At 60.5% G+C, this 127,831-nt stretch overlaps 7 protein-coding genes and 1 pseudogene across 7 annotated transcripts; 3 read left to right on the top strand and 5 right to left on the bottom strand.

Annotated features, from left to right (window-relative positions):
- Nucleotides 1-7,467: 7,467 nt before the first annotated feature.
- Nucleotides 7,468-31,422, bottom strand: TMCO3 (transmembrane and coiled-coil domains 3). Its single transcript, XM_056129803.1, has 13 exons — nucleotides 31,276-31,422; nucleotides 26,720-27,219; nucleotides 22,753-22,932; nucleotides 21,867-22,055; nucleotides 20,597-20,725; nucleotides 19,379-19,471; nucleotides 17,552-17,738; nucleotides 15,975-16,092; nucleotides 12,786-12,981; nucleotides 9,380-9,530; nucleotides 8,921-9,000; nucleotides 8,659-8,808; nucleotides 7,468-7,617 (listed from the first exon to the last, which is right to left on the bottom strand). Exons 2-13 carry the CDS (start codon nucleotides 27,161-27,163, stop codon nucleotides 7,504-7,506), a joined length of 2,031 nt encoding a protein of 676 aa, XP_055985778.1. The 5' UTR covers nucleotides 27,164-27,219; nucleotides 31,276-31,422; the 3' UTR covers nucleotides 7,468-7,503.
- An 8,482-nt stretch (nucleotides 31,423-39,904) lies between these two features.
- On the top strand, nucleotides 39,905-46,563 carry ADPRHL1 (ADP-ribosylhydrolase like 1). The gene is made up of 7 exons (XM_056129817.1): nucleotides 39,905-40,118; nucleotides 43,419-43,583; nucleotides 43,684-43,809; nucleotides 43,910-44,050; nucleotides 44,824-44,951; nucleotides 45,787-45,919; nucleotides 46,324-46,563. The coding sequence occupies exons 1-7, from the start codon at nucleotides 39,905-39,907 to the stop codon at nucleotides 46,479-46,481; spliced, it is 1,065 nt and encodes a 354-aa protein (XP_055985792.1). The 3' UTR covers nucleotides 46,482-46,563.
- Nucleotides 46,564-51,337: 4,774 nt separating this feature from the next.
- On the bottom strand, nucleotides 51,338-53,961 carry LOC130037414 (ectodysplasin-A-like; annotated as a pseudogene).
- Nucleotides 53,962-54,429: 468 nt separating this feature from the next.
- GRTP1 (growth hormone regulated TBC protein 1) lies at nucleotides 54,430-66,992 on the top strand. The gene is made up of 10 exons (XM_056129256.1): nucleotides 54,430-54,981; nucleotides 56,390-56,477; nucleotides 58,818-58,872; nucleotides 59,533-59,681; nucleotides 63,497-63,655; nucleotides 64,351-64,475; nucleotides 64,808-64,904; nucleotides 66,046-66,218; nucleotides 66,296-66,481; nucleotides 66,742-66,992. Exons 1-10 carry the CDS (start codon nucleotides 54,430-54,432, stop codon nucleotides 66,829-66,831), a joined length of 1,674 nt encoding a protein of 557 aa, XP_055985231.1. The 3' UTR covers nucleotides 66,832-66,992.
- A 733-nt stretch (nucleotides 66,993-67,725) lies between these two features.
- Nucleotides 67,726-80,347, bottom strand: LAMP1 (lysosomal associated membrane protein 1). The gene is made up of 9 exons (XM_056129808.1): nucleotides 80,221-80,347; nucleotides 78,480-78,598; nucleotides 74,873-75,083; nucleotides 74,596-74,757; nucleotides 69,916-70,103; nucleotides 69,342-69,467; nucleotides 68,929-68,995; nucleotides 68,683-68,853; nucleotides 67,726-68,530 (listed from the first exon to the last, which is right to left on the bottom strand). Exons 1-9 carry the CDS (start codon nucleotides 80,267-80,269, stop codon nucleotides 68,391-68,393), a joined length of 1,233 nt encoding a protein of 410 aa, XP_055985783.1. The 5' UTR covers nucleotides 80,270-80,347; the 3' UTR covers nucleotides 67,726-68,390.
- Nucleotides 80,348-86,586: 6,239 nt separating this feature from the next.
- Nucleotides 86,587-113,443, bottom strand: CUL4A (cullin 4A). Its single transcript, XM_056129802.1, has 20 exons — nucleotides 113,268-113,443; nucleotides 113,088-113,203; nucleotides 108,756-108,859; nucleotides 107,187-107,256; nucleotides 106,418-106,491; nucleotides 105,185-105,347; nucleotides 105,016-105,105; nucleotides 102,435-102,517; nucleotides 100,223-100,290; nucleotides 98,562-98,680; nucleotides 97,772-97,964; nucleotides 95,779-95,883; nucleotides 95,556-95,666; nucleotides 95,403-95,488; nucleotides 94,917-95,024; nucleotides 93,610-93,723; nucleotides 92,828-92,933; nucleotides 92,549-92,721; nucleotides 88,544-88,696; nucleotides 86,587-87,566 (listed from the first exon to the last, which is right to left on the bottom strand). The coding sequence occupies exons 1-20, from the start codon at nucleotides 113,410-113,412 to the stop codon at nucleotides 87,471-87,473; spliced, it is 2,277 nt and encodes a 758-aa protein (XP_055985777.1). The 5' UTR covers nucleotides 113,413-113,443; the 3' UTR covers nucleotides 86,587-87,470.
- A 406-nt stretch (nucleotides 113,444-113,849) lies between these two features.
- Nucleotides 113,850-122,237, top strand: PCID2 (PCI domain containing 2). The gene is made up of 14 exons (XM_056129814.1): nucleotides 113,850-113,894; nucleotides 114,684-114,773; nucleotides 115,097-115,170; nucleotides 115,545-115,610; nucleotides 116,425-116,466; nucleotides 116,998-117,052; nucleotides 117,890-117,993; nucleotides 118,077-118,152; nucleotides 118,367-118,508; nucleotides 119,469-119,569; nucleotides 120,178-120,251; nucleotides 120,331-120,456; nucleotides 121,108-121,231; nucleotides 122,060-122,237. The coding sequence occupies exons 1-14, from the start codon at nucleotides 113,859-113,861 to the stop codon at nucleotides 122,147-122,149; spliced, it is 1,200 nt and encodes a 399-aa protein (XP_055985789.1). The 5' UTR covers nucleotides 113,850-113,858; the 3' UTR covers nucleotides 122,150-122,237.
- Nucleotides 122,238-123,329: 1,092 nt separating this feature from the next.
- PROZ (protein Z, vitamin K dependent plasma glycoprotein) lies at nucleotides 123,330-127,284 on the bottom strand. Its single transcript, XM_056129815.1, has 8 exons — nucleotides 126,961-127,284; nucleotides 126,259-126,422; nucleotides 125,714-125,738; nucleotides 125,410-125,523; nucleotides 124,939-125,070; nucleotides 124,772-124,854; nucleotides 124,109-124,226; nucleotides 123,330-123,864 (listed from the first exon to the last, which is right to left on the bottom strand). Exons 1-8 carry the CDS (start codon nucleotides 127,028-127,030, stop codon nucleotides 123,371-123,373), a joined length of 1,200 nt encoding a protein of 399 aa, XP_055985790.1. The 5' UTR covers nucleotides 127,031-127,284; the 3' UTR covers nucleotides 123,330-123,370.
- Between the last annotated feature and the right edge of the window lie 547 nt (nucleotides 127,285-127,831).

Genomic DNA, 127,831 nt, shown 5'->3' with positions numbered 1-127,831 from the left:
AGGAGAGCCGGTGGGTGTCACGTGGGCGTGTGCACGTGGAAGGAGAGTGGGCGGGTGTGCACGGAGAGGTGGGTGGGCTGCACCGGTGGCGTGTGTACACTGGAGCGCGTGGGTGGCGGTGCACGGGTGTGCTTGTGGGCTGTGCAGAAGGGGGGCGAGTGGGCGGGTGTGCACAGGTGTATGTGCAAACGGGAGTAGGTGGGTTGCACCGGCCGGTGGGACACAGTGGTGAGATGGGCACCGGTGTGCGTGTGGGCGTGTGCAAATGGGAAGAGTGGGCGGGTGTGCACCGGCGTGCGGGCGTGGGTGTATAAGAGGGAGGAGAGTGGGCGAGTGTGCACGTGGCAGGTGCCCACGTGGAGCAGGCTGGTGTGCACGGGTATGCGGCTGCGTGTGCGTGAAGGTGCAGGCAGTCCTTGCGTGGCAGAGCCGTGGACAGTGGGTGGCAGCGGCAGCTCCCCGGGAGTTGGGGGTCTGGGGGCCGAGCTGACCCCCTGACAAGGCGGCCGCTGCCGCGGTGCCTTCAGAGGGAGCCAGGTCACCGCGGCCGTGTGAGCCTGCCAGGAGTGCAGAGTCCAGGCTGCGTGGGGCCTGGAGCGAGTGCCAAGCTGAGGACCATCTGGAAGGCCGGGCACCCGGCTGGCCTCCGCGGCGGGCACCCACCGTGCCATTACCGCCCCCACGCGGGTTTCCCAATCTCCCCTTTTCAAGTGCCCGCCCACGCAGCTCTGCCCCAGGACGCTGTGATTGGCTGGACCGCCGCGCAGCAGGCGGTCAGACAAACTTTGATGGGGGAGAAGCCCCAGCGCCTGTGGGCAGGTGACCTAGTTTCTCGCTGCCCGAGGTTGGCGGGTGCCCGGGGGCGTGCCTGGCCCTCAGTTCCTTCCCTGTGCTTCCAGTGTGTGGGCAGCCTGGCCCCGGGACTGCCAGCCGGAGGAGGAGCTCAGGGGTCCCCAGCAAATTCGGGAGGGGTCACCGACCGGCTGGCGTCTGGGGGCACTGCCCCGCCCGGCCACCGCCTGACCGTGCTGGGTGGCGGCAGGCTGTGGCTGGCTCAGGAGAGGCCATCCCTTGGGGCTGGACCGAGGTGTGAACGTCCCCCTCCCACTGGGCCCCTTTCTGCTCGGCCGCCAGTGGTGGGCAACCCGTGTCTCTGGTCGGACCTGGAGTGGGGGCTCATACCTAGAGGGGGACATCATGGAGCCCCACCCAGTTCTGCACTGTCCCCGCCCACCTCAGCATGGGGAGTGGGAGGCTCTGGATTTGGGGAGGGACACTCCAGGGGAGATGCAGATAAAGGCGTTTTGGAAAGCCATGTTGGTGTCCCTGGGTGTCCCACGTGGACTCAGGTCTGAGATGGGCCCTGTCCCCTGCCCCACCCTGCTGGTGCCGGGGGCAGGGAGGGGGCAGCCTCTGCAGCCCTCAAAGAGCCTAGACCTGCCCCCTCCCCGTAGCTCTCACCAGCCCACTGCCCCAAAGCTCCTCTGCTGAGGAGTACCCACCCCGGGGCATGCTGGACCCCAGATACGCCCTACGTGCAGACCTTAGTGGGAGAGAGTTGCCTTCTTCGGATGAGAGTCAGGCACTCGGAGGGCTGCCTGAGGAGGTGGCCTTTCAGATGAGCACCGAGCAGCAGAGCACCCACGTGATTTGTGTGGAAAGCACGTGTCCCCCTGAGAGTGTGTTCTAGAAAACGTTCACCTCTGCGTAGGTGCCTGTCATACCTGGCACTGCGGTAAAGTATCGCAGGCCAGGGGATCAGGAATGGAGACCTCTCGTGGGTCTGAGGCTGGAGTCCACGACCAGGGCTCCTACCCGGCCCAGCCTGCGCACCTCACCGGACAGGGCTCCCGGCCTGGCCCATGGCAGCTAGAGACAGCACCGTGCCGGGGGCTGCCCCGCACCCGGCCTCACTCCAGGATCCTCCGAGGCTTCACACCCACCGTCATCCCCACCCGAGCACGGGGCCCTCCGAGGCGTCTGTGGAATTCCCGGGGTCAAGGGCCTGCTGCACCGTCCCAGAGGTCACAGGACCCTCCACCCTGAGTATCACCAGATGTGACCCGAAAAACAGAAGTTTCACTTTATTTTATGTACCTTGAACCCTAATTTTAAAAGTTGATATATTTTCCAAACCTGGAGTTATACATTCAAAATTACCTTACGTCGTACAGTTTAAACTTGGACATTTACTATATGGCCCCAACATAAAAGGCAATTACTATAATACACCCCATGCTTTGAATCATGCCCTTAAGTTGCATGACACGCCAACCCCACAGCGAGGGCCGGTGTTTGGGGAACCCCCTGCCCCACTGCTGCCAGTCACTGGACCTGCAACTCACCAGGAGTGCCCGCATGGTGCGAGCTCTGCTGGGGAGACTGAGCAGGCCTGCTTCTTGCTTCCAAACGGCATAGAAGGTGTTTGGGTGCAATTAGGGGAGATGGTCCCAGCCCTCGGGTCTGGGCAGAAACACCCACGTGGTTCACCTCCTGGCCACCAGAGTCTGGCCCCATCCACAGGAGGGGACGAGCATGCCAGTCAGGGCCTCGAGGCAACCCGGCTTGGCCCGCGGCCTGTGCTGGGCCTGTGGTGGTCGGTTCTGGATCTCAGGAAGGGTCTGGTGGGGACTCGCCACAGGCTGATTCCCTGAGGAAGGCCGAGGTACGCGAAGGCACATTCTTCTCATTCCCAGCAGCCACGCCCAGGGCTCCTGGCCGGCTTTACTTCTTGGGGCTGGGTGCAGTATGTGTGACTTTTGTGTTGTTTTCAGACAGAGTGATGGGGAGGGAATAGCCATGATCGGTGACCACGACTATTGTGTGCCCATGGTGTGTCTTGTCGGGTGACCCCGACTGTTGCGTGTCCGTGGTGTGTCTTGCTGGGTCCCCCGACTGTTGAGTACTTGGTGTATATTTTACTGCCTGCCCCACAGCAGTGCATTACGAATTTTTCAGTAGTTCAAAGAAAATTCCTTCTTTTTTTTTTGCTTTTTTTGAGCCACACCCAGAGATGCTCAGAAGTTACTCAGGAATTACTCCTGGCGGTGCTCGGGGGAATACATGGGATGCAGGTTGGCCACGTGCAAGGCATTTGTGCTATCACTCTGGCCCCCAAAATACCATTTCTAGTCAACATAATCAGGATATCTGAAACAGTGAATTAAAATAAGAATAATGTAAAAGGATTAAGTATAAAAAGTTCATGTGTCTTTGTTCCTAACAAACACCGCCAGAGAATGTTCTAGAACTCACCAGTAATTAGTAGGTTTTCTAGCAATGAGATCTATGCAATAAAACGAGCACATCTGCACAGACCAACAAGCTACTGGCAAGATAACTTTAAAATGTTATTGAGGGTCCGAGTGATAGTACAGCGGGGAGGGCATTTGCCTTGCACACGGCCAACCTGGGTTCGATCCTCAGCATCTCATGTACTCCCCCGAGCACCGCCAGAAACAATTCCTGAGAATTAGAAGAACCAGGAGTAACCCCTGAGCATTGCTGGGTGTGGCCCAAAAAGGAAAAAATGATGTTGTTTCGGGGGCTGTGGAGATCTGCGAGACCTGGAGTACGAACTCTGCATGTGAGAGCCAAGATCTTCCCACGTGGCCCCAGAACCACAGGGAGCAGGTCCCAGAACCGCAGAGCCCGAAGAGTGCTCAGAAGTGTCAGCCACTGCGGGGCCACAGCCGAAGCACAACGGGAGGGCGCCTGCCTGCATGTGGCCCACCCAGATTCCATCCCTGGCACCCCAGGATCCCCTGGGCACCACCAGGAATGAGCCCTGAGCCCTGTCGGTGTGGCCCCAAAAAAGCAGAAACAGAAGGAGCAAAAGTATCAGCCACTAAGAATGACTTTAGATGTGAAAGTGGCAGGGGAAGAGCCCCCGAACATGGCTCACTGCGCTGCCGCCACCCCGCGCTGGCCCACCAGGGCCCGTCCAGGCCGCGCTCTCACGGTGCCCGCTGTGCGCCAGCCGCACACGCTCGTCTCAGCGCCTGAGGGTCTGTGAGGCTGGAGGTGAAGCCCTGTAACTCGCTGCCCTCCTCCCGCACCCCTGTGCACCCTGCACCCCCACACACACCCTCATGCAGCCTCCCATACACAGCCTACACCCCTACACACCCCACGCACATACCCTGCATCCACACGTACCCCACACCCCCTCACATGCCCTCACACACCTCCCCATGCACCCACACACACTCCGTGAACCTCAGACACAGACACACACCCTCATGCCCTCACCCACTCCCCATGCACCAACACCCCCGTGCGCCCCCACACACACCCCGTGAACACATACACCCCCCACCCCACCACATACCACCCATTCACACGCACACACCATGCACCCCCCACATATCCCCATGCATCCCCACGCATGCCACACCCCACGCCCCGCCACCCAAAGTCGTGTAGTTTCCTGCGTGTGGATCTCGCACCGTCTGCCAGGTTCACACCCAAGAATCTCATCACACTTGGGCATCAGCAGGAAGGGTGTTTTCATTCCGCCTGCTGGCTGCCCGTGGATGTGCACGTGTGTGTGTGTGCGCGTGTGAGTATGCCTGTGTGTGTGTGTGGTCTGCAGTCCTGCTGTAGCTTCTGTCAGTGCAGGGACAGTGCAGGGACGTTGAGGCAGTTCACTTGGATATTCCACCCAGGAGACTGTTCGTCCCGTTTCCTCTGACCCAGCATGGCACCGGCAGGCGTGTGGCAGGCATGTGGCAGGCAGCCCTGGGTGGCCCGGTCTTGGGCCAGGCACCCATTCTGTGGCAGCTCTGTCCTGTTCTTCGCGAGCTAAGGGATTCCGAGACTGGAAGCGGTGGGTCCTGCGGAGCGCTGGTTCTGTCTGCAGGTGGCAGCACGTGGCGCGTTCTGGGCCTCCTGCAGCTGTCAGCGGTGTCCTCCGTGGCCTTGGTGAGCCTTCGGGGGCCCCTCTGGAGTGGGGTTTCTGGGCTTGGAAGATCATTACTGAGTCCACGGTTCCACAGACTTGTTCATTTAGCTGTCCACGTCCCTGTGTGTGACTTCTGGCAATGTCTGTGCATGCATGTGTGCACTCTAGTGCCGTATGTGTGCTTGTGGGCATGCATCTGTGTGCTGACGTGTGTACATGCATGTGCTGGTGTGTGTGCATATGTGTACCTGTGCACACACTTGTGTGCATGTTTGGGCATGCGTGTGCTGGTGTGTGCACGTGTATGTGTTGGTGTGTGTACATCTGTGCACGTGCATATGTGTGCAAGTTTGTGCTATATGTGTGCTTGTGTGCATGCATCTGTGTGCTCACGTGTGTACATGCATTGCTGGTGTGTGCACATGTGTTGTGTGTGTCTGCATGTGCTTCTGTGCATGTGTGTGTGCACACGTATGTGGTGTGTGCATGCATCTGCATGTTCATCTGTGCGTGTGTATGTTTGCGCATGTGTGTACATGTATGTGTTGGTGTGTACATGCATCTGTGAGCATGGGGGTTCCCAGCCCAGCCTCAGTGATGTTCTTGGCTGGGGACCCAGAGCAGCTTCCAGCCCTGCTGAGAGCGAGCCCTTACAGACAGCCCCACAGTGACTGCACCAGGCCTGGAGGTGCTCGGGGGTGGTCGTTCTTCCACCAAATGTGGGGCACAAAGCCCTGGGGGGTCCGGGCACCCCAAGGGCCACCAGCAGGGGTGGGGAGGAGAGAGAGAGAACTTGTTTCTTGCCTCATTGAGGGTCCAAGGAGGATGACCCTGGCATTCTGTTTCTGTTCTTTGGGCCACACCCATCTGTGCTCGGGGCTCCCTGACTGGGCCTCGGGGCACTGAGGGCGGAGCCTGTGTGCCCGGCCTGTGCCATCACTCCGGGCTCCGTGAGGTGGGACACAGGCTGGGGATCGGGGCAACAGCGCCTGTGCCTGGCATGCATATGGCAGCTGGCCTGGAGAGCACCTTCATCGGACACCAGCCCCTCAGGTCCTTCACTACCTGTTTGTTTGGGGGCCCCGCCCCGCGGTGCTTGGGGCATTATCCGGGCTCTGTGCTCAGGGGTCACTGCGGGCAGGCTCGGGGGACTGTACGGGTGCCAGGGATGGAGGCCGGCACACTGCCCACCGTGCTTTCGCTCCGGCCCCTCCTCTCGCCACAATGGTCTCTGACTGCCCAAGGTGATGCCCCGGCCGGCCTGCTCTCCGCGCCGTGGGTTCCACTCCCTGAAGGAAAGCTCACCCAGGCTGCGGTCCGGCTGCCTCGGCAGAGATCGGAGCCGGGTCTCTGCTCCTTACTCCTGGCTGTGGAAGCCTCCGCCTCACTGGGCCCTGCTCAGCCTCTCCCGGCCACGATCCACAATCCACGATCCACTTCTCACCTGCCAGCTAAGTGTCTGGTCAGTGTTGACATCGGAGTCAAGACAAGACACTCGGGAGAAAATCTAAGAGCTGAAGCAGTCACAAGTCCAGATTTCAAAGCTCCATTAAGACATGACAGCAGAAACAGGCAGGCAAGAGACAGAAAGGCCTGGAAACCCCAGCCCTGGGCCCCTGAGGGCCGCACCGGCTCAGCCGCAGGAGGAATGCCTTCGGCCGAACAGCACGAGTGAACTGGCTTCCAGATAGGGCCGTGTTGACTCTAGCCACTCCGCACAATCACTTCGGAAGCGAGATTTAATTTTCCAGAAGAAAAGTGATAAGCAACTTTTTTAAATGGTGCCTTTGTGTTTCCCGTTCATTCACCGTACTGACCACTGAGTCATCAGGGAGGAGCAGTCAGACTGAACAAACTGAACCAATTTTTTGTTGTTGTTGCTTTTTGGATCACACCAGCGATGCTCAGGGGCTCCTCCTGGCTCTGCACTCAGGAATTACTCCTGGAGCTGCTTGGGGGACCATATGGGATGCCGGGGATTGAACCTGAGTTGGCCGTGTGCAAGGCGAATGCCCTACCCACTGTACTACCGCTCCGGCCCCGAAACCAAATTTAAAAGATACTCAACAGATTTCTACTATATGCCAATAAAAATGACCTTTATTAAAGCATATTCTTGGGATTTAAAACTAAGTGCTTTAGAATGACATACTTAATAAAAATGGACATGAAGTGTTTTATTTAAAATTGTTATGATTAAAAGCAAATCCACATTTACAAAATATTTGTCTCAGTTTAGAAAACATCAGCTAAGAGAATCAAAGGCCCACGAGACTCAGCGCCTGCGTGGAAATATCACATCATGAAATGTTCAACAACAAAAATGGACCGGCAACGTTCTTCAATAAATAAACACTTTCTGGTTCACGGGGGGCAATGGTGGGTGAACAGGAGCGCTACAGCCGTCACTGTCTCGGGACACGAGCGCAGCGACTCGGCGCTGAGCTCAGAAGGCACATCCAGGCCAGGAGCCCGTGGCCGTGGCAGCACCAGGGCACAGCTGGGCGGCCAGGCGCGGCCCCCCGGAAGGTCCTGGCCGCAGGGAGCGGCACGGGGGCCCAGCGGTGGCGTCCCCGCCCTGCGGGGGCTCCACAGGGGGCTCACAGGCTGCACCGCCGCTCGGGGCGGGGCACACACTTGGAGACGGCCAGTCTCCACAGCACCGGGGCCAGCAGCTGGCTCAGCGTGGTCACACTCAGGATCAGGAGGTACACCTGCAAGAGGGCGGCGTCACCCCACCTCGGCCTGGCCGCAAGGACTGGGCTGCTGGGGAGCAGTTGGGGGGCTCCCGGACCGTTCAGGGGCGCTGAGGGCGGAGCCTGTGTGCCCGGCTGGTGCCTGCTTGTGCTATATGTGTGCTTGTGTGCATGCATCTGTGTGCTGACGTGCGTACATGCGTGTGCCGGTGTGTGTGCACCAGCCAGGGCTGCAGTCGGCAGGAGCAGGGACAGAGTCAGCTTGGGCCCCTCTGAGGGCAGGAAGCTGACAGCTGCGCCTGCTCACCTGGCCTGCGTGTCTGCCCCTAGCCCAGGCACTGCCCAGTGACCGCATTCAGGCCAAGAAATCTCCAAGCCATGGTATCCCGCCCACCAGGTCTGCACCAAAGTGGCTCTCGGCTCCGTCTCCAGTCCCCGTGGCACCTGGCCCCGTGCCTGCTCTCCTGAGGAGCTCCCCTCCCACGTGACAGTGACTCCCAGCATCCGCCTGCCACAGCCTCACAGCCCGGGTTAGGGACCACCAGGGTCAAGCACTCCTCACCCCAGAGCCACAGCACACGTGGCCCGCCAGTCTCCGGTCACCGTCAGGTAGCACCGCGAAGGTCCCTAAGCCTCCCCAGAGGGGGTCCCTGAGCCAGAGCCAGGCGTCAGCCCTGGGCACCACCAGGTGTGGCCCCAAACCAAACAAAGGAGACACGACAAGCCAGAGACAAGGCATGTGGGACCCAGCAGGCGGGCACGCACGTAAGCCACACCCGCAACTGCACACACGCCCCCCCCACCGGACTCCCCAGCACGCGTGAGCCCAAACCCCATGGACACACACGGCACACACAAACCTGCACACCTACACGCGCACACGCACACACAGGCACTCCCACAGGTGCACACTGCCAGAAGTGCCAGGGAAAAGCGGGAGGGATGGAAGGAGGCGGGCGGGCGGGCGGGGAGGCGGGAGCCTGGAGCCCAGGGGTGTGGGGAGGGAGGAGGCGGGGAGGCGGAGCCCGTGCACACAGGGAGGGAGGAGGCAGGACTCACCTCCCGGGAGATGATGCGGGCTCTGCGCGCTCGGCTGCCCAGCACGAAGGAAAACTCACTGACCTGCGCCAGCCCGGCCGCCACCACCCACTTGATGTGCTGGCTGGGCCGTGGCAGGAGCAGAGACAGCACCAGCGCTGCCAGGACGAACTGCAAGAGGGGGGTCAGGCCAGGCAGAGCCCGAGGGACGCGCAGGGCTGCCCGCCCAGGCCTGGGACAGGGGCAGCAGCCTCTGACCCACCCCACGGGGCCCCGGAGGTACCTTCGTGAGGACCACGGACAGAGTAAGGACCACCAGGACGCTGAGCTCGTAGAGCACGAAGGTGGGGAACACGTGCAGGCCTGTGAGGGGACAGGCGGCGTCAGCACAGCCCGGCCGTGGCCTCAGCCCCTCCCGCCAACGGCCACAGAGTCTTGGCTTTGCGCAGACCCAACACAACAGCTGAGCCGGACACAAGCCCCGGGCTGGGCACCCGCCATCCACGCTGGGTCCCAGCCGGGGACCTCTGCGGGCACCTCCCTGCGGCGGGGCAGTTGGGACCCAGGACAGCGCCCGGCCCGCCCAGCACGGCTGTCCCCCGCTGTCCACTGGGGAGGGGGCCCCCCGCCTGCCAGGAACGCCTCCAGCTCACGTGTCTTTCACACTGGACTTCTCCCGGTCACGGAAGACGCCAGCAACCACGCTGAGACACGCGAGAGCATGAGGGAGACGCTCACCCACCTATGGACGCGAAAAAGATGATGGCCAGGAAGTCGCGGATGGGCTCGATGTAGGACACGATCTCTTCAGTGACCATGTGCCCCTGGGAGGACATGAGCGCCCCCGCCAGGAAGCAGCCCAGCTCCATGGACACGTCCAGCAGCTCCGTGACCTGCAGGAAGGGGGAGAGGTGTCACATTCCAACAACGCAGACCCGCGTTCACGCACACGTGTGCACACCCCTCACATGTGTGCTCACGCTGATGCATCCACGTGCACCTCCGGATATACGCATACTATGCTCACACATGTCCACTCATACACATATGTGCACACCCTTACACATGCACACTATGCTCATACATACATGTGCACACCCCCAGAATACATGTATATATATAGGTGTGCACACCCACACACATATGCCCACTCACGCACACACCCTCACAATGCGTACTCATTCTCATGTGTGCACACCCTCACCACAGGCAAGCACATGTATGCATACCCTCACACTTGTGCGCATGCTCACACACACGTGCACATCCTCACATGAAAAATTAGACATGTACATGTGCACAGCCTCACACATGCATACATCTGTGAGCACACACATACACATGTGTGTGCACACATACACAGGCTGGCTTGCATGGTCACATGCATGTGCATACCCTCACTCATGTATGCATTCACTCACATGCAAAACCCCACACGTGCATACGCAAGTGTGCACACCCTTGCACCTACCTTCACACATGTGCATATACCTTCTCACATGCACACACACGTACGCATGCCCTTAGACATGTGTGCTCATGCTGATGCACGTGTGCACGCACACCTGCACACACACGTGTGTACGCCCTCTCACACGAATACATGCGCTCACACCTGTGCACAACTCGCAGTGCTCTTACGTGTGTGAACTCTGGAACACACGCAAACGTGTACCCGTGAGTGCACACTCTCACACATGCACACAGCATCACCCCTGCCCCCTCGCTTGCTAGCTGCGGGAACCCCGGGTCCAGGTGTGACACGTGAGCACAGGCGAGAGATCTTGGTCTAATGTGCTAAGGGGCAAGGCCCAGGGCTGACAGTCTGGGGCCCACATGTGGCACTGTGAACAGTCTGGGCTGGTGCTGCTGCTTCTGAGCACACTCTGCCCTCGGGGTCGTGACACCACCCCCACCCCAGGCCAGCAGCACCCCCAGGCCACAGTGTGCGGTGAGGGCCTGAGGAGGCACTGGAGGATCCCGACCTGGGGGAAAGCCCAGGGCGGAGACGGACAGGGAAGCCTTTCCTCACCATGGGGAGCCTCAGGTGGCCAAGTGGCGAGTGGCCAAGACTTGCTGCAGCCGCCCAGCCCCAGCCTCCGGGCAGCACCCGCACCTCTACAGCCCTTGGCCGTGCCACAGACACACGCGATGACACTCAGCATCCCCAGGCATGGACGGCAGCGGCCAGGGAGAAACATGGAGTCGGAAAGGGACAATACAAGGGAAGGGGGCTCAGGGCAGGTGGTGACCAGCACCCGGCACCCATGACAGGAGGCCACCAGCACCTGCCCAAGGCCAGTGGGGACGGGACTCGCAGGCAGGAAGGGCTGCTCTGGTGGGGACAGTGGGAGCTTCCCTGAGAGGCAAAGCCTCGGGTGCCCACAGCACCCAGCACCTGAGGGTCAGCACGGGTGCCCAGCACTCAAGGGTCAACCCATCGGACACGGCACCTCCGCCCCCACCAGGCATGGCGATGGGAAGAGGAGCGAGGCGTGTCTCATGGGTAAGACGGTGCAGCAAAACCAGGGTGGGCTCTTTGGGGCTGACAGAATGTTCTGGAACTACGGGGACGAAGCAATGGCACAGCGGAGAGGGTGTTTGTAGGCGACCCAGCCAGGTGCGATCCCCAGCATCCCATATGGTCCCCGAGCACTGCCAGGCGTGATTCCTGAGACCCGGCAGAACCCAAGCATCGCTGGGCGTGCCCCCCACCCCATGAAAGAGGCTCTGGAGCCGGGTGGGGACGGGCTTGCAGCACCAACACCCTCATCCACTGAGATCCTCGCACACCAATGAAGCGCTCAATCGTCCGCGAACTGCCTTTATGTGAAAAATGTAAGACCCAAAAATTAGCTTAAAAGCCAAACAGCTGTTGGGGCATCTGCATGCCAGTGGCCAGGCCGGGTCCAGACCCTGGCCCCACCCAGTCCCCCAAGCCGGCCATCAGCGAGTCCCTGGCGCAGAGCCCAGCAATAACCCCAGCACCCCTGGGCGTGGCTCAAACAAAATCAGAGCAGCTGCTGAAAATGGGTAAGAAAACAGCTGGCCCCACGGGACAGCTGCAGGGGGGTCACGAGGAGGACGGTCAGGACACCCCCACGCCACAAGGGCAGCTCCACAGCCGCCGGGGCCTCGGAGGGGGCAGGCAGTGGAGGCGGGTCTCGTGCAGAGGCTACCGGCCGGGGCGGGAGACTCAAACACACCAAGTGACCACAAGAAGGGACGCGGCAGTCTCCAGCGCAGAGACCCCACAGCAGGCAAAGACACACACCGACACATCCGGCAGGCAGAGGCACACACAGAGACCCCGTGGCAGAGGAGGGGGGTGTCGGCACCGCGGCAAGCACAGCGGGTGAAAGAAGTGAAGGAGAACCAGGGGACGAGCGTGGGTCACTCTACACTGAGGCAAGAGTCATCCAGATGGGACAAGGCTGCTGGTGTCATCGCCAGAGACACTCCGGTGGATAAAGCAATGTGGGAACGCTTGGCACAGCTAAAATCACGCAGCGGCCCGGAGCGGAAACCAAGCTGTGTCTTCCTCTCACCGCGGGATCCGGGCAGGCAAGCGGCCGTGGGGCAGGCTGAGAGCAGCCCAGGCCAGGCGGGGGCACTCGGCCTCTCTGGGGCTGCACGCCTCGCACCCACCACTCAGCCCCAAGCACCGGAGGTGGGGAGGCCGTCTCATGAGTGGAGCTGCCCCCCGCAGACCACACACCGTGGAGGGGGCTCTGTGCGTCCCCTCAGGGGCATCACGCTCATTGGGCTCTCGCAGCCCTGAGTGACCCCCACCCTCCCGCCGGTCACGCTGACGTCAGGCTCTGAGCCGCTGAGGGGCAGACACAGACGCTCCACATGAGCCCCGAGAAAGGGGATCTGAAGGGAAATGACGTGAGACTCCAGGCAGCCAGGCAGCAGCCCAGACGCTCATCAGGCCAGAGGTTCTGTCTGCCACCTCAGGATGAGAATGGCCCCTCAGAGACGGTGTCATCATGGGGGTGCAGTGACCCCTCACGGGACTTGTCCACCGTCACCTCGGTGTGAGGAGAAGTGACCCCTCACGGGGTCTGCCCACCGTCCCCTTGGGTGGAGCAGTGACCCCTCCCAGGGGCAGAGCAGTGACCACAGCTGGCACCTGGCGGAATTACCATCAGCATTGAGAAGATGAAAGCAGAGACCCCCAGGACAAGGATCTCTCTCTTCCCTCTGCTCTCCCCGTGCAGCTTCCGGTAATAGGGTCCCACGAGGTAGGTCTTTAAGAGCAGACACAGAAGGAAAACGGCCGCGAGCGAGAGCAGGATCTGCCCCATCAGAGCCAGGATCCGCAGCACCTCCAGCAGGACGCTGGGGAGAGAGAGGCACGTCAGTGTCCGCCCGCCACCCGGGGTGCCCGGCACACGCCTGCGAATGCCGTGTTCCCGTGGCCCCTGAGCAGCACGCGCGTGAGCACGACCCGGCACCCCGGCCACGGCCCGGGAGGGAGAGGAGAGCAGGGGCGCGGCTCCCTCCCACAGCCTGGAGAGAACGGCGGAGAGGCAGCCGCCGACGCCACCCCGAAGGGGAAGCACCACCTCCGAGCCGCCCGCAAGAGCGACGCCTCGGCCGAGGCCGCCGGGCAGGTGGGACAAGGGAAGAGGGGCCGTGAGGGGGCACTCGGCGGAGACTCCACTACAGCCCGAGCCGGGAGCGGGTGTGCCGGGGGGCAAGAACCCGGGCTGAGGCGGCAGGACAGGCGGGAGCAGCCGGTGCCGGAGCTGCAGGACGCTGCCAGGAGCACACGGTGTCTGGGGACACGGGGGAGGCGGGCCCGCGCCAGCCACGGCCAGGCCCAGTGCAGGACTGCGGGAGCCACGTCCTCCCAGGACAGACACACCGAGGAGAACTCCAGGCAGCAAAGAATAAAGCCGCCCACCGAGAGAGACGGACAGCAGAACGGGAGGGGACACGGCTAACAGGACAGCGCGGGGCCCCCGCACTACAGAGCAAAGCGGGACAAAGGACGGGGACGGACAAGGCGGGCACCTCCAGCAGGACACGGACCACCTGCCGCAGGGGCGGCGGCCGTCACAGCCCTCCTGGCCAAGCCTGTTCAGCACCCAGAACCCCGCCTGAGAGAAGGCTCAGCACCAGAGTTCTCGCCCGGAGTGGACGTGCAACTTGGACAACGTCCCCAAAGCAGGGTCTGAAGAAACACGTCCCAGACGATTCGTGGATCTGGTATTGCCGAATGCCAAAACCAGGCCAAGGAGAGGCAGGCCAGCACCTCTCCCAACACCAGCCACGGCGCACCGTGAGAAAATCAGAGCACACCGGAAGCAGCAGGATACAGCGGGGCCTGCGCCGTAGACCAGACGAGCAATTCTGGGTGTCTGGGCAAGAATTAAAAAGTTGGTGAGACTTCGGTTAAGAATGCCGAGTTGCTTTTGCTCTAGGATGAGGAAAAGGCTGTTCTCACGTGGAGCTCTATCCACCCCAACCTGGGCAGGAGAGGCAAGAACGCAAGAAAAAGGGGGCGAGGGCCGGAGCAGCTGTACAACGGGGAGGGCGCTTGCCCTGCACACGGCCAACCCGGTTCCATCCCCAGCATCCCAGAGGGTCCCCCGAGCACCGCCAGGAGTGATCCCCAAGTGCAGAGCCAGGAGAAAGCCCTGAGCAACACCAGGTGTGACCCAAAAAGCCAAAAAAGGGGGGGAGGAAGATTCCAGGGTACAAAGGAAGATCTAGCCAACGAGACCCGTTTCCGAGTCGCCCCAGATCTCAGAGGCACACCGACTTTTGGCCCACTTCGCTAAGAGATGAAACGGAGGGAGTTCTTACGAATAATTCAGCACGACACCTACGTGCATTTGAACTCGCAGTCCCACCCACATGCAGCCAGCCTAAACCCCATGGCTGCCAACGTCTCCCAACTCTCTCTATTCCGTGCTGCTGGCGCTCCTCAAACACTCCGTGTGTGTAGCATAACCTATGACTTTCTGAGTAAACTGGGTAAACGTATGTTCCTGTTTGGCCAGTCGCTCATCCAAGAAACTGCAAGGAGGCCTGAGAAAATAGAAGCTAAGGGAAATAGCAGAAATGACACAGCAAGTGGCCATTACACACACCTATGACACTGCTGGTGACAACACACACACACACACACACACACACACACTCCAGTGACCACAGGAGCTCTGTCTCACTCTCACCCACAGCATTATGACTCCCAATCCACAGGCTCACGCACTGCCAGTGATCACAACTCACGCGCATATACACACACACACAGTACCGCGATCACGACAGCTCACATGGGCACGCAGGGCATGACACTGCACTGATCAGACAGCACACACTCATGGCACACACTCACAGCACACACACTCACAGGCACACCCACAAGCACACACTCACAGGCACACACTCACAGGTATACACAGGCACACGCTCACAAGTACACACTCACGGGCACACACTCACAGGCATACACTTACAGGCACATAACTCATGGGCACAAACTCACAGGTACACACTCACAGGCACACACTCACAGGCTCACACAGGTGCACACTCACAGGCACACACTCACTGGTACACACTCATGAGCAGACACGGGTGCACACTCACAGGTACACACTCACAGGCACACGCTCACAGGCTCACATAGGTGCACACTCACAGGCACACACTCACAGGTACACACTCATGAGCAGACACTCACGGGTGCACACTCACAGGTACACACTCATGAGCAGACACTCACGGGTGCACATTCACAGGTACACACTCATGGGCACACGCTCACAGGCGCACGCAGGCACACTCATAGGTACACAATCACGGGCACACACTCACAGGCACACACTCACAGGTACACACAGGCACACACTCACAGCCCACACTCACGGGTGCACACTCACAGACACACTCATAAGTACACACTCACCGGCACACACTCACAGGTACACACTCACAGGCACACACTCACAGGTACACATGGGCACACACTCACGAGTACACACTCACAGGCACACACGGTGTACACTCACAGGTACACACTCATGGGCACACACTCACAAGCATACATTCATGGGCACACACAGGCACACTCATAGGTACACAAACACGGGCAAACACTCACAGGCACACTCACAGGTACACACGGGCACACACTCACGGGAGTACACACTCATAGCCCACACTCACGGCACACTGGAGCCCACATGGCTGAGCCTCCCGGAAGGGTCTCCCCCCACAGAGATGGTCGAGGAGGGTGGGGGAGCAGTCGGTCCTCCCCCGCCTGCGACAAAGGCCCCACGTCCTCTAAACCTGTGGCCAGAGGGGCGGCGCCCGCTTACCTGGAGCTGGTGGCAGCACCCGCCTGGAGGAGCGTGGGCAGGACAGCAATGAAGAGCCCCAGCTGCACGTCCTGCATCACCAGCATGCCCAGCAGGACCCCGCTGTAGTCCACGTCCCCTGCGGACACGCAGAAGGCAGTTCAGCGCGAGACCCCACAGGGAGGGCTCTAGAAGGTTCTCTCCCACCACACGCCGCTTCTACACAGGAGAAGCCGGTCAGTGGCTCTTCCCAGTGACCAGTGAGCTACCACAGCAGGTGGCCATGCATGTCCACTCCTCACCCGCTGGCCACAGCACCAGACCCCACCAGCCTGGCCCTGTGGGTCAGTGCTGACCCGGGTGTCCAGCGGCTAAGGGCTTTGATTGGCGGGGGTCAGGGGAGTTCCCAGGTAATACTGAGGCCGGGTCATTGCCAGCCAACTCATCTGTGTGGGGCCGGTCAGCTGGACACTCAGGCCAGCATGCAGGCGCTGCCCTTGAGGATGGGGGGCGGGGGCAGAGGTGCACAGGCTCCAACCCTTTGAGCTTTATGCCTGGTCCATCGTCTAAGTCCTTCAGGTGTCCTAAGCATGTGCCTACTTCCTGGTCTACACACACGTGCACACACGTGCACGGGTAACATCCTCCCAGCCTGCAGCTGCGCTAACACTCCCTTGGGGCTGAGGGATGGTACCGGGATGAAGACGTGCACGCTGCGTGCAGCCTCCTGTTTGATCGGCACCACATGGTCCCGAGGCGACCGGGACTGCCGAGGCGGCCGGGGTTCCTAGCACACAGGCCTGAGCAGCACCACATCCCCGGCACCCGGAACCACAGGCCAAGAATCCTGGGAGGAGCCCCTGGGACCCCTGAGTACCAACGAAAGCTAAAAGGGAGAGTGAAGTAGGAGACGTGGCCTTGCATAACCCCGCACTGCACCAGGAGCAGCCCCGAGCACTGCCGATGTGGCCCAAGAACTGAAAGACAAAGATCTTCAATAGGTGAAAAAGGTTTTAGGTACAACGGGGAGGGCGTCTGCCTTGCACGTGGCCGACCTGGGTTCAATTCCCGGCATCCCATACGGTCCCCTGAGCACCGCCAGGAGTGATCCTTGAATGCAAAGCCAGGAGTAACCCCTGAGCATCACCAGGTGTGACTCAAAAAGAAAAAAAAACAATTTTTAATAGCTTTCAATAAAAATCACAAAATTTAAACTGCCCACTGTTCCGTTCTCAATTGAATTGTGCATTTTGCATTTTCAAAAATTCTCTCTTACAGACCAGAATGCCAGCACAAGAATTAAGGCATCTGCCCCACACATGCTGACCCGAGTTTGGAATTGGCACCAAACATTGTCCCCCAAACCCTGCCAGGAGTGACCCCTGAGCAAGCCAGGAGTGGCCTCTAATCTGCTGGGTACCGCCCACACCCGCAAAAAAATAAGCCCAGGAAAGAAAGGCGGAAGCCCCTTGGCCCTAGGGTCCCGGGTCCTCCCCAGAGCGTCCTGCCCACCCGGTGTCAGGCACAGCTCGCCCACTCTCCGCCTACTGGGAGCCGTGCCCACCCTCCAGTCTCCACCCTGCAGCTCCCGGACCCACCTTCTTTGTCGGCCCGGGCACTGCCCATGAGGAACCTGGACACCAGGGGCGTGCTGGACAGCGACAGGCAGGTGGAGATGAAGACGCTCTGGGCCGGCCTGATGTGCAGCAGGTGTCCCCAGAGCAGGCCGAAGCCCGTCATGAGCAGCGTCATGTAGCAAGGACCCTGCAGGGCCACCCTCCACACCTGCAAGAGAAGCCCCAGAGGGCCGTGGGGGTGGCCAAGGACCAGGCCTCACCACCGCCCCAAGGCCAAGCTCGCAGAGTGCCCCGGTGGAAGCGCAGGGTCGGGGTGGGCTCCCGACAGCAGGGCCAGGGCCTGCACCGCAGAAGCAGCTGCGGGGGAGACGAGGGTCGGTCTGGGGATAAGCGCTGGCCGAGCGCGGGGCAACCCTGACCCCAGCACCACCGGGGGCCGCTGGGGTCCTGCTCGGCCCAAACTCGCAGAAACGAGGCAGAAGCACTGGGCCTCACCTGGCCCTGCGCGCCACTGGGCACACCGCCCTCGCAGGCCAGCTGCGCGGAAGGATGCGGTGTGGGCACCGGGCGCCACCCGGGACTGGGCAAGGCCGCAGCTGCCTCCAGAGGGGCCCCCGGCTCCAAGGAGGCTGGGACCCGCAGCTGCTGCCTGGACGGTAACCGCGGGGGTCCTGTCCCCAGGTGTGGCGGACGCACCGCAGACGCAGAGCAGTCGTGCGCGGGTGCAAGCAGCATTCAGGGCATGGGCGGGGCCGGGATGGAGAGGGGCGGGGGAGTGGGCGGGGCATGCATGGAGGGGCGGGGGGTTGGGCGGGGCATGGATGGAGGGGCGGGGGAATGGGCGGGGCATGGATGGGGCGGGGAATGGGCGGGGCATGGATGGAGGGGCGGGGAATGGGCGGGGCATGGATGGAGGGGCGGGGGAATGGGCGGGGCATGGATGGGGGCGGGGCATGGGCGGGGCATGGATGAGGGGCGGGGGGTTGGGCGGGGCATGGATGGAGGGGCGGGGGAATGGGCGGGGCATGGATGGGGCGGGGAATGGGCGGGGCATGGATGGAGGGGCGGGGTTGGGCGGGGCATGGTTGGAGGGGCGGGGGAATGGGCGGGGCATGGATGGGGGCGGGGGAATGGGCGGGGCATGGATGGGGCGGGGAATGGGCGGGGCATGGATGGATGGGCGGGGGATTGGGCGGGGCATGGATGGGGCGGGGAATGGGCGGGGCATGGATGGAGGGGCGGGGGAATGGGCGGGGCCGGTATGGGGGAGGCGGGATGTGGGTGGAGCATGGAGTGGGCAGGGCAGGGAGTGGACGGGGCAAGGGCGAGGGACCTGGGCAGGGATGTGGGTGGAGCACGAAGTGGACGGGGCATGGATGGAGGGGGGGGGGCGTGGGCGGGGCCTGGAGCCGGGCTCTGCCAGCTCTGGACTGCTCGGAGGGCCGCACGCGGCCCATCACTCCGGGGCTGAACGGGCCTTAGTCGTGGAAAATCTGACGCCAGTATCCGGAGTTTCTTGTTTTCAAACCCAACCTCCTTCTGGGATTTATCCTCGGGAACTAACACTGGGCCAGGGACAGCACAGTGGTCAGGGCGCCAGCCACGGCGTCCTCTGGCCCCTAACGGCTGGTGCGCCCGTGGGGTCCCCAGCGGCTCCTCTGAGCAGCTCCTCACGCTCAGGCCTGGGTCGAGCCTGCTGGGTCTGAGGGTCTGAGCAGCGGGCGCTTCCCCCAGCAAATAAACAAAAATACTCTCAGACCCAGACACTTCCTGCTGAGACATAAGCGAGGGTCGAGCCCAACACGAACCCAACCCTGTGCCGAGGCGGCACGGGACCAGCACACTGACCTTCCTCAGTTTCTCTGGGGAAAATTCCAAGCCGACGAGAAAGAGCGTAAAGAACACGCTGAATTCCCCCAAAGTCTCCACTTGCACAACAGACTGGAAAACAGAAGCGGAAAGGCACGAGTGCAGGCGGACGGTGCCCGCGACCACGGGACTCCCCGCGGGCGGACGGTGTGATTTTCTTGCATCTGCTGCCTCCAGCGGAGCGCAGGGGCAGGTGTGGAACTGGGACTCCCGCGGGCACCGGAGGCACCTCTGGCCCTGAAGCTCTTCTGAGAAAAAGCAGCCCGGGGTCTCCACCTCCCGGTCCCCGAGGGCTGCAGGAGGGGCATCCTGCGGGGCGCTCGGCCTCGCACACACCCTCCCCGGGCTCGCGCAGGCCTCATGTGACCCTCACAAGAGCCACACACGGGCCTCACACGCCTCACACAGCACTCACAAGGGCCTCCAACAAGCCTCGCACGGGCCTGACATGGGGCTCGCACGTTCACAAGGGCCTCACGCGGATCTCACGCGGGCCTCAACTTTCTCCGGGGCGGGAGTACTTGGCATGGAGCCCTCACAATGCCACGCGACACACCGGCTTTCCAGTGCCTGAAGTCTGGAAAGCATTGGTCTTGTGGGCCAGAGAGACAGCAGAGCGACCAGGCTGCTCGCCTGGCACGCCGGGGCCCCGGGCTGGATCCCTGGCACCCACATGCGGCCCTGAGCGCCCCCAGGACGATCCCCGAGCACAGAGTCAGGAGTAAGCCCCATCACCACACACGACCCCAAATCAAAAACAAACAAAAGACGCACTTATTTCATCGAGCAGGCTGAGTTGCTTTCCTTGTGTGAAAAAAACAGTTCACTCCCGAAAATAAAATCCTCCATGAGTCAAATGACACTTTTAGCACAGAGATCTCTGTGGAGTTTTCCAGGACCCTTCTTTACTCTGGTCCATGAAAACCACGCTCCTCGGGGGGTGGAGCAAAAGCACAGTGGGGAGGGTGTTCGTCCTGCACGCAGCCAACCCAGGTCTGGTCCCAGCGTTCCAGACGGGCCGCCAACCTGCCGGGAGTGATCCCTGAGCGCACGCCAGGAACTAGTCCTGAGCACTGCAGGTGGGGACCCAGAGCAAAACAAAAGCAAAAAACGGCTCTCTTTCTGAGCCTGCCCTCAAATCATGTGTCAAGACGCACGTTAATCTGGAAGCTACTAACGCGACACTTTTGCACTTACCTTGATACTATTCAAGCCAGAAGGCCCCAAGAGCACTCCACAAATAATGTAGCCAAACATGGTGGGCAGACCGATGGCCGTGCACAACCAGCCACAGGGCAGAGAGAGCATGCCAATGGTGACGATGTCCTGCAAGAGCAACGGAAACAGGGACCATGAGGGAGCTGGTGCAACGGCACCAGGGAGAGCACGTTCTCTCCTCAGAGAAGAGAAAAATCACAGAGACCACATTCTCGCCCAAGGCAGGACAGAGAACAGAGACACCTTCTCTCCTGAGGGAGGACAGGCAGAGGGAGACCCCTTCTCTCCAGAGGGAGAACAAGAGATGAAGACATCTTCTCTCCTGAGGGAAGAGAGAACTCAGAGACCCCTCTCTCCAGACGGAAGACGGAGATGGAGACACCTTCTCTCCTGAGAGAGAGGGAGAGAATTCAGAGACCCCTCTCTCCAGATGGAAGACGGAGATGGAGACACCTTCTCTCCTGAGGGAAAACAAAAAACAGAGACACCTTCTCTCCAGAGGGAGACATCATCTTTCCTGAGGGAAGAAGAGAACTCAGAGACCCCTCTCTCCAGATAGAAGACAGAGAGACGGAGACACCTCTTCTGAGGGAGGAAAAAGAAATGGAGACATCATCTCTCCTGAGAGAAGAGGAGAATTCAAAGACACCTCTCTGCAGATAGAAGACAGAGAGAGGGAGATATCCTTCTCTCCTGAGGGAGGACAGAGAGATGGAGACACCTTCTCTCCTGAGGGAGGAAAAAAAGATGAAGGCATCTTCTCTTCTGAGGGAAGACAGAGCGGTGGAGACATCTTTCCTGAGAGAAAAAAGAGAACACAGAGACATCTCTCTCCAGACAGAGATGGAGACACCTCTCCTGAGGGAGAACAGGAAACAGAGACACCTTCTCTCCTGAGGGAGGACAGGGAGCGAGGAGACCCCTTTTTCTCTGAGGGAGGGTGAAACTGTTGAGACCCAGAGTGTGTCTCGTTGGTGGACCAGGAAGAACGGGAGACCGTGGGAATTGTGAGTGGGCCCAGGCTGCCTCCGGCAGCCCCAGACCTGAACCCGAGGTGTGTCCCGGGCCCTCACTCCATTCCGACTGGGGGTGTTAAGTGCCGTTCTCCTGCCTCGAGGAGCCTCGGGCTCAGCCCCCACCCATGAGCTAACCAGAGGGACCAGCAGAGGAAAACTCCTGAGGCAAGAGAAGACCACCCCCCCACCGCCCCCCACGCCCCCCACTGCCTCGCGGGGCGGGAGGCCCCCACCTTGATGAGGTGGCGATCCGCCCGGGGGATGGTCGCGTCCCGAGGCTTGGTCAGGATGTACTGGTTGTTCTGGGAGTCGATCAGCATGCTGAGGCCCAGGTCATCCACTTCCCGTTTTGTGAGATTCTGCTTCGGGTTGGCCTCTTCTTCCTCCACCCTCAGAACTGCCTCAAAGTTCACCCCTTTGACCTGTGAGAACGGCAACAGCGATGATGACTGAGAAGCAGAGGAAGGGCGCAGGCCAGCCGCCTAGCGGCGTGAGCGTGTGTCGAGCACTGTCGAGCGAGCCTGTGAACCGGGAGACGCTGGGCCTGGGGGCTCCCTCCCGAGACGGCGGCTCCGTACTAAGCGGCCCAGGAGTCTGGAGCCTGGGTCGAGGTCAGCCCCAAAGGGGCACGGGCCGCCGGCCAGCGCCGGGGCAGGAGAGGGGCCAGTCCCAGCCCCCAGGACCCCTCCCGGGGACGCCCGAGTGGGGGCCCGGAGTGCACTCGGGCTGCGGTGGGGCCGGCGGTGAAGCGGCTCACCACGGCGGGGGCTGATGGCCCAGACCTGAGCCGGGAGCAGAGCAGGGGCCAGTGGGCGCCTGGGGGGACCCGGGGCTCTGGGCGCGGGCGGGCGGGGCCACCCCGACGGCCCTTTGCAGAACCGGCCCTTTCCCCGAGACTGCCTGAACTGCCCGGCCCGAAGCTTGTTCCTCTGGCTCCACGCCGCCCCCCACCCCCGTGCCACGCGGGGCCACCCCCATCCGCGCAGCCCTGCGTCTGCCCCGAAGGTGGAGGCGCCGTGCGAGGGAGCCGCGAAACCCAGCACGCGGACGCAGCCGCCCGGGGCCGAGGGCGGCCACACGCTGGCCACTCCGAGCGCTCCGCCTCGGCCCCCGACTCACGGACTTGTTGTCATCGAACGCGTGCTCCTCGATCTCCTCCTCCAGCCGGTCCGCGGCCCGCCGCACGTCCTCCAGGATCTCGTCCAGCACCGACAGGCTCCGGTTCTGGTGCTGCGCGTGCTTCAGGGCCGCCACCTGGTGCTTCTCGGCAGCGAGCAGCTCCACGTACTCGGTCTCCTCCTGTGGCACGCAGGAGCCCAGAGAGAGGCTGGAGGGGCCGCGCATGGCCACGGCCCGGCCACCGGCCGCTGCCCACAAACATCCCGCCGCAGCTCCACGGCCGGAGCCCGATCAGGCAGCGAGGACGCGTGCCCGGTGACCCCCTAGGGGCTGGGTGCCACTCGTCTTTCCCGACAGACGTGACGCTTGGTTCTCTGGCCACAGGCTCTCTGCAGGAGGCAGTCTGACCTCGAGACCCCACGTCTCCCAGATGGTGCCAGAGAGGCGGGAGACAGCTACACTCCTGGCCGGGAGCAGGGGGGATGGAGGGAGGAGCTGACCACTGAGCAATGGCCACCACCGCCCACCTCTGGGTGCTCCAGGCCTCTGGGCCCGTGGTGTGGACGAGGCAAGCACCAGAGACGTGTGGCACGGGAGCTGGAGCCCAGAAATGCCACGTGCCCGTGTGGCCCCCGCAGACACAGCTCACGACCCGCCAGGCCAGGGGACCTGACCATGAGCAGAGGACGTGGGAAGCTGACGCCCACACCAAGCGGACAGGCAGTGCCGAGACCCCCCCGTGCCCGCAACCCTCTGCCCCCGGCATCACTTATGACCGTTTCTACTTCCATTGTTATTTCTGGGTTTGGGGCCACACTCTCACTCGGGGCCTGGGGGGCCCTGGGGACTGTGCTTGACCACATACACTGCAGCACGGGGCCCCTCCCCGTTCTCCCACCCCTCCCGCCATGCTTCTCTGCTTTTTCTTTCCTCTTTTTTTGGGGGGGCTACATCTGGGGGAGCTCGGGTCTAATTCCTGGCTCTGCACTTGTGGACCATTCCTGGCAGTGCTCAGGGGGCCGCGTGGGGAGCCAGATATCATACCTGGACTGGCCCTGTGAAGCAGCACCCAACCCTCTGTGCAATCACACCAGCCCCTTGCTGCCCTGCTTGCAAACTGCATCAGAACACCAGGGTCTTAGATGAAGAAAGAAAAGTTCTCACTCTTAAATTGCTTGGCACCCCAGAAAGGGTCTAAAGGATACCTTAGAAATTACACAAGTATCTCACAAGATATTGCAACCATTTCTCCCCATCAGTTGAAACGGTTTCATCAGGGGCTGGAGTGGTAGCACAGCGGAGAGGGCATTTGCCTCGTACCCAGCCAACCCGGGTTCGATTCCCAGTATCCCATGTGGTCCCCCGAGCACCGCCAGGAGTAATTCCTGAGTGCAGAGTCAGGAGTAACCCCTGAGCATCGCTGGTGTGACCCCAAAAGAAAAAAAAATTTCATCAAAAATTTTCATCAAAAAATACTTAACTCAAACACACATCTTTGTTTAAAACCAATTTTAACATTTCCAGCATGGTAAGAAGAAAGTAAACCTTCACACCAAAAAAGTTCTCAGAAACTCAGAATATTAACTATGATTAAATATCATAGGACCAGGACTCCGGCAGCCGAAGACCTCCAGAACCAGCCACCACCATGCTGAGACCACTCTCCACACGCATGAAGGTACCGGCAGAGGGACAAAGGCACGCGGGTCCCGAGGCTGAGATCTCCAAGCCTGCTCGGATCGGGGCTAAGTATCCTCCACCCAGATCCTCCACATTCCAGTAGGCGGGGGTCACACCCACCAACTGGCCCCCTGGCGCCGTGTAATCCCATCAACGGCCAAGACTCAGAGACTATAAAACCCAGCTCCCAGAAGTGCACGGACGCATTTGCATCCACACGACATCTTATTATCTCATTCCTACTTTGGACAAACTGGCAGGCTACCGAATGTAGCCTGCCCACACGGCAGAGTCTGGCAAACTCCCCGTGGCATACCCAATATGCCAAACACCAGTAACAATGATGGGTCTCATTCTCCTAACCCTGTAAGAGCCTTGAATATGGCACTTTAAAAAAAAAATCTCAGGGCTAGGACGAAGGAGACGTTACTGGGGCCTGCTCGAGGCAATCGACGAACAACAGGATGGTCATGATCGTGATTAAATATCTGTTTCCACAAGTCGGGCTCTACTGATCCTTCAAATTCCATAGAGCTGACATCCCAGAAGGAGCACACCAGATCAGATGGGAAAGTGACAGAAAAGCCAGCTAAACTCAACAAACAAAAACAGTACCACAGGGGCTGGAGCGATAGCACAGCAGGGAGGGCGTTTGACTTGCACGCGGCCAATTTGGGTTCGATTCCCAGCATCCCGTACGGTCCCCTGAGCACCACCAGGAGTAATTCCTAAGTGCATGAGCTAGGAGTAACCCCTGTGCATTGCTGGGTGTGACCCAAAATGAAAAAAACAAAACGAGGGGCTGGAGCAATAGCACAGTGGGTAGGGCGTTTGCCTTGCACGCAGCCGACCCGGGTTCGATTCCCAGCATCCCATATGGTCCCCAGAGCACCGCCAGGAGTGATTTCTGAGTGCAAAGCCAGGAGTAACCCTGAGCACTGCCGGGTGTGACCCGAAAAGCAAAAAAAAAAAAAAAAACGAAAACAGTAACACAGAGGCTCAACTAGCTAGCAACAAAGCGCTAAGTCAGTCCTCAGACGAGGACTTAGTAACCCCAAAATGAGATATACAATTTTCAAGCATTTTCTTCTTCTGAAGTATTTTTTGATAATCCTATTATCCATTTAGTTGTAACATGCAATATAAAATAATTCTGTGTCTGCTAAGGGGCAGGCCTCGAGGGTGGCTGGGGAAGGGGAGATGATGGTGGAGGAAGGTCAGTCTGGTGGTGGGCTGGGGCTGGAGCACTGAACGCCTGAATCTAAGTCTGAACTTGGGGGCCTGAGCGAGAGCACAGCAGGGAGGGCGTTTGCGTGGCACGCAGCCGACCCGGGTTCAATCCCCTGCATCCCATATGGTCTCCCAAGCACCGCCAGGAGTAATTCCTGAGTGCAGAGCCAGGAGCAACCACTGAGCACGGCTGTGACCCAAGGGGGAAAAACATCTGGCCTCTGGAAAGCAGAGTCTAAGAGACCTATACTACACAGGGCAGGCATCAACAGGAGGCTGTCTGCCGTCTCTCTGCAGGAGAGATCTGTCTGACCCACACATGGGGGGCTCTGTCCGTCCGTCTTTAGGAGGGTCTTGTCTGTCTGTAGGAGGGATCTGTCTGTCCGCCCACCTAAAGGAGGGAACCTGCCTGTCTGTCCACCTGTCTCTAAGTAGGATCTGGCTGTCTGTTCATCTGTAGCAGGGAATCCGTCTGTCTGTCCGTCTGCAGGAGGGCTCTGTCTGCCTGCCTGTCCATAAAAGGGAATCTACCTGTCTGTCCACCTGTCTAAAGGAGATCTGTTTGTAGGAATCTGTCTATCCATGTACAGGAGTGCTCTGTCTGTCCATCCGTCTGCAGGAGGGCTCTGTCCGTCTGTCCGTCCATCTAAAGGAGGGCTCTGTCCGTCTGTCCGTCCATCTAAAGGACGGTTCTGTCCGTCCATCCAAAGGAGGGCTCTGTCCGTCTGTCCATCCGTCTAAAGGAGGGCTCTGTCCGTCTGTCCGTCCATCTAAAGGAGGGCTCTGTCCGTCTGTCCGTCTGTCTTCAGGAGGGCTCTGTCCGTCTGTCCGTCCATCTAAAGAAGGGCTCTGTCCGTCTGTCCGTCCGTCTGCAGGAGGGCTCTGTCCGTCTGTCCGTCCATCTAAAGGAGGGCTCTGTCCGTCTGTCCGTCTGTCTTCAGGAGGGCTCTGTCCGTCTGTCCGTCCATCTAAAGAAGGGCTCTGTCCGTCTGTCCGTCCGTCTGCAGGAGGGCTCTGTCCGTCTGTCTGTCCGTCCACAGGAGGTCGTGGCACCCACCTTGATGGCCGCCTCCCTCAGGGCCTCGAGGCGCTTCCTGCTGCTCTCCTTCATGCTCACCACATCCTTGTAGTCGCCCTGCAGGGCCCGCTGCAGCCCGTGGATGGCCTGGAAGACGGACTTCTCACTCTCATTCAGTTCCTTCTGGAAAATCTCAAATGTGTGCACCTGGAAGATCTTCTCCTCGGCCGACAGGCCAGCGTCCTGCTCCACGGCCCGGATGGCCATTCTCAGCTTGCTGAGGGCCACGGACTTCTGACGCAGCAGCCCGGACAGCTTTCTGCACCGGCCGAGCGTCCACTGCCGGCCGTGCGCCAAGGCCACCCCGCGGCCCCGGTGCAGCTCGATGGCGTGCTGGGCGATCTCGGCGTGCTTCGCGGCACTCGCGGCCCAGGGCAGCAGCGGCAGCAGCAGGCAGAAGCAGGCCCTCCACGGCGCCTTCATGGTCCCCGCTGGCGCCCTCGCGGGGGCCGGACGACATCTCAGACGCGCAGCCTCAGCTGGAAGAGAGAGAAACGCAGTGTGGGACGATCATGCCAGAGCAGGTCGGTTGTTCTGAAGAAAGTGCCCTGTCCGTGGGGTAACAGAACACGCGCCCTTTATCGTGTCCGGATTACAACCCCCCATGAAAGGTCTGAGGCCTGGGCCAGGTGAGACGAGGGCCACGCTCAGCTACACCGACGCTTAAAAGGAGTCAGGCAACGGCACCGCTGGGTCCCCACCGCAGTGTAAGAGCAAACTGTTCTCCTGTCCAGCGGAGCGGACTACACGTGGAATAGGGTCTGGGGGCAGGAGGTGGACAGTGAGGGCCAGCTGAGGGCCGTGGGCGGGGCTGGGTCCTTGCACCCAGCAATATCCAGGAGTCGGGCAGGCACAGGACAAGGTAGGTTGGAGGGCAGCCACAGGGTCTGAGCGAGGCTGTCCCTGAAGCAAGCCACTGGCCACCTGCAGGCCAGGTCCGCAGACAGGCCAGAGGGAAACCACCCCAGCCACTGAGAGCCCAGCAAGCCCCCCCAAACCGGCCTCACGACCGTCCGGGTCACGCCAGGCCTGGTGCATGCACCTGGCTCCCCTGCTGCGTGGGGACGAGGGGTTCCCCGGGAGAAGAGCAGCCAAACCCCAGGACCGGGAGTGAGCAGCAGGTGAGGGCAGCTACAGCCAACAGCTGAGGACACAGGACAGGCAGGACTTCTCTACAAACCTGTAGAGTACGCAAAGCTCCTCTCGCACGGACTTCATTTCCTTCCAAAATTGACTGCTAGCGTCAGGGACTCTTGAGCTGTAACATGATTTTTATTTATGTATATATTGGATTTTTGTCTTTTGCCTTTGGGGTCACACCCGGTGATGCTCAGGAATCACTCCTGGCGGTGCTTGGGGGCCAGACGGGAGGCTGCCTTCCAGGCAAACGCCCTCCCCACTGGACTATCTCTGCAGCATAAACATGATTTTTCTTGAGTGAACAACAAACACTTTCCAGCTCCACTAATATTTTGCTATTTTACTGGTTTTTATTTTTTGGTTTCAGGGCTAAATCCAAAACCCTTTCAAAAACAAACAAAAAAAATCCCCAAAACCTTGAATGTATTGCTTTCATAATTTCAAAATGGCAATACTCCCCAAAGTATTACACAGATTCAATGCGATCCCTATAAGGATACCCATGACATTTTTAAAGAAATTGATCAAACATTCCTGAAATTCATAAGGAAAAATAAGCCCCCACAAATAGCTAAAGCAATTCTTGGGGGAAAAGTTGATGGGAGGAATCACCTTCCCCAACCTCAAACTGTACTACAAAGCGGAAGCAATCACTACTGGAATAAAGACAGACCCGCAGACCAATGGAATAGGGTTGAATATCCTAACACTGACCCTCAAATATGTGATCATTTGGCCTTTGATAACGGGAGCAAGAAATAAGAAGTGAAGCAAGGAAAGGGGCTTTAACAAGTGGTTCTGGGAAAACTGGACAGCCATATGCAAAAACCAAGGACTCAGACCTCTGTCTAATGCTATGCACAGACGTCAGTTCAAAATGGATTAGAGACCTCAACATCGGACCCAAATCCAGAAGGTACATGGAAGAAAATGTAGGCAAAATCCTTCACGATATTGAAGCTAACGGTATCTTCAAAGATGACACGCCACTGGCCAAGCAAGTGGAAGCAAAGATAAACAAATGGAACTACCTTAAACCGAGAAGCCTCTACACCTCAAATGAAACAGTGACCAGGATTCAAAGACAGTCTACAGAATGGGAAAAAATATTCACCCAGAACCCATTTGATAAAGGATTAATATCAAAGAGATACAAGGCACTGGTTGAACGCTAGAAGGAAATCACCTCCAACCCTATCAAAAAATGGGGAGAAGAAATGAACAGAAACTTTCTCAAAGAAGAAATTCGAATGGCCAAAAGGCACATGAAAAAATGCTCTTCAGAGGCTGGAGCAATAGCACAGCAGGTCGGGCGTTTGCCTTGCACGCAGCCGACCTAGGTTCGATTCTCAGCATCCCATATGGTCCCCCGAGCACTGCCAGGAGTAATTCCTGAGTGCATGAACCAGGAGTAACTCCTGTGCATCGCCGGGTGTGACCCAAAAAGAAAAAAAAATGCTCTTCAGGGGGCTGGAGCGATAGCACAGCGTGTAGGGCATTTGCCTTGCATGCGGCCGACCCAGGTTTGATTCCCAGCGTCCAATATGGACCCCCGAGCACCGCCAGGAGTGATTCCTGAGTGCAGAGCCAGGAGTAACCCCTAAGCCTCGCTGGGTGTAACCCAAAAGGAAAAAAAAATGCTCTTCATCACTAACCATCAGGGAGATGCAAATCAGATCAATGAGATGACATCTCACACTAGAGACTGGCACACATCCAAGAGATCAAGAGCAGAGGCCAGAGCGATAGCGGGGAGGGTGTTGCCTTGCACGTGGCTGACCCGGGTTCAATCCCCCCATCCCATCGGTCCTCCACACACCACGAAGAGTAATTTCTGAGCGCAGAACCAGGACTAACCCCTGAGCATCTCTGCGTGTGACGCAAAAAAAAAAAAAAAAAAAAACAGAGCAAGAACAACCAGTGCTGGTGCAGGCAGGGGAGAAAGGGACTCTCCTCCATTGCAGGGGGGAATGCCGACAGGTCCAGTTTTTTTTTGGAAAACAACATGGACACTCCTTTAAAAACTAGAAATTGGGCTCACATTTGACCCAGCAACACCACTCCTGGGAATATACCCTGGGGGCCCAAAAACGTGCGGCAGAAACACTGCCGGCACTCCCGTGTTCATGCAGCACTGTTCACTGAGGCCAGAATCTGGCAGCAACCTGAGTGCCCAAGAACAGACGACTGGAACGTCTGGAGAAACTGGCACGTCTGCACAGCGGAATACCACGCAGCCATTGACACGAGAAGTCAACAAGTCTGCCTTTACACGAATGGACATGGGGAGCATCAGGTTGAAATGAGTCAGAAACAGGAACAGAACAGGTACAGAATGACTGCATTCGTCTGCAGGCTATGATACCCAGCTGAGGGTGTCTGTCACTGTAATTCCATTTAAAAAATAAACTGATGGGAAAATCGAAAGCAAAGGGATGGACATGGAGAGCATCACATGCTGAGTGAAGCAAGTCAGAGGAGAGGGACAGGCACAGAATGACTGCGCGTTTCTGGGACAGGAAATACACTGTAGCACCGTCCTCCCACTGCTCATTGGTTTGAGCGGCCCAGTAGCATCTCCATCGTGAGACTTGTTGCTACTGTTTGGCTTATGAATACCTCAAGGGTGGCTTGCCAGGCTCTGCGGTGAGGCCGAAACACTCCCGGTAGCTTGCCGGCTCTCGGAGGGGCGGAGGAACCGAACTAGGGTCGGCCAGGCCGCGTGCAAGGCAAACGCCCTACCACCGTGCTACCGCTCCAGCCCATCTGGTGGAAGGCTGGTGTCCAAGGCCAGGCCAGGGAGGGACTAGAAGGACTGGTCAGTGGCTGGAATCCACCAGGCGTGCGTGGGGGGCGGCGGGCAGGTAAGATAGAGAACGGACCGGAATGACCACGGTCGTCGGAAATGGTCAGGCTGGACCAGAACTGGGTGTTAACAGGTAAAGGGACACACAGGATGACCTTCGGGTGTCTGCACTGCCGCCCACAAAGCCCCGAGAGAGCGGGAGGGGCGGGGGGCTGGGGCGAAGCACCTGCCCCAGAGGCAGGCAGGGGTGGAGGCCGGGAGGGCACCCGGGGACGCGAAACGTCCCTGGGGAGGGGCGCTGGGGCCCCGCGTGACCCAGACCTGCCCGCGAGCAGCCAATAGACAAACCTTAAGAGAAGGAAAGAAAAAGCACGTGCTCGGCGCAGACCCCTGCGCCCACCCCCGGGCACTGCGTCCCCACCCGTCCCACCCGGGACAGTCTGCGCCCTCGCCTCCGGAGGAACCAGGATGCGGGTCCGGGAGGGTCCGGGAGGGCTCGGGAGGGTCCGGGAGGGGGCGGGGAGGGTTCGGGAGGGACCGGCAGGGTCCGGGAAGGGCTCGGGAGGGCCCGGGGCGGCCGGGCGCTCACCTGGACGGCCCTGGGCGCTCCCGACCCGGGTCCGAGGGCCGAGCGCGACAGCCCGGCATCCCTTCCGGACGGCGGAGGCCCGCGGGACGGGCACCGGGAGGGCCCAGAAGGGCCGGGCGCGAACGCCGCGGGGCCGCGCAGAACGACGCGGCGCCTTTAAGGGGCGGGGCCGGCGGGGCCGCGCTGCACGCCGGGAATTGTAGTTCCGCGGCCGCCCGGCGCCCTCCGGCGGGAGTCGCGGGGCCCTCGCGGCGGGTCCCGGGCGGCGGCGCGCGGAGCTCGGGGTCGCGGGGCGGGGGTCGGGGCCGGGGCGCGTCCCTTGGCCCCGGGCCCCCTCGGCCCCCGCCCCCGCCTGTGCCGGGCCGTGGGTCGGACGGCCCCGTGCGCTGCGCGCGGCCGGCGCGGAGAGCGGGATTGGCTGGACTGGGGCAGGACCCCGGCCCGCAGCGCTGGGGGGCGCCTCTGTCCCCTGCCTGTCGCTGAGAGGGTCTCAGCTGGGGCGGGCCGGCGGGCATCCCGGGCCCGGTCAGTGCCGCGCTGCCCACAATGACCTCGGCCCCGCGCGCAGTGCCCGTGGCCGGGGGCTCCCGCGCTAGAGCCCCCCGCCCGCCCCTCCAGGGGCTCCCCGAGGCGGGGTCCAACGAGGGTCCTACGGAGAGCCCTGTCGAGCCTCCCTTGGCGCCTGCTGGGGCACCTCACCCTCTGCAGTGGCTCTCCCCCTCCTGGGTTCTGGGGGGCTCTCGGGTCGCGTGGCTCGTGGGATCCCGTGGCTCGTGGAGTCCCGTGGCTCGTGGGGTCCCATGGCTCTCAGGGTCCCTGTGGCTTTCGGGGTCCCATGGCTCATGGGGTCCCGTGGCTCATGGGGTCCCATGGCTCTCGGGTCCCGTGGCTCGTGGGGTCCCATGGCTCTCAGAGTCCCTGTGGCTCTCGGGGTCCCATGGCTCATGGGGTCCCGTGGCTCATGGGGTCCCATGGCTCGTGGGGTCCCATGGCTCTCGGGTCCCGTGGCTTGTGGGGTCCTGTGGCTCTCGGCATCCCTGTGGCTCTTGGGGTCCCTGTGGTTCTCGGGGTCCTGTGGCTCACAGGGTCCTGTGGCTCTCGGGGTCCCGTGGTTCATGGGGTCCCGTGGCTCTCGGGGTCCCGTCGCTCTCAGGGTCCTGTGGCTTGTGGGGTCCCGTGGCTTTTGTGGTCCCTGTGGCTCTCGGGGTCTCATGGCTCCCAAGATCCCGTGGCTCTCTGGGTCCCATGGCTCTTGGGGTCCCATGGCTCTCAGGATCCTGTGACTCTCACGGTCCCGTGGCTCATGGTGTCCCATGGCTCTCGGGCCCTGTGACTCCCAGGGCCCCTCTGACCGCAGGTCCCTGTGACTTGTGGGGAAGTCTGCAGCACAGCTGTGGGGTTTGGGGATGGCCTGGGGAGAACTGGCCATCTCGCCACAGGGAGGCACTCCCCATGACTGGTGAGCACCCGGCTCCTGGCAGAGATGTTCTCTGCATCTTTTTAATTAAAACTTCACAAGATTGTTGACAGTGATTGATTACATTCAATATTCCAGCACCAATCCCACCACCATTATTTCGAGTGTTCCCACCACCATCCAAGCTGTCCAACAGGGCTGGATGCTACATATTTCTATTATGAATATCATGAGAGGTCGTGCTTCTGGAATTCTAAAATTGTGAACGGTTGGGGTCCAGAGACATCTCTGTAGGGAGCTAATCCGTTCAGATTAATTTGGCAATCTCTGGATCAAGGTCATTGATGGGCTGAGATGGTTCCTGGAGGCAGATCGTGGGAATGACAGCCAGGACCCCACGGGGTGGGGAGACAGAGAGGGGAGGGATGGCCCGTCTCCACTGCCGCCACGAGGTCTGGGGTCTTGGTCCCTGAACCCACGTACCTGGGTTTTTCTTCTGGAAGCTCGTGGCGCACCAGCTCCATCGGAGGGGCCCTGAGGGAATTGGCATGGCATGGGGTCAGAGACATCTCTGGGAGAGATCTCTCGGAGACACTCTGGGAGCTGCTGTCTTCCGGGATTCACTGCCGCATCTCTGAATCCTCTGCGTGTCTGACAGACTCCAGCATCTGCGCTGTTCTGTTCGTCCCTGGCGTCCTCTTAAATCCCGGCTTTAAACTATTGAATATTGTATATAAATTCACACATTTGTGTATTTGTTTCACTTAGGCTTTGGTTTTGTTTTTTGTTTTTGTGAATTTTTTTTTTGCTTTTTTTTTGGGGGGGTAATGCTCAGGGGTTACCCCTGGTTCTGCACTCAGAGAGCTCGAGGACCCTATGGGATTGCCAGGGCTCAAACCCTGGTGGACCACATGCAAGGCAAACGGCCTACCTGCTGTGCCCTGGCCCCTCCCTTAGGCTTTGAGCTAATAAGCTGATAGTGACCCCGAGGGTTGTCCCCTCATCCTGCCCCACCCCTCCTGCCCTGCAGGGAGCTGTCCACGGCCCCGTCCTCCCTGAAACTCGCCGACTGTCCTGTTCTGCCAGGGTGTGCAGCAGGGCAGCGTGTCCCAGCAGTGCTGACAGCCCGTCTGGGTGCTGTCAGCTAGCCCGCCGGATGACAGCTCTGCAGAGTGTCCTTCTCCCTAATGACAGCTGGCACATTCCTGGGGCTTGTCCACACCCACCCCTCAAAGATGCCATGGAGACAGGCTGTGCCCAGCAGAGCCTCGAGGAGCTGCCACCGTGTCGGGTGAACGGCCCGTGGGAGCAGCCGGGGAGCCCGGGGGCCCAAGGCTGTGGAAGAGCATGCAGCCCCCAGGAGACAGGCCGGAGGGGCGGAGCACTGCGGGGGCATGTGCTGGACGGGGCAGTGGGACGAGGACCTGCCCAGGGCTGCAGGGAGGCAAGAGCAAAGTCCAAAAATGGAAAACAAACGCCGGCACAGATAAGCACCAGCTGGCTCAGACCCTTGGAGGGCTCCGCGGGGTGGGGGGGGGGGGAGGGGGGAGGGGGCTTACGATAATTTTATTTTTGCTTTTTCCGGGGGGTGGGGGTCATACCCAGCAATGCTCAGGGGTTACTCCTGGCTCTGCACTCAAGAATCACTCCTGGAGGTGCTCAAGGGACCTTAGGGATTGAACCTGGGTGAGTCGCACACCAGGCACGCGCCCTCCATGCTGTCTCATCACTCTGGCCCCAGGACATTCAATGATTTTTTTTTTCATTTTAGGGGGCTGGAGCGATAGCACAGCCCGTAGGGCGTTTGCCTTGCATGCAGCCAACCTGGGTTCGATTACCAACATCCCATAGGGTCCCCCAAGCACCGCTAGGAGTGATTCCTGAGTGCCTGTTCTGAATACCTGAGTTACTCCAGGAGTAACCCCTCAGCATCACTGTGGGGGGGACCCAAAAAAATCAAAAAAGAATTTATTTTAGGTTCCTTGATGTATAATACTGGTAAAGGCAGGGCTTCGTAAAAGCATTCCGCCAGCCACCCTCCCCCAGACCCTCACTCTCCTGCCCCACCCCAGTCTCCTACTCAAGACCACCTCTGAGCACTTGCTGCCCCTTGCTGTGCACGTACAAGGAAGAGCATTCTGTGTCTGTCAATCTCCTGACACTCGCTCAGCATAACAGTCACTGGATCGTTTTGCAACTTTTATGCTGAGTTGTAAAATTAGACCCCATATACTCTGGTGCACCGTCCTGTAGGGTCACACCTAGCACAGCTCGGGAACAACTGTGCTGTCAGCTGGTTTTCGAGGTTGGAGAGCTCAGTGACTGGAACCCAACTCCTTCCCCACATCACGTGGTCCCCCACATACAGGACCGGGGTAGCCCCTGAGCACTACGGGGCGTGGACCCCAAACCAGACCAAAGGGGAAGGTGATTGTTTGGGGTTGGAGGTCACTCCGGAGGCAGAGCACCTGCTGTCCTCTGCTCCGTTGTGGCCCTATAAAAATGCCCAGAAGACATCCAGAGAGGAAAGGCAGATGCCAAGCTCTTACTATTTGTGGATGACTTGATGCCATATTTAGAAAAGCCTAAAGACTACAAAAAAAAAAAACTCCTAGAAATAATAGACTTGTATAGCAAAGTGGCAGGTTATAAAACTAATAAGCATAAGTCCGTGGCTTCCCTATACACAAATAATGAAAGAGAAGAAATATTTTTAAAGGGAAAAAACAATCCCATTCATAATTGTGCTTCAGAAAATCAAGTACCTGGGAATTAGCTGACTTAAAGAGGTGAAAGATCTACAAAAGCAAACTACAACTCCCACTTCAAGAAATAAAAAGGGCATGAGGAAATGGAAACACACGCCCTGCTTGTGGATCAGGAGGTTAACATCATTACAATGGCAGTACTCCGCCAAAGCACCGTACTGATTCAACACAGTCCCATATAAGGATACCCATGACATTTTCCAAAGAACTGATCAAACACTCCCGAAACTCACTGGAACAACACCCCACCCCCACCCTGAAAAGCTAAAGTAACCCTTGAAGAAAAGAAGATGGGAGGCTTCATTTTCCCCAGCATCAAACTGTATGACAAAGTGACAGTAATTTGGACCAGAGTGATAGGACAGCAGGCAGGGCACTTGCCTTGCACTTGGCCGACCCAGGTTCAGTCCCCAGCACTCCATATGATTCCCCGCGCACCGCCAGGAGTAACTCCTGAGTGTGGAACCAGGAGTAACCCCTGAGCACCACCAAGTATGGCCCGAAAACAAAACAGAGAAAGAGAGAGAGAGAGAGAGAGAACAAAGTGGCGGTAATTAAAACATCATGGCACTGGAATAGAGACCCTCAGATCAATTAAATAGAGTTGAATATCCTGAGACGGCCCTCGGGTATATGATCAATTCATCTTTGATAAAGGAACAAAAAATATGAAGTGGAAAAAGAAGAAGAAGAAGAACAACAACAACAACTCTGACTTCTTTCTAACACCATGCACAAAAGTCAAATCAAAATAAAGACTTTGATATCATGTGCGAATCCGTGAGGTACAAAGAGGAAAACATAGGGAGAACTCTCCATCACGCTGAAGCTAAAAGCATTATCAGGAAGAAACATCACTGACCAAGCAAGTGGAAGCGAGGATAAATGAATGCGATTACATTAAACTAAAAAACGACAGCTAGGATACACAGGCAGCCCATGCAATGGGAAAAATTATCTACCCACACTCATCTGATGAGGCGTTAATATCCAAGATCTATAAGGCACTGGCAGCACTTACAAGAACATCCAACCCTATCCAAAAGCTGGAGAATAAATGAACAGAAACTTACTCAATGAAGAAATATAAATGGCCAAAATGCACATGAAAAAACGCTCCACATCACTTAGAGAGATGCAAATCAAAACACAGATATCATCTCGTTTCACAGAGACAGGCACACACCACAAAGAAGTGTTGGCATGGATGCAGGGAGAAATGAAGACTCATTCACTGCTGATGGGAATGCTGACTGGTCCAGCCTTTCTGGGAAACAGTAAGGACATTCCATAAGAAACAAAACTTAAAAAAAACAATGTTGGAGGGAAGGTGACAGTGGTGGTGGAATTATAAACTGCTGTGTTTGAGATAAAGTATGGGAAGAAATTTTTTAAAAACCTTGAAATTGAACTTCCATATAACCCAGCGATACTACTCTTGGGAATATGCTCTAATTGTCAAAAAACACAATGCAGGGGCTGGAGCGATAGCACAGCGGGCAGGGTGTTTGCCGTGCACGCGGCCGACCCGGGTTCAATTCCCAGCATCCCATATGGTCCCCATGGGCACCTCCAGGAGTAACTCCTGTGCAACGCCGGGTGTGACCCAAAAAGAAAAAAAATGCAGAAAAGCCATCTACATTCTTGAGTTCATTGCAGCACTGTTCACAATAGCCAGAATCTGGAGAAGCAGAATCAACTGCCAAGAACAGACAACTGCATAAAGAAACGATGGTACCTCAAAACAGTGGAATACTACGTTGCCACCAGGAAAAACCAAGTCATGAAATTTCCTTATCCATGAATGGATCTGAAGAGTATCGTGCTGAGTCAGAGGGAGAAGGACAGACATAGGATGGTTGCCCTCATTTGCGGGATAGAACTAATACTCAAAGGCAGTAGAAACGAGGGCCTGGAGGCCGGTCCACGGTAGGAAGCTTGTGGGGCGAGTGCAGTTAAGACAGAGAAGGGACCACTGTGACAATGATAGTTGGAAATGGTCACTCTGGACAAGAAATGAGCACCGGAAGGGGGTAAAATGACATACGTGATGACCTTTCGGTAAGAGCACTGCAAACCAGAGTGTCTGAAAAGAACAGAAGCAGCAGCAAAAGCAGCAGCGAGAGAGAGAGAGAGAGAGAGAGAGAGAGAGGGAGGGAGAGAGGGAAATGAGGGATGGAGGGAAACTGGGGACGCTGATGGTAGAAAACAAACTCTGGTGAAGTGTTGAATATTAACCCCAAGGGTTTGGGGCTTCATCAGTGAACTGCCCCTTTTCCTCCCCACCAGAGAAGCTCACAGTGCTCTTCGGAGCACTCTAATCCCCTGAGTTTAACTTTTCCTTCATGCTTCACCTCCCATTCTGGCAGCTACTAATTCCCCCAAGTCAAGCTTGGTTACTAATGAAGTCAAACCTTCTGGTGACTCTGGACTCTGTGTCTGTGGTGAATTACGGGCTTTTCTCTTTCTCCTATAACCTCTCCATATTTTGCTTGAGAGCAGTGTTCTTTGCTTAAACAGAGATGCCGTTAATGCTGTGCTCCTGATGCCTGGGAGTTGATTGACTCTGAAATAGACCTACTCCTGGGCACTCGTCGTGATCACTTGACTCAGGCTTCAGTTGCTGTAGTTCCCAACACCCCCAAAAGCTGAGTCCCACCGGAGGATCTCCAGAAAGACCCAGGGCAAGTAGCAAAGCCACCCTGGCTTCTCTATGGAACAGTCTAGAAATCATAAAGCACAGTCTAGATACAGCCCGTAATGGTCTAAAAGACTGGACCCTCTGGGGTAGGAAATGCTAAACTGGCCTGAGAACTTAGTCTGGGCTTTACGGTAAAAGCCGTGCTTGCTCGTGGAGCCCAGAGAACTAAGGTTTGGAATCCATATTTCTTACTGTGTTTATCCAAATAACTGTACATACTAATAAGAAGGAAACTTAACCGTTTAATATGCACTAGCAGGGGCAAGAGCAATAGCACAGCGGGTGGGGCGTTTGCCTTGCACGCGGCCGACCCGGGTTCGATTTCCGGCATCCCATATGGTCCCCTGAGCACCACCAGGGCTAATTCCTGAGCGCAGAGCCAGGAGTAACCCCTGAGCATCGCTGGTGTGACCCAACAAGAAAAAAGAAAAAGCACTAGTAGCAAGGGAAAGAAAAAAGCAATATAGATGGACTGTCACCCGGGACACAGAGCATCTCCTTGAGTTAATCCCCCCGAAGAATTACCTCTGTCGAAACGCTTTACCCCTAAATGATGAGCCACGCCTACATGCAGACCTGTACCTCGAACCCCCTCAGATTCTCCACAACAATGTTATTTGGTTCTGAATTGAACTGGCCATTTGACCAGCAGTCTGTGGTCCCCGTCTCTTCATTCCTCCACCGGGGACGGGGAGGTGAATGCATCGTACCAAGAGACCCCGGACACACCAACAGACCTGGCACATTCTCCCTCACGTGTGGCGTCCCTGAACCCTGCACGACTGAAACTCAGTCCTGAACACCTTTTAACTTATCTCATGGTGATTTAATCGTAAAATACCGTTAAAACCTGGTGCTCTGTGTGAGGGACTGAGGGGAGAGGGTGCAAGGAAGGGGGTGTGGGCAGAAACGCCTCCTGGAAGGTCCGTGTTGGGCCTTTGGGGCGCTCTGTGCTGGGGACGCCCCCCCCAGGTGCCTGTGGAGCCGTGGTGAGGTGCCGCGTGGCTCTGCCTGGCGCACTGTGGAGATCCCCCAGCACAGCACGGGTGCAGTGTGGACCCCTGCCCGGGTGCTGCGTGAGGGGGACACAGCCCACTTGGGGGGGCCAGCACAGAGCTGACCAGACCTGTGCAGGAACCGACCTGGGCGTGGGCGGGAGCGAGTGCCCAGACCGGGCAGGCCCACGGGGTCCCTTTGCACCAGGCTCTGGAGAAGCTGCTCTCGGCGGTGCCCAAGAGGCCACATGGGTGCCTGGGGTGGACAGCGGCTGGCCACCGGACAGGCAAGCACCTTAACCCTGTGCTCTCTGGGCCCGGGAGAAAGGGCTTGTGCACATGCAACCTCTCCCTCCTGATGGGGTGTGAGGGAGCCACAGGACCCGTCCATCTCGGGGCGAGCTGGGTGCGCTTGGCGGCCGGGGCCCAGCAGTCTTTGTCTAGGTGGGAGTGCAGGGTTGAGGTCCAGGCGACACTGGGGCCTCGCGAGTGGCCCTGGCGTGGTCCTGGTGTGCAGGGGTGTCAGTATAACTGAGAGAGGGCAGGGCCAGCGTGGAGGGCTGGGACAGCCCCAGGAGGCTGGCTGAGGAGGACGGCCACACTCCAGCCACACCGAGGGGGTGACCCCAGGGCCAGGCTCCCATTGGAGGCTCCGGAGGGCAGGCGGGGCTGTCGGCCTCTGTGGGCAGCTGACGGCCGCTCTGGCCAGGACAGCGGCTGCGGCGCGGGGCTCGAGCTGCTGCCGGCTATGGAGGCGTTCCAGGCTGCGATGCTGCTTGGGGGCGTGGGGGATGCCCTGGGCTGCAGGAACGCCCGCCCTGAGAGCAGCGCGGGGGGAGGCAGGGCCCAGGACGAGCTGCAGCGCCTCGGAGGGCTGGACCACCTGGTGCTGTCCCCAGAGACCTGGCCGGTGAGCGAGAACACCATCATGCACATGGCCACGGCTGCGGCGCTCACCACAGGTAAGGGCGGGCGGCGGGCGCGGGGGGCCGCTGCTCACAGCTCTCGGGCTCACTGCCGCATCCCAACTGCACCACAGGGACCCGGGCTCTGTCTCCGAGGCTGGGCTCAGTGGCACTCCGTGGCTCCCCACAGGAGCCTCGGCGCTACCCCCAGGGAGCACAGGAGGGGGCACCTGGGCTCTGCACCCCTGGGGGCCGGTGGCTTGCTGCGGTCTCTGCCATCCAGGGAAGCCTGAGCACAGCTGCACCCAGAGGCGTCTGCCAGAGAGGGGAGGAACTCAGGAACCCAGAGTGCCGGGCTGGCTGGAGGCCGGAAAGACCCAGACTGCACAGGGTCCCGGGACGGCGGGTACGTGCACCCGGGCTCAGCCCGCGTGTGTACCTGCGCTCAGCCCTCCTGGGCCCTCGCTGGGAAGTGCCGCTCCAGGGTTAGCTCTGCGGTCACCGCTGAGGAATGCACCGGCCCACTGGGCCCCAGGCGGCAGGAGGGCGCAGCTGAGGACAGCAGGATCAGGTGTCCTGCTGACGATGACCTGCTCCCTGGTTTAGCACTGCCCCTCTGCTACAGTGGCCCGGCCCTGTCACCCGCACGCGTGTGCCGACTGCCTGGCTGCATCTCTCTCCTGCCGCTGAGCCCTGCAGAAGGCTCCACTCCAGGGGGTCCCCAGGACGGTCACTGCACCACAAGCGAGAGGGGAGGGGGTCCCCTCTGCACAGACTTGCAGAAGGAGCTGCTCTTGGCAGCCACATGTGCAGGAGGGGACACTGGCCGACACCTGGCACACTGACCACGGGACCCACAGGCAGGTGGAGGTGGCTGCATGCTGTTCTGATCTCACGGGATCCTCCTGCATGCCCCCTACATACACACACTCAAATCACTGGCAATGACACACACACAGTCAACACACTCACAATCACACACATTCACACACCCCTGCACACACACATATCCTTGGAAAACCCCATTTCTGCACTCACACCCTTCCATCCCCCCACACTCACTCACACACACATCCCTGCAACCCGATGCATCCCCCAAACATGCCACATGCCCCCTCACATCCCTGGACAACCTACACACACACACACACACACACACACACACACACTGCACCTTACTCCAGACAAAGGCACGAAGTTGCTCACCAGGCCAGGCCACACTGTGACCCAGGCTGGCCCATGTCCTGGTACTGCCTCTGCCCCAAAGTCCAGCACAGGCAGACCCACTGGGGCCCGTGGGCCACAGTCCCTTCCACCGCTGGCAGGCCAACTCCCGGAGTGGGCCAGACTTGAACACACCAGCCCCAGGGGAGGCCTGGAACAGGGTTAGTGTCCAGGAGTGGGGCTGGAGTGGTGTCCGCAAGGAGCAGTACCAGAGGGGTGAGCAGGTGTCCGGGGAGGGAACGCTCACTCACTGCCTCCCTGTGGGGGCAAGGATGTGTCCAAGGGGGCCCCAATGCCTGCCAGGCTCCCTGTGGGGCTCCACACTGTTTCCTGGTGACGCGCTCACCCCTCCTCACCTGCATGTGCTCAGGGCATCCGGAGGCAGGGGCTCTGGGTTAAGGCAGGTGTTCATACCTGTGGCGTGAGGGCCTCAGAGCCACCAGCCCCCTTGTCTCACAGGGGACCGCTGAGCCCAGCTGCCAGGCTCTACAGCGTGTTCGGGTTTTGCACACATGTTCCTGCGTGTATGTGCAGGTGTGTACATGTGTGTGGCATACACGGGTGTGTGGGTATGAGCACCCATGTGCATGCCTTGTGGGTGTGTGTTCATGTCATGTGGGGTCTATGTGCACGCGGGTGTGTATTACATGCGAAGTGTGCACACACGTGCACATGCATGTCTGTACATTCGTGCCTTGTGTAGATCTGCGCCTTGTGTACATGCATGTGTGCATGAGCACTGTCTGCGCCTGTCTGTGAAGGTGTGTATGGGTGCACGTGTACATGTGCACCGTGTGCCTGTGTCTGCACTTGTATGAGGGCATCTGTACCTGTGAACTCTGTGCCAGCGTGTATGGAAACGAACACTGTGCCTGCATGTGCACACGGGTATGGGTGCTTTTACGTGTGAGCAGTATGTGCCAGTATGTATAGGATCATGCAAGTGAGCAATGTGAGTGTCTGCATGTGCATATGGGTACGTGTGTACACATACATGAACACTGTGCTTGCATGCGCACACATGTATGGATGCGTCTGTACGTTGAGCAGTGCTGCCTGTACGTATGGGAACATTCAAAGGAGCACTCCTTGTGCCCACATGTGCTCTTTGTCTGGGTGCGTGTGTACACGTACTGGTGCGCTGTGTGCCTGAGTGTGCACATGGAAGTGCCTGGTGTACATGCGAACTGTGTGTCTGTCTGTTCAGTGTGGATGGTTCATATACACATGTACATGTGTGCCTGTGTACATGTGCGTTGTGTGTACCTCGGTGTATGGGTGCGTAGGTACATGTGCATTGTGCCTGTCTGTGTGTGGATGCATGTGTGTCTACGTGCGTGGGTGCATGTGTACATGTATATGGGCACTGTGCGCGCGCTTGTGTGCATGGACGCGTGTGCACTGTGTGCCTGCGTGTGCATGTGTATGGGTCACCTTGTGCGTTGGTGTATGTACAAATGTGCCTCTTGTCTGTATGCACGTGCCTGGGTGCCCGTGAATCCTGTGCGTGCACGTGTATGTGTGTGCAGGCGTGGGCCCCTGACACAGGAGCTCGTGTCACTTTGCTCAGAGGGGCTCCCCTCGGGGCAAAAGCGATTTCGGAGGAAAAGGGCCCGTGCGGGTGTCGGCAGCTGCTTCCCATTCCACCCTCAGGCAGAGCCCGTTCAGGTTCTTGTCACCCCGAGGCACAAGCCTGCATGTTCGGGTGCATGCCAGCCCCTGCCACACACGCCCGCCCCAGAGTTGGGTTCTGTGCCCGCAGCACCCACCTGTTGCAGCCCAGGGTGGGAGGCTGAGGCCCCTGCCCCCAACTCTGCACAAGGGGCAGGACCAGACAGAACCTACTGAACGTGTGCAGGATGGTGCCTCGCAGTCCCCTGCCGGGACGGGCTCAGAGGCCCGTGGCCTGGGGTCACAGAAGGCTCAGGACTGCCTTGCCGGCCTGTGGGCCCTCGCCTGGGGAGAAGCCGCGGCACAGGGAGGCGGCGGGGCAGGTCTGGGCTGCTCTGGCCGGCGCCCACCCTGCGCTGGGGCGCGAGGTCAGCCCTGCTCCCGCGGGGGCCCAGGCACGGGGCTCCTGCCGGAGCTGAAGGCTCCAGAACTTTCCTCATGGGACACCCCACCCCACCCCAGACTACTGGTGCCTGGATGACCTGTACCGCGAGATGGTGACGCGCTACGTGGAAATCCTGGAGAAGCTCCCACAACGCCAGGCAGACCCTGCCACCGCGCAAGGCTGCGCCCAGCTGAAGCCGCACAATCACCTGCTGGCCTGGCACACGCCCTTCAACGAGAGGGGTGAGGGCGGGGGGAGGAGGGGCCCGCGGGGAGGGGGCAGGTCCGAGGGCCGGCCGGCAGGGAGGCGAGCGGCCTCGCAGGCCGGCCCTCTGTCTCGCAGGCTCGGGCTTCGGGGCGGCCACCAAGGCCATGTGCATCGGCATGCGCTACTGGCAGCCGGCACGGCTGCACACGCTGGTGGAGGTGAGCGTGGAGTGCGGGCGGATGACCCACAACCACCCGACAGGTAGGTGGGCGCGGAGGAGCCCGCGGGCCGCAGGGGGCCGGGCGAGGCCAGGCCCGCCCCGCCCCGCCCTCAGGCCCCGCCCCTCCCCTCCCGCCCGCAGGGTTCCTGGGGTCCCTGTGCACCGCCCTGTTCGCCTCCTACGCGGCGCAAGGGAAGCCGCTGGCCCGCTGGGGCAGGGACATGCTGCGCTCGGTGCCCCTGGCCGAGGAGTACTGCAGGCGGAGCATCCGGCACCTGGCAGGTGAGGCCGCCCGCCCCGGGAAGGCCACGGGTGGGCAGCCCCCACCCGCGCACGCGTGTGCACACACGCTAGCACACACGCTCACACGAATGCACACGCACACATGCTGACACACACACACTCACAGACAGACACCCGCCCACATAGGCTCACACCCACTCACCCACACAAAAGCACAAACCCACACTCACACGGACACAGACACACACAGCCTGCTCGAGCTGTCGGGGGCTCCGACGTGGCCGTGCACAGCAGGGCGGTCAGCCTCCGCCCCAGGCGGCCCAAGGAGGGGCACTCAGGGGCGCCCACGGGGAGGGGCCAGCACTGCAGGAGCCTCAGCGCGGTGGCCTGGAGTTCCGAGACCTTCTGGGCCTTTCCTTCCCGGCCACGCCACGCCCAGCCCAGCAGCATCAGACCGCTTCAGGCGAAGCAGGGCCCAGGGCTGGCCCAGCGACTCCAAGGCCTCAAGCCAGTCAGCAGCAAAGCCACCAGTCTGGGGGCACCTGCAGGGTCCCCAGCCTCGGCACCGCGCCAGCCCCTGCCAGCCGTCCCAGGGCCACCCTCGGGCTGCGCTACTCAGTGCAGGGCCCCTCCCCCGGCAGATGGACGGGTGCAGGCCCCCGCTGTGGCACCCGCACTCCTCAGCACAGGAGGAGCAGGAGTCCAGCACTCGGGGGCTTGCACGGCCTCCACTCACATCACACTTGCCCAGCGTCCCCCGCCCAGGGCTCCCGGCCCAGTGCTGGCCTCACCTGCCCACTTCTCCCAAGCAGAGTACCAGGAGCACTGGTTTTACTTCGAGGCCAAATGGCAGTTTTACCTGGAGGAGAGACACATCAGCGAGGACACGGGGAACGAGGCTGTCTTCCCCGAGCACTACGACGCCGAGGAGAGAGACAAGGTGAGCCGGGCGGACAGGCGGGGAGGACCTGCGCGCCCAGAGCCCACGCGGACAGCCTGGCTGCCGTGGCCCCGCAGGGAAGGAGCTGTGCCAGGGGCCCGTGGGAGGACAGGGGGCCGTCACCTTCCCCGCGCGCTCTGACTGCAGCACGGGAGGTTGGTCCCTCTTATGTCTTCCTGCTGGGCCCAGGGAGGAGACCAGAGTCACGCGGACCACCGGGCCTCGTATGAAAATGCCCTAGACTGGCTGAGAGTCCAAGGGATCGTGTCAGTAGAGACGAGACCCATCAGAACTATGGCCCATCTGGGCGAGAGGCAGAAAGTCTGTGCGGAAAGGATGGCGCAGCACTCCAGGCCCTGGGGGAGAGGTGGGGCTCATCCTGCCGGGAGTCAGCCTACAGCAGGCATGCCTCCACGCAAGGCGGCTGCTCCAGCTCCAGCCATCACATGCTGCCTTCCATGCGTCGGGAAGGAGGGCGCACCTTCTCCTCTGAGCTGCTTCCTGCAGCCCTTCCATCTCCCTTTCCTGGGCCTCCCCCGAGTGCGGGAAGATAAAGCTCTTCAGTGGTCACGATGTACCATAAACTGGCCTATCACAACCCAGAGTCTGAGCTGCAGGGGGCCCGGGCGCCCCGTCCTGTCAGTCTGTCTCCTGTCCTCTCCCCCTCTGTCACACATGTCACCTGCAAAGGCTGTCCCCTGGGCTGACCCTCACTCAGGTCCTTCCTGCTTCCTTGCACCTGGCTGGAGCCCACAGGTGCTGCGGGCAGGGGAGGGTGCCAGGCCCTGCTGGGCTCCCGGCACCCGGTAGCACTGAGGCACGGCTCTCCCTCCAGACCTACAAGAAATGGAGTTCGGAAGGTCGCGGTGGACGGCGGGGACACGATGCCCCCATGATTGCGTACGACGCGCTCCTAGGGGCTGGGGACAGCTGGACAGAGCTGTGCGAGCGCGCCATGTTCCACGGAGGTGAGAATGGGCGGCCTCGGTGGGGGTAGCCCCCCGACACTCCGAGACTCCCCAGAGCACAGGGCCTGAGGCTGCGGCCCAGACTGGGGTGGGGGACCCGGCCCCCGGGCACCTGCGGCAGGACGGGCTTGGAGCAAGTCCGGGCGCTGGGCTGTGCCCTCCGTCAGACAGGAGGGGGGCACAGGGAGAGAGGGCAGCGGGAAGGGGAGATGGCAGGACAGTGCAGGGGTGGAGGGGGCGGGGAGGGCCAGGGGCGTTAGGGGTCGAAGGGTCCAGGAAGAGGGAACGGCGCAGGGGAGAGGCGGCGGGCGCAGGGGCGGGCTGGAGGCAGAGACAGCGGGCTCGGGGCATTCGCGGTCACTGGGGTCATGGTGTGCCGTGACCGCGCGCCCTGCTGCCCGCAGGTGAGAGCGGTGCCACCGGCTGCATCGCGGGCTGCCTGTTCGGGCTGCTGCACGGCCGCGACGCCGTCCCCGCGGGCCTGTACGGGGCCCTGGAGCAGCGGGTGCAGCTGGAGCAGCTGGGCGCCGCCCTGTACCGCCTGTCCACGGAGGAGAAGTAACTGCCGCCCCGCCCAGCACTGCACCCCGGGGGCCCAGCCCCACCCACCGGCCCAGCCTTGCCCAGCTCGCTGCCCGCTCACGCCGCCTAACCCCGCCCCCGCGGGGCTGGCCTGCATCTGCCGCCTCAGCCGCACCCCTGCTGCCTCCCAGCGCAAGGCCTCGGCCCCGTGCGCCTCTAACCCGCCCCGCGTGCGCACGACCTCTGCAGACCCGCCTGCCGCCAGCTCCGACTCGCCCCCTGGCGCAGTTGCAGAGGGGACGCACGGGAGGTCCCGGGCTGTGCCCACCCGGCGCTCAGCCTGATGTGGAGGCGTGTCGTGGCTCGGCAGTGCGCTCGCCCGTGAATAAAGCTGTGGCCGCAGTGTGCAGGCACCGCCCTTGCGAGCTTCGGGTCGGGCCTCGGCCAGCTGGCGGGGGCTCCTAACTGCCAGGAGGCGAGGGACACAGGGGCTGTCTGCGCTGGCTCGCACTCGCTCCTTCCAGAATAACCTGCTAACCTGCTGCTGCCAGCCACAGGCATGGCTCAGGGCCCCCCACCTCCCGGCAGGGCCCACTTCCTACGCAGGGACCCCCCACAGGCCCTGGGTGAGGGTCCCACCACCCTGGAGCAGGGCCTCCTCCCTCCGCTCCCTGCGGGGCCCTCAGGTGTGGCAGGAGGCCGGCTTGAATGCTGTCACTCCCCACGCTGAGCCCAGGGGGCTGCCGTCAGGCCGGAAGGGGCTGCGCCAGCCCTGGCTGCTGGACGCATCACTGTGGGAAGCAGAGGTGACGAGCTCTCGGCAGCGTGACAAGCTGCTCCCTGGCCCACAGGGCCGTTCCCTGTCCTGTTCCGCGGGGGTCTTTCTCCGGCAACCCCGCCAGCACCACACACACAGCCCCAGCAAGCAAAGGACCCTAGACCAGGTGCAGGGCCCAGCGAAGTCACGTCCCCCAGCAGAGTCCCAGCGTCAGGGTCACATGCACACCACCATGCCCATCTGCCCAGGGTGGGCGCCCAGAGCACTCCCCTGCCCGCCCTGCCACACCCACTCCACCGAGGCAGTCCCTGACCCCAATACGGCCAATTCCCTTCGACTCCCGATTCTCCAAATCACTGATCCCCTTAGACCCCTGACCCCCTACCTCCGACCCCTCAGACCCGACCCCCCTACTCCCGAACTCATATATTCCTAATACTCCCATGCCCCACCCCCTTATGTCCCGGTACCCCTAGAACCCCGAGTCCCCTTGCCCCTGATCCCTCCTGGACTCCTGATGCCTCTGAGACACGTGTCCCCCCAAGACCCCTTAGTTCCCTGACCCTCACACCTAACACCACTCTCACAGCACCTACGCCTCACACCCTGCTAACAGTTACACCTCGTACTTCCGGACCCCTGCGACGTCCAACCAACCTGACACTGTTACCCTTTGAAACCAACCTCTCCGATACACCGTGCCAGGGCACTTGGCTACCCCAGCATCCCTGATGCCACGGTCACACCCGACACGCCCGGCGCCGTGGGCGCCACAGCCACACTCCTGGCACTCACGGTACACCTGACCCACCAGAACCACTGTCACCCTGCCCCCACCCCGGCCCGCTGCCCCACAATCCGGGCCCCGTGCCACCGAGCCCCGGGCAGTGTGGGCTGCTTACATCTGAGGGGTCCCGCAGCGGCTGTGCGCGCCCTAAGCCCCACGCCTTTCCCAGACCCTGCACACGGGTGCACGGCCCAAGTGGGGGGACAGAGCAGGGAAGTAAGAGGCCGCATCCCCCTCCCTGGACTCCCACCTCCCTCGGCTCCTCTCTGAGGCTGTGGCTGGTACTGTGTGGGGACCCTGGATGGCCGCGGGCCTCGGTCCCCGGCAGCTGTGCAGGAAGGGGCCGTGTTCTCCCACGAGCCTCTCACATCCCCGGTGTCAGGCTGCCCAGGGGGGGCTCCCAAATGCTGATTGCGGGGTGTCACGGCTAAGGCCAGTCCCCACCAGCACTTCCTATGTGGGCACAGACGCAGGGGAGACACTGCTCTTCACGCACAGCAGGGAGGCCCGGCCGAAGTGATGACGGCACGGACAGGGGCCGCGCCAGCTCCACACAGAGGCAGCACCCAGGGCCCTGCACACAGAGACAGCACCCAGGGCCCTGCATACAGAGACAGCACCCAGGGCCCTGCACACAGAGACAGCACCCAGGGCCCAGCACCCAGAGCCAGCACCCAGGGCCCAGTACCCAGAGACAGCACCCAGGGCCCAGCACCCAGAGACAGCACCCAGGGCCCAGCACCCAGAGACAGAACCCAGGGCCCTGCACACAGAGACAGCACCCAGGGCCCTGCACACAGAGACAGCACCCAGAGCCAGCACCCAGGGCCCAGCACCCAGAACCAGCACCCAGGGCCCAGCACCCAGAGACAGTACCCAGGGCAAACTACCCAAGGAGGTTCCCCACCATACCTCACCCGTCTTTGTCCACCTCAGCCTGGCCACCAGCTCTCCAGACCGACTGAGGTGGGGACTTGGCTCCCCTTAGAAGTCCCTGGCGGCAGCAGCCCTTGTGGCCAACAGGAAATGCCAGCCGGGACCCTCCCGCCCGGGTGAGGCCACCCAAGGTTGGCTGGTCACTGGGCGCCGGCACCCGTGAACTCCCGCATGGAGCACAGCCATTCTGAGTGGACATGGGGCCAGGGCGGGCTGACACTGGTGCGCAGGGCCCCCTCCCCCGGCACAGTGGCTGCGTGCCCCCCGGGGTCGAGGCACCCACACCACAAGTACCACAGCCTGCACCACACACTGGGTGCTAGCTTCGGGTGCTGGGGGTGTCGGAGGGTGGACGCTGGGCCCCAGCTTCTCCCTCCGGACGGGGCCAGTGCCTGTCCCTGGGCAACACCGCCCCAACGGGTGTAAGGCCACCAGGACGCGGCCACTCATGCCATTGTGGGCTCAGGGCTCAGGACAGAACCACCAATGTCACTGAGTCCGTGAGCAGTCAGCCCTGCGCTGAGAGCTCACGATCCGAAAGCAAGGCGGGGGTCCTGGTGCTCTGGGCACCACGGGCCAACGGAGGGGCACGGGGGAGACGAACCGGGCCAGACTGCCGGGAACCGGAGCCCAGCAGAGCTGTCCTATGCTCAGGGTGACCCCGGGAGTCGGCACAGGCCTGTGACAGCCGTTTCTCCCTACAGCCCCACAGCCAGCTCGGCGGGGGGCCGTGTGGAGGCCCTGGGGGCCGCCGCCCTGAAACGGAAGCTGGCCCGGGCAGTGGGCAGCCCTGCCCTGCACGCCGTCCTGAGCAGCCTGCTGCTCTACGTCAGTGACCGCGAGGCCCGGGCACCCCCGAGCACCGCCGCGAGCCTGGCGGAGCCCCAGGACACCCTCCCGCAGCCCACCCGGTTCCAGCTCCTGCGTGCCAAGTTCATGGGCTCTGGCCGGGGGCCTCTGGTCAAGAGAAGCCGGGAGGTGGGCCGGCTGGCGGCCAAGGACAAGCAGGTGCCCGGCCGCAGCACGGTGGCCGCCACCATCCACAAGCTCCTGGAGAAGACCAAGGCAGGGGCCGGCGGCCCGCGGCATGGCCAGGAGGCGACCCGCAGCCAGAAGGCCCGGGGGGCCCCGCCCGGAGGGAAGAGCCCCGTGAAGCACATCCTGAGGGTGCTGCTGGCAGCCACGGAGCGGGGAGACGGGAAGAGGCCTTCTGAGGAACGGCCCAAGGGCACAGGCCGGCAGGGCTCTGCACTGGCCAGGCTGCGGGAGAAGTTCGAGCAGAGCGGCTGCCTGCACCCGGGGGCATCAAGGCCGAAGCCGGGGGCAGCCGCCCGGGTGCTCAGGCCTGCAGTCCGTCTCCTCCATACCCCCACCCTGGCCAGCTCATGCTTCCAGACGCCGCCCACCCGCATCCTGGCCTGCGCCGCTGAGCCCATGCTGGCCTTCAGCGTGGCCACCGTGGTGGGCAGCGCCGGGAGCTGGCTCTGCCCCAGACCCGGGAGGAGGCCCTCGGGTCCCCAACAAGCACCCACAGGAAATGGGGGTGCAACACCCGCCACAGGGCAGGGGCCCCGGGGGGGCAGGCCAGAGGAGGGCCCGCGGGCTGGGGGGTCCTCACTGGCCCCCACGCTCCAAGCAGTGGCTCCTGGTGACGCCTGTGCCTCGCTGGAATTGGGGGTCCCCAACGCAGGGCCCCACCGTGTCCCCGAGCCTGCCCCCTCCTCTGTCTCCCTCCAGGATGAGGCCCTCCCTGAGCTGGTAGCCCCCGGACCCGCCCACCCAGCGGGGGCTGGGGCAGCAGGAGGGGAACACACAGCGGCCATCCCCCAGGGAGCACCGGGGAGCACTATGTCGAATCACAGCTCAGAGGAGGAGATGCCCAGGGACGACCAGGCCACACACATCCCCCCACCCAGCGTGCAGACCACTTGGGCCACGCGCTGCACGCAGCCTGCCCTGGAGACCCTGCACGGGACCCTCCGGCTCCCTGAGGCCCACAAAGTGCCACGCGCGCCCAGCACACCGCAGGGGGGAGCCTCCCTCCCTCCCGGTCAGGGAGCCACGCCTGGGCCTGGAGCTGCAGGCACCCCTAGGACACCCAGCACACCTGCCGGAACACCTGTGGGTCCCAGCACACTTGCAGGACCCAATGCACCTTCCGAGGAACCAGTGGGGCCCAGCACACTTGCCAGGGCACCTGGGGGACTCGGTGCACCTGCCGAGCCACCCGTGGGTCCCAGCACACCTGCCGGGCTCAGTGCACCTGCTGTTTTATACGAGTCCAGCACACCTGCTGAGGCGCCTGCAGGGCCCACAACTGTTAGGATACCTGCAGGACAGAGCACACCTGCCGTGGTGCTCTCAGAACCCAGGGTACCTGGGGGACAGGGCCCGCCTACTGGGGCTCCTGCAGGACACAGCACACCTGGGGGGACACCTGTGATCCCTGAAATGCCAGTCGCTCCCAGCACACTGCAGGGGGTGCCCCTCAGAGCAGACACAGACTCTCACGGTCGGGGAGCCAAGCCTGGGCCTGGAGTTGGGGAGACACCAGGGGGCCACGGCACACCTGGGGGACCCAGCATACCTGGGGGGACACCTGCAGGTCATAGAACATCGGGGGAGACACCTGTGGTCCATGAAATGCCAGTCACTCCCAGCACACTGCAGGGGGTGCCCCTCAGAGCAGACACAGACCCTCATGATCAGAGAGCCAAGACTGGGCCTGGAGTTGAGGAGACGCCTGTGAACCCCAGCACACCCGGGGGCCACAGCCACAGCACACCTCAGGGGACACAAGGGGGCCCCAGCACACCTGGGGAGACACACAGGGGACCCAACACATCTGGGGGGACACCTGCAGGACCCAGCACACCTGCAGGACCCAGCGCACCTGGGGGAACGCCTGTTGGACCCAGCACAGCTATGGGACCCAGTGCACCTGGAGGGACACCTGCAGGACCCAGCACACTTGGGGGGACACCTGTGGGACCCAGCACACCTGCAGGACCCAGTACACCTGAGGGGACACCTGCAGAATCCAGCTCAGCTGGGGGGACACTTGCGGGACCCAGCACAGCTACGGGACCCAGTGCACCTGGAGGGACACCTGCAGGACCCAGCACACCTGCAGGACCCAGCGCACCTGGGGGCACACCTGTAGGACCCAGCACACCTGGGGGGACACCTGCGGGACCCAGCACAGCTATGGGACCCAGTGCACCTGGAGGGACAACTGTGAGACCCAGCACACCTGCAGGACCCAGCACACTTGGGGGGACACCTGTGGGACCCAGCACAGCTGCAGGACCCAGCACACCTAGGGGGACACCTGTGGGACCCGGTGCACCTCAGGGGACACCTGCAGGACCCAGCACACCTCAGGGGACACCTGCAGGACCCAGCACACCTCAGGGGACACCTGCGGGACCCAGCACACCTGGGGGGACAGTTGCAGGACCCAGCACACGTGAGGGGACACCTGTGGGACCCAGCACAGCTGCGGGACCCAGCGCACCTGGGGGGACACCTGTGGTACCCGGCACACCTCAGGGGACACCTGCAGGACCCAGCACACTTCAGGGGACACCTGCAGGACCCAGCACACCTGGGGGGACAGTTGCAGGACCCAGCACACGTGAGGGGACACCTGTGGGACCCAGCACAGCTGCGGGACCCAGCGCACCTGGGGGGACACCTGTGGTACCCGGCACACCTCAGGGGACACCTGCAGGACCCAGCACACCTCAGGGGACACCTGCGGGACCCAGCACACCTGGGGGGACAGTTGCAGGACCCAGCACACGTGAGGGGACACCTGTGGGACCCAGCACAGCTGCGGGACCCAGCGCACCTGGGGGGACACCTGTGGTACCCGGCACACCTCAGGGGACACCTGCAGGACCCAGCACACCTCAGGGGACACCTGCGGGACCCAGCACACCTGGGGGGACAGTTGCAGGACCCAGCACACGTGAGGGGACACCTGTGGGACCCAGCACAGCTGCGGGACCCAGCGCACCTGGGGGGACACCTGTGGTACCCGGCACACCTCAGGGGACACCTGCAGGACCCAGCACACCTCAGGGGACACCTGCGGGACCCAGCACACCTGGGGGGACAGTTGCGAGACCCAGCACACCTGGGGAGACACATGCGGGACCCAGCACAGCTGCGGGACCCAGTGCACCTGTGGGGACACCTGCAGGACCCAGCATACCTCAGGGGACACCTGCAGGACCCAGCACACCTCGGGGGACAGCTGCGGGACCCAGCACAGCTGCGGGACCCAGTGCACCTGGGGGGACACCTGCAGGACCCAGCATACCTCAGGGGACACCTGCAGGACCCACCACACCTGGGGGGACAGCTGCGGGACCCAGCACTGCTGCAGGACCCAGTGCACCTGGGGGGACACCTGCAGGACCCAGCACACCTGGGGGGACAGCTGCGGGACCCAGCACAGCTGCGGGACCCAGTGCACCTGGGGGGACACCTGCAGGACCCAGCACACCTCAGGGGACACCTGCAGGACCCAGCACACCTGGGGGGACAGCTGCGGGACCCAGCACAGCTGCGGGACCCAGTGCACCTGGGGGGACAGCTGCGGGACCCGGCGCACCTCAGGGGACACCTGCGGGACCCAGCACAGCTGGAGGGACACCCATCCCCGCTGTGCAGGTGCCCTCGGCACCCAGTGCCCTGTCACAGAGGGGTTTGGTGGCTGTGGCCCCAGCCAGGGTGGGTTCTGTGTGGGAAGGCACAGCCTGGCTGGGCAACTCGGGGGCTAGCCTGGCTGAGCAGCAGAGGGGACAGGGGGCACCAGAGCTCAGTGGGGAAGGCGCCCCAGGACATGGTGAGGCCTCCGACCTCCCTCGCAGAGGACATGGCCGTGCTGGCCCTGGTAGCCCGCAGGGACCGAGGCCTGGGCAGAGGCCCTTGGCCGGGCTCCAGGCCCTGCCACTGGCCAGGTCAGGGGTGGAGGACCCGTTCACACACAGTGCCCTGACCAGCTGCCATGTCCCACTGGAGCAGAAGGTGGACAGCTGCGTGCCCTGTGAGGTCAGACCGTCTGGGGGGCAGGTGCCGGGTGCTGTGGGGGCGGCCCCCGGTCACAGCACACCAGCACCAGGCAGCACCCAGAACCCCCCAGATAGCCAGGCAGGAGAGAGGGGCGCCCAGGGCACGGGAGGGCACAGCGCGGGCCACGTACTCCAGGGAGAGGCCCCTGCTCCCGGCCACAACTGCCGGCCCCCGGCCCCCCGAGAGCCCTCACAGCCGGGTCGACACGTGGGTCGGCAGCAGCCTCCAGCCCCAGACACCCCAAATGTGCCCCCAAAGGAAGCCGCGGGCACCCGGGAAGGGCCAGCAGAGCCCCGAGTCTCTGGTGAGTGGGCAGTGAGCACCGAGGCGGGGACCCCGCAGCACCGCCGCGCCTGGGCCTGGTCACCTGCCCATGCTCAGGCCCCGCCTTCTCCGGGGGTCACCATGGCCCCATGCCAGCTGCCCCTGGTACCCCCACCAGCAGCGAAGCTGTGGGCAGACAGGGAGCCCCCTGAGACTGGCGAGTGCCAGGTCACTCTGCGGCCATCCCCCCGCACGCAGACCACTGGGGTGAAGCCTCAGGAGAGCGAGCGCGGGCCGGGACCCTCGGGACAGCACAGCCCCGGCACGGAGGCCCACAGCCTGCCCTTGGACACGGGAGTCCCCCGGGTCCAGGCTCCAGGCCCTGCCCAGGCCCCCACCTGGGGGCCCGCCAAGGAGGCCAAGGCGGGCGGGGCGGCACCCCGTGATGCGGCAGCAGCTTCCACTGCAGGAGGAAGGTCCAGGGGGTCCCCGACACCGGCCCATGCAGGGGAGGGCTGGTCTGAGGGCCCCAGGGAGCCCACGCCCGAGGGTGCTGGCCACACGCCCCCCGGCACCTGGGCGGCCAGGAGAGACTTGAGGGAGAGGGGAGAGCGGGCCAGGCCGGCGCCCCCCGCCAAGTACAGGGCTCAGAGCTTCTGCGACCAGAGCGCCTTTGAGCAGTCCTTTCGGCCCGTGGGTGTCAGGGCCACCGACACCCCCCAGCCCCCTAAATGAGGCCTCACCTGGGGGTCCGCACCCTGCAGCCTCCCGTCCCAGCCCTCTACGCAGCAGGACCTGCGCCAGACACCCTGTGTCCCCATCGCCCTCCCGAGCATCTCAGTCGACAAGAAATAAAGCACCTGTGTGCTGAGCCCGCTCCTGTCTACACACATGTGGGTTTCTAGTCAGGGAGGGACACGCAGACAGGCTGTGGGCGGGGGTCCGCAAGAGCTCGGGGGGCACCGTGGGGACACACAGACAGGCTGTGGGTGGGGTCCCCGAGAACTCAGGGGGGCAATGTGGGGACACACAGACAGGCTGTGAGTGGGGGTCCCTGAGAGCTTGGGGGGCACCGTGGAGACACACAGATAGGCTGTGGGCAGGGGGGCACCATGGGGACACGCAGACAGGCTGCGGGCAGGGGTCCCCGCGAGCTCACATGCGGCTATCTCGGGGAACAGTGCTCTGAGCAGCGCTGTGACGAAAGCCCGCTCCAGCGACTACTCTTCTGCTCCCCACATCATGTCTCCTGAGCGTGGCCCAGCTGGACAGGGCTGCAGGCTGGAGGCCCGAGGGACCCTCTGCTCCGAACGTGAGCAAGGTCAGGAAGAGGAATTCTCCCATAAGACACGCGCTGGGTGCTGGAAGCCGGCTGGTTAGGTGAAGTCTGGGCCCCCCTCACCTCAGGGCACGTGCCCCTCACCGCCGGAGTCACTGTCCCTGGTATGGCAGGTCATCCCTCAGGGATCCCAACTTGAGCATGTGCACCTGGTTTGCTGTGTAACTGTCGCGATGTGTGGCCATCCCCTTTGGACTATCACCATGTGTGACCATCGCCGTGTGTGACCATCACTGTGTTACCATCACTGTGTAATGATCAAGGTGTGTGACCACCCCCATTTGACTATCACAGTGTGTCCGTCACCGTGTGACCATCACGGTGTGACTACCCTCACTATGTGTGACCACCACCATGTGTGGCCCACACCAGGTGACCGTCACCATGTGTGACCATCACGTGTGATCATCACTGTGTGACCTCCCCTTGTGTGTGACCATCACCGAGTGTGACAATTCAGCATGTGTGACAAGGGTTCTGACTGGTGTTCTGGGGTGGGAATTCTCTGAGCCAGGACAGGGCTGCCACTGCCGCCCTATTAAACGGGCAGGTGCCTGTCCAGGTGTGGTCTGCAAGACGGTGCTCCCGGCTGCGTCCCTGCGGGCAGCTCCTGGTCCAGTTGTGGCTCTTAGAAACAGGAGCCAGTAGGGCCGGCCCAGGAAGCCACAGTGACCCTTCCTGGCAGAGCGGGGAGCTGATGCCCGAGAGCTGCTATTTTTAAAGACGGTGTCTATGCTGACAGCGCCCTGTGTCTTGTTACAGGAGTCGGAAAGAATGACTGGAATCCGAGGGATCCCGAGACAGAGGGACAGCAAGTCCTGGAGTCCAGAGGCTGGCGGGCGCCGGGAAGGTGGGTCTCCTGCATTCCCAAATAAGGCTCCCGGGAGCAACAACCCCGCAGCTACCAAGCGTGGTGCCCAGCGGGATGGCTGCCTAGAGCTGGGCCCAGGGTGACTGTCAGTCAGGCGCTGAGGGCTCATGTGAAGTGACAGATGGTGTCATGTCCCTAAACAAGAGGCATCACCCAGGACAGTCATCTCTCCTGGAGGGACATCACTTCAGGACAGTCACACCCTCTTACAAGCCTGTTTCCTCATAATGGTCACCCTCTCTGGCAGGACTATAACCTCAGAAGAGTCTCTCCCTCCTCCAGGAATGTCACCACAGGATACGGTCATCACCATGACTACCACCTCAGGATGGTCCCTCCAAACTGCAACGACATCACCTCAGGACAGTCACCCCATCCTGCAGGACTGTCACCTCAGGAGGGCCACCTCCTCCTGAAGGGCTTCCCCTCAGGGTGGCCACACCCTCCTACAGGACTGTCACCTCAGAGCATCACCTCCTCCTGGAAGATTTTTACCTCAGGACGGTCACCTCCTCCTGCAGGGGATCACCTCGAGATGATTATCCTCCTCTGGAGGGGCATCACTACAGGAAAGTCATGATCCCCTGCAGGACTGTTACCTCAAGATGACCACCCCCTCCCGCAGGACTGTCACCTCAGAGGGTCACCCCCTCCTGCAAGATTTTTACCTCAGTACAGTCACCCCCTACTATGGGGTTCACCTCAGGATGGTCAATGACCCTCCTCGAGAGGGGCGTCACTTCAGGAGTCATGACCCTCTGCAGGACTGTTACCTCAGGATGGTCACGATCTCCTGAGGGGCATCGTCTGGTGATGGTCATCCCTCCCATCTGGCTCACTTTGGGATAGTCACGCTCTCTAGTGAGTATCACCTCAGTCGGCTCTGCCCTCCTCAGGGCTTCACCTCAGAACAGTCAGTCCCTCCTGCAAGACAATCACCTCAGGACGGTCACCCCCTCCTCAGCGCTTCACCTCAGGATGGCTGCCCTCCCGGACTGCCCCAGGGCCAAGCAGCCAAGCACAGGAGCGTGGCTGTCAGACAGGGTGGTCCAGGGTCCTCTCAGGAGCCCGATCCGGTCACCGCCCAGAGTCCGCCCGGGCCACTGGGGGCCTCCCGGAAGGAACGTCCACACGGGTGCTCGGAGCACAGCAGTCGCTTGCCAGACAGCGGCCCAAGGGCGCGCAGAGGCGAGAGGCCGATGCGTGCACGCACGCAAACACACACATGCACGGACGCACACGCGCGTATACGCGTGCACGTGCACACACATGCATGGACGCGGACACACGTGCACACACGCGCGCACATGCACATGCAAACACGCACACATGCACGGGTGCAGACACACATGCACACACGCGCGCACATGCACGCACGCACGCGCACATATGCACACGCACACACGCACGCCCTGCGTGAGGCCGGCCTGAAGGACGCCCGGGGGCCTGTGGGCGAGACCCGGTGCCCCGTGGACGGACGGGGCCGGCATCCTCTCCCCGCACCGGCGCTCAGGCCACTCCCGGTCAGCCGCGTGGAGCGCGCCCGGCCCCGCGCCGGCCCCTCAGGGAGGTCGCGGGGGCGCGTCCCGGGCTCAGTGGAACCCACGCGGGTGGCGGCGGCCGCTCGCCAGCGGGGAGCCGGGCCGGGCCGGGTCGCGCGTGTCCCCACCGGCCCGAGCGCGCGCGCACGCGTGTGCGTCTCCGAAAGTCCGGCGGGGCTCGGCCTCTCCCGCCGCCCGCGTCCGGTGGCCTCCGTCACTCGCCCCACCCCGGGGAGGCCGACGCGTCCGACACACGGGCACACGCCGCGCCCCAGGGTGGGCCGGGCCGGGGGTCCGCACCGCGGCGCTGCGGTGGGCGCCTCCTCCCGCGCCGGCCGCGTGGACCTGCCGCCCTGGGGTCGGGGCGCGGGGCGACCCCCGCCGGCCTCCGGGGTCCGGGGCAGCTCGGACGCGCCGGGCGGGAGACGCGGGGGGCGGCGCGAGCCGGGGGTCCCCGAGCCCTCGGGGCGGGGGTGCGGCCGCGCGGGAGCCCCGGGAGCGGCGGGACGCCCTGGCCGAGGGGCCTCCCCCCCGCGCGCGCGGCCGGGGGTCTGCGGCGGCCGGTGCCCCCCGCGCGCGCGGCGGACCCCGGCCCGGCTCCTGCGGGCCCGCGCGCCGCGCGCCACGGCCAAGTGCCCCTCGCGGGCGCGCCTGGGCCACGCTGACCGCCGCGGGCAGCGCCGCCCCCGCCAGGTGAGGCCACCGGCCGCGACCTTCGCCCCCGCCGCGCCCCTCCCCGGCCCGCCCCGCCCGGCCCGGCCCGGCCCGCCCGGCCCAGTCCGGCCCGCGGAGGACGAGGCGGCGGGCGGCATGGAGCGCGGCGGGGGGCGCAGGTGCGGGCGCGGCGGGGGCGCGGGACTGTCGGGGCGCGGTCGGAGTTCGGGCCGGGGGACGCGGCCGGGGCAAGGGGGACCCGGGCCAGGGGGCCGGGGGTCCGGGGTCGGAGGCGCGGGCGGGGGGCGGAGGCCGGGCGCGGGCGGGGGGCGGGGGTCCCGGCGGGGGTCGGGGTCGGAGGCGCGGGCGGGGGTCCCGGCGGGGGGCGGGGGTCCCGGCCGGCTTCCGAGGCGCGGGCGGGGGTCCCGGCGGGGATCGGGGGCCTGGCGGGGGGCGCGGGGCCGGGGTCGGGGGGACCGGATCGGAGGCGCGGGCGGGGGTCCCGGCCGGCGTCCGAGGCGCGGGCGGGGGTCCCGGCGGGGGTCGGGGGCCGGGCGGGGGGCGCGGGGCCGGGGTCTGAGGCGCAGGCGAAAGTCCCGGCTGGGGCCGGGCGGGGGCGGGGGTCCCGGCGGGGGTCGGGGGCCGGGCGAAGGTCGGGGGGCCGGGTCAGAGGCGCGAGCGGGGGTCCAGGCGGGGGTCGGGGGCCGGGCGGGGGTCGGGAGGCCGGGCGCGGGCGGGGGTCCCGGCGGGGGTCGGGGGCCGGGCGGGGGTCGGGGGCCGGGCCGGAGGCGCGGGCGGGGGTCCCGGCTGGGTCCGCCCCACAACGCGCTGTGCCGCAGGGTGGACGCGTACGGCTTCGAGCGCCCGGCGGACTTCGACCACGCCGCCTACGAGGACTTCCTGGCCGCCTACCTGGGGGTCCTCGCCCGCCGGGCCGTCAAGTGGGCCCAGCTGCTCCAGGGCGGCCGCCTCCAGAGGAGCCTCACGGGTCAGTCCGCGCCCCCGGCCCGGCCCCAGGGGAGGGACCCGCGGACCCTCGGAGCGGCGCAGCTGTGAGTTGGCCCGCGCCTGGCGGGGACCCGGCCCCTCCCCAGCTGGGCGCCCGCACCTGGGGCCTGGGACACCGCGGGCGGGGGCGGGGGCGGGTGAGTCCCGCTCTCTGGCCGGCAGCCCCCTGCCCTGAGGGCGCCGGGTCTAGAGCTGCCAGGTGTGCCCCGAGGCGTGTGCCGGGGCCAGCCCCTGCCCCTCCCTGAGGCCCCTGGGCGTGGGGCCTTCGCTGCCCTAAGGCCTTTGCCCTCAATCCGGGTCTGACAGAAGGACGTTGTATCTCTGGCCCCAGGTGGTGGTGACCTGGGAGGTGACTCCTGGCAACTGTCCTCCTTTTCCCCCTAGGAACAGGGTGTCAAGACATGATGACATGCACACACGTGAATGTATGTGTCCAGTGAGGTATATAGCACATGTGTACGCATGTAGTACACATTATCATGCTCGCCGCAGCACACTTAAGAGACATACATGTGCACATGCTACGCAAGTACACCTGCAGTCATTCCCATCTCGTGCACATACGGAGCCATGTATGTCTACATATTCACGGCACACACAGCTGCAGGCACCCACACGTGTAGTCATGTATGTAGTCATGCACACCACACATCTGTCTGGGCATGTATACTACAGACATGTCATTGTGCACATGTGTGGTACAGCTAGACAATACACCTGTGGATAAAGAACTGAACAGGCATCGGGGATGGCTCAGTTCTGCACACAGCACACACGTGCATGTGTCCTGCGCACACACACCGTGCTCGTGATGTGCCTGTGTTCACACAGGCAGGGTTGCGTGCGTGCAACAGCTGCCCCTGCAGTTGGCTTTATCTGGGAGGCGTCCTGCCAGCCGCAGCCAGCTCTGAACTGCAGTCCTGGCCGAAGGCAGGCCAGCGCTCACGCCCTGACCACCCGAGGCTGTACGGCCCCAGGCCACAGCACGGCCGGAGTGCATACTCCTTCCCCAGCTGCAGGTCGCGCCTGCCGGTTCCTTGTCTGGGGCCCGGTTCACTTCCTTCCAGGGGACCCTGTCACCATCTCCCAGCCCTGGTCCTGCTGTTCTTCCACGTGCTGCCCGAGATGTCGCTGGTTTTGTTGGCTGACAGCTTTCTTCTTCGCGTGGCATTTCTCTGGCTCATTCCTGCTGGTTGAACCTGGTGCTGGTACCAAGTGTGATTGCACAAGAGCGTGGTCGCAAACACCTTCCTTGAGGCTTGGGGCTCGTGTCAAGGTAACGAGTGGGCCCCCGGCCAGCGCACCTGGCCCCATGCCCTGGTGTTCCTGTAGGAAATGGGGGTGCATCCTGAAGGGTCCCTGGGCTCCGTGTGGTCACCAGAGTCCACCGGCACTGCGGAGGACTATCGGGCGCAAGAGTGGACGTGCTAGTCACAAGTGGGAATCCCGTTCTTCGGGCTGGCCGGCCAGGCAGGATACGGCCGCACCCTGGGTGCAGAAAGCAGCAGACGTGGAGGGTGTCGCTCCCGTCCTTACTCCACCCTCGGTTCTCGTGGCCTGGGCTGTCTCTCAAGCGGGGCCTCTGTGTGTGGCGGTCTCTGGCCTGGCAGACCTACGCTTTTGATTTGGTTTTGGGGCCGCCCTGGCTGGTGCTCAGGGGTTCCTCCTGGCTCTGCGCTCAGGAATCGCTCCGGGGAGGCTCGGGACGATGGGATGCTGGGATGGATCCCGGGTCGGCCGTGTGCAAAGCCAGCGCCTTACCCACTGGCCTGCGGTTCCCAGGGCAGCACTGTTCTGTCCGGCCAGGTTGCCCTGCTGTGGACAGACTGTTGGTGCTCACCTGCCTACCATGGCGTGGGGGCACCTTGCTGTGGGTGCCACAGACCTCAGACCGCAGTTTGCCTGGCTTTGTTGAGCAGACAGGGGGACGGTCACTCCCTGGCGATTCGGGACTTTCCTCTGTGCCTCTGACAGGTGTCCAGAACTAAGGGTGTGTGGCCCGTCCAGCCTGTGGGAGTGTGTCCACGCCAGCAGGCCAGTGAGCCCGCCCAGAGAGGCTCCTGAGGCAGGGGTAGAGCAGCTGCTGCTGACTGAGGGCGTCCCCCTTCCTGTCCTTCCTGTCCTTCTCCCTTTGCCTAGTCATGCCCGGGGCTTACCCCTGGTGGTGCTGGGGGTCAGGCCCGGTTGGATGTCTCTCACGCAATGTGCTATCACTCCAGTTCCATCCTTTCTCTTTTTAAAATAACTTATGTTGGGGTTGGGGGCCAAACCTGGTGGGGCTGAGGGGATATTCCTGCTCTGTGCTCAGGAGGGACTTGGTACTAGGAACTGAGCCAGTCTCAGTCACAGGTAGGTGGCTGCCTCCCCTGTGCACTCCCCAGCCCGACGGGTTTTGTAAGCTGAGGCGGAGACCGACATTGGTGCAGCTCTGTGGCGCGAGCAGTCTGGCTCTCCAAGTCAAGCCAGAACCCAGTGCCCGCTCCGGCCCCGGCCCTGACCCCCGTCCAGCCCCGAGCAGCCCCAACCTGTGGCTAAGGAGCCACAGCGCATGCTTGAGACAACACCTTCTCTCTGAGGCTGGGAATGATGCCCTGGCACCAGGCGGTGTCTGACTGTGACACGGCAGTCTGACAGGATGTGTCTGGCAGTGGCATGACGGTCTGAGGGCTGCGCCGTGGCAGGTGTGGGTCTGGCAGGTACTTCAGCCATGACTGACTGTGGCATGCAGTGCCTGACAGTTGTGCTGGGTATGTGATAGGGTTTGTCATTCTGTGATGTATGTCTTCTTCGCTCGAACCCTGGATCCCCACAGGAAGCCTGGATGGGCCTCTCCCTCCCTTGCACCTGCATCTGGGCCCTCGGCCTCCGTCTCTGCACCATCGCCTGAACCTTTGATCTTGCTTGTGTTAACTGGAGGAACTAGATGGGTTTCCTTCATCCGTGGGCAAGAGCCAATAGTGCTGGCTCTTCTGGTGGATTAAAGAACATGGTTTGGCCTCATGGTTCAACTTCAAGGTTCCTTCGCGTTTGGATCCTGCAGAGACTTGGTTAGGTCTGTACAATTTCCCGCGTCACTGAAAATGAGATGTTGTTGATCCTTCCTGAGCGTGGTCTGTTGTTCGTGTGTAGAAACTGGATTTCTGCAGCTTCCTGTCCTCCTGGCAGCTCCCGTGGGGCTGTAGGAGACGGCGGCCCTGCGTCTGGACTTGGTGTAGACTGTCCCTGAGACTCTGAGGCCTCAGGTGTCTCCTGTGGCTTGTGGGGTTTCACTCCGTGCTTGTGCTGTCCTTTCCCAGCGAATGTGTCCTCGTACAGTGCTGGTATTTCTGACAGTGTGAGGGAGACCACAAAGCTCTGCCCCCGGCTTTGTGAGGAAATGTGGGCGTGGTGGCATGCGCTTCCCGTCCATCGTGTCTGGTCACTAATCCACGGCTCTGGCTGCCGAGCACGCAGTTCCGCTGCTTTCCTCAGTTTATCGCTGCCACCAGGTGTCCTTCCTCAGCTCAGCCTTGCTTGGCCTCCCTGTCCCTGGTCTGCTTGGCTACCCCAGGACTCGAGCCTGAGTCTGGCTCTGTCCTGACCCGCTCTGGCCCCTCTGGCGTCTGCTTTAACTTCCAGGACCAGGCGGCCTTCCCCGCTCATGTGACTTTCCCCACGGTCCCTTTTCCCATGCACTCTCCTGGGTGTGCCTAGCCACCACTGGGCAGGGGCCCCCCTCTCCCTGGTGGGGAACAGGGAACCAGGGGGAGTGGCTGGGGTGTAGCATGTGACCTCACGCTGCCCCCCCCCCCCCAGTGAAGCGCTACATCCGGAAGGGCATCCCCCTGGAGCTCCGGGCCCGCGTGTGGATGGGGGTGAGTGGAGCCCAGGACCAGATGGACCGGAATCCGGGCTACTACCATCAGCTCCTGCAGGGAGCAAGGAATGACAGCTTGGAGGAGGCTATCAGGACAGGTGATGGTGCTAGTCCCCTGGGAATGGGCAGGAGGGCTAGAGCTGACACCCTGGGGGGGGCGGGGCGAGACCAGGCCCCTGGGGGAGGGGGCGGGGTGCAGCCCACACTCACCAGCCAGGGCAGGGCAACAGCTGCTCGGGGCAGGGCCGGTGGGCTGCAGCGTGGCCAGAGACTCAGCTGTCTGGGTGTCCAGTTTCTGAGGAGCAGTAAAGAGGCAACGAGGACATGTGGCCTCGGAGGCTCGGGACAGGCCGGGTCACTGGCTGTTTGCAGGGCTGGTCTGGAAGGGCTGTGGCCCGAGCTTGTGCCTGCAGCCACCTCCGTGATGCCGTGTGGGGGCAGCCCCAGCACGGACCTGCAGGGTGCCCCGCTCAGGCTGTGCTTGCAGGGGAAGGGCAAAGCCGTCAGTGTAGAGGGAATGTGCGCCCCCGCCTGGCAGGACACGCGGGCTCGCCAGGGCCTAGGGTGGTGGGATTGGCAGGGCAATGCTCTGCGCTTTCGTATTGTCTTAGACCTGCAGGTGTGGAGTGTCACCTTCCTGCTGTGTTGATTTAGCTTCTGCCAGGGGTGCATGGGGAGGCACCCTCTGGCCGGAGCCGAGGGTGGGTCACTTTGGCTGGGATGCGCGGCGGCTTGTGGAAATCGCTGGGACCCTGGGCAGGTGCCTGTGCGTGACGGTATCACGACCCGGCAGATATGAATAGGACCTTCCCAGACAACATCCGCTTCCGGAGCAGCGCCGAGCCTTGTCTGCAGAAAACTCTGTTCAACGTGCTTTTGGCCTACGGGCACCATGACCAACGTGTGGGCTACTGCCAGGTAGGTCCGGTAGGACAGGGATGAGTGCATGATAAGGAAAGCCAGTGTGTACAGTAAGAGCACACGCGTGTAGAGGGCCTGCGTGTTTGCACAACCATCTGAGTCGGAGGCCATGTGCACACGCGTGAGTGCTTCCTGAGGCTGGGCCCGTGTGTCCATCTGCCCGTCCAGGGCTTTTGCTGCAGGTGGGAGTCCCATCCTCACCGTTGGGCCTGTGTCCGGGAGGTAGCCGCGGCAGGGGCAGCCCGTCCTGAGAGGTGTGAGCCAGCCCCCAGCTGGAGGCACTTCCAGGAGCAGCCAGGACTCACAGGGACTCTCGCTGTCTGACTCAGGGAATGAACTTCGTGGCCGGCTACCTGATCCTTATCACGAAGAATGAAGAAGAGGCGTTCTGGCTCCTGGATGCTCTAGTGGGGAGAATACTGCCCGGTATGTGGACGTCCCATCCCAGTGCCCTTGCGGGATTGCCGCCCTGCTGCAGGGGGCCTGTTGGTCTGAGTTAAGGTCTGCACCATGAATGTGGCCAGAGGTCAGCGTGGACCCAGGGGGACCCTGCTGTGGCTGACTGGGGGAGATGGATCCTGAGATGTGATGGTGTCAGGGCACTGGAGGGACGTGTGGCCTGGCTCTGAGAGGGGTGGGGGTGGTCCCGTCCTTCCTCCTGTCCGCACGCTTCCCCACTTCCAAGTCCAAGGAAGCTGGGGTCGGGGTGTCAGCTGCGGGTTCAGCCATAGCCTCTGGGGATGGGGAGGATGGATTGCATTGCGGACACCAGGAGCCCGGCCATCCGTCCAACACGAGTAAGGGCCAGCACCTGCACGGTCCTGCTGGTCTGAGCTTGCTCTGTGCGTGTCTGAACACAGGAAGGACACGGGGAGGCTCTAAAATACACAGGGCTCATCTAAAACAACCGGGCCAGGAACTCCGCAACTGAGACCAGGCACTGCAGGCAGGAGGCTGGGCTCCGGCCCTCCTGGCCGCGCACTGCCAAGTGGGCCCAAAGCCACGAGGGAATCGAGATGGGAAGGCAGGACCAGGCCCGGGCTTCTGAAGGACACTGGACTGTCAGACTCCTGAGCTCAGGCTGGACGTGCTCAGTGGGTGGGGCAGGTGCCCAAGACCGTCCCAGAGGGGGGTGGTCGGAGCCTGTGGTGCAGGGGAGCCCGCTCCCCCGTGAAGTCACCCCCCAGGGAGACACTGGCGTCCTGCCTTTGGCTGCTCCTTGTGCCAGGGTTCCTGTGGCGAGCTGCCCGCCCCGTGGGCTTGGGTGACTGTCCTGAGCGCACATCCCCCAGCGGCTCCAGATCCTGGAACAGTGCTTTATGATTCGGGGATCTGCCCCACCCCCGCAGGTAGGGGCCACAGTGCTGTCCCAGCTGATGTGAGAGACTGACAAGTGACCGAACCTGTGAAGCACCTCACCTTTCCCTCTGCCTCAGTATGGAGTCCCCTGGTCACGGAGCCCCACGTGGCAGTGGCCCCTCAGCAGACCATGTTGCACTGAGTCCCTCCCAGCGTCTGGGGACGCTGCCCAGACTTCCACATGTGCTCCTACCCTCCCTCCCTGTAGATTACTACAGTCCCGCCATGCTGGGCCTCAAGACTGACCAGGAGGTGCTGGGTGCCCTCGTGAGGACCAAGATGCCGGCTGTGGCGGAACTTATGGAGCGGCACGGTGTCTCCTGGACCCTGCTGGCATCCCGCTGGCTTATCTGCCTGTTTGTGGACGTCCTGCCTGTGGAGGCGAGTCCGTGTGTGGCCCTGGGGTGGACGGGGGCCGGGGCGAGGGCCCCACTGACCTGTCTGCACCACCGTCTCAGACAGTGTTCCGGATCTGGGACTGTCTGTTCAACGAGGGCTCCAAGATCCTCTTCCGCGTGGCCCTGACCCTCATCAAAGAGAACCAGGCATTCATCCTGGAAGCTTCCAGCGTCCCTGATGTGTGTGAGCGCTTCCGGCAGATCACCAGAGGGACCTTTGTGACCGAATGTCACAGCTTCATGCAGGTGTGGGCCGCGGAGGCAGCAGCACAGGGCCCTGTGGGTCTGGTGGCTGGGCGCCTGCTGGGCCACCCTGGGGTGGTAGTGGGTGCTGGGGGGCGGCCGTGCCCTCACCTCTGAGAAAAGCAGCAAGAGAGCCTGTTCTTTGGTTAATTCTCGGCTCTGGTGCAGCAGCTGGCCACGGCCTCGGTCCCTGGTTCCTACAGGAGCAGCCTGCCCATCCGCGCTCTCCTGTTTGTCCACAAACAGTACTGTTCCCATTCCAGAAAATCTTCTCTGAGCCTGGACGCCTGCCCATGCGAACCATCACCCAGCTGCGAGAGAGCTGCAGGGCCCAGCTGTTGGCCCAGGGCTGACCACAGCAGTGGCCTCACGGGAAATGCTCACCTGCATTCAGGCGTGACCTTGTCAAGAATGGTCTAAGTCTGTCGGATTTGGAGCTCCACTGCCTTACCTTTCTCAGTCTGTTCTCACCCGGGCAGCTCATCCGAGATGAGCCCCTGTGCTGAATAAAGTTTTCCACACCGACATGGCACTCTGCCAATCCCCTCAGCTCCCGGGCCTGCTGCAAACTTCCCTCAAGTGGACGGGCCTCTTTCCCTGTGGAGGTCTGTGCGGGCAGCTGCAGCTGCTTCCCCTCAGGGACACGCTGTTAGGGCAGAGTCTGAGCACCCCCTCCACGGAGATGGGCGGGAGGACCCTTCCCGGGTATCCTGCATCCTGCCCCCTCCCTGTGGGTCCAAGTGAGCAGCGGCTCACATGAAGGGCAAGGCCCCACCAGGCCAAGCAGCCTCTCAGAGGACACCTCTGGGGGCCAGGTGTCACAGCTGTGCCAGCTCTGGGCCCAGAACTACCTTCCCGGAGCCCACAGACAATGGCATTATGTGAAGGAAGGCTGGCCTTGAGACCCCATCCTCTCCCAAGTGTCACTGGCCCCCTTCCATCCACCACCCTGCACCAACAGGCCTCAGGGGCCTTTGCCAGATTGGGTGCCCAGATGCCCTCCACCCCAGTGTCCCCTGCTTCCCCAGGGCCGTCTCTTGCTTGACTCAGGACAGACCTCGCAGGAGCTAAGTCAAACGCCAGCACAGGCCGGGCGGCCAAAGGCACACGGGGCCGGGCCCTCCCATGGCTTCCCCCCGGGGTGCGTGGCATGACTGCTGGGACGAACTCAAGCTCTCCGACTGGCCTCACGCCCAGCCCCCTCCTCTGCAGGCCCTGGCACCCCTGCACTGACAGTACACAGGCCACACAAAACAAAGAACAAACTTTATTAGCATCGTTACAGGCAATGCTCACGGAGGTGTCCTGGGCTCCCCTGCCTGGCCAAAGCAGGCAGTCGCTCAGCCCGCAGATAGTGCCCGGGTGACACAGGCAGGGAGCCGTGCACTACCAGAGAGTGCTAGCTGCAGCTGGCCAGAAGCGGCCACTGAAGGGACAAACGGGTGGCCCAGGCCATGGGACAGGCTGGACCAAGCCTGACATCCTAGCTTGGTATGATCATTTTGGACTTTGACCCTTCGAGTGCTTCTGTCCTAAGATTTTCTCTCTACTAGTTTCGAAGCGCTTCAACAATTAGCTGGAGTGTGAAGACAAGGACTTTCCCTTTGTAAGGCTTAAATCTGAGAAAAAGATGAGAAGACCAGACACCAGGATCTTACAGTCGGAAGAGAGCGGAGCAGGGCCGCCGAGAGAAGCACTCTCACCCCTTAGAGGTCTACTGTGGTAAATAGTAACGTTTAACCAGTTAGCAAAATATTGAACCCAGTTAGCAGAATTAACACCGTCATTTCAATAGTTACTCTGTGCAGTGAATGTTGCAGGTGAACTTCACCTTGGAGAAGCGGGTTTGGAAATCTGTTGCAAGAAAGTGGCCTCGGCACCTGCTGGGCCGAGCGCAAGGCCAGAGGCCGCGCTAGATGGTCTGGTAGCCGGCGTGGCTCCTCTTCCTGCCGATGAGGTAGGCGATGAGCACGATGAGCACCAGCCCGGCCAGGGCGCCGCCCACGGCGATGGGGATCAGCATGCTGTTCTCGTCCAGCGGGCACTCCTCCACTGCAGGGGAGCGGGGCATGGGCTGCGGCCGCACTTCCCCGCGACTCTGCCCGCCCCCCCGCCCCCCGTCGGGCGCGTGCTAGGCGAGCACATCTGAGAGCCCCCGGAAGCAGCCCTAAAACGCAGACCCCCGCCCAGGACTCAAAACTCACCAGACCCAAACTTGCCGCCATCGATGCGGAAGGCCTGGAGCCACACCCGGAACACATTGAGGGTGAAGGCCTCTGTGACGCGCACGTGCTGCTCAGCATTACACTTGTACGAGTTGCCCACGGTGGCCTCGAGGGCCCTCAGCGAGCTGTTGGCGGCATGGAAGGCCGGCTCTGCAAGGGTGCAGGAGAGTGAGTGCCCTGGGGCGCCTGACGGGTGTCGAATGTGTCGAATGTGCCGGGCCTTACCTTTGGCTTGAGGCAGTGTCATGTTGAGCTGGACTCCTTGCAGGAAGAAGCGGCTGGAACTTGCATTCTGGGGAAGGAAGCCAGAATCACGTTTCCCATAAAGCGAGAATGCCCTGGGGTGAGGAGGGCACATGGCACTGGCTGCTTCCACACCCCACACAAGAAATGCTGCAGGAAGCACAAGCCTTCCAGTCCCTCCCAGACCTTGGGACAGAACCCAGGGTTCTATCAAGTGGAACCTGAAAAGCCACACTCAGGGAAGACACAGTTCCCCAGTGGGACTGGAGGGAGAGGCCAAGCTCACCTGGGGAAGTCCAATGGCACCACCGTTCTCAGTCAGTCCACACCCGCCCTGCACACCTGCGTGACTCAACACTGGCACCTCCCTACCAACGGGTGCTGCCCACACTCACCATTGCAAATTGTAGGCCCAGGGCCATCTCAGGCTCACTGAGCAGCTCCAGTGTCACCAGCTGGGCGGAGCAGCTCCCGCTCACCTTAGTCTTGTTGGGGTTGACATTGAAGATGCGGGTCATCACCTGGACAGGGAGAAGAGCCTCATGTCCCAAGTCTACCACATATTCCCCAAAGGACGATTTCAAGGCCACCTGTGTGGCGGCCGTTTTACTGCAAACTTCTGGGTCCCAACCCCCATAGAAGCTTCTGAAAGCTTTTATGGGACAAGCAACAGGTCTTGGACCGCCTCCCCTCTCCTGACGAACACCACTTGCGCTTCACAGCCCCTTTCTCTTCAGAGACATGCACATCACCGACACGGACAGAAGCGAAACACGGGGGCTCATACCTCAACACAGTCCAATGAGCAGTTCAAATGCACCACCGCCACCCTTCTTGAGACAAGCTCCCGCAGTTAGGATAGGTCCCACTGAGGACCATGCAGGCTGCACGTCTGACCCAGCACCCTGTGGCGGCCCCTCAGCACATACAGTATCACACGCGTGCTCTGCAGAGCCCAGGCCAACCTACCTGGCCATCCATCTGCTTGTAGGTGATGTTCAGCTGCAGTCCCATGCTGGCCAGTAGGCAGGTCCCATTGGTACCGCTCACATTGTACTTGTCCACCGAGGGCACCTCAGGCGTGGGGGGTGGTGAAGGGTGGGGCGTTGTGGGTGGCACGGAGGTAGGAGCAGGCCCATCCTGTGCACAGTGTGTTTCTGTGGGACACAGGGACAGTGGCCGTGTGCAGGCAGGAACGTGCCCTCGGGTTCTCCAGGCCAGGCTGCCCGGCTCCTCCAAACCCCGCAGACACCTGCCTAGAAGTTCCCAGCAGATATGGCCTACCGTGCCCCCCTTCCGAAGACCCACCACTCAGCACAGCTCCTGGAAAGATACCTGCCATATACTTTCTGTAGTGGAGAGAAACCCCATCCCCTAACTTCTCCAAGTCAGCTCTGAGGGCACCTCCAGGACCAGGCAGGCAGAGGCATCATGGGCTGCTGAGGGCCTCACACACAAGCGCCAGTTCTAAGCAAACATTCCTCTAGCACAGCCCCCGCACAGCTCTGTTCGCAGGCGCCATGCAGTGCTGTGACAGGCCCAGCCAGATCCACATGCCTGGGCTGCAGCTGCGGACAGTGGCAACACCACAGGCCACAGTGGGAACCCAGCGGGCTGGCTCAGGGAGAGCTGAGCTTGTCACCAGCCACCCAGGGCTGCAGGGGGTCACATCTAGGGAGAAGAGGGAATGCTGCTGGGAGCAGCTTCAGAGCCCAGACCCACACCAGCATCGAGAAGGGGAGGCCAGCGCGGGCAAGTCTCAGGGAGAGCATGAGGCGTGGGGTGTGGTCTGGGAGGCCTCTTGGTACCTTGAGGCTGAGCAGCCTTGGAACGCGCACCTGTCCCATTCAGCCTGACCTGCCACTATTGCCCAGGCTCCTGCTTGGCATTAGGCGTGGAGCCCACAGCAGGTGGCGCCCGTGAGTCTCTTCCACAACAAACGCGACAGAAGCTGCCTGCTGGGAAGAGCTCAAGGAGAGCAGGCCACAGCCCAGTGTATCCCGTCCATTTCCTTGCTCAGCTTCGGGAACCACCAGGAAGCTGCGTGCTCTGTGTCAGGGCTTCTACTCAAAGCTTCTAGGAAGCTTCTGGGCACTGCCTTAGCGGCAACTCTGCTTCCTCAAGCACTCTCCTAGGAGCCAAGGCAGGTCTCGAACACACATCCGTAATCAAGTCCTGAAACATTCTGTACACCCACACATACCGGTTTTGTGGGGACAAAGTCTCTGAATGAAGAGCCTGAAAACTAGGGAGACGTGGGTCTGATGCGACCTGTAAGCACAGCTACAACCAGTAGTTCCAGAACAGTACAGCATAAACCAGCACCAACCACAACCACCAACCCGCAAGTGCCAGGAGGACAGTGATGCACCATAGAAAGACTGCACAGACCAACAATCCCTTTCCACGGGAAGAGGTGACGTGCAGCCTGCACGGCCTGACTCTGTCACAAACACCCACATCTTTCCAGCAAGGTCCCAGTGCAGGCAGAGACTCACACCCCATTAATGGCCTCTGGCAAGACCAGGGGTCCCCAGGGAGGCCATGGTCAGCCTGGGCACAACGGGTAGGTCAGGAGGTCTCAGGCCACACGGCCTCACTCCCAGATCTCCCAATAGTACAGAGTGCCCTGCAAGCTATGGAAAACTCTGTCATAAGTGTGGTGGGCCGTGAAGGTAGCTTCCCTGGGGCCTGGAAGATCTCCGCATGTGGAAGGCTGATTCAGTCTTCAGTCCTTGCTACTGACTGTACATCCTCCTATACTGTGCCACGTCAATCCCGCCTCCACCACCATCAAAACTGTAAAAATCCAACCCTGAGGAGTCATGGCAAGCAGAGGCTGCTGGGACCCTGATCCGGTCTGCCCCAACTAACCCAGTCAGAAACCTTGCTTGGAGGGGCTGGGCCCCTGCTTACTGGATTCTGCGGGTCCCAGGCCAAGCACCTCAGATTACTCCTCACGATCCCATCAGCCCCCACAAGCCTGGGGAAGACTCTTTAAGAACAGATGGGACTTCAACTCAGGCTTGACTTCCCTTGGTGGGGCTGGAAGTCCATGAGCTCGCTCAATGCGAAGGCCCTGTGGCCCACACCAGACAACACAGTGATGCAGCTCACCCACCCACTCGTGAAGGCCCCGGAGACCTGTGGCGGGTCAGACATTTCACAACACATCTTACGGGAACTGGACTGGCTCTGAGGTCAGGAGAGAGCTCAAAGAGCTGAGCACACACACCGAAAAAGGGGGGACCCTGAGAGCACAGCAAGCAAGACACCTGCCTTGCACATGGCTGACGAGGATTTGATCCCAGCACCCCAGAGAGTCCTGAGTCCCTGAGTCCAGAACAGAGCAAGCCCTGAGCACAGTCAAGTGTGCTCCCCCACCACCCCCACACCCCAAATAATGGAAGTGCCAAGCACAGGCTTTGTCCTTCAAGTTCAATCCCTGGCATAACCTGAGCCCCAGAGAGGTCCCTGAACAGAGCCAGGAATCGCTCCTGAGCACCACCAAGAACAAACAGTAAACTGACCTACTGGCTGGGCTGGAGAAAGAGTACAGTAGGTAGGGTGTCTGCCTTGCGTGAGCCCAAGCCGGGTTCAAGCTCTCGCATCTCATATAGTCCCCTGAGTACCATCAAGAGTGATTCTTGAGTACAGAGCCAGCCAGATGCGGCTCATAAACAAAAAAATCAACTTAATGCAAATACACGCATTCAACTAATTTTGTCGTTGTTTGGGGGCCATACCCAGCAGTGCCCAGGGGATCAAACCCAGACTGCGTGCAAGGCAAACACCCTATACCCACAGTATCCTCTCTGCTTAAACACGCAATAATTCTTAGATCAGAATGCATGACCAGAGGCCAAGGACACACCACCTGCTTTGAATGCGGGAGTCCCTGGGCTCACTCTCCAGCACCACGCAGACCAATAAAGCAAGCCACAGCAGAACAGGCTAGGGGAAAAGCATTTCGAACATTTCACACAGGCTCTTTTCCCCGAGGAGAGCAAAATGTAAACTTACACATACACTTATGTGCATTTGAAAAAAGTGTTGAAGATAAAAAAGAAAAGCTCGGAGAGCAGGACAGGTGCACAGCGCACTCGGCCACAGTCCGAACCCTGGAGGACCCTGACCCCGGCATACCTGCTCCTGCTCTGGTCCCTGGTGCCACCACTAATGTCCAGCTACAATACAGTCAGTTGGGCACTAGAGCGCTAAAGCCCTCAACAAGCACCACAGCCCCAGCTGCGTGAGCAGCAGGCTAAGGCACGGCCGCAGAGGTCACCAAGAGCACCAGTCGCTGCCTGCCAGGCCTCGGCTACACACAAGCATTTGGGAGCACACCAGGGAGAGCAAGTGCACACGAGTCTGATCATCACAACCACCTCAAACGACGACGACAGGGAAGGGGCGTGGGAGGCACCAAGGTCAGATCTGCACCGTGAAGAACCAAAGCAGTGAAATGGGTAGAGGAGACAAACTGCCATTCCAGAAGAACCACCCAAGACCCCCAGCAACGACACAACTGTGAGGAATACAGGCTGGCTCATGGAGACAGCTGATGCCCGCCAGTCCATGGTCCCTTCGGCCCTGATCTCTGGGGCCCAGAGACACCTTCCATCCCTCCTCAGGGCCCAACCCCAGGAAAGAGCTGGTCAATAAGGTGAAGCCCTGGGTGATTTCCAGGGGTGAGAAAAGGAGGAGGAGGCGGGGGGGGGGGGGTGTGGGGAGAGAGAGAGAGAGAGAGAGAGAGAGAGAGAGAGAGAGAGAGAGAGAGGAGGGAAGAGGGAGGAGGAATTAGGGAGAGAGAAGTATGATGCTTGGGCAGCTCTGAGTGTTCCATGGGCTTTTGCCTCCTCTGTACCCCCACTGCTGGCCCAGATGACTCAAGATTGGCCAGATCAGGAGAATGTGAGGTCCCAGATCCACAAAATCCAGCTCGCGCCAGGGCAGAACCAGACAGCTCAGTTCAAGCTGGCCTCAAGGAACTACACTCTGGTCCCCTGAATCCCCTCCAGAAGAAGATTCACTGTTCCGAGTCACTAAATGTGGTAAGTCCTGCTTGGCACTGGCTGGGAGTGCCCTGGCTTGGTTTTGCCCATTTACCTCTTCTGGTCAACAGAGACACAAAGTGCATGTGTGTGGCAACTGGACCTGGTTTGGGGGTGCCTGCACCCAGGACGCACAAAGCTACAGCTCAGATTCTATACAGAGATGAGCAGGGCAATGTGGCACATGAAAGAAGGTGGGAGAGTGGCCCTCTGAGGCAGGGTGAGAACTTGCTCTCTTCTCAACATCACGGAGCGCAGGGGGTGGCGGCCCATGACACACCCCAAACTGCAAACGTGTGGGAAGGCCCCACCAGGTCACATTTGGGACAGGGTATGCCTCGGTCTGTCCCTGGCACACAGGACACCTCGTCCTCCGTGAGAAGAGGCGGGGGTGCAGGTCATTCACTGAAGGCTGCCGAGGCAGGTCAGAAACCCAGGGCGATAGTGGGTGGCAGGTACCTGGACAGCAGGTACTACTGGGGCCCTCCTAGTCTGGGCCCACCACTGGCCGACAGACTGGGGCCCACCCTGATGCTCAGCAGCTCTGGCCACCACCGAGAAAGAAGGCCCAGGGAAGACAGGGTGAGGAGTTTACCTTCCCGGCTGAAGGTGCTGTTGGAAGGGTACGCCTGGATGGTGGCATTGCGGAATTCGGCAATGACTCCAGGACTCATGGGGATCAGATGCCTGCTGGCACACATGTATTTTTTGTCTATGTCTGCTGTGATGTCGGTCTGGGAATCCACAATTCTGCGTTCTAAATTGAAGAAACAAACATGCTTTAGAACTCCTGGCAGCACTTGGTGACACGTCATTTCAAGATACACTCTGAGCCCAATCTTCCCCCGCTTTGTTTGAGTTTGGAGTCTTACCCGTGGTACTGGCATTGGGGAAAACAGACGTGTCTGACAAGTTATAAGAAAGACTCATCTTCTGGACACTGTATTGAGTTGCGTTTCTTCTGAAATTGAGGGTCAAGATATGCTGTTTTCTCAGTGCAATCACAAGGCTGGACTCAGAGGCATTCCCACAGAAGCTGCTGTTCAACATTTGGTCACTGGATTGCAGGGTCAAGGTCGCATTCTAGAACAAGCACAGTGGTAACAGCACCCAGTTAGAACACAGGTTACCGAAGGGGTTCGCCAACACCAGGCAGTCTGCCAGATGTCTGGAGTCTGGTATGAAACGAGGCAGGTTTGATCTCAGGGGTCACTGCTCAGGGAGTCATTTCCATGAGAAACAAAAGTCAGAATCAGCACAGCATGTAAGAGACCAAATAGCAATTCACAGGAAAGACAGCTGACATAAATAATAAATTGAAAAATGATTCAAAAATGGCCTTAAAATTGAAAAAAATCATTCAAACAGATCAGTTTACAATTCATCAACAAAAATTTTAACAGACTGAAACAAGTCCGTTAAGTTTTAACTAATCTTCGTTAACTAACATGGCCTTTAAGATGTTTGAAAACAATCACTTCGACTTCCTTTGCTACAGACATGCAATCTGATAAAGTCTCTCCCAATAGGACACGGCATTCATGTCCCTGCAGCGGCACAGCGCAGTCGGTGACCAGCAAAGCAGAAACCAGAACCTGTGCAGGCCCATTCACGTGCTGGGGCTGGCCTGTCCTTCCTCCAAGGTCCTCCCAATGAAGCTGTGCTTGGGCAGTAAGGGAGGATCCGGCAGAACCACAAACTAGCCCATCTGGGTTATGAAATTCACATAAAAACAGAATGTGAAAAAAAATACAAGAAGCAGGACAACAGGGGTGTGACAGAACTCAGTGAGGACCTGATCCCTCCCTGCTGGCAGCTGCCACCGGGCACAGAAGAGCAAGCAAGTGTATGAGGGACAGGCCCCGGGTCAGGAGGCGCACAAGGACAGCAGAGTAGACGGCCCAGGCCTAGCAGTCCCCTGGGAGCGAGGAGAGAAGACAGTTCGGTCCCGTGGAATATACATGGAAAAAAGGCAGTTTCCAAGGAAGAGTCAAAAATAGAACGTGTTTGAGGGTTGAATGAAGAAACAGTAGTTAAATATCACGCACAGTGGCTTTCATCTTTTTCTTTCTTCTTTCCTAGTGTGTCTGTACCTCTTAGCTTCCAGGGCTTGGGAAGTATCTGACTTTGGGGCTGAGGAAGTCTATGGGGTTTGTTTTGTGTGTCAGGATAGAACCCACAGCCTCACGCATGCAAGCATCTCCTCCACTCCCGAAGGACTCCTCGGAGCACAAAGTCAAGCCATCGACCAACAAGTAAGAAATTCTACCCAATAAGTGACATTCAGAGGGCTGGAGAGTTCAGCAGGTAAGGCGCTTGCTTTAGTTCAATCCCTGGCATCCTATATGGTGTCTCGAGCAATGAAAGGAATAGTTCCTAAGTGCAGAGCAAGGAGTGACCCTTGAGCATTGCTGGGTGTAATCCCCCCCGCCCCCGGCCCAAAAAAGAGGCACGTTTAGAGCACTGCACAGAAAACTCTTCACAAGTGACTCCCAGAGATGAGTGGAGGAAGTTCAACAGACCAAATGGTTACAGTCTTTGAGGAAGTTTCTGTTCATATTTTTCTCCCATTTTTTGATGGGGTTGGATTTTTCTTGTAAAGTTCCAGCAGTGCCTTATACATCTTGGATATTAACCCCCTATCTGATGGATACTAGATAAATGATTTTTCCCATTCCATGGGTTGTCTGTATCCTGATCACCATTTGTTTTGAGGTGCAGAAGTGTCTTAGTTTAATGTAGCCCCATTTTATCTTTGTTTCCACTACTTGGTCAGTGGTGGTTCATCCTTTAAGGGATCTTCAGCTTCACGTCATGGGGGGGTTCTGCCTACATTTTCCTGCATGTACCTTATGGATTCAGGTCTGATACCGAGGTCTTTTTAATCCAGTTTGACCTGACTTTTGGGCCTGGTGTCAGAGAGAAGTCGGAGTTAAATTTTTTTTTTTTTGCATGTAGCTGCCAGTTTTCCCACCACCACTTCAAGAGGCTTTCTTCCCACTTCTTGCTTCTTTATCAAAGATTAAGTGCACAAATGGCCACAAGGATGTGAAAAAAACGCTCTACACTGCTAGTCATCAGCGAGATGCAAATCAAAATAACAAGGAATTATCTCACATCAGAGACTGGCACATATCAAAAAGAACAAGAACAACCAGTGTTGGCACGGATGCAGGGAGATAGGGACTCTCCTTCATTACTGGTGGGTATGTCGACTGGTCAAGCCTTTTTGGAAAGCAACGAGGACATTCCTCATAAAACTAAACATCGAGTTTCCATTTGATCTCATCCAGTAATACCACTACTAGGGAATATGTCCCGGGGAGCAAAAACACAGCAGAAATGCATTCTGCACTTCAATGCTCACTGAAGCACTATTCATAATATCCAGAATCTGGAAACAACTTGAATGCCCAAGAACAGACAATGGTTAAAGAAATTACGGTATATCTATACGATGGAATATTATGGAGCCACCCAGGCAAGATGAAGTCATGAAATTTGCTTATACATGGAAGGACATGGAAAGTATTATGCTGAATGAATTGAGTCAGAGAAGGACAGGCATAAAATGACTGCACTTACTTTTGAGATAAAAACAAAACAAAAAAAACATGGAGGGGCACAGAGCATTAGAGCAGGCAGGGCACTTGCCTCAAACATGACCGACCTGGGTTCAATTCCCAATACCCCATATGGCTCCCTGAGCCCCGCCAGGAATGATCCCTGAACACAGAGCCAGCAGTCAGTCCTGAGCACTGCCGGGTATGGTCCAAAAACTCACACAAGGGGCTGGAGCAATAGCACAGCGGGTAGGGCGTTTGCCTTGCACGTGGCCGACCTGAGTTCGATTCCCAGCATCCCATATGGTCCCCTGAGCACCACAAGGAGTAATTCCTGAGTGGAGAGCCAGGAATAACCCCTGTGCATTGCCAGGTGTGACCCAAAAAGAAAAAAAAAAAATCCTCACACAAATAAATAAAAACGTAGTATGAGACTAATACCCAGGAACAGAAGAAATTAAATTTAATCCCTTAGGGTCCCCCCCAAGTGCTCACTCAGAAGATCCAAAAAACAAAACCAGAAAGATGCCTATACATACTGAGCTGCACCATGGCCAAGAAAGATAGCACAGACACTGAACAACAAGAAACCCAGGGAGGGCCAGAGCACCAGCACAGCAGGTAAGGTGTTTGCCTTGCACGCGGCTGACCTGGGTTCGATCCCTGGCATCCCATATGGTCCCCCAAGCACCGCCAGGAATAATTCCTGAGTGCAGAGCCAGGAGTAACCTCTGAGCATCACCGGGTGTGACCCAAAAAGTTAAAAAAAAAAAACCCAGGGAATCATTGATTGTGGTGCTTGGCGGGAGTGAGGGATTAACCCTGGCCGACCTTGGACAAGGCAGGAAAGGGCAGCGCAGGCAAGGAGAGCAAGGAGCAGACTATTCAGAACAGCTGGTACAGCCCTCGCTCCTACCTGAGGACTAGAACCACTTGCGTTGTAGTTGATCCAGAAGGTCACGGAGAAATTAGCCATGATACACGCTGTCCCATTGGAGTCTTTCACCACAAACGCCGCTGCTCCGTACACGAGGCCTGCAGAGTCCCGGAGAGAAAGTCAGAGGGTTCCCAAGACCGTGATGAACACAGCCGTAGCCAAAACAGGCTGAGACTTCTCCATCCTGCAAGGGCTCAGGACCACACTCCTCCGATCTGCCCTCATGTCCCTGCACTCCAATCTCACTGCCCTGGGGCACCCTCTGGGGCTCAGAAATGTCCACACCCGGAGTGGGCTCATCTTCCCCACGGAGAAGCAAGCTGCTTGGGAGACCGCTCAGGTGCACACACCCAAGCAGCAGAAAGGGCACTGCAAGCCGTCCCCACTGTGTCCGAAGGGTGGGGCCTTGGAATGCTGCAGCTGCAAGCCGCCCCAGGGCACAAGCACAGTCCCTGTGGATGGTCAGGACCCAAGAGACTTGAGGGCAGCCCCCAGGCACCCGACGGCTTCCATTCCAGGCACCTCTCCGACAAGGTCAAAGAACCCAATTACTTCCCTTAAAGGCCTGTCGCAAAATACCTTTCAAAGCTGACTCCTACTCAGATCCAAGGCCAGGGACTCCCCAAAGGCTACCAGCTTCCCACAAACGGGCCTGCCTGCCGGGTCCATCCCCCGCTGCTCCCTGGGGCAAGACCCGACCCAGGCACTCAAGTGCGGGGCGTGGCAGTGCGTCGGAAGCCTTGGGTCCAGGGCAGAAAGGTCCTGTGTCGGAGTGGACGAGCGCTTCCATCCAAGGGGCAGAAGCACCTTCCAGCCACCGCGCAGGGCCCGGCAGGGGAGCGCCCCCGGGCGCAGGGACTCGGTCCTTGCCAGGCTGATCCCACAACTCGGCTCCCAGGGTCTCCAAGGACACGCCCACCGCGCTGGCCACGTGTGCCGCCCACGTGAGCGGGTTCTCTCGCCAGCCCCAGGCGGAAGCCAGGCCGGAGCGGAGAGCGGGCCGGGTCCGGGAGGGCCCAAGACGAGCCCCGGCGAGCCCGGAGGGGCCCGAAACGTCCGACCGCGAAGCCAGGAAAGACGCGCCCCGGAAGCCAGTTCTGCTCGGGGCTGCGGCGGCTCAGGGCACGGCGCGGGAGGGCGGCCTGGGCGCAGCTGCACCCCACAACCGCCCCCCCGCCCCCCGGGCTCTGGCTTCTGGGGAGGGGCCGGCGGCCGGTCCCGGGACCCCCGCCCCCGGGTTCTCGGGAGCACCGGAGCGCCCCTCCTGCTCGGGGCCCGCGGGCGCCGAGGTCGGTCGAGGCCGGCCCGGGCCGAGCGGCCCGAGAACTCGGCGCGCGGGCCCGACCCGGCCGCCCCCCAGCGGCGGTTCCACGCGGGCCCGTTTCCCGGCTCGGAGACGGGGCGGGCGGGAGGGGCGCGGCGGGGCGCGGTCGGCTCCGAGCGGGGCTTACGCAACGCGGGTCCCCTCGGCTCGCCGGGCCGCCCGCGCCTGAGGGCCGCCGTGGGGGCGCCCGCGCCTGAGGGCCGCCGTGGGGGCGCCCGCGCGTGAGAGACGTCGTGGGGGCGCCCGCGCCTGAGAGACGCCGTGGGGGCGCCCGCGCCTGAGGGACGCCGTGGGGGCGCCCGCGCGTCGGGGGCGCCGCGTGAGGGGCGCCGCGGCGGCCGAGACCCTTCCGGGCAGGCCCGCCCGCCGCCCCAACGGCCCCGCGCCCCGCCTCACCGAGCAGCAGCAGCAGCAGCGGGCGCCGGGCGCCGCCGGGAGCCTCCATGGCGCGAGGGCCGCGGGCCGGGAGCGGGCGGGCGCGGCGGGGCGAGGGCGCGACGACGGGCGGCGTCCGGCGCTCTCCGGGCCCGGCTGCTGGCGGCGGCGCCCGCGGACGAAGGAGACCCGCAGCCGCGCGTCACGTGAGGCGCGCCGCGCCCGCGAGGTCACGTGAGGACGCGGCTCTCGCGAGAGCGCGCGCCCGCCGCGTCCTCCGGGCGGCCACGTGACCGCCGGGCCGCGGGCCGGGGGAGGGGGCGGCGGGGGCGGGCGCGCGGGCCGGGGGCACCCGCGGCGGGCGAGGCGGGAGGCTGACCCGGCCGGGAGGCGAGAATCCGCGGGCGGGACCCCGGGGCGGGCGCCGGATGCCCTCTTCCGGGAGGGCGCCTCGGGAGTAGGAACTGGAGCGGGAGGGACGGAGGGAGGAAGGTGACCCGCACTTCGATGTCACAATCCAGGTGGGGGTTTAAGGTCGGGCGACCCGGGGCCTGCGGAGGGGCAGGTGATGCACGCCTGCCGGGCGAGGTGCCCGGCGCCGCAGTGCCGCCTCCCGAATCCCGCCGGGGGGGACTCCTGAGTGTCGAGCCAGGAGTCGGCCCTGAACCCAAACCCGAAACCCAGTGGTGGGGAGGGGGCAGAGGTACACGTTCTCCCAAGCCCCAGAGGAGCGGCCCCTGAGCGCAGCACGAGCGAGCACTAGCACCACCGGCCGCAGCCCCAAAACCAAACCAAAAGTCTGGGCCAATCTTGGACTTCAGACCGTTCATTCCTTGTTTGTCCTCAGGGGTCCGGAGACTGCATGCTGGTTTGGTTCTGGGGACCTGCGGAGCCTTCCAGGACCCGTGTTTCCAGCCCCAGGGCCCCAGCTGAAGAATCTGTTGCTTCCTCTTCCCAGCCAGCGTGCAGTTCTCTGTTCTTTACTTTGTGTACCTCCCACGTGAACGGCAGATGCAGGGGCTCAGAGTAGCCCCAGCCCCATCATTTCTCCTCGTGCGGTTTCTCAGGACGAAGGACAAGCCCTAGCTTGGTCCCCGCATACTCTATTGGGGACACAAGGTATGCGGGCATGGCTGAGGCAAAAAATTAAGGCCTGCCATGTGCGAGCACACGTGGGAGGCCTGACCCGGGTTTTAGGGAACCTTTTGGATTTGGTTGAGTGGCCCTGACCCACTTAGATTTGCACTGGATACAGCATTTTGCTAACATGCACTGTGTGGTGCTCTGCCCAGCACCTTTTTCCGGGGGCACTTTGGAGCGAGTGCATTTGTTGGTGCAGCCAGCACAGGGTGCCACAACCCCAGGGCTCGCTCCCACTCTGTCCAGAGGCTGCACGTGTGTGGCCCATTTTTTAAAAATTGGCGATTGTTGAATTAAAAACATAAGCAGAGATGGTGCAGAGGCTAAGATTCTTGCCCTGAAATTGCCTATGCTAACTAGCACCCCAACACCAAAACTTATGCTTTGTTTTATGGAGTATATTAGGTAATGCTCAGGATTTACTCCTGGCTCTGCGTTCAGGGATGACTCTGGCATGGGTTGGGATACCAGCCTGGTTGACCATGTGCAAGGCAAGCACCCAACCTGTTGTACTCTCTGGCCCAAATGTTTCTAAATAGTGTGGTTTACTGCATGAAAAGCATTGTCCATCACAGTTGGTAAGAATTTCGTTTTTAATGTATTTCTGTGGCACTGCTGTTGAACTCGGGACCACCCCCATGCAAGACTGCTCCATTGTGAGCCACTAATGCAACGTGGCTTTATGTGGCTTTTTTGAGTGAAGGTTATAATGTGTTGATCAGAGCTAATCAGTATAAGACTAGTATTCATGCATAACATCTCAGAAAAACATCATTCTTTCTTAGAGGAAATACATTCTGCAGGGGCGGAAGTGATAGTATGGTGGGCAGGACATTTGCTTACATGTGGCTGACCCAGATTCAGTCCTCAGCGTCACATATGGCCCACTGACCCATACTAAGAGTGATCCATGAGCACTGTCAAGTGTGGCCCCAAAACCAAAAAAAGAAAAAGTTTCAAAGTCTACGTGTGTATGTGTGTGTGTGTGTGTGTGTGTGTGTGTATTTTAATGGCAGAACTTCTACTATATAAAGTAAAATCACCTACTTGGGACTGCCAGTGGTGTGCTCAAGTCCAGTAACACAAACAACTCAGCTTCCTTGCATGCAGCCAACCCTGGTGTGCCTCCCAGCAACGTACAGTCCCCCGAGCATGCCAGGCGTGACCTCTACACACCATCCCCCTGAAAAAGGAGATTTGGCTGGAGCAGTAGTGTGTGTAGTGGGTACTGCATCTGTCCTGCATGCCCCCATTCTGGGTTCAATCTCTGGCACTCCATATGGTGGCCAAGCACAAAGCAAGAAGTAACCCTGGAGCTGGCTGCGGCCAACAAACCAAAAAAGCACACGCCATTTCTCACACAAGCTGCCTGATCACCGCTCACGGGCTCTCGCTGGGTGACGATCGGCGACGCAGCCTCCCTCGCCCTGTCAAAGCGCCCGCCTCTGAGCGGCTGCTCTCCCTTCAGCACTTTCTCCTTTCCAGGAAGGGTTTAAACTGCAGTGACCTTCCCGGTAGAAACGGGAACTCTCAAAGGAGAAGCAAACTCACTTTCTTTACAGCCAAGGTAGGGCAGGGCAGGAGTCCCTGCGCGCCTTTCCTGCCACCCCCATAGGCAAGTCTCCCTGGATCTTCCCAGGGCCCCACCCACCGGGTGGCTGGGTACATGGTGCAAGGCAGGAACAGACAGTGGCACAAAGGCCCGTGTGACATGTGGAGTCAGGTCAGTGCAGCATGAAGCCAGGCTTGTTCCTGATCCACCCAAGAACCTCGTTTCTTCTGACAGGACAAGCAGCCAAGATGGAAACGCGAGGACACAACGCAAGTTCACTCCAAACAGTGCTTCCCTAAGGAGGAAGCTGCCTGTCCTTTTTTAAATTTGGGGGTGGGGGGGCTGGATTTAACCCAGGCTGCCAGGTGTTAGGCCAGTGCTGATCTGCGGTACTCTCTCTGGTCCCAGCTAAGTGTAAGCACTTGGCACTATAAATTCCCTTTAGCCACATCCATGTTGTCTTCCAAGTTACTCTAAAGGTAAGGTAAGGTAAAGGCCCTCCCGTTGATCGTCGATTTGCTCGAGCGGGCCCAGTAACGTCTCCATTGGAGACTTTGTTGTTACTGTGTCTGGCATATCGAATACTCTCGGTAGCTTGCCGGGCTCTCCGAGAGGGGCGGAGGAATCGAACTCGGGTCGGCCATGCTGGCCGCTTGTAAGGCGAACGCCCTACCCGCTGTGCTATCGCTCCAGCCCAAGTTACTCTATTCGTTAATTTTCCTGACTCGTAGGTTGTGTAGATCTTCTGACTCCGAATGCCCGGTTGACTTGTCTGCCACTGCCACGGCACCATCGGATCTAAGTGTGCTATTAGAGCGTGACGTGTACTTCTTTGGGGAACCAGAAACCCTGTGCATTCCCGGGCTTTCCTGCCCGCCTGGTAGTTGGCTTGTGGCCACAGGACAGTCCTGGTGGACCATGTGGACCCTCAGGTGGGAGTCAGGCTGACTGTGCCTCTTTGTCCCACACACTACAGACTTGTGGTTACGTGGCCCCCATTCCAGGGGCTGGGCCTTTGCTGCTTTCTCCCCACTCGTATCTACCCACAGGTCTTTTCCTGTCCTGTGTGCCCTCCAGCTGACTTTCCGGGAGTCTGGGAATCTTTGCGGCGAGTTGAATTTTGGCTGCTCCCTGACTAGTCTGCCCTCACGCACAGGACCCAGACCAGCCTCACTTGCACCATGGCCCAGTTCAGAGGCCCATTCCCCACGGGCCTTATGCTCTAGGGTTGCAGACACCATTTGTTCCATGACTGCAGTGCAATGTGTGTGCACACCCCTGCCCAGTCTTGTCACTGTGTTCTCTGTGGCTGCTCCTGAATGTGCCCAGAGCTGCCTGGTAGAGGCCTGTGCCTGCTGCGCCAGTTACCAGTCACGAGCCAAGTCTGGTTTTGGTGCCTGGAGATCATTCAGGGGCAGCGCTCAAGGTCCCTGTGCATGTTGTGACTGAATCAGAGTTGGCCATGTGCAGAGCCAAGCACTTTCTCCCTTACTTGCAGCTCCCCTTCTAGCCATGAACTTCTGTAAGCTTTAAGTTTGCCCGAGACCACCACACCCACAGGCCCGTCACGCTGCACCTCTCAGCTGCCAAGACACAGGACATAGCCCAACTGCTGACCCGCAACTCACTTGTCAACACAACCCCAGCCTTTCTCCCTAACCTGAGGTAGGGATGGTGGCAGGTGGGTGGTCAGGCAGCCTATAAGGAACAGTTCCCCCTAACTGGCTCCTCACCGGTGGTCCAAGCCCACAAGGCCCCACTCCATCTCCCACCTGTCTGCAGGTGGACATGGCTACCTCCCAGCTGCCTGCAAGCTGCCTCTGACCCTGGGACACAGCCTGCTTCCAGCTGTGCCCTGCTACTCACCCCCAAGCCCCACCGATCACTATTGTAAAGGTGTGTCTCATCTGTGGCTCCTTGCCTGACCCCACACACCCAGAGGCAGCTGAGTCCAGGGGCCCAAGAAACCGCCCCATCCCCTCCAGGAGGATCCTGGCTCCAATTCAACGAGATGTCATTGTGGGAATCAACCTCAGCCTCTACGGGTGACCCTCACCCATGTGCCGTGTGCCGAGGCTGGCCCCAGATAACTTCCTTGGACTTTCCACAGGGACTATTGCTCCCCTTCAAATGTGGACCTACGGCCATAGCCTCACCTGTCCACATCTGGGAACAGCACAGCCTCACCTCTCTGAACTCAGGACAGTACTGCCTCACGTGTCCACACTCGCAGGGACGATACTGTGTCATCTGTTCTCAGACAGGTCAAGCTCGGCTGCAATCTAGCTGGAGCAAAAGTTCCCACATGTGGGCTGAACTGATAGTACAGGGGGCAGGAGCTTATCCAGACAAGCTTGCTCCGGACCCTATAGGGCCAACCTGGGTTCAAACACCAACATGTCATATGGTCCCCGAGAACTGCCAGGTATGGCCCCAAAACAGAAACAAAACAAATCCATGAACGCCCACTCACTTGAGCTTCCTTTCCTCAAGTCCACGGTGAAGAATGTCACAAGTCTCTTGGGCAACACTTTTCTGTCACTCGAGCTCTGGTCTTGTTTTCAACACGAGTGCCACCAGCAAGTCCTTTCCTCAGCAGCACCAACAGGGCATTGCTCAGTGCTGGAAGCAGTACTGCCCCCGCCCCCAGGCTTGTTCATCCCTGGTCCCAGGGCCTTGGCAGGGAATTGTGGCTTCACGTGTGGCAGAATCCATGCCACAACACGGGATATGTGAGGTAAGTCATGCCTTTTCTCTTTTGGGTCCACATCCCCAAGTCACTGATAACGCTTTCTCATACACAGTCTTGCCCGGCATTTTACTTTCTGGGGCTGCTGATGTAGACAACCTGCTCCCTGGCCTAGCTGGGGCAGCGGACTCTTCAGACCCAACTTCCTGGGTGCTCCTCACTGGATGGCTCACCTCTGTTCCTGGTGCATCAGATTTCCCTGGACGGTTTTGCTGCTCCCAGCTCCCGCAGCCTTTCTGGCCTCTAGGCCTTGCCTTAATCCCATCTTTATTCTGGCACCTCCATCGTGGAACGGGTGTGAAAGGTGCCGCCTGCAAGGAACAGGAAATAGGGTGCAGCAGACAGTCCCATGGGGTCACAAGGGCCCCCAGGACAGGATCCTCAAGGGCTGGGCCATGTCCCTTACATCTGACTCTCGCTGTTGGCCGTGACAGGAACCTGATGTTGCTCAAGAGCTATGAGGAATGTTCGACACCACCAAATTTTATTAATGCCACGTTAAGGCCAGTTAATATTATTCAGAGTAAGTCTACATCAAATTACAGTTAACAATCTCTACAGACAATGAACCTAAAATATAAGTAGGAAATCTATTTGGTCTTTTGTAGACCCTATATTACGGAACTCACAACAGAAAAGCTACAAATATAGAAATAACGAGGATATGAAAAGTGAGGACTTTCTTGGGGAACCTGGGAGATGCCATATTCTAAACACGCATGTTTCAAAAAGGGAAGATCTTTTAATAATTTAGCACAAAGTCAAATGATAGAAAGTTGGTCTTTTCCAGAAAACACTGCTGAAACACGCATACCATGATCACATTCCTTTGGTAGCTTTACTCCCATGAAACATGCTCCACCCTGTCTCCAGAGAGGGGCTCGGCCTGAGTGGCACACGCGCCAGCCATTACTGCTCACCTCACCTGCACAGACACAACAGGAAACCAGGTGCCAACAAACTGTTTAATCTTTCCACAAAGCAAGAGCCACACCCCAGTGTTCCCCTCCAGGGTCTGTCTCGGTGGGTCGGTGAGGCCACCCCAATGCAGGTCCCTGAGTCCGCCCACGCCATCACCACGAAGGGCAGGCAGCTGGTGTCATGCAGACGGGTGCTGCAGGACCCCAGAACAGCAGGGCACACACAAACGGTGGCCCCTGCGGAGGATTTACGAGAGGCACTCAGCTGACACGGTCCAGGGCCCCTGCTGGCCCACCAGGCTCCAGGCCCCTTGGCACAGAGTCTCACTGAGAAACCTAATTTGTAAAAAAGTCATCCAAGTGGAAAAAGTCTGGAAATAAAGCAAACAAACAGATGCCAATACTCAGGCTGCATAATCGACGAGCCAGTTGGAAACACTGACTACTTCTTCCTAATGTTCGCCAACGAAGAGTTGTTGTTTTAAATCTAAGCGTCCATCAGCTAAGACCATCTGTATCGGGAATACCTAAGACATCTTTGTAGCCAAAGAATGCAGCATGTAGGGTCTTTTAATTGTGCATTCATGATCACACACACAAACCAAACCGCAGCATTTCTGCCCCCGGAACAAGACCTTATAGAGAAACCTCTTAGCTAATACCTTCTTGTCCAATCTCAAAGTCATTCTGCACAGAGAACAGAAAAATTTGAACGCTCAAAAGAACAAGAGGAAGTGAGGGGAGAAGAGTCGGACACCATCTGTGAATCCAGAAGCCTTGTGGGGGGTGCAAGAGCCAGCTCCTCTCCTCCAAGACATGCGCCCCACTGGCTCAGCCCCCCATGTCCGGGAGCAGCGCACCAGGCCGATTGGAAGGTACATTCTTGTGTCACACGGAGAAGCCTGCCACATCAGGCCACGTAGTGGTACTGGTTGGGGCTGTCCTTGTCCCTCTCCATGTAGTCTCTGTCTATGAGAGACTCAATCCTCTTCTTCAGGTCTCCAGGCTGCAGAGGGACAAAGGACCCAGTTACACGCAGGGAGACACACAGACCAGAGTGTACATGACTGTCACACACGCGTGATCACACAACAGAATCCGTGTGAGCTCCTGCTCCTGGGGCTGGCAAAGGAGTGCAGGGTCTCCACCAGCTTCCCCGGGTTAGGGGTCTCGTGGCTGGGCAGGAAGCCGGCCTTTGCCAGCACCAGCACAGCTGTTTGCAGGGGAACCCACCCCTCCCCAAATTCCTCGTCCTCTTACTGCTTTCACTCCCTATGCTATGTTGGCAGCATGGAACGAGCCCAAGTCCCGTGAATGACTGGGGTATCAGCACTTCCATGATCCACAAGGGGCAGGCCTAGGTGACAGAGGTGAGCCAGCCTCTCAAGACAGCCTGCCACCCGAGCACAGCAGTCACTGCTCCTCAGTGTGGCCTGACCGGACACATGTGCAGGGCTCCGGGGAGCACATGAGACCAGGGAGTGTGCACCTGCTACCATGCATTTCACTTTCACTTTGCCTGCAGGGAAGGGGGCACACTGCCTACTCGTGGATGGGATGCGGAGTGCGCAGCACACAAAACTTCGCGTAGATTTTGCTTGTCTGATTTTGGGGCAATGCCAACCATGCTCGGCCACCATATGGACTGCCAGGGACCATATGTACCACAGGGGATGTGGGGTGGGGTGGGGTGGGTGGGTCCCCGGACTCCATGCAAATGTGTTCAGTCCCTGCAGAAAGCTGTTTTGGGGTTTTGCAGGGGCTCCTCCCGGCTGTGAGCGCAGGGAGGCCTCCTGCACCAAAGCCTGCTATCTGGGTGGGCAGAAGCGGCAGAAGTGTTCCCAGAAGCAGTGCGCATACTGTCAGCTGCCCATGTCCACCACAGGGCAGTCACAGCAGTGATGTGTCACAGGGGACCTGCGGCTGGCTCTGACAGGGAGAGAACATCAGTGCGTGCTACACTGTGGCATGGGGGACCGTTACCTTCACTGGGAACTTTAGCTGGTTGTACAGCTCAGAGACCAGAAGATTGTGGCTGAGGGTCTTTCTCATCTTCATGGTTCTGACGATTGCAGCATCAATCTGGTACTGCCGGTCCTGGAACACCCTCTCTGTGGTGCTGACCTGCTCCTCGACCTGTGTGGGAAGGAACAGGAGAGGTACAGACACATCTCAGCACCCTGCTGTCCTAGGTCCTATGCTTGTTCACAACTGCTAATCCACAGAAAGGCCAAACTTCATACCAAATCTGGCTATACATTGTAATAAAACCTCATTTCTCAAGAGCAGCATAATTCCAGTACCAAAAAAACAAACAAACAAACACAAAACAAAAAAAGGGGGTATAGTGCCGCCAGCAGGTCAATCTGTACCTGTGAGGTGAGTGCATCAGCAGCCTCATGGGGCCTTGAGACTTCCAGATACCCCAAAATTGCTGCTGTGCCTTTGGCCAGACCCCAAAAACTTGGGGCAAAGTTTACCAAGAAAGTAAACGGCCAAAAGTTAGGTATGTGGGAAACACACCCACAAACCACCTCCGGCTCAGCTATATAATTGGAGGCAAGGCCTCTTTGGTTCCTGATTGAACTGCTTAATGGCCATGATCCCAGAGACTCAGAAACGAATCTCGGAACCCAGCAGCTTTAGGTAGAAATGCATCCGGTCCCTGCAGTAGGCTACTGGTGCTGGGCCAACCCAGGTGGGAATAGGTTTCGTGCCTTGGCCTGTTCCCCCTGGCGGCCCAGTGGCTGCCATCCTTCTGAGGCCACTGGATAGTCACATTTGGGCCCCCAGTGACGAGACACACAGGGCCTCATGGGATGGGGGTGGAGCCGGGCTTGTCCTCCCCACCCCGAGACCCCAAGTCATCGCCCACGAATGGCCTCTCTGGCTCCTGATCCAGCTGCTTAACGGCCATAATCCCAGAGACTCAGAAACAAATCTCAAAACCCAGTGGCTTTTGGCAGAAATGCATCCGGACCCCCCAGAACGTTACTGTCGCCGGGCCACCCCAGGGAGGAAAGGGTGCTGTCCCTCCGCCTGCTCCCTCTTGGTGGCTTAGTGGCCGTCATCCTCCAGAGGCCATTGGACAGTCAGGCTTGGGCCCGCAGTGACGAAACTTGTTGGGCCTCACGGGATGGGATGGAGCCGGGCCTGTCCTCCCCATCCCAACGAGACCCCAAGTCATCGCCCACGAACGGCCTGGCCTCTCTGTCTCATCAAGCTGCTCAACGGCCTTGATCCCAGAGACTCAGAAACAAATCTCAAAACCCAGCGGCTTTTGGCAGAAATGTGTCTGGACCCCGCAGTAAGTTACTGTTGCCGGGCCACCCCAAAGGGGAAAGGGTGCTGTCCCTCCGCCTGTTTCCTTCTGGCGGCTCGGTGGCTGTCATCCTCCAGAGGCCACTGGACAGTCAGGCTTGGGCCCGCAGTGACGAAACTTGTTGGGCCTCACGGGATGGGATGGAGCCGGGCCTGTCCTCCCCACCCCAACAAGACCCCAAGTCATCGCCCACGAACGGCCTCTCTGGCTCCTCATCAAGTTGCTGAACGGCCATGATCCCAGAGACTCAGGAGCAAATCTCGAAACCCAGTGGCTTTTGGCAGAAATCCCTCCAGATTTAAGTGTTAAAATTTCGAAATTTCAAAACCACATGGCCCTACTGCAGCCACGCGACATCATATGTTATTCATAACCAGCAATAGAACACAAATTATCTATTGTTGCCTTTTCAGCAGATCTGAGTGTTGGGGTAAAATCTCAAATAATAATGGTGGGTCTGGTGTCGAAACATTGAATGTGATCAAAGTAGAGAGTAATGTGGAAATCATCTGCCCCACAGGTAGGGGGAGGGTGTGGGATGGGGGCATACTGGGGTTTTTGGTGGTGGAGAATGGGTACTGGTGAAGGTATGGGTGTTTTATTGTATGACCGAGACTTAGACCCAAAATCTTTGCAACTGCTCTCACGGTGATTCAATAAATAAAATTATGAAAAATGAAAAAAACAAAACAAAAACAAACAAAAAAAACTTACCAAGCTGTATTCCCTTAAAACAAAATAAAACAAACAAAACCCCCCCCTGCAATTCTATAGTGGCATAATGAGTCCAGCAGCACAGAACAGAACTCATCACCACTACAGCATTCACTCCAGAACATCAGCTCTGTTCCACATCAGGGAGCTGCCAGCCTGCCATGTGCAAGTTATCCCGAGAGACGCAGCAAAGGTACAAGAGCGGAGATTTTCTTTCCTTTGCAAACGGCTGCTCCCAGAAACAGAGCAAACATGGGGCCCACTTCACGTCTGGGAGACAGCACCTGCCAGCCGGGGGCTCGGGTGGGCAGTCTGTAGGCATGTTTAATGTGGGGTTCAGAAGCAGCCAAGCTCTCAGCAGAGCCTCTGGGACGTCGCACTGGAGATGGGCAGGGAGGGAGGCCTGGGGGCATGACTGCCGGTGACTCTCAACAGAGCAGCCACCAGGAGCTGCAGATGCCAGACTCCAGGAATCCCGGGGACCATCAACGCGGAGGCCCCCAGCCCCTACAGCCTGTCTCCCACCTGCAATACCTGGTTGAATACGTGCAGAGAAGAGCCCCAGGGCCAGCCCTGGCTCTGCTATGCCCTGGGGTTACAGCTGCAAGCAGACACTGCTCAGTCTCTGGGGACAGCCGTCCCCACCCAGTACAGACTTCCAGGAAGATCTGTCTGCTCGCATTTATGCACGCATGCCTGCTGTCCCCTGGCACCTTTCGCGTTGTCTCCTTGGTGTCTCTGTGTGTGTGTGTGCGCGCACGCGTGTGTGTAGTCGTCTCCTGGTGCCTTTGTGCGTGTATGTTTCGTCTCTTGGCACCTATGTTTTTACATGGATATGTGTGCGGGTGTCTCCTGGTGCCTCTGTGTGTGTATATGTGGTATTTCCTGGAGCCTACATGTGTGTGGTGTTTCCTGGCGTCTGTGTATGAGTGTGTGGTGTATCATGGTGCCCACATTTGTGTGTCCTGGTGCCTGTGTGCATGCATGTGCCTGTATGGTGTCTCCTGGCAGCTGTAGTAGCAACAGGAAAAGCAGAGACCTCCAAGGAAGGGACAGAGCAAGACCCAATGTTGCCCCCCTGGCACCTGCATTTTCTCCAGCACTATTGAGATGGCCCAAGACCCAGAAAAAGAGAAGCCTCAGAGGAAGGGAAGAGATCTGTACGCAGACACAGACAGAGAGCTCATAAGGAAGCACAGCTATCCAGGAAATCGGTTCCTGGAGAACTCCTCTGTGGAAGGGCAGAGACATAACAAACTCCTCTGACTCACTGAAAGAATCTCATCTACAGACATAAGTGTAGTAAGAGATAATGTGAGTTCCAGCAAAGAAACCCACTGTGCAACCCAGTACAGAAACAGCTACAAGACTGGGGCCTCAGCCAATGGTGCCCTGCAGGATGCCCCTGTCAACCTGGTGTTCACAAGTCGCTCCAGTCAGTGCCAGGGCACCACATGAGACGAGAACTGAACTGAGGCACCCTGCATGCAAGACCTGCACTCTGTCGCTAGGCAGAAGATACCACAGGAACTCCTACCACAGTGGGGGTGAATGTGATGGCACCCTGCATGTCTGACAGGCCCAAAGATGCTGGCCCAAGACAACCCCCGCCTGACCTGTGGCCTCCCTGCATGAGACCCCGCCACGGCAGGTATGTGTGCGCCCACACCTGTGGCCTGCCCACCAGGTGTGTGAGGGCATGGCGCATCCCCTTCTCAGGACCTGCACCGCTGCAAGCAGCTGCCTCACATGCACTGTGGGCCCAGCCACTGTGCCCAGCCCGACAGACACCATGCCACCAAGCCTGGCCAGCCAGCACCCCAATGTGGGGTTGATCCCCTGGGGTGTGTCTGTCTTCTCATCTGCACCCTAGTGCCAAGCCCAAGTCAAGGAAGGGCCCAAGCCGACGAGCAGAAGCTGGGCGCCTCTTGCAGCAGACCCTGTGGACTTACGGTCTCCCTCATCTGGATCTGGTTGATCTTGATGCGAAACAGTTTGTGCTTGAACTCGCCATTGAAGAGAAACTTGTCTCCGTCCTCCACCTCCTTCCCTTTGGGGCTCTTGACCAGCACGCGGGCCTTGCCACAGGCCAGGGACTGCAAGGTTCTCCGCAGCTCACTGTCCTCTGAGCAGAGAAATGGGGTCAGGGCGGGAAGAGAGCAGCCCCCAGAGCGTCCACCCAGTGCCAGCCGAGGAGTGGCCCCGGCAGCGTGGCAGGGGAAGGCTCCTACCTATCCCAGTGGCCACTTTGATCTCCTCAAAGCTGAATCCGTCCCCTTCATTGAACATGAGAAGCACCAGCGTCTGGAACAGGGACACCTGGAACTCCTTCTTTCCCTGGAAGAGATGGGTGTCATTTTAGATCGGACAACGGAGTCCAGACCAAAGGCAATCCTCATCAAGTCTTTGCAGGTTCCTCAGCAACACACAGTGAAACAGAGGGGCCCCAGCCCCAAGACAAGGCACACGGGGCCATCTGGGTAGCAGGGAGCAGTGGTGCGGCAGTCAGGCATGAGGGACAGGGTTGAGGGACCTGGCAGAACCCTGGAGTATGTATGTCTGTTCAAATCAGCACTGGGTGATGCCACCACCACCGTGGACAGAGGCTCCACCTGAAGACCGGGTCCAGCGGGGCACACTGGCACTACCTCGCCTTACCTCCAAAGCCTGCTCAGAAGCGGTTTCCAGTCAATGCAGACCAGCACACACAGTAGCGGCTGGTAAGGCCCAGGTGCTCTGGGCAGCGTTTAGAGAGCTGACGGGCAGCAGGCAGGGCCCCAGAGGTCTCATGGCACCCATTAGGGTTGGGTCACAAGTGGGCAGGCAGATCAAGCGCCTGCTGTAAGCTGTGACGATGTAGCCTTAGAGATGCTGCACCCACTGGCCCCACTGCAGGGGCGCCTGGCAAAGGCAAACACCCACCCTCCCTTGTCTGACACTGCTCAAGCACAATTTGCAATGGCTCCATGAAAAGACCCACAAAATCACCAGATGCGACAGACAGGGCACTTACTTCCTTGAATTCTGCCTTTAAAACTGCATGTCCCAACGTGGTTTGCCACTGGAGTTTCCGGCCACTGTGCTTTCCCAGATAGAATGTCTTAAACACTTCCTGAAGTTTGACCATCTGTCAAGCACAGAAGACATTTCACTCTCAGCGTGTTCATCTCGAGGGTACGCTTCCACTGAATCTTGAACCACTTTCTACCTGAGGCAGACCAGCTCATGACCAAAGGTTTCTCTGGAATCTCACCTGCGACAACACTGCACCCTGGGCTCCCAAAGTACCTATGACAACAAGGAGGCCACAGCAGGGTGTGCCTGCAGCCCAGGAACCCTGCCTGCACTTGGTGGTGCTGTCCACTGACCAACTCTGTGATTCAAACTCTCAGACCACCCTGTGTACCTCATACCATCCTGTGACCTTGCTCTGAGCTCATGTGGCCATACTCCCCCCCCTGGAATCACGCAACCTGCACATCTTTCACAGCCAGTGCCCTCTTACTCAGTGGCCACGAGCTCAGGGAGGAGGACAAGCCCCTGTGCACAGCCTGGCTGGACCCTCCCTTCCTACAGCCCCAAAGTCATGTGACCCACACAGCCTCAGATTCTGGCCTTACACCACGTCTCCCAAGGTTTGTTTTCTGAACTGCTGCCTCCAGGAAGCCTCCCTGATGCTCAGAGCTCTGGCTGCACTTCCACAGTCACTGTGGTAGTGAGAGCCACTCTGAACAGGACGCAGCACGCTGGGTGGGTACCAGTGTGCTTCTGGCTCAGGGCGGCAGCCTGGTCTCAGCCTGGTCTTTCTTCCCAGTGTCTCAGGCTCAGCTCTTCCTTGTTCCCAACATGTACTAGGCCCCAGGCAAGAGACTTCAGCCCCCCTGTCAGACAAGCAACTCCAGATTTTTTGTTTCCTGTAATCACTGAGGGGAGGGGTGGGGATGTTCTGGCAGGAAAGGAGGGGAGAGGGGAAAGGAAGAGGGGAGGGGAGGGGGAGGAACAGAAAGGAGAGGGGATGAGAGAGGAGAGGATGGAGTAGGGGAAGGGGGAGGGGTGCGAAGGAGGAGAGGAAGGGAGGGGAGGGGAGAAGGATGGCTCCAAGGGCCCTGGGGTCAGCTTCTGGGCTCCTGGAAGCAGGCACTGACCACCGAAGGGGAGGCGAGCCGCAGCCAGAGGGACGAGCACAGCCTGCAGGGTGACCGGGCCCGGCTCCACAGGAACAGTCTTTGTCAGCCAGGATGCCGACAACGGGGCCCCAGAAGGGAAGGGAGAGCAGCCAAAGCTGCAGGTGGCGCTGGGGGCGCGGCAGCCCGGGCTCACCTCGGGCGGCAGGTGCACCTCCATGGGCGTGTAGGTGGGCCAGTAGCCCATGGTGAGGATGTTCACCGTCAGGTCGATGGGGCTCGGTGCACTCTGGTTCTGCATGTACTGAAACGGAAGAGGGAGCGCCTCAAAACCTGATCTAGAACACATCAGGGGTCGTCTAGACAGGACCTTAGCAAGAGGCCACACTGATCTCAGGCCCAAGGATGCATCCCTCAGAGCCAGATGCTAAGTCCAGACTGACCCGAATACTAATTACTGGAATGTTTCAAATACTAACATTTCAGGTATGGACTTTATGCAAAATCCAACATACCTAAGGATACCTTTTGCTTTTCCACTGGGGTTTTTGGGCCACACTCTGCAGTGCTCGGGGCTTACTCCTAGCAGGATGTGGGGACCCAGCGGTCCCAGGGAACGAACCAAGGCCGGCTGCATGCAAGGCAGCCCCGAGGATACTTTCAGTCCAAGGCCCCAACCCACCTGCTTGAAGTGCACCATGATGTCCTTGGAGAGCTCCATGTCCTTGAACATGCCTTCCAGCTTGCTGGTGAAGGCGGCACCACACTCTGGGATAACAAGCAGAGGTGAGGTGGCGCGGTGGGCCGAAGCCCCACCCCAGCCCTGCCGGCTTACCGTGCTTCAGTTTGGACAACATCGACTTTTCCGCATCCACAGAGGCGCTTTTCCCCACCAGAAGTCTTTTCGCCAGGTCTTTTTTATAGAACGCCTCAAAGACATCCTTCCCTGTTGAAACCAAATGAGTCACCACGCGGGTGCCCCCGTAGGGCGAGCGCTTGCTTGCTCGGAACAAGTGGGGCGTGAGTGTGTGCGCACAGCAAGGCCGGGGCCCACGCACCGTGAATGAACCTGAAGATGATCATGATCTTGTCCAGGATCCTCTCCAGCTCCTCGTCAGTGGCTTCCTTGTTGCCTGCCCGGAGCTTGGAGTCCACATGTTTGGCTGTGGGGAGAGCAGGCGTCACTAACGACCCAAGACTTGTCCGCACCACATTTGCTCCAGTAGAACACAAGGGGTCTCTCACAGCAGCAAGAGTTGGGTCCTAATACCGGGGACTTTGCAAATGATCACGTTACAGGGCAAAAGGGAAACGGCGTACTTTCTCTGTCCTCCATTCCATGAGCAAAATACTGTCAAAGCACACAGCTGCCGCCTCCAAGCTGAGGCTCAACGAACCTGGCAGGGAATCCTCCTGTCTTTGGAAAGCCAGCCCAGACTGCCTCAGGGACAGCCTGCTTTGGGAGAGGTGCCAGCCTGCTCGGTCCCTGCAGCAGCGGAGGGACTGCACAGAAGTGCCCGGACCTTGGCTGCATCTCATTCAACGCTCTGCTCCAAGACTGCCCAGCAGGCACAGGAGCCAAGTGTCCTGACCACTCCCACCCGACAGCCCCTACACCCTGACACGCCCTCTCAGGGAACTCACCACCCCATCTGATGCAGGTAGAATTTGAGGGGCAGGGCCACCCACAACCCTTGGGACCAGAAACTGACGAGCCTGCTCGAACTAGCAACATTTTGATACTCCCAGGAAACCACCCTACTAAGGAGCAATTTAAAATCTGGTCTTCAGGGCTTGGGGTTGGATCGAGGCTGAAGCACAGATTTTGCAAGGAGAGTCCCAGATTTGACCCTCTGCACAGCCCAGAGCCCTGAGCAAGGACTAATCCTGCTGCTCCCCAATTTAAACGGGGGTCGGGGGGAGACAGAGAGAGAGATAGATGGGGGGAGGGAGGAAGAGAGGGAGGGGGAGAGGGAGAGACACTGATCCTATTAGGGTCAGGGATGTGGCGCAGCGGTAAAGAATGTCTTAGTAAATGTTTTCCGTGGTTATTTCCACTCCCTGGCCCCCCATACATAAAGAATTTTAAAAAGTGCTTTTTCTGAACTTGCACCATCTTGGGATGAGAGCAACAGGACAGCGAGGAGGGCATTTGCCTTGTATGCCACCAAACCAGGTTTGTTCCCTGGCATTCCATATGGGCCCCTGAGCTTGCCAGGAGTGATCCCTGAGCACGGAGCCAAAAGTAAGCCCAGAGCACTGTCAGGTATGCACCCCCGACCCCCGACCCCCCAACAATTTTGAAATCTCATCTACTTTTGCCCGGTTTTGTTTTCTGTTCAGCACATCGCCACACCTCGCTCTGTACTCCAGGGTCGCTCCTAGATTGGCTCCTGGCACCTTATGGGGTTCTGGGCACTGAACTACTGCTATAATACTGCTCTGGCCCCACTTCTGTCCTCTTTCTATACCGATCACACAGCATGCAGAGTATGATGAACACATCATTAACTCTGTTTGAGAGGCAGCTTTCAAACAAACCACCGTGGACCAATTCCCAAGCAGAAATCCCTTGCTTGTAACTAAGACAGTTGAGGTTCATGTTGGCAAAAGACAAAACTGGAGTGGCTGGCACAGATGGTGCCCCATGTGGCCTCACTCTCTTTCAGTACTGCAGGCTGAGGCGAAAGGCGGGCATGAAGGTTTAGCACTCTGGCCCAGCCCAAAGAGTTGGGCGGGGGCCTGGGGAGTGCAGGACCAAGGCCAGGTAGCTGCCTGTGTCCCACCAACTGCACGCTCTCTGCAGAGCCAGAGGCAGACAGGCAGGCAGGCAGGCAGGCAGGCAGACACAGACACACAGACAAACAGACACACACACACACACATACACACACACACACGCACGCGCAATGCCGAGGCCAGCAGCTGCTAGGAATGTGTCCCACTACTGGTGCTCTCTCTGCAGACAGACAGGCACACGCGTCTATCAAAGCTGAGCCTCTGAACAAGGTGTCACCATGGCAGTCTGAAGTCCTGGAAACTGCGTCCTACCTATCAGCTCTGCGGGCTTGTTGGGTCTCTTGTTGATGAAGGTCTCAAAGGACTCCTTCATCAGGTTGATGCACTTGTCGCTCCTCTGGAAGCACACATCAATGACATGGTCCACCCTGTCCTTGAAGTCCAGCAGGTCCTGCACCATGTCCTTGTCCTTCTCAGGGTTGATGACAATTGTTGTCCCGAAAGTCTGTGAACACAAACACAGGTGCATGCCCTCACTCACCAGTCTCCTGAGGGCAGCCTTGGGGCAAGCTGAGCCAAGGCACACCGTGGGGACTCAAAACTAGACCTCCCAAGTTCTCCCAGACTCGGTCACAGCCTCAAAACTCAGCCACGCACTCTCAGCGCCTGCCGGAGACCGCCAGGCACAGGAGCATGTCTGCTGCCTTTCAGAACTTTCCTATCAGGTGCTTAAATAGACTTCACTCTTCCGACCTGAAAATCTACTTAGATTTAATCAATTTTCTCTCCCCTTCACCACAAGGCAATGCTCAGGGGCCAAAGAACACTCATACTTGGTCAGTACAATGGCCCAAGGATGAGGGGCTGGCAGATCCACCCCAGCAGTGCTCAGGGGCTCCAAAAAAATGGGGTTGCCAAAAGCTGCCAGTGATCGCAGAAACCCAGCACAGTCCCAAGTTTCACAGTTCCCACTGAGCAAGGGTGCGAACTCCTGAAGACACAGCCACAGAGGCAAATGCACACTGGCTCCCGTGGTCTGTGCTTCAACTCCAGCTCGCCAGGGGTCCGAGACGGGTGGGGACACAGCTGCCCCACAGCACACCTTAATGTACTCGCTCCAGTGCTGCAACAGGACGTGCTGGCCGCCTTTCACACGGCTGAACAGCTGGTACATCTGGGTGAGGTCTGGCACTCTGTTCTCGTCCAGCAAGTGGTCCAGCCCTGAGAGCACAGTGATGTTAGCACAGTCCCTCCCAGCCCAGGTGAACACGGCAACCACAGACAGGCCAGGCAGGCATCCGGCTCGGCTCCCCCTCCCTCTCCCAGTGCCCTCAGCTTCGGCCCAGCTCTCTGTCTCCATCCCTTCCTTTTTTGCTGTCGGGCAGGTTGGTCCAGCACACACCAGGGCAGGAACTGATGGAGCAGTCTCCTGCAGGAGACGCACTCTATGCCTCTGGTCACTAAAGACCTCTCATCTCAGAAGGCAGCAGTGCTCTGAAACTTCCCCAGGTCCCTGACCTGCGAGGGTGTGACTCTGAGTTACCGTGATGTGGTACATCACGTTGAAAGTGTTTGCCAAAGGGCCCATCCACTACTAAATCCGTTAGGAAATGTCATTCACGCGTAGAGTAGAGTGGAAAGGAAACCAGCCGTCTCTCTTGAAAAAGGTAACATCTTCCAGCTTGAGGTTTCAGGCTTTTTCTCACAGAGGTTTTCTAAAGCCAGCAGCCCCCAAGAGGGTGGCGGGAACGTCTCTAAGCTGGAGAGGCCCGTGTCACAGGCCCCCTGGGACCTAGTGCGGCGTTTCTCTCTCCAGCACCCGGCGCCACACACACCATATTCCACAACACATTTTTCTCCCTTCTAAGCTCTGAGTAGTGCAGGGGTCTGATCCTAGGGTGCGTGAGGACCCTAGCCCACCCAGCCCAGGGCTCCCACACGCGCTTAGCTCCCTGAGCATCCCCCTGGTGTAAATAACGATGCGCCCAAGGGTATTTCTGTATCAAGTTTTTGGGTGCCACTACAGAATTGGTTAAGCCACACACACGGAGTCTATCTCTCTCCACTCAGGGCTTACTCCTAGCAGGGCTCAGGGGACCATACGGGGTTCTGGGGATCAAATCCATGTCAGCTGCGTGCCAGGTAAACACTCTACCTGCTGGACCACTGCTCCAGCCCGTACAGCTTATCAGTTCCTGGAAACTTTGGCTTATTAAATGCACTGAAGCAACCTTTAGCAGGGACCCAGCACCAGCATCAGGCAGCTGTCTTCCAGCCACTGCTTCTTGCTAGGAAGACAAGAAGGCCCCAGGGTGACTTCCAGACACACAGGCCGGGTCTGGGCCTCTCCCTTCCCCTGCGACTACTTTGCTTGGCACGACCAGATACCCTCTCATGGGCAAATGGTTCCTGAGGCAGACCCTCACAGGCACTGACTGGCCTCACCTGGAGTCTGTCACTGTGGAAGTGAATGCAAGAGGTCCCTCACGGAAACCCGGAGGACACCGGTGCCAGAGGCCTCCCCAGTCCTGCTGGGAATGGGGCCAACAAGGACAGACCTGCGCTCTAGGGTGACGGGCAGAGCTGGCACTCAGCACACAGAGCAGCAAGAGTCTGGGGCTCAGGGTGCCTGAGTGGCCACTGAGGCTCACTCGTGCTGATGGACCTCACTGCAAAGGCGAACATGTGGACATGCTTATGGCTGTGGCCCCACACGCCCTCTTAACCCAACAAGGACTAGCTTTCGGCTACAGGAACATTTACCTTTCTGCAGAATTGCTGTCAAGTGTTCTCCTAAGAGCTGTTTCTCCACACAGGCAATCAACGGTTTCCTGTCAAAGGGGACAGGGCAGAGATCACGTCGTCAGACACATGAGGCCTGCGAGCCAGGACACAGCGCACACGCTGCACCCCTTTGCACGGGAGGCTCCCATACTCAGCACCAACCAAACAGCATCTGCCACCCTCCTCCAGCCCAAGGGTCCCAGAAACCCCTCATCTCCCCAGCCCCCAGATACGTGAAAGAAAGGATGGACTGTGTTCCTTTCTAGAATGTACAAAACAAGTTGGATTTTTTAAAGTTATCCCAATGAATTAGGACAGACATTTAATTTTCCAATTTCTCACAAATTTGGTGGCACGTACATTTTCCACATGTGTAAGATAGGGTGAGCTTAAATAAAATAACCATTTTAATCTAAGTATCAGAATAACTTAACTTTGAAATCAGCATGTGGCCTTAAGCCACTCACTTTACTTCTCTAATACTTGGTCTCTTGGGCTGTAAAATCGTGGGGGGAGGGAAGGGAGGGAGGGAGGGAGAGCGAGCCCCAGACTTGCTGCTGTGTGCTTAGTGCCAGCTCTGCCCGCCAACCTTTCACAGGAAATGATCATCACCCAAAACCTTAACATCACCCAAACCTTAACAAGGAGGAAGAGGGAGTGAGGGCGAGGAGAGAGAGAGAGAGAGAGAGAGAGAGAGAGAGAGAGAGAGAGAGAGAGAGAGCAAGACAGAGAAGAGCAGATGTTGGACCTAAGAAGATTCTTCTGCCCATCAAGGTCCATTATCATAAACCCTTCCCAAACATCTGTCCCAGAGCAAGCATTCTGTGGGATGGGTGTTGTTTCCAGATTAGTTGCTTATTGCTTATGCTTCTCTTCCCATGAAATGTTTTCCGTGTCCCAAATATGTGTCTCGAGACTGAAATGGTGTTCATTTAGCTACAACATATATTTCTGAATAATGATAACTGCAGGAAAAATAATAAAAAAAAAACCCACAATATCAGATTTCATAAGACACTGTTTTGAGGGTATTCTCTCTCAAATGAAAGTTAAATGTTTCCAGCACGCAAGTACATTTGGATGTGCCTGCCCTCTCCTCACTGGCCTGCATGCTCACTGCCAAGGGGCCTGCACATAGTCTGGGAGATACCAGTGTGGCTCGCGGCAGCCACAGGAGCACTCTGCGTCTTGAGAGAAAGCCAGAAGAACTCCACTTTCACCCCTTCGCCTTTCTGGTTTGGGGGCCAATCCAGTAGTGCTCAGGGCTCGCTCCAGTGGGGGCCTGGGACAAGCCCAGGCCAGCTAAATGCAAAGAAAGCACCCCACCCACTGTGTTACCTCTCCAGTCCCACATTCACCTGTCTGAAGACTAGTTCAGATTATTAGACAGAATATTCATGAACCCAAATACGCCATGTTGTAAGTACTTACAAAGTTCCAAACCACCTGTATCCTTAACATTTCCATACTTTAAGTTCATACACTGAAAACCAGAAAGACCGTGGGAGGGTCGTTGGGAGAAAAAAGTGTGTATTTATCATCAGCCAGGTGTGTCCACTGTATGCTCCGTTACCCAAATGCAAGGCCTGGGGGACTGGCACTGCAGTCGCATTTCATTAACTGGACAGCCACGTTTCTGGATGACAAGGCATCTTTACACAGGAGCCATCAGGAAAAAACAAGCCGCAACGATAGGCCTTCCTGCCCGGGGTGAGGACAGCCTCCCAGTGCCCCTCGTGCTGCTGGGGAGAGTTCCAACCCAGGCAACCGCACATGGCACTAGGCACGCTGGGCTCCTGGGGACAGGATGCAGCTTCAGCCGCAAGGCTCTGATCCTGATCCATCATATCCTCCTGGCTGCAGGCACAGGGGCCATTCTTCCCTCCCTCCTCTCCACACTGCAGTCGGTGCCGCATAGCCTGTCTTTCCCCGCAGTGGCTTCCTGCCGCCTTGGAGACAAAGCGCCCAGACAGCAGCAGTGAGTGAGAGGCAGCGTGCTACAGACGGCTGACCTTCCACCCGCCGGGCTACTGGGCTCCCACCACCCCCAGTCCCATAAACGTCAGGCCACAGCTGGAAGCAAGGAGTGGAGAGCTGGCCCCCGGGCTGTGCTAAAGTGCAGGGCAGATGCAGCACATGGAGGAGACTCCTGGGGCCACACTGAGCGGAGGTGGCACATAGACCCACTTACTGTGTGCTGTGGTCCAAGTACGTGATCACCCGGTCTCCTTCTTCCTCCAGACGCTTACTGACATGGTTAAGGTATTCAGGAACCTTCCAAACAGACATTGAAATGGGTCAGTAACAAAAAGATGGATGTTGCCCAAAAGCCCCTGATACCATTCTCTATGAAATCGAAAAAAAGAGAAATAGAATAAAGGTAAACACAGATGGTGAGTGGCGCGAGGGGGGGTCTGAATGGCCCCTGCCCTGCTTGCACAGAGCCTGTGAGGATGGACAGGCTTCCCGCCTGAGCCAAGCGGCAATCCATAGCCACTGGGGTTAGGAAGGCGGTTCTTGGGAGACCCCGCAGCATGAGGCTGAAGATGCAGGTGAAGGACACCTCTGGTATGAGGCGAGCGGCCAGCGGTGAGTACAGGCTGCCAGTGACAGCAACTGGGACACGGTAGTCTTGGGCCCGCGGTCCAATGACCAGGGTTCACCAGGCTTCTGATGGCCTCCTCAAAGACAGCAGCTCACACAGCCACAACCCCGCCGTTCCAGGTTCCCGACACGTTCTCCTCGCTTTCCGAGTGAGCACTGTCCCTTACGTACCTCAGATACAATCTGACTGGCTGGGGCGAACAAGGGCTTGCAGAAAGTTCTGTGCAGCATGTGAAGACAGATGTCTGGACACTCCACAATCACTACCATGCTCCCAACAGAGCCCTACTGTTTGGACAGGCCACATCCGGAAAATAATTTGTTGAAAAACTCAAGCATGTGGGTTTTGTGACTAAAATCTCCAGCTTCCAGAGATAGCAATAGGCTACCTCCCCCCATCTCCCTGCACTTCCGGAAGCCTGGCAGTCACACATACAAACCGCCCCGTGTGCCTGAAAGCTCTCTCACTGGCCATGATTCAGAGACCCAGAAATAAATCTCAAAAGAGGTTGAAAGAGGCAGAATTTGTCCCGGATCCCACACAAGGCTGAAACATCTCGAGGAACCCAGAGGGGAGCGGGTGAACCCCTGCACCCACCCCAACAGAGCCCCAGCAGCGAAAAGCCTCCACAGTCTACAATGGCCACCATGCTCCCAGCAGGACTCTGCTTCTCAGAAATTAATTTGTTGAAAGACTCAGGTGTATGGGTTTTGTGACTGAAATCGCCAGCTTTCACAGGGTTGGGGATGGACTACCACTCCCTATCTTCCTGTACCTACTACAGAAGCCCAGCAGTCACACACCCTGAAGATGACAGTTAAGTATTCAACTCCAGGCACATTTGCTGCCTGAGCCCATGTGCTGCTTGCACCCACGGGGCCCACTGCCTATGGAACCTGAGCACATGCGGCACATGCATCTCCCCTCTTGATATGTGCACCTTTTTTTTCTTTTTTTGCTTTTTGGGTCACACCCGGCAATGCACAGGGGTCACTCTTGGCTCATGCACTCAGGAATTACTCTTGGCAGTGCTTGGGGGATCATACGGGATGCTGGGAATTGAACCTGGGTCGGCCGCATGCAAGGCAAACGCCCTACCCGCTGTGCTATCGCTCCAGCCTCGATATGTGTATTTTCTTACTTCCATATCTAATACTGGGGTGTGTGTAGATCTCTCCACCTATGGAGAAGACTGCGTTCTCTTTTTTTTTGGGGGTCACACCCGGCGATGCACAGGGGCTACTCCTGGCTCTGCGCTCAGGAACCACCCCTGGCGGTGCTCAGGGGACCATATGGGATGCTGGGAACCGAACCCGGGTCGGCTGCGTGCAAGGCAAACACCCTACCCGCTGTGCCATCTCTCCAGCCCCCTGTGTTCTCTCTTGAGCATGTCATTCTCTCACTCCTTTTCCTTCCTGAAAACTTCCAGTAAAATTTATTTTACTTTGCTCGAGCGGGCCCAGTAACGTCTCCATTGGAGACTTTGTTGTTACTGTGTCTGGCATATCGAATACTCTCGGTGGCTTGCCGGGCTCTCCGAGAGGGGCGGAGGAATCGAACTCGAGTCGGCCATGTTGGCCGCGTGTAAGGCGAACGCCCTACTCGCTGTGCTATCGCTCCAGCCCTATTTTACTTTAAAGAAAAAAAAAAAGTCTTTAACTATAGCTATATTACCCCATTAGAAACTATGACACCCGTATACACAACTACAATTTCAGCCACGCAACATCTCAAACTCTACCACACTGATAAACCAGGAGTAGCACACCAGTTTGAGTGGGATGTAACGTAGAAAACATCCAATCTAATTTAACAGAATACCAAGACAAAAGGCTTAACCTGTAGCAGCATCTTAGAATCTCTTATACAAGGGCTTAAGGGCTCCATGGTGAGATACACAGCTTCGCTTTCTTCTAGGGAAACATTTTTTGATCAACCTTTTAGCACATTATTTGTAAAAAGCGATATAAAATAAGTTACTGAGGGCTTGCTATGGGGGCAGGCTCAAGGGGTAGGTGGGAAAATTACTGGAAATAATGGTGGTGGGAAACGGTGGACTGGTGCTGGAATACTGAATCTATCTGGCTAATGACTTAACAAGTCATTAAAAAAAATCAAGATGCCTGGATGCTGGTTTTGCCGAGACAAGGCATATAGCAATGCTCACCTCTCTTTCTTGCATCAGTCTTTGGCCTTCTGCAGCGTATAAACAGTTGGTTTCTTCCAGGAACTTCATCTCGAAGGAGTCCTTGTAAACCTAAGGAAGAAGCGGTTGCCGAGGCTCTGCGGAACAGCTCTCCGTGAGCGGGCTGGCTGGGCTGCCGCCCCGGGCTCACCTGCAGGTCGGACAGCATACTCAGCAGGCTCCGCAGCAGGCTGCGGTCCACCGCCTCCCCGCCCCGCTCACGCTCGATCAAGAGCAGAATGCCGTCGACGGTTTTGGTCTGCACCAGCTTGTCGCTGATGATGTGGTTCCTGAAGAGCTCTAAGCCCATGTCCCTGCAGGGATAGCGCGAGAAGAATACTGAGTGTCCTCTCCAGCTGCCTGCCATGACAGGCGCACCCTCGCGCTCCCCAGGTCCGGCCTGCCCACTCTTCCCCTCATGGTCGCAGGACTATGTCGACTGCAGTGACGTGTGTCCACAGGGCCACACAGCAGACCACTGCTCCAAGTCCTGGGGCCCAGGCTCTGCCAGATGCTGGGATGCCCCACCTGCCTGCCCCATCCGGCCCCAGGAGCTGCTCTCTCTGCCTCGGTTGCAGTCTCATGCATGGAGTAGGACTCCACTGTCAGCCACTGACCACAAACAGTGTGCCAACGAACCCGTGCCAAGCTCTGAAGAGACCAGGCACGCCCTGCCAGCAGGGGCTCCTGAATGGGCCCTCAAGGGACAGTGAGAGCGAGCAGATGAGATAGACGGATGCGAGGGTCAGTGGGAAGCGGATATGAGGGGCCGTGAACAGCTGGGTGAGAGAAGGTGAGTGGGTGTGAGCGGGGGTGAGGAGTGGGTGCGTGGGGGTGGGTGCGAGGGGATGTGAGTGAGCAGGGTGGGAATGGATGTGAGTGGAGTGGGGACGGACGGAGTATAAGCAGGGAAGGTGTGAGTAGGTGGTAGTGAGTTGAAGGGGATGAGTGGGTGTGAGTGGGCACGGCTGTGGGCGTGAGGACGGGGAAGTGTAAGTGAAATGGGGAGTGCAGGCGGGGGACGTGCGCAGGATGTGGGCGTGAGCAGGACAGGGTGAGGAACGTGGACAGGAGGGGCGGAAGGAGCTTCCTCGGCAGGTGAGAGAGCAGCCACTCTAGGAGGAGGGGCGGGCTTCAGCGGAGGAGTCAGAGGGTGGAGGAAATGGCGCCCAGAACACCTGTGGAGGGCGCGCCAACTGAGACGCCATCCCTGAGAGATGGCGAGGAGCGGCGGAAACACAGGCCTGGCCCGGGGAGGATGGTCAGGCAGGCCTGGCAATGCCCTGGGGGAGGACAATGCTGGAGGACACGCGGGAGCTGGCCCGGGACCACAGGCCACTGCAGAGGCTGCGGGAGGAAGGACCCTGCGCCCGGGGCCACTCACCAGATGGAAGGGAGCATGGAGCTCTGCAGCACGTAGGTGCGGTCCAGGAAGAGGAAGATGCTCCTGATCATGATCTGCAGGGACAAAGTCGCTTCCTCAGCGAAGGCTCGACGGCGCCTCCTGCGCGACGCGGAGGCCTGTGGCCCACGAGCAGCAGTGACGGAGCACCTCGCCCAGACTCCGCGTCACACTTCGCTGGACAAACAGTGCCCGAGTGTTGGACTTCCCCGCTGGCCCAGAAACTGCCACGTGGGTGTGAAGCGTGCGTGCAGGGCCCTGAACGGCTGCTGTGAGCAGCCACGGCCAGCTCATCTCTCCCAAGCGGTCAGCACAGGCAGGACACACAGCCAGATGCTCCCTCTGTTCTCCCTCCTATCAACCAACCAGCCCACAAAACTCCAGGTGCGCCAAGTCACTTGAGCAAATCTACAAAATCCAAGCCTGGGACCGTCCAGCTGCAGTTCTGGCTTGACTGTGCTGGTAAAGTGGAGCGAATAAAGCAAAACGCAACGGCCAATCCCCACCCCCACCCACCGCAAGGCCCATCCAGAAGTAAAGCTAGCGTGTGCCTCGGGTTAGGGCCCCATCCGGGCGGGCAGGCAGGAGGGGCGCAATGTCGGGTGGGTGGGAGGCGTCATGCTGGGTCAGACACGCTCCAGGAGCGAGGCTGCCGTATGTCGCAAGTCGCTGCCAGTGCCCCAAGCGGAGCAATGTTCCCCTCCAGCCCGGCCAACCTTCCCCAGGGGCGGAGGGCGAAAGGGCGGCTTACCATCTGCCTGCAGTGGTCCTGCCAGCACGTGTCGATCCTCTTTAGGAACAGGACGCTGTCTAGAGCATCTGTGCAGGCCTGCTAAGGAAGCCAGCCGCTGCCCCTCTCCCCACACTCGCGCCGTGTCTAAGACCCAGGACAGCTGGTACTCACAGTGGCCACAGGCCCAGGGGAAAGGAGGCCCAAGGCAAGACGGTGGCACAGGGCAGTCGCTAGACACCCCCACCCAGGAGCACTGCAGGATGCGCACCCGGCTGGCCTCAACACTTTGCGGAGTGCCCAAGTAGTCATTCCCACCGGACAGCGAGGTGGGGGAGGACCATGAGCAAAGAGAGCACTCCTTCCCAAAGCCACAGGCCCAACCGCAGAAGCCACCCCGCACTCATCCCAAGCCTGCTCCTCGTCCCCCACTGGGGAGGAATCCCGGCAGCTGTGTTCGTCCTCTCTCAGGAAGGAAAGCAACACGTGGCCACAAACACTGGCCTCCCTCCGGGGACTGTGAAGAGGAAGACCGAGTGGTGCTGAGCACTTCCATGGAGTGTCAGGACAGCATCCGTGCGGGGGGCACACACGCTGCAACCCCGGGTCAGCTGCAGCCCCACACGCACGTGCACAGGGTGGCGGGCTCCGATGTCGGCAGCATGCGGGCAGCCTGGGGCCAGCTGCTCTGCATGGACCGGGGGGGAGGGGGGCGGCAAACACCTCTCTAGAGAGTGCCCCACCTCCTGAGCTCTGCTGCCTTCTCCCTTCACACCCAGATGCAGAGCAGCAGGTCACACCCAGCCGCACCCCGCTATCAGGGGGCAGAAGGCGGGCAGCTGCCCCGCTCCCTGGACCACACCCTGCCAGGCTGGCTCTTGGTCCCTGGGCTCTTCCAGGCTCTGCAGCACTGCTCTCTGTCAGGAGGCGCCTGGGCAGCGGCCCCTTCTGCACGTGGGCAGCAGTGAGTGACATGACCTGGCCCCAGGGGACTCCCTCTCCCCCAAAGATGCAACCACACAGGGGGGCAGCGTGGGGCTCAGAAGCAGGCGCACTGTGGCCAGCCACAACCCTGACAGCAGATGGCAGCGCCCGAGTTCAGAGCAGCTGGCCACACGCTCCTGCTTCTCCACTGCCCCCGGAGCTGGCCCGCACACCAGGCCAGAGCACCCGCGACTGGGCACGAGACATCTCCAGGGAGCCCCCCCGTCCCTCAGTCCCCTCCCCACACAGCAGCACACACCCGTCACCAGCCGAGAGAAATAACAACGTGGGGCTCCTCTGTTCCCACTGGCCGGGGGGGCACAGCCCCCACAAGCGGGTGCAGGGCTGTTGTGTCAGGCCCCCAGTGATAGGAGTCAGGGGGCACCAAACACAGATCTCCAACTTTTCTTGGTAACGCCAACCAGATTATCCAAGTGGACCTTATTTTACATCAATCAGATCAGCACGATCAACGACAAAAACTCGACTCCTGACGTGAAACAGAGGTAAGGGGCTGGTTAGCAAACCGCCGTTTAGCCGCAAGGATACTCGTCCTCCTTTATCCCATCAATGTCAATTTGAAAACTAGCACGAGGAAAAGGATATTCTCGGAACTGAAGGGTCTGCGCCTGCACGTGCTCCTCGCACACCTGCCGGAGCTGCTTGTAGAGGGCCGGCGAGACTTTGTGAGAGCAGAGATTCTCAACAGCCTGAAACACAAGGCACGGGGCATCAGCGGCGCCCTCGCGCTCCCACGCTGGGGCCGGCCGTGCTCAAGGAGGGGGAGGGGAGCGGCAGGACCCACCCTGTGCTTCACCAAGAGGGGCACAGCAGGCCGTGGGCCCCCGCCTTGCTGCAGGGTGACTCGTGTGGGTCACCGAAGGTTTGCTGGAATGAATCAAAGAAGTGACAGCATTTGAGGCAGAATTCTTTTCCTTCTAGTATTTTTAAATGGGGCCGGAGCGATACTTCAGCGGGGAGGGTGTTTGCCTTGCACATGGCACTGACCTGGGTTTGATCCCCAGCATCTCATACGGTCCCCCAAGCATCGCCAGGCATAACCCCCGAGCATCGCCGGGTGGACCCAAAAAAGCCATGGCGGTGCTCTGGGGACTATACTGGGTGCCCGGGATCAAACCCGCGTCAGCTGCATACAGTCTAGTGTCCCCTCTGCTGTACTATGGCTCCAGCCCCCAACAGACACACTAAACGGAAAGCTTTTCTGCTGTCTCGAACCATTAAAACAAATGCATAAAAGAACACTTTATAATTTGACTTCAACCAAAACGTCTTATTTGTCAGAAAAAAAAGGTCACTTCGATTTTTATAGTCACTCAAATACTAGAGAACACTTGTATTCATTAATACCAATAGCAGGACAACTACTACAATGCTCATAGCCCAAAATAAGAACAGCAAGGATTCCCCAAACACGTATATGTTTACGAAGTTCAAAGAGAAGGTGGACGATGCCAAGAATCTGAATCCAATCACCGGGTCCTGAGATTGCTAGTCTGGGTCCCCCCTCGTTCATACAATCCGGACACCGTGGCCTTCTCTCTGCCCGCCCTCCCTTCCTCACATTTTCATTCCTCCCTCTCGGAGGGAGCCAGAGAGCCATCCTCTTCTCTCTTGAAAGCCTGGCTGACCTTTCAGCGCCACTTTCGTGCCACAAGTTATCTGCTGGTGAACCCCGAAGCCTCGCCATTTGGCTGTCAGCAGCACAGCGCTGCGGGCATACAGCAGCACGCTGGAGGACCCATGTCTGGGATCCCCGAGGCGAGTCCTGGGGTGTCGGGTCATGGTGCTGCTGTGCAGCGCCACGGGGTATCAGTGGGGTACAGGGCACAAGGGAAGCAGGAGCAGAGGGCACACACCGTTCTGCTGAGTCACTGTGGGTGTCTTCATGTTACAGACTCTCGTGACTCCCACGATAGGCAGCTGCTCCCTGTCCCCGAACCACCCCTCCACTGCACAGAGGAACATTGGGGACTACCAGGGTTGGGGTCCCACACAGCAGGAGCTACAACAGGCCGGCACCAGGGCGGGTGGGGACACCAGTCTGAGGCGGCCGCCCTCCCTCCAGGGCAAAGACCAGCCGCCCATCTGCACCCTGTGTGTGCCCCACTGCAGATCCCCCGGAGGGTGTGCAAAGCTGTTCCAAATGGGCTTCCTGCAGGGAGATCGAGCTAGCTGTGAGGGCAAAAGAACCCAGCCCACCTGGAAACAAGAGCCGGTCTCAAACTGTGAGAGGCCTGCTTCACGTACAGGTCTGGTTTCTTCGGTTGGGGGGCAGGGGGTCACACCCGGAAGTGCACAGAGCTCACTCCTAGAGGCTCTGCAAGTGCCACTGTATTGTACTGTCTCCTTGTTCTGACTGCAGGCCCAGCACTGCCAGGTGGCTCAGGAGGGCCTGGGTGCCAGGGACTGAGCTCAAGCCTGGGCGACACGAGGCACACTCGACCTCTTAAGCTCTCCCCTGGCGCTGAACTCAAGTCCATCAAACAGAACAGACCTCGTTCCCTTCTGGCATTACAAGGGGGATGAAGACGGCTGGAAGAGAGGGAGAGGAAAGACAAAGGAGAGGAAAGGGAGAGAACCCTCTCTGGCCCCCACACCAAACACAAGCCCAACAGGCAAGAGTGCTGAGAATCCCGAGGCAGTCTGGGGACAATACAGGAGGGGGCAGTCACGGCAGCAGGACGCGGCACTCTCAAAAGCCCCTCCCCGAGACACCAGGGCCTTTTCCCGAGGCCTCCCCTGAAAAATGGCCACAGCAAGTCCTTCCACCAGGAGCAGGGACACGGCCACAGCCGAGATGCCAGAAAGGAACAGCAAACCGGGAGGCAGTGCACCCTCAACTCCCCAACGCCTTACTGCACCCCAAGTCTCTGAGGCAGGCGGCTGGACCCTTGGGGTTTCCCTGGAATCCAGGCTGGGCCCTGGCCGAGGCAGGTAAAGGCTCCACCGGGCCTGGCAACTGGCACCGTCCAGACCCCAGCAATGCTATTGGCACAGGCCTGACAGGCGTCAGAGATAAGCCCAGCCCAGCCCAAGCTGCTCAGCAGACAGCGCAGCAGGGCCCGTCCGAACCGGGCAAGGGACAGGGAAGCAGAGGGGAGCTACGAGGGGCGCCGTCTCCACCACTTCCCGCAGGGGAGTCCCACAAACACGAGAGCAGTGGAGGAAACCCAGGAGGAACGACCACCTAACTCCTGTAAGAGGGAATAGAGGGGTCCCTGTGCCTCAAAACTGAGAGCGCAACGAGTCTTCTGGGGGCTGAAGCGACTTCAGAGCGAGTTTGAGGCTCTGTGGCATGGGACCCACAAACAAGACCAGCGTTGTGAAGGCTGGCATTGGTAGAAAGACAAACAGTCCAAGACGCTGACCCAGTGCCCCGTGCGCAAGTTCGAGACATCTCCGTGGCTTCTCTGGTACCCTCCGATTCCTGAGGAAGACAGGGGTCCTACGACAAAGCTACTGCGAGGAGGTGGAGGAATAGGCCAGCGCTCACTGCTTGATGCTGCCGTTGCCTGACAACTACTGGTTTAGGACCACACCTGGCTGTGCTCGAGGATGACTCCTGGTGGTGCTGGGGGAAACTATGTGGTGCCAGGGTCACCTGCCTTTTCTTGTTTTGGTGTGTGTGTGTGTGTGTGTGTGTGTGTGGGGTGGGGGGGTGGGCGGAGTTACATCCAGTGATGTCCAGGGGTTACTCCTGGCAGCTCTCGGGGGACCGCACGGGGTGCGAGCGATCAAACCTGAGTCGGCCCCATGCAAGGCAAATGCCTTTCCCCCCACGCCGCCTCTCTGGACCCTCATCAATGATTCTGCCAAAGTGAGAGAAAAGATGGTCCCTCCAAGCAGCAGTACCGAAGCAAACGTGCCTGACACCCCAACACGCAGGTGCTGTTGCTCCAGCAAAGGACGGCACCTGCCTTCCGGACCCACCCTGCAGACATGCACTCGTCTCAGCACATGAAAACGCACGACAGACACCCAGTCTCCATACTGCACAAAAAACCCCACGCAACTGATAAACCTATGCACCAGCACTCCCCAAACAGCTGTCTCAACACAACACGTACACCAAGTCTGCACAACACACGATGAACCCACGCACCTCCACAGCACACAATAAGCCGAGTTTCACAACACAGCATGAACCTACACACACGGATACCTACTCCACAACACAGAGAACCTAAGCGTCCACGACACACAATAAGCCTACACACATCACGCACGGCACATCGTCCCCACGGAGCGGACGTCTGGCAGCAAAGAAACCGCTAAGAGGGAAAACGTGGGGCCTGAGCGACAGCACGTGGGAAGGGCGTTTGTCTTGCACGCGGCTGACCCGGGTTCGTCCCCGGGCGCCCGAGCACCACCGGGAGTAATTCCTGAGCGCAGAGCCAGGAGTAACACTGAGCGTCGCTGGGTGTGACCCAGGAAGCAAAGAAAGGAAAAAGCAAAATCTGAAAGAATGAGAACACTGAAGGGCTGGCGTGGCAGGCGGACGCCCGGCGGGGTGCTGCACCCTCGAAACAAGGTCCTGCGGGTGGTACCGGCGCCCTTGGGAAAAACACGCACCGGCGGCTGCCGGCACCGTCCCGAGCGGAGCAGGGACCAACGTGCGGACCCCGGGCCTCGCCGCCGGCCGCTGCCCCGGAGGGAGCGGGGCATTCCGGGCGCGGGGCTGGGCAGGGGCCCTGCTGCGGCCCAGGGACGCTCCCCCGGGTGGACGGAGCCCGGGGACGCCCTGGCACGCCTCGGACCCCGGCCCAGAGCTCGCGCGCGCCGGGACGAGTCCCGGGTCGCGCGTGGGCGTGCGCGCAGCCACGGCCCGGGACGCCGACCCCCTCCCGCAGGGAGCGGCCCGGCCGGCGCGCGCGGCGCCCCCCCCCCCCCCCCCCGAGGCGCCCCCGCGCCGCCCACCTGGTAGAGCTCCTCCAGGTTGCAGGTGACGGGCGTGCTGCTCTGGATGGCGCGCACGGCCTCGTGCAGCTGGCGCCAGGTGTCCTGCGTGTAGTTGTCGGGCAGCCGCGGCCGGTCTGCGTGGGAGAGAGCGTCAGCGGCGGCCCGCGCCCCCCGCCCGCGCCCCGGGCCCGCGCCCACCTCGGAAGTTCTTGATGACGAGCTTCTTGGAGCCGCCGGGCGCCGAGGACACGGCGGCGGCCGCCAGCGCCGCGGGCCGCGACAGCCCGTTGGCGTGGCCGGCGAGCGCCGAGAAGCCGCCCCTGCGCGGGCCCTCCTCGGCCATGGCGCCGTCCCTCGCCAACCGCCGCGGCCGGCCGCTGACCTCCGACCCGCGCGGCGTGCCCGCGCGCCCAGGGAGCCGGCGGCCGGCGCGCGCGGCGCGGCGGGGCGGGGCGGCGGGGCGGGGCGGGCGGGCGGCGGGCGAGGCGGCGGCGCGGCGCTCGGGGCTCGGCTCAGCCCGGGCGCGCCGCCATCCCGGCTCGCGCGCCGCCCTGCTCTGGCGCCGGAACTGGCGCGCGGGCCGCCGGGCGGGCCCGCCGGAAGTGACGCCGCGCGGCCCGGGCTCCGGCGAGGGCGGCGGCGGCGGGCGGGCGGGCGGGCGGGGCGCCGCCGGAAGTGACGCCGCGCGCCCCAGCCACGTCGGGAGGGCCCCCGGCGCGCCGGCTCGGCGCGGGCGTCGCCGCCGGAAGTGACGCGCCGCCGGAAGTGACGCCTCGGGCGGGCGCCGCCATGGCGCACATCACCATCAACCAGTACCTGCAGCAGGTGGGTGCGCGCGGCGGGGCGCGGGCTGCCCTCGCAGGGAGCGGGCGTCCGGGGCCCCGGAGGGCTCGGGTGCGGGAGCCACGGCCCGTGCGGGGCGCGGGGGGGACGCTGCAGCCCCCCGCCCCCCGCGCGTGCTGCTGACCCCGAGCCGGTTCGGGGCCGCCGCCTCCGAGCTCGCGCGAACGCCCCCTCCGCTCCGCTCCCGGATTCGCCGCTGCCCCCCAGCCCCGCCTGCCCCGAGCCGGGGACGCCGGTGTCGCGGGGCTTCCCGCGGACGCCGCGCGCTCCGCCTCTGCCGCCCGGCCCGGGAGCGTCCCCGGCAGCCCCGCGACACCCGCCGGCCCAGAGCTCCTCTCCGTTCGCTGCGTTCCCGTTTCCCCGTCCAGAGACGAGCACGTCCGGATCCAGCTCTCGGCCGTGACTTTGCTAGCGAGGAAAGCCCCCCCCCCCCCCCCCCCCCCGGGCGGAGCGCTTGGCCTGCGGCGGCCGCCCTGCGCTCCGCCAGTTTGGGCGCTGCCTGGGGACCGACCGCCCCGGTGTGACGGTCTGCGCCGGGCCTGCGCGCACCTGGACCGGGGTGGTGCCGAGAGCTCGTGTCCTGGGTCACGGGACAAGGTCCCGACCACGGGGACCTCCCGGCGGTGCCGGGGGCTGGGCTGGCACACGAGTGACATCTGCTCCGTTGGGTCGCGCGCAGGAAGGTTGTCTCCGGCCGTTTGCTGCCGAGATCCCCCTTCCCGTGGGGCATGAGCGGGGTGGAGTGGATGCTCAGTCTTTCCTCTGCGACAGGTCTGCGAAGCCATCGACAGCAGAGATGGGGCTTCCTGCGCGGAGCTGGTGTCCTTCAAGCACCCGCACGTCGCCAATCCACGGCTACAGGTGGGCGAGGGCCCCGCTCTATCCTACATGGCTGCCTGCCCTTGGGGCAGGGGGTGGAGGGGCAGAGACTGCCTGGGCTGGCTGTCCCCAGTGCCTCGTGCGGCTGTGAGCAGGGTAGGCCACCCTCTATGTTGGCAGGTGTCCGGGCAGAGGTGGCCACCCCTGCTCCGAGGGAGGCAGGCCCTTGATGGAGGCCCTTGAAGGGCCCGAGGCCAGCTCCACGGGAGGGGCGGCTCTGTTCTTGGCATGCGGCGATCGGCCCCGGGCCTGGAAGTGCCTCTTTCACTGCACCTGCTGGTCACTGCCATCCTCTCCCTTTGCAGATGGCCTCCCCGGAGGAGAAGTGCCAGCAGGTGCTGGAGCCGCCTTACGACGAGATGTTCGCCGCCCACCTGAGGTCAGCCGCAGGGGTGGGGAGGGCGTGCTTCCCTGCTCAGGGACGTCCGTTGGGGAAAGGGCGCCTGCTGTCCAGCCAGGTGTGGTGAAGAGTGGCCTTGTCGGCCAGAGGCCTCACCGGCCTGTCAGCATGAACCGGTCTTGACACCGCTTGTGAGCACTGACAGTCACCTGGTCAGTACTGGTTGTGACCCAGCTGGCCTCTGCATCCTCTCTTGCTCCTTTACGTTGGTCCCTCCCCCCACCGTCTGTCCAGTTTCCCTCCAGGGACACTGCTGTTGGGACCGTGGGGCTGGCGGTGGCCGTAGGTTCCTGTCGTCCCGAGGGCCATGTCCTGTGCCCCCTGCCTGTTCCTCAGTCCGGCGTCCTTTCCAGGTGCACCTACGCAGTGGGGAACCACGACTTCATCGAGGCCTACAAGTGCCAGACGGTCATCGTCCAATATCCTTGACTTCTCTCCCTTCTGAACCGCTGTTGGCTGCGTGCGGTACCATCATTGGTGCTGTCTCCCTGGGAGAGCACCCTGGGGTTTCGGTGGGGTCTGAGGCTAGTTCTGAGGCCCGGTGCCCGTGGGCAGAGGCAGCTCAGAGAGCCGCTCAGGATGTCCACGCGGAGAAGAGTCGGCAGCTGAGCAGCTGTGTTTCCTTTGGACTCAGGGGTTTTTCTCTTTGGCCTTGGGTTTGATCCTGGTACCATGACAACATCCTATCATCGATGAGGTTTTTGCCCCCACGCTTGGAGGTGCTCAGGGCTTACCCCTGGCTCCTGTGCTCAAGGGTCATTCCTCGTGGGGCTTGGGGGACCCTGTGGGGTGGCCAGGATCGCAGCTGAGTCAGCCATGTCAAGGCAAGTGGCCAGCCTCCTGCCTGCCGCCAGGTTTTGTGGTAGTGGTTCTGAAGCTTTGGCACAACGTGAGGATCAGGACTCAGCAACCAAAGCTGTGGCAGGACCAATTGGAGGCAACTTGCGTCTGCAGGAATTTTCTTACCATGCAGTGTACTAGTAGGAAATCACAAGGTTTACTTGTGTTTTGGATTTCGGGACACACCTGACAGTGCTCAGGATCGTCCTGGCAGTGCTCGGGGTCCCTGTGTACTGTTGGGAGTGGAACTGGAGTCAGTCACGTGCAAGCTTGCGCCTTGGTCCTGTTCTACTTGTCTGGGCCCTAGCCTAGTATAGTCCACATCTCTCGGTCGGAGTGGCACCTGGCACCTCCCACCTGTCTTCTGTCCGTGAATTGTCCTTGACCTGGCATGTCTTTCCTGCGTGCATTCCAGGCTCATAAGGAGGAGAACTGGTGAGTGGGTCCACGGGCAGTGGGCGGCAGCGTGTGTGAGATGTGCATGCGTGTGTGAGGGCAGCGGTGTGGTACGCACGCGTATGTGGGAGGGGGGGGGACAGCGGCCGGCGGCTTGACTGAGGTGGCATGGTGGGTGTGTACGTCGGTACTTCTGTGTGCGCACGAGGGCAGCGGCTGGCTGAGTGTCCTGAGGTGGCAGGAGGGAGGTGGGGGTCTTCCTCGTAAGGGATCAGTTGGGAACGTAGCCTTGGTTTTGGCTCCTGTGAGTGAGGGGTAGGGCCATGGGTGATGCTCGGGGCACTTCCGGCGCCCCGTCCAGGTCAAGGGGTCACAACTTGTCTGGGAGCTGTTGGTGGGGGTGCACAGGCACCTCACAACGGCCCTTCCTGGGCCGTGACACGTCCCGGCAGTGTCAGGTGCGGCTGCCCGGGCATGCTGGCATGGGGCAGCAGTGGGGCCCCAGAGGGACCCTGGCAAGGCTCGGGTGCATTGGGGTTCGGCGCTATTGGGGACTCCTCTTTACTGCAGGGCGCTGCCTGTCATGTACGCAGTGGCGCTGGACCTGCGAATCTTCGCCAACAGTGTGAGTGTCTCCCGCGGCATCTCCGGGCTGCAGAGCAGGTGGGGACGGGCCCCGCCGGACTTGAGCAGGCTCCTGGCCTGTGCTTGGATCTGGTGCCCGGCGCCCCCATGATCCCGAGGCGCCTGTTGCCCCCGTCCTCGTGGGTCCTGTGGGAGGCTGTCTTGCCCCCTTGGCGCATCTGACCGAGCAGCTTTCCTCAGAGCCTGTGGGCCGACCCCCACTTCTGTGGGCAGGAGGGAGGTCCGGGAAGGGGAACAGCTCGGCACTGAGGTCCTCAGGACTGCTATGGCTTTTTCAATTCTTGCGAATGACTGAGAGTCCAGGCCGACAGGTGGACAGCGTGGACACCAGGCCCCCCCCACACGCACGTGCACGCACAGTGGTACAGGCTGTGGTCCGCGCTCTGCAGAGCCCCGGGTGAGGCTTCTGAGGGGGCCAGGCCCCTCTCCAGGGCTTGCTGGGGAGCCCCCAAGCACCTGCCCTGGGGCTGGGGTTCCTCCTCCTGCACCGTGGATGGGAGCCTGGGCGAGCCCCGGGCAGGGTTGGTCTGGCCGTGGGGCTCGAGGCCTTCAGGCCCTGCGGGGCATCTGCGGGCTCCACCAGGTTGAGGGGTCAGTGCCCGGATGCTCTCGCTGGGGCTCCCAGAGCAAGGGCCGGAAGTGGCCACTCTGAGACTGACGTCCCAGAGTGCTGGCCTGCCCTCGGGCGGTCTGACCCCAGAGCCTGGTCCACACACCCAATGGGGACACAGCTAGGGGGAGCGGGGCGAGGCCACACGCGCCAGCCCTGCCAGCCCCTCGGCTGGGCTCTCAGCAGGCGTGATATCCCCTTCCCCAGGCAGATCAGCAGCTGGTGAGGAAAGGCAAGAGCAGGACTGGGGACATGCTGGAGAAGGCGGCCGAGCTGCTGATGGGCTGCTTCCGCGTCTGCGCCAGCGACACGTAAGGACCTGGCTCCGCCCCCCCTCCGCCCATCCCGCCCTGCGGCCCCTCTCCCCGTGACTGGCACGCCGTCTCCTGCACAGGCGGGCTGGCATCGAGGACTCCAAGAAGTGGGGCATGCTGTTCCTGGTGAACCAGCTGTTCAAGATCTACTTCAAGGTGGGCAGGGGGCCCGGCCTCCAGCATCACCGTGGCCACAGGGCCGGGCACGACACGCAGCCCCCGGGGGTGCCAGGCGTTCTACCTGGCACAGCGGGACACCCCCAGGGTAAGGGTGCTGCTTGCTCCGGGTGCCCGTGGGCTTGGCGTGGGCCCTCAGGGATGACGGGGCACGGGCGGGGTCCCCGACCCTCAGGGGCTGCTTGTCTGGCAGATCAACAAGCTGCACCTGTGTAAGCCCCTGATCCGCGCCATCGACAGCTCCAACCTGAAGGAGGATTACAGCACGGCTCAGAGGGTGACGTACAGGTACTACGTGGGGCGCAAGGCCATGTTCGACAGCGACTTCAAGCAGGGTGAGTGCCGGGGCCTGTGCCGCGCGAGGGGGAGCCCTGCCCTCTTGTTGACTCCCCCGGGAGCCGCCCTCCTGGGTCTCGTCCCACTCCCTGGCCACGGCTGGCCGGAGGTGCTGTCACGACGCAGGGACACGGCGGAGGCGCACACAGCCCAGGATGTGGCCGGGACCTCGGCCCTTAGCTGGCTCCCTGCCGGGCGCCTGCACCCCCAGCGGCTCACCCGGTCCTGGGCATGGGGGCTGAGTGAGCTCTGGGGCCCTGTGCTGGCTGCTGAGAACAGCCTGCTAGTCCTGCAGCCCCGGTGGAGCTAGTGTGAGCTGGTGCTTTGGGGCCCTCCTTGTTGGCCTCCAGGCCAGAGTTCAGATCCCTCTAGAGCCGGGAGGGTCCAGCGTTGCCCTGCTGGTACGTGTGTGTGCACGTGAACGCTTCTTTGCGCGCATGCGTGTTCCCACCGGTGTCAGCGTGCATCTCTGTGTTTGCGCACGTGTGTACGTGCGTGCTTAGTGGAGGCCCCGTCCCACTGAGATCTTGTGACAGGCCCTTCCCCGCTTTCCAGTTTCCTCCGGTTGGGGCCGGTTTCTGCGACTGGCTTTGGGCTCCAGCTCATCACCGCCAGCACTGCTGGGCGCGCCTGCTTGGCGTCACAGTCTTGTCTGGGGTGCTGTCGCGCAGGGACACGGCGGAGGCACACACACCCCTGCGTCTCGCGGGTCCTGCCAGCTTTCCCAGACCAGCCTTTGCCTCAGTAGCCCTTCGCGGTGTGGCCGTCAGTTTGTCCCCTTCCCATGGGCCCTGGAAACAGGCTCTTCTGTGGACCCTTGGGGACACGTGCTTTCCCCGAGGTTCCTTCGGGCCCCAGAGCTGCCGCAGTGGCTCATGGCTGCATCCGCCTAGTCCCCTTCCGAGTTGGGGTGAGCAGCGTGGGTGGGGCGGGGGCCCACGTGCCACCTCTGTCTGCAGCCGAGGAGTACCTGTCCTTCGCCTTTGAGCACTGCCACCGCTCCAGCCAGAAGAACAAGAGGATGATCCTCATCTACCTGCTGCCAGTGAAGATGCTGCTGGTGAGTCGGGTCCCTCCCCCTCCGTCTCTGGGCCCGGCGTCCACAGAGCAGGTGGGCTGACCAGTCCCAACCTGAGCGGCATCAGCACACCCGCCGGCCGCGGAGCCTTCCGGAAAGGCCCTGGCGCTTCTTGTGAAGGTGCAGCCAGCACGGGACAAAGGACGCGTGTGGCCCATCTCCCCTGCTGTCGAGATCGGGGCGTGGGCCTGGGTCCGCCAGAGGGAGCAAGACCATCCTGGCCTGCTTGTGGGCCCCCGGGAACAACCGACGGGGGAGCTTCCCTGCCTCTCTTTCCTTGTCGAACACACATTAAGGCTGGGGGGAAGGCGGTGCCGGGGGAGGGGAGACCGCCTCCCCACCCATTTCAGGAACCCCTGGGACCCAGGCACCGGGCTCTGGCTGAAGGGGCGTTTGTACTGCCCGCCTGGAGGTGGTATTTCTGAGTCCGTGGTGCCCCAGGCCCCAGGCCTGTGCTGTCCTCCTCACCGGCCTTGAACGGTGACTCTGCCCCTGCTTCAGAGAAGCCAGAAGGGACGTGAGTGTTCGGGACTTGACTCTTGCCGAAGGGCTGCCCAGAGGTTGTCTGACTGTGGGCCAACTCTTGCCAGGGTCACATGCCCACCATGGAGCTGCTAGAGAAGTACCACCTCCTGCAGTTTGCTGAGGTCACCCGGGCGGTCAGGTAGGCCCTGCCCCGGGGGGTCTGCGGGCAAGGGCCGACCTGGGCGGCGCTGACGTGCGTCTCCTCCCGCCCGCCCCAGCGAGGGGAACCTGCTGCTGCTGCACGAGGCCCTGAGCCGGCACGAGGCCTTCTTCATCCGCTGTGGCATCTTCCTCATCCTCGAGAAGCTGAAGATCATCACCTACAGGAACCTCTTCAAGAAAGTGTAAGGCCTCGAGGGGCTCTGCGGGGCTCCCCCAGGACAGCCTGACTCGCCCGCTTCTCCCCCCGTGGTTGGGGTCGCAGACTCCGTGTTCTCAGCCCTGGTTTGGGGCAGCCAGACGCTCCCAGTGCAGCGCAGTGAAGCCACCCAGGCTGCCGCCTTTGGCGCCAATACAATGGCACTGGGCGCGGCCTGTGCTGCAGGAAGGCGGGTTGGGGTCGTGTGGGTCGCACTGTCCCGGAGTCGGAGTTCGTGTAGGTTCCCCTCTGTCACTGCTGATCCCCTCGTCCTCGAGTTTTTCCATCACCCTCTTCCCCCTAGGGGAGCAGAGCCTGTCGCCCTTTCCCTCTCGTGTGACCCAGAGGCAGACTCCGCACCGGGCCTGGTCCCCGTGCTCTTGGTCCCCTTTGCACAGCCGTAGGCAGCACCTCCGGTCATCCAGACCACGTGGCCCGTGTCGGGGAGGCATGCTCGGCCTCGGGTCCGAGCACAGCGCCGTCATGCTGGCAGCTCGGCGCTCCCGGTGTGTGGTAGAGTCTTGGACAGTGCCCGGTTGATGCGCGTCCCTGCTCCTCAGGGCTGTGTCTGTATTGGCCTTCACAGCCTGGCCTCGTGCCCCCGTGCCCTCAGCAGGCGTGTCTGTTTCCTTTCCAGGTACTTGTTGCTCCGAACACACCAGCTGTCTCTGGATGCCTTTCTCGTGGCCTTGAAGTTCATGCAGGTGGAGGATGTGGACATTGATGAAGTCCAGTGCATCCTGGCCAACCTGATATACATGGTAGGACACCCTGCTCCTCGTGACCGGATTCAGGGGCTACACGACCTGACCCACGTGGTGGGGATTTTGACAAACGTGGTAGATGATCTGACATACGTGGTGGTACAGACTGACGCGTGGCAGACGATGCGACGCCTGTGTAAAGGACCTGATGCACGTGGTAGGTGAGCTGGTGCGTGTGGTAGGTGGCCTGGCGTGACAGACCCGACTCTTGTGATGACCTGATTACGTGGCAGCTTACTAGGTGCCTGGGTACACGTGGTAGGACGTCCTCATTGGCCTCCAGGATAACCTGACTCATGCTGACCCAAAGCTCCTGCCGGGTGCACGTGGCTGCGTGCCTGTCACTGTCACCTGAGTGTTCCCAGCCCTCTGGGAGCGTTCCACTGCGCAGACCCCAGGCACTCGCGCTCCCGGAAGCGCTTTGTGGGACAGCTCAGCGAGCAGCCGTATCATTTGCTGTGTGCGAGTGTGCGCAGCTGTGTGGCTTCCCCCGTTTTGTGTGTGTGTGTGTGTGTGTGTGTGTGTGTGTGTGTGTGTGTACGCGCAGCTGTATGGCTTCCTCTGTGTGTGTGTGCGCGAGTGTGCAGCTGTGTGGCTTCCCGTGTGTGTGTGTGTGTGTGTGTGTGTGTGTGTGTGTATGTGTGCGCGCGCAGCTTTGTGGCTTCCCCCATGTGTGTGAGTGTGTGTGCAGCTGTGGCTTTCCCCTAGTGTGTATGTGTGTGTGAGTGTGTCGCAGATACGTCGTTTCCTCTGTCATTTCCTGTGCGTGCCTGTGTCCCTCCCAATGGGCCGTCACCGGGCACAAGCACCGCCTTCTCTCTGCAGGGGCACATCAAAGGCTATATCTCCCATCAGCATCAGAAGCTGGTGGTCAGCAAGCAGAACCCGTTCCCGCCTCTGTCCACCGTGTGCTGACTTGTTCCAGTGAGCAGCACTGCATGGGCGCCAAGACCCCATCACCCTCATGGGCCACTTGCACCTCCTTCCGTGGCCCTTGTGGAGGAGACCCAGGCAGCTGTGTTTCGTGTCTCGGGAGTGTGGGACCAAGTGTGTCTGTATTTTCTACGATTCCCCATAAAAGGTATTTGACGTTAGAGCTGGCGGCAGGGACCGACTGGCCTGTGTCGTGTGTCTAGCTTCCCCTGGTGACGTGCTTAGGAGCCCAGGCCCCTCTGGGTTTGGTGGCGTCTTTCTGTGGTCCTGAGCTGCTCGCGCCCGCGCTGGGCAGGTGTGGGCAGCTGTGTGAAGCAGAGGTCCTCCTGCAGCTGCCTGGGCTCAGTGTCACAGGGCTCGGACCTCTAGCACTCACTTGACCTCAGGGATGGGCTGGCGGCAGCAGGAGCGAACCCGCCCTCCCGTACTCCCGAGTCCCCTTGGTGCCTCTGTCCGCCATTCCGGCCTCCCACTCCTCAGGCACCATCGTCCGAGGGAGCCCCGCCTGCCCATGGTGGGCGTGAAACGGTGGCGTTCTGGCCCACGAGGCGTTCCCCTTCCTGTGCCAGGCCTGCTGCCCATTGGTCGGAGACCCACATGTGCGTTCTGAGGTTCACATGCAGGGTCAGGCGTGAGACCCGGAACTCAGGCGTCGGAACCCCCAGTTCCTCATCGGGGGCGACACTCCAGCCCACGCACACCTTACCTCACTGCTGCAGGGCCCTCTGCACTTCCGGCGGCCGCCCTCCCCCTCCCTGGCCAGGCGTGCCTGGTGGCGGGCAGACTGCAGGCCCCGTCTCGGCCCCTTCTTTAACTCAGCTGTCGGGGCCTTCTAGCCTCTGTCCTTTCCCTCTGGGAAAGTCCCTCGGACAGGAGGCTGGGTGTGGCCTTCAGACCCCTCCGGAGAGTGGGTGTGTGCTCCAGGGCCTGGCTGCCCTGGGCGTGGGCTCCGGGCCCTTTCGTTCTGGCTGAGGTTAGATCAGCGGGGTTATTAGCAGTGGCTGTGAGGTCCCCCAACCCCCTGGAGGCGGGTGGGAGGCACAAGTGCCCCACCACTCCCTGCACCCTCTGCACCCATCTTCTGGCGGCCTGTGCCAGACACTCTTGACAAACGCACCGGGTCCCCGTGGGGTGCTGCATCAGACGGCGGAGGGCCGGGACTCGCCGTGGGCAGGTGGCTTTATTACCAGCTGGCGCAGCACGTCACCCCATGACCTGCCTGAACCACAGAGCGTAGCGGGACACCTTGGTGAGAAGCACCACGGGCTGGTCCGGGGACGCCCAGCTCAGGAGCCCTGACAGGAACCAGGTGCCCTGGTGCTGCCGGACCACCGCGCTGCCCGCCCCCCAGCAGCGGCCCACGCGCACCCTCTCACAGTAGGTCCTGGTGGTGACTGTCACGTTGAGGGTGCTGGCACACTCGCTGCTGTCCACAGGCGTGACCGCCAGCAGTGTGGGCACCTCTTCAAGCTCCGAGCCATTGCAGGTCCAGCCAGTGAGGACGCCACCATTTCCTGGGAGCAGCACGTGCTCTGCAAAGTCCCCCTCGGGGGTACAGATGGGGCGCCCCATCTCCGGGCACTGGAGGGGCTGCGCCAGCTCCAGCAGAGAGAGGTCGTTCTCTCCTGAGTCCTGGTCGTACCGCGGGTGCACGTGTCTGCGTCTCACCGCCACCTCCTCGTGCTCTCCCTGGAGGCCTGGGACAGAGACCCCACGGGAGGTTGGTCTCAGGCGACACCCAGTGAGGCTCTGGGGTCACGTGGGGCCTGCAGGAACACGGGGGCACTGGATCCCTCTGTCTGCAGGATGCACTTCGTGTGGGATCTGAGCCACGTGGCCACCGGGGCCTGAGCACCATCTACAGTGTGACCCACATAGCCCGCTCCCGTGGCCCCGCCCCATGGCTGCACCACTCTGGGGCCCACTTGCTCCCGCACTCACCTGTCTCCACGCTGATGTTAGTGTGCAGGAGTGCGCAGCTCGCCGTGGTCAGCACGAAGCTCTGGTCCACCACCACGCCAGCACAGAAGGCCGTTCCCAGCGTGTTTCTGAGCCTGACCTTGAACATGCAGAGGCCCAGAAGGGCAGGTGCCCAGGCGCAGCCCAGCCACATAGCACATCACGTCGAGCCAGGGCAGTGGGTCTGGTGGGTCTGCTGCCCCCATGTGACTAATACTCATTTTAATTGTAGTATCTTAAGTGAAAATGTTTTCTTAGGCACTTTCTGCGTATTTAGCAGTAGACCTCCAATCTTCAACACGTATCCCGGGGAGGGGGCAGAAAGCCAGAGGCCCCCACGGAGAGCAGAGCCCGGGCCTGAGCTTGTCGGGGGGACAGCGCCCAGGGTGGCCAAGGCAGGGCTGGGGGCAGCGGGAGGGGCCTGTACGCTGTGTGGCCCCAGGACAGCGGGGAACGTGGTCTGAGGCAGAGGCCTGGGACTCAGCGAAAGGGGGAAGTGGAGGCCAGGTGTCGCCCTGGGGTGCTGCGGGCTGTGGGTGGGTGGGCCAGGCAGTGAGCTGTGTGAGAGGGTCCTGGTCCAGCCCAGCAGCCTGAGCCAGAACTCTCGGACCCGGACGGGTGGGGAGGCTGGGCCTGGGCTCTTACCTGCCACGGGAAGGCCCTGGTCTTCCACCAGCCCGCAGAGTCTATCGTACAGACGGAATTCGGGACCCCGCAGGCACACTTGTCTTCGGGGGCAGGATTAGGCGGTCAGGGGGCTCTCCCCTTGCCCCTCAGCCCCCCACCGTGGCAGTGCTGTGGCTGCCACTCACCGTGTGGCTCACAGGCTCGGCGGTCCCAGGCCAGCTGGTGGCCCCGCGCGCAGCTGCAGAAGTAGGAGGTGGGGCCGGGCCGGCAGAAGTGTGCACAGCCCTCAGGCCTCTGGGGGTAGCACAGGTTCTTGGCTGGGGGGAAGGGGACAGAGCACAGACCCTGAGGCAACCTCGCGGCCCGCCCGGCCCTGCCTTCCATTCTCCCCAGGCCAGACCCCTGGTCACTGCCGCCCTGACACAGAGCTGCTCCCCGGGGGTGGGAGGGTGGACCTGTCCAGTGGCCCCGCTGCGGGCCGGGGTGATGCTCTGGAGTTGGCTCACTGGGCCAAGAAGCATCTTGACCGGGAGCTCGTGGGCTGGGGGAGTTTCTCCTGACCTGACAGTCTGATGGTGAGCCCCCTGGTCGAGGAGGGCAGATCTGGGCAGAGTATCTGGGGAGGGGGCTGCCTCCTCGGGGACCGCGGGGCTCACCGAATGCGCAGGTGGTGCCCTCGAAGCCCGCGGCACAGGTGCAGGTGTACCCTCGGATGTGGTCTTGGCACGAGCCGCCGTGGAGGCAGGGCTGGGACACGCAGGGAAAGCCCCCTGCCAAGGGACCACCTGCTAGTGCGTCTGCCCCGCGCGTCTGCCCGCGCTGCCGGGCCCGGCTCTGTCCATGCTCCAGCTGCAGCCCGGAACCTCAGTGCAGCTGGTCCCGCCCTCGGCCCACCACTCCCCTGACCCTGGGCAGCAGCGGAGGGGGCTGAGCAGGACCAAGCACGGGGGGGACACTCACCCCGGTACTGCTTCCAGAACTCAGCCTGGACGAGAAAAGACAGGAGTACACGTGACCCCACGGCCCCTCCCAACCTGTGTCCAGCGGGGGGGCCCAGGGAGGAGCAGACTGCAGCTCCTCTGCCTCAGGCTCTTCCGTGGCACAGCAGGAAGCAGGCCTGGGTCAGCACTGAGTCAGCACTGAGTCAGTGCTCAGCACCGCACCTGCCCACGGCAATCCCGCGCCTGTTCACAGTAACCCCGTGCCTGCCCCTGGTTCACCCCACACCTGCTCGTGGTGATCCAGCACTTGCTCATGGGTAGTCCTGCGCCAGTTCGCGGTAATCCTGCACCTATGATCTGCGTGACTAGTGTAATTTGAGTCTTCCTTACAAATCGGAATCAGTTCTGAGTTTTTTAATCTCTCTAAAAATTCCTGCACATCCGAACCCGGAGTGGTTTTGGGGTCTCTCCCTGGCCTGGGACTCCCCGGAGAGGAATCCGGAGTCAGGCTGTCGCCACAGCAGGTGACGGGGGGCCCAGGACATGCCGAGCCCAGCGGCTCACCGTGTCCCCGTCGTGCTCGAACACCTCCCTGGCCTCCTCGTACGCGCAGACCTCCTCGTAGCACTCTTTCTCCAGGTTGCCCTCGAAGAGCTCCTCCAGCATGTAGGAGCTGGCCCGCCGCCACCGGCCCAGGACCCCGTGTGCTGCCGGCGCTGGAAGGAAGACTGAGGGGGGGAGTGAGCCCTGGGGGCCCGCCTCCGGGACCCAGTGCAGGTGAGAACGCGGGGCCGGGGGCAGAGCCCTGGGTCAAGGGTCTCTGGAGAACAGCCCCTGGCGCTGGGCCTGATCCACTCAGGTGAGTTCTGAGACGTGGTCTCCTGGCTGGCACCTGGGACCGAAGGGAGGCTGCGGCTGAGGGCGGTCCCCGTCCCAGTGTCCTCCGGGCCCGGTGCTCGGTGCCCCCTGCGTCTGAGGCTCGGGGCCTCCCCCAGCCCCACAGCCCAGAGCTCTGAGGTCTCCCAGATCACGGGGGAGCCATGTGGCCCCTGAAGGACGCACCCCACAGGCTGCTCACAGCCCCCGCCCTGCACAGGGTCCCTCAGGCCCGCTGGAGACTGGGACTGGGTCTTGCTTCCTGTCTCTCCTAGACGCCCCTTCCCGACACCCCCGGCCTTTTGGTGCTCATCTGCGCCGATGAGCAGGTGAGAGGCAACCGCTTCCCTGCCCGCCTGAGCCCCTGGAAGGTTCTGGAAGGAGCTTTACCTGAGGGCAGAGCCCCGCACGGCCCCAGGGCCAGGACGAGGATGAGGAGCAGCGGGGGGCAGCCGGCCATCCTGTCCGCTGGTCACAGGACAAAGTCCACGGAGGCTGGGGAGGCGGCAGGCGCCAGCGAGTGACCTGCCAGGAGGGACGGACTCGGACTTGCCGCAGCTGCTCCCTGCGGAGACCCTGGCGTGTCCACCGGGCCTGGGAAGGGCAGAGATGTCTGTCCTGGGGGACCAGAGCGGGAGCACAGCGGGGACTGGGGGGTCTCACCGCTGCCAGGGGCAGGGAGATGGGGGGTCAGTGAAGACCAGGGGAACCCTCTGCCCCAGCCCGATGACAGGCAGAAAGGGCGGGAGAGGGGGCGGGTGGCACGGGGCGGGGAGAGGGGTGGCGAGGGGGCGTGGCGATGGGCGGGGATGGGTGGGCTGCAGGCGGGTGCAGAGGGGCCCAGACCCACCATCCCCCCCTTGCGGTGGGCCTGGGGGAGCTCCGTGTCTGCCTGGACTCTGACTCCTCCGGCAGCCGTGGGACAGTCCCCCCCAGCCAGCTGTTCCCCTCACCCCGGCAGAGCCGCGCGGGGCCCCTGACCCCCCAAACGTGCACTTCCCTTGCTCCCCTCAGCCCTCGAGGGGACAGGGGCCCGGGCAGGGCGTGCCCGAGACCCCCTCCCTGGTGGGGGCTCTGCGTCCAGCAGGGGGCAGCTGTTTGTCCTTGGGGCACAGCCTCGGGCCCTCCAGCTGGGGGCCAGGACAGGGTGCAGCCCCGGCCCAGGGTGATGGTGGCCCGGCTGCTGTGCCGGCCTGGGGGTGAGCGGAGCTGCGCGTGTCCGTGAGGTTCTCCCAGGCCCTGCTGTTTGCTCAGCTGCGGG

The sequence above is a fragment of the Sorex fumeus genome, unplaced genomic scaffold (assembly GCF_029834395.1).
Source record: "Sorex fumeus unplaced genomic scaffold, SorFum_2.1 ptg000072l, whole genome shotgun sequence".
Taxonomy (NCBI): domain Eukaryota; kingdom Metazoa; phylum Chordata; class Mammalia; order Eulipotyphla; family Soricidae; genus Sorex; species Sorex fumeus.
The sequence above is the reverse complement of the archived record's forward strand: the minus strand, read 5'-3'. Positions and strand labels throughout refer to the sequence as shown.

Excerpts from the sequence above, each read along its gene's own strand:
- CUL4A (XM_056129802.1), bottom strand. The coding sequence starts at position 113,412 with ATGGCCGAGGAGGGCCCGCGCAGGGGCGGCTTCTCGGCGCTCGCCGGC. Across the intron at positions 95,489-95,555 it reads GTTGTCCAAACTGAAGCACG|AGTGTGGTGCCGCCTTCACC; the intron begins GTAAGCCGGCAG and ends TTGTTATCCCAG. Across the intron at positions 88,697-92,548 it reads AGATCCAGATGAGGGAGACC|GTCGAGGAGCAGGTCAGCAC; the intron begins GTAAGTCCACAG and ends CTTCCCACACAG.
- PROZ (XM_056129815.1), bottom strand. The coding sequence starts at position 127,030 with ATGGCCGGCTGCCCCCCGCTGCTCCTCATCCTCGTCCTGGCCCTGGGG. Across the intron at positions 126,423-126,960 it reads GTGCGGGGCTCTGCCCTCAG|TCTTCCTTCCAGCGCCGGCA; the intron begins GTAAAGCTCCTT and ends TCCCCCCCTCAG. Across the intron at positions 123,865-124,108 it reads TAACATCAGCGTGGAGACAG|GCCTCCAGGGAGAGCACGAG; the intron begins GTGAGTGCGGGA and ends TCTCTGTCCCAG.
- ADPRHL1 (XM_056129817.1), top strand. The coding sequence starts at position 39,905 with ATGGAGGCGTTCCAGGCTGCGATGCTGCTTGGGGGCGTGGGGGATGCC. Across the intron at positions 43,584-43,683 it reads CACGCCCTTCAACGAGAGGG|GCTCGGGCTTCGGGGCGGCC; the intron begins GTGAGGGCGGGG and ends TCTGTCTCGCAG. Across the intron at positions 43,810-43,909 it reads GACCCACAACCACCCGACAG|GGTTCCTGGGGTCCCTGTGC; the intron begins GTAGGTGGGCGC and ends TCCCGCCCGCAG.
- PCID2 (XM_056129814.1), top strand. The coding sequence starts at position 113,859 with ATGGCGCACATCACCATCAACCAGTACCTGCAGCAG. Across the intron at positions 115,611-116,424 it reads TGCCAGACGGTCATCGTCCA|GTCTTTCCTGCGTGCATTCC; the intron begins ATATCCTTGACT and ends TTGACCTGGCAT. Across the intron at positions 117,994-118,076 it reads CGCGTCTGCGCCAGCGACAC|GCGGGCTGGCATCGAGGACT; the intron begins GTAAGGACCTGG and ends TCTCCTGCACAG.
- GRTP1 (XM_056129256.1), top strand. The coding sequence starts at position 54,430 with ATGGCCCCATGCCAGCTGCCCCTGGTACCCCCACCAGCAGCGAAGCTG. Across the intron at positions 56,478-58,817 it reads GGCTGGCGGGCGCCGGGAAG|TCCGGCCCGCGGAGGACGAG; the intron begins GTGGGTCTCCTG and ends CGCCCGGCCCAG. Across the intron at positions 59,682-63,496 it reads CCTCCAGAGGAGCCTCACGG|TGAAGCGCTACATCCGGAAG; the intron begins GTCAGTCCGCGC and ends CCCCCCCCCCAG.
- LAMP1 (XM_056129808.1), bottom strand. The coding sequence starts at position 80,269 with ATGGAGGCTCCCGGCGGCGCCCGGCGCCCGCTGCTGCTGCTGCTGCTC. Across the intron at positions 78,599-80,220 it reads GCTGCTGCTGCTGCTGCTCG|GCCTCGTGTACGGAGCAGCG; the intron begins GTGAGGCGGGGC and ends GGGACTCTGCAG. Across the intron at positions 74,758-74,872 it reads CCCCAATGCCAGTACCACGG|AACGCAGAATTGTGGATTCC; the intron begins GTAAGACTCCAA and ends TCTTCAATTTAG.
- TMCO3 (XM_056129803.1), bottom strand. The coding sequence starts at position 27,163 with ATGAAGGCGCCGTGGAGGGCCTGCTTCTGCCTGCTGCTGCCGCTGCTG. Across the intron at positions 17,739-19,378 it reads CCCCAGAGAAACTGAGGAAG|GTGTGGAGGGTGGCCCTGCA; the intron begins GTCAGTGTGCTG and ends CTTCTCTTGCAG. Across the intron at positions 7,618-8,658 it reads CCCGCATCATCTCCCGGGAG|GTGTACCTCCTGATCCTGAG; the intron begins GTGAGTCCTGCC and ends GCCCTCTTGCAG.